This window comes from Nymphaea colorata, chromosome 11 (assembly GCF_008831285.2).
Source record: "Nymphaea colorata isolate Beijing-Zhang1983 chromosome 11, ASM883128v2, whole genome shotgun sequence".
Lineage (NCBI taxonomy): Eukaryota > Viridiplantae > Streptophyta > Magnoliopsida > Nymphaeales > Nymphaeaceae > Nymphaea > Nymphaea colorata.
The window spans coordinates 3,329,621-3,441,481 of NC_045148.1; the positions used below are offsets into that span (position 1 = coordinate 3,329,621).

At 39.5% G+C, this 111,861-nt stretch overlaps 2 protein-coding genes across 16 annotated transcripts; both read left to right on the forward strand.

Moving 5' to 3' along the window:
• The first annotated feature begins 4,742 nt into the window (after positions 1-4,742).
• Positions 4,743-89,413, forward strand: LOC116264250 (molybdenum cofactor sulfurase). Of its 15 annotated transcripts, none has more exons than XR_004174814.2 (22): positions 4,751-5,014; positions 5,499-5,597; positions 5,686-5,744; positions 6,560-6,720; positions 8,325-8,473; positions 8,625-8,751; positions 11,148-11,250; positions 11,390-11,435; positions 15,052-15,090; positions 15,174-15,330; positions 16,045-16,147; positions 32,704-32,808; positions 33,431-33,508; positions 33,635-33,736; positions 35,860-35,956; positions 53,180-53,290; positions 67,956-68,020; positions 71,637-71,788; positions 73,969-74,198; positions 74,532-74,619; positions 87,943-88,053; positions 88,982-89,010. XR_004174814.2 is itself a non-coding variant. In XM_031644361.2 (22 exons), exons 1-22 carry the CDS (start codon positions 4,894-4,896, stop codon positions 89,114-89,116), a joined length of 2,490 nt encoding a protein of 829 aa, XP_031500221.1. In that variant the 5' UTR covers positions 4,752-4,893; the 3' UTR covers positions 89,117-89,413. The 15 variants fall into 15 exon arrangements, 14 of the variants coding, with proteins under 14 accessions (XP_049936455.1, XP_049936456.1, XP_031500232.1 ...); XM_031644361.2 differs by having other exon boundaries at positions 4,752-5,014; positions 74,480-74,619; positions 88,982-89,413; XM_031644370.2 differs by having other exon boundaries at positions 4,752-5,014; positions 74,480-74,619; positions 87,943-88,075; positions 88,982-89,119.
• On the forward strand, positions 40,468-43,617 carry LOC126410525 (uncharacterized). Its single transcript, XM_050080506.1, has 3 exons — positions 40,468-42,747; positions 42,838-43,042; positions 43,139-43,617. The coding sequence occupies exons 1-3, from the start codon at positions 42,738-42,740 to the stop codon at positions 43,419-43,421; spliced, it is 498 nt and encodes a 165-aa protein (XP_049936463.1). The 5' UTR covers positions 40,468-42,737; the 3' UTR covers positions 43,422-43,617.
• Positions 89,414-111,861: the final 22,448 nt, after the last annotated feature.

The window sequence follows — 111,861 nt, forward strand, 5'->3', positions numbered from 1 at the left end:
AAGGGAAGAGTATTCTCCAAGCCGAGAAATTCAGTTCACAAATTTTCTGGAATATATGCGGGAGGAGAGTCAAGCAATTGTAAATGTGTTTGAGCATGAGAGGGATTAAAGGTACTTTAGTGGGACTGAGGAGGAACGTAATCTCTTGTTTGGGCAGGTTTACTCTAGGCAAAAAGTACACACAGATAAGGTGGCTGATGGTGAGACTTCTACGCTCAATCCCAATGCTATTCTTTCTCTGGATGACCCAAGTCGTGCTCGGGAGAAACCAGTTGAAAAAGACATTCAGACCACAACTGAAGATGAAGAGCTTTCCATTGCCCTGAGAAAGGGTGTTAGGTCATGTACTCAACACCCTATTGGTAACTTCATATTTTATTCTAGGCTGAGCAAGAAGTACAAATGTTTTGTATCATCTCTTTCTTTGGATGTGATTCCCAGGACTATTACTGAGGCTCAAAGTGATTCTAAGTGGACTCATGCAATGCAATAAGATATGAAAGCCTTGAGCGGAAACAATACATGAGAAATTGTAAAGATCCCTGAAGCGACTCATCTGGTTGGATCAAAGTGGGTCTACACCATTAAGTACAAACCAGATGAGAGTATTGAGAGGTACAAAGCTCACCTTGTTGCCAAGAGGTTTAATCAGAAATATGGAATTGTCTATTTGAAGACTTTTGCTCCTATTGCAAAGATGAAGACTATTAGAGTTATCGTTTCTTTACCAGTGATGAAGGAATGGAAGATGTATCAATTTGACATTAAGAACACTTTTCTCAATGGAGATCTTGAAGAGGAGTGTATATGTGTATGCCCCCAAAATATGAAGAACTAGGAAAATATTGCAAACTGAAGAAAACTTTATATGGGCTTAAGCAATCTCTCTGAGAATGGTTTGAACGTCTTAGACTTGTAATGAAACAACATGACTACAATCAAAGAAATAGAGATCATACTCTATTTATGAAGAAGAAGGGGGTAAGGTTACTCCTTTGTTAGTCTATGTTGATGATATGATTGTTACAGGTGATGATGAAGATGAAATAACAAGATTAAAGGAGTTACTAGCTGCCGAATTTGATCACAAGGACCTTGGCAAATTGAGGTATTGTCTTGGTATTGAAATCGCCAAATCAGGTACGACCCTTGTGCTGAATCAAAGGAAGTATACTTTGGATTTACTGAAGTAGACAGGAAAACTAGGGTATAGACCTGCTTCTACTCCTCTGGATGCTGGTCACAAGCTCAATATTAGGAATGGAGAACCTTTTTGTGAAGAGACCAAGGGGAGGTATCAACGTCTGGTTGGAAAGTTAATATATCTTACTCTCACTAGACCTGACATTACCTTTGCTGTAAATGTGATGAGTCAGTTCATGCATGCTCTTATAGATACTCACTTGAAAGCTGTTGACAAGATCTTGTGCTACCTAAAGAGGAATCTTGGCAAGGGGCTCTTATATGTGAAACAAGGGTCTATCGAGATTGAAGGGTATTCCGATGCAAACTGGGCGGGCTGTGTTGATACTATAAGGTCTACTTCAGGGTATTGTGTCTACCTGGGAGGAAAGTATGGAGGAACAAGAGACAATATGTTTGTTGTTGCTCTAATGCAGCTGCTGAATATAGAGTTGTTGCTATGAGAGTGTCATAATTAATATGGCTAAAGTATTGTTGAATGATATTGGAATAGTGACTGAAGGACCAATGAAGATGTACTATGATAACAAGTCTGTGATCAATTTAGCCAGCAATCTTGTGCTACATGACAGAACAAAGCATGTTGAGATTGACCGTCACTTCATCCGTGAGAGAATTAATGTCAAAGAATTAATCTTACTTACATGAAGTCTGAAGACCAAACCGTTGATATCCTCACTAAAGCCCTACATTCTACTCTGTTTGAGAAAAATGTATCCAAGTTGGGCATGTTTGATATGTATGCCGAACTTGAGGGGAAGTGTTGATGTGTTTTAATGTATGGGCCTGGGTCTCGACCCGGTCCAATGGGTGTTCTTGTTAAAGCCCTACTTATGTCATTGTAAACCCTAATTTCAAGTGTGAATGAAAATCTAGAGAAAGAGTGTCTCGTTGCTAGTGGGCGCCAGTCCTCCTCACCCGTGTTTTTTTTCCTCTAGTTGAGGGGTTTTCCATGTTACTTCCATATTTGTTCATTGTTCTACTTGCTTTTACTGTTTCAACAGTAAGTATTTTCATCAACCTTTAAAACATTGTATAGGTAATATATATTTTTTTGAACAATTTGTTTTGCTATAGAAAAATATTATCTTGCTGATGGGGGTTATCCAAACATTGCTAGTTTTCTCGCATCAATATTCATGCCACAATAAACACATGTCTAAGCTTAATGCACTGTGCACATGTGTTTAGAACTCCAAAAAAATTATGAAATCATAGACATTCATCTTCAAAGTATAGTTGAAAAAAAAACATTTGACTTATTGAAAGGATAGTTTCTAATATTTAAAATGCAAGTGGAATATTTGTTTCGAAGATCAGTTCAATTTGTTAATGTTACATATGCATTGCACAATTTCATCATTCTACACAAACCAAATGCGGAGCAATTTCTCATTAAAGATGGTCCATTGACTGATAATGCTTCTACCACCATAAGTGGAGCCAAAAACACAAAACAAACATCTCAACAAGGAAGCAATAATTATATGAGAATAACTATAATATCTCAAATGTTTATAGATTATAAATTCAATAGTGTGTGCATCTTTTGATGGTAGTTGCATGTAAATGTTAGACATCATTTTATTTTGACACGACAACGTACATGAAGCCTTTCCAGAAGTACTTGTGGTGTTTGAAGGAAAATCACAAGTTATATATGGTAGTTGGGCAATGCAACCTATAGTATACTGATACAAGAGTGTCATCTTTAGATCATTCAATAGCAAACTGAGAATCGAGGCCGAGTTTTATATGCCGCCCCCATGCATGTAACAAGCATATGTTGGATGTGGACCTTACTACCAATATGCACATTTACTTTCATGCCCAAACATTGCATATGCATGTGCATGGGATAACAAGTGTATGAAATAACAATGTATGAGACAATAAATATATCTAAGATAACAAATAGGTATGAGATAATGTGTATGAGATAACAAATATGTATGAGAAATGTATGAGATAATACTAAACATAAGTATAAGATAATGTGTATGACATAACAACATATTTATGAGATAATGAAATAATGGATGGATGTATGAGATAACACTACCCATGAGCATAAGATAATGTTTATGGTGTAATAAAATATTTATGAGATAATGAGATAACACTATGAGTGAGATAAAAACAAATGAAAATGTTTTTTTATCACTTAGAGGAATATATTGGTCATAACGATATGCATATACGGACTTGCAAGCTTTACTTTGATCGAATCCCCAAATCTTTTTTTTTTGTGATTTTTTTTTCCCTACAAAAAGTTTCTTTTTGTTTTAATCATGGACATCTTTTGTCATTATTAAAATGGCACATGAACATTCATGATAAGTGTATATAACTAGCTTCGCCCAGAATCGACTCGAATTCGCTTGGTTAAACTCGGATCGTTTGCCAAAAAAGTTGAGTTCAAGTTAAAAAAATAGGCTCAATTAAGCAAATAAGTCAAGTTTGAGTTAGGCCTCGTTTAAACTTGAGTAAAGCTCGTGAAGATAATATATAAAAAGGCGTTCCAAATATCATTGCAACAAATAAATATCTCCACTAGTTCCTCCCCTTGCTAGAAAGTCTCAAGCTCAAACCACCAGGCCGGGCCGCCGTTGAGTACCTAACTCAACTTGGGCCTAGGAAAAAGGGATCCGGCCCGGCCTGACTCATTGTCGATCGAGCCGGCCCGGGTGGGCTCGATAAGCCCGATTCGGGCCTGATAATTTATTTTTTAATTTTTTGATTAATATATATATCATATTTTATTATAATGAATTATGTTTATGTATCATTTTATATTAAAAATATATTTTAAAATTTAATTGGGCCAAGCTTGGGTTTAGGTTTTTCGAGTCGAGTTGGGTCGGGCCCGCTTGATGCCCAGGCTTATCAAACATTACCTGTATTCAGGGGCGGAGGGAAGGGGGGGCCCACCCGGGCCATGGCCCGGGTGAGCCCAAGAAAATTTTTGTTTTTTACATTGAAAAAATCAAATTTTTTTAGTTTGGCCCTACCGGTCGCTCCTCTTGGCCCGACCCGCAAATCGTCTTGGCCCGACCCTAGAAAAAATCCTGGCCCTGCTTGTATTTGGAAGAAGTTGACATTTCCCAACCGTACCGTTTTCCAGCATCGATGTGTGCTTGGAGTTTTTTCTGTGGAAAAAACATCCGTGTGATAAAATGCTACCAAATGAGGGCATTTGGTGCTTGATAGCCTTGGGTCTAAGATTCACGGCTGCATAAGAAGATGTGTTTTGGATGATCCACTGTAGCATGGATTAAATGCATGCTAGATGGAAAAACTATGGTAAGTGGAAGGGAGGAGGGTTCGACCTTAAACCGTATATCTTGATAATCGGTGAAACAAACAGCCAAAATTTATTTGGGAACGATATTAATGTGATCATTTTCATCCTTTAACAACCGCGCCGAGTCGGTCGGCCGCGACTGCAAGTCGAGTCGCTGGGCTTCGTCACTGGTTTACTCCATGGACCAGCACCATCCATGCACGCGGCAGCGCATATAATCGTTAGATGCGTGCCAGATGCGTGTGAACATCTTGAGTCGGCGGGCCGGTGCTTTGCCTACTCAGCTGTCATCCCGATTAATAGAGCGGGACTGAGAGAGAGATCGAAAACGCGCCTTGTCTACCCCGAGAGAGAGTGAGAGGGACGCGCACACACGCGTTTCTCTGATGGAGGAGGGGGCGAAAGGGAAGGAGGAGTTTACCAGGGAATTTGGGAAGGACTATGGCTACCCGGACGGACCCCGGGGGATCGATGAAATCCGGGCCTCCGAATTCAAGCGATTGAATGGTGAAGAGATTCGTTTCCCTCTGTTCTTAAGATTCTTTTATTTATTCTCTTTCTTCGCTTCTCTTCACCTTTGTTGAATCATGAATGTCACTTATTTTTCCTTCCTTTTGGCTTCACGGCTATAGATAGCATAGGACTTGCCATTTCCTCCGTTCCGGAAAAAATGGGAATTCAGAAGCCCTTGTGTAGAAGTCAGTTATTCGGCTTCCGGGTTCGTTTCTCGTTTTCTGAGAATTAACCTTTTCCTCTCTGACAAGTGTTGATTGATCCTCTAAAGGACTAATAAAAGACATCGACGAACAGATAAAATTGAAAATATAAGAATCTAGTTAACTCTTAATGTTGTAGTTCTCTTGAATTCTTTATCTCTTTTGCTAAATATGTGTGTGTGTGTGTGTGTGTGGGTGTATATGTATATTTATATATAAATATATGTATTTATTTATCCCCAGTATCTTTACAGTTTACAGAACTCGAAATGCAGGTCTCGTTTACCTAGATCATGCAGGCGCGAGCTTATATTCAGAGTCACAAATGGAAGCAACTTTCAGAGACTTGACTACCAACGTATATGGGAATCCACGTATGCAGCTTCTTGTTGGATGACTAAAGTTACTTATTTCTGAAGTAATTGGTAGAATAGTCGCCATTAATTACTGTGAGATATGCAGATAGTCAGAGTGATGCTAGCATGGAATCATTGTGTATAATTCAGGCCGCACGTCAACAGGTACTTTGTCCTCTTAGTAGGCTTCATCTAGCAAGAATACTGTCAGGTTGGCAAATGAGTTGAGTAGCTTGTGGTTTGAACCGGTTTTACTCGTGAAAGCCTCTTCTTGATCGGATAAAATGTTTGAACTTTGACAAGCTGAACGACAGCTGACCCATGGTAGATTTATGAGCAGATTGTGAGGAGTTTTTCTCTTGGCAGGGTCCACATCGTGTTATTATTATATAATGTACACTTGCCATATGTATATATTATTTGTGTGGTACGTGTGTTATAAATGTTATACACAGTTACGTATATACCAGCATGTTATAGGTACTTCTTGCATGATATATAAATATTTCGATATCAGTACGCAAATATGTTTAGGTACATGTAATCAAAATTTTTCGGAAAGACATAAAGCTAAAACAATACTCAGGAAAGATGCACGATTGTGATTGGCTCGTAACCACCTCACACTTGGCTTTCAATGAGTTGACAAGCTCAGCTGAGAAAGGGGTTGCTTGTGAACATGACCCAAACAGGTGATTTGTTCATTTGGCTTGTTTAGTTGCCCTAGAATGTCGGTTCAGTTATTAATTCCGGACTATTTGCAAATTGAAGAAAATTCTACCAGCATTGTTCCCTAAATATTATTTTGCATGCAAATGATAATGTGGTGTGGCTGGCTTCGTTCAATTATTTATTCGATAATTTTTTGCATGTTTGAAACTTAGGAATTATATATGTCTTTAAAGTTGTTAGTTCCTGCCAATGGAATTCAGCTTTCAGTTACTTGTTTGACATGCTGTTGTAATTTTGGTTTGAATCAGGTTCTTGAATTTATAAATGCACCAGCAAAAGACTACAGTTGTATATTCACTTCTGGGGCCACTGCGGCATTAAAATTGCTCGGAGAGGCCTTTCCTTGGTGTAGTGATAGCTGTTTCATGTACACTATGGAGAACCATAACAGTGTTCTAGGAATTAGAGAGTATCCAACTTGTGCCTGTCATTGTCTTCTGATAGGAGGTGTTTTTATTTGCATTTTAAGGTTGTTCTTTTTGTGCTCTCTAAATTTTTGAACCATTATTTTAAAATGCCATGCGTGCTTGATCAAACCTAGAATCCTAGCCATGTTGCAATCTGTGCTACCAGAATTTGGAGTTTTAAATGTTCCAGCATTTCCATTACACATTTTATACTATTCCCTCAAACATAAATTCCTGAAACAATATTGAGAACTGAGATTTGTTATTAACATGTGCGTTATTAGAATCTAGAAGTATTAAGTGGAAGAGTACATAGAGATCAACTGATGCATTTAGAACACATTTGTGGATAGACCGAAGAATTTTATCCACTCTTGGTGCTCCTTCAAATGAAAACTTGGTCTTCATTCTCCAGTTAACTCATGGAGCAACCACCGGATGCCTCTTGCATTACTTTCTGATACAGAATAAGTTTTTCATATTAGCAGAACGCAAAGTTTCTGATGACTTAATCTTCTGCATGCATTTTTGTCTCTTCATTTCATATTTTCTCTCACATTTTTCCTGCTGATTTGCCTTCTGATAGCTGTCATGAATAGTCTCTGCCTTGAGTCCTGCAGCAATCACATGTATAAAATAGTATCTATCATTATGCTGTACTGAGTATTGAGGTTGAAATTCATTCCTTTATCCTGAATAATCTTTCACATTTTAGCTCAGGTTTCCTAATTAGTTTCGCCTGGCAGTCTCTTCACACAAAGTGTCACACTTCCTGTTTCATTATTATTCAGTTTTCTCTGTAACCAATGGGGATCATGAATGTGCTTATGTTTTTTTCTATTTTCAATTGCAGCATCAATTATGTCATGCTTCTGTTTTTTGTGAATAACCTACATAGGTTTACATCAAACACAGTCTACTCAATTCATTGTGATGCGTCTTCATTTTAGTCCCTTGTTTCATTGTACTCTTGCTTCCTTCCTCAACATTCAAGCATAAGTAAATTAGTTGAAGTGATAGTTAATTAGAATACCACCCTTTATGTGTCTTTTTTTGATGTGCTTCTCATGTTTCACCATTTTCCTTTACCTATAGTCAGAAGTTTTAAGAACCTTAGTCCTATTTTGTGGTTTGTTTGAGGTCCTGGGGTTTTATTATTTCATCTTTCTTTTAGGCTGCAGATGTGTTTCTTTGGGGCAAATGCTTTCTAACATTTCTAGTTGTGACTTCATGGATCTTCTTGGAGTAGATAATTTGACATTTACTTTTTGATATATTGTTTCAATGTTGAAGTTAATAAAAAAAGAGCTCTGGGGACTTGGCAATGCTTATGGTTAGAAAAGCCCACATGCTTCACACTCATGTAGAAAATCTCGAGTAGCAGGCAGGCAAAGAATCTTTCAGTAGTTTTAAGAGTCATGCAACTGAAGTAGGAGCACTGCGTGTTGCAGCTACTACGTACTAACGAGAGTTGACTTCTGGATATATGATTATTCTTAATAAATGTAAATTGTTATTTGTTTCTACTTCCTAAATTGTTGTGTATGTATGTGCATGCTGTTTTTCTGTTTAGACTTCTGTGTTGTTTAAGCTTATAAAACTATAGATATGCTCTAAATAAAGGGGCCACAGCAGTTGTTGTAGATGTTGAGCAGATTGAAGAGCACTCTGGTCCATCTAATTTATCTTTTAAGAAGTTAACTTCTATTCCTCAAAGGCAAAGTGGAGCTAACCTGTCTGGTGAAGCAGTTGACAGTAAGCACTTTTTGTTGTTCCTTCACAGTTATTTTGGGTATCTCTATGAGCTTGTCTAATCTATGTATTTACTATTTCATTGAGTTCGACCATGAGTTTAATTAACAATGGCCTCTAGTGCATCAACCATTGTGATTGTCTGTACATACAGGAAATGTATACAACCTATTTGCATTCCCCTCAGAGTGCAACTTTTCTGGTAGAAGATTTGACCTTGAATTGGTAAACGTTATCAAAGAAGATTCCTCTAGACTTTTGAGGGGATCACTTCAATGCAGGTTTTCATCTACTTCAATTAGTGCATGAATGATGTATTTGTTCATGGTAATGTGTGGAGCTTATGGCGAATTTTAGGCTGCTTGAATCCTTGTTCACATAAAAATTGTTAGTAAAAATAAATTTAGTAACTTTTTTCTTGTTCTTTTGCTGTAATTAACCTTTTTCTGCATTTCTTTTTGTATTTTTCTTCTTATTTTCATTTTTTTGCAGTTGAATTTTTTCAGCTTTTACAGACCCATTGGGCTTCCCAATGGTTAGTTGTTTACCCATTGGGAACACAGCTCCTTCATTTTGGTCTAAACATTGGGCACTTTATTTTGTAAGCTTATTGGAAGCTATTTCCTTGGTTGATTAATGAATTCTTTAGTGCCTTAGTGCAGTGCTTTTCCTCTCTTGAGAGTTATTCCTTGTGCGTGAAATTTAGATTTCATATCTATAGTTGAACAAAACTTCAAGAAGATAGGTCTGTACCATATTTTGGTTCCTTACATGGTATGAAAGCAAAAAGATTTTGGTGCTGAATTTTAGGAATAAAAATTGTGAAGATTTTGAAGAGCTCCTACCAACTGCGGCTCTTCTGTAGCTCACCTTGGGTTCCTCTTCATCAGGTGTGTCTCCTCATCTTCCATATCTTGTTTTCTTTTTTAAACAGAAGATAGAGAGGATCTCTCCCTTCAACCATTCCTTAAGCTGTTGAGACAATAGAAGCTCCTAGAGTTAAGATGATGTGAACCTTTAGATAATCCTACACCATATTGATAATTAGTTGGAGTCTTTTCCTACCTGAGATCATTTAGCCTGATATTGCACTTGCAGTCCATGTGTCAAGTCAATTCCAATATTCTCCCACCATTAGTTCATATGGGATCAGGCTTGAGAGTTATTTATTATATCCAAACTTATTCTTAACAAGGGAGTACTTTCTTTTCTTCTTTTTCATCTTTGCAAGTAATTGGTTACAGTAATGCCAATTGGAGAGGTGATCCCAAAAGTCGAGATTCTATTGTTGGTTTTTGTGTTTTTAGGTACATCATTGATTTCATGGAGGTGCAGGAAGCAACCAAATGTTTCTTTCTCCTCCTTTAAAGCAGAATATTGAATTGAGCTATCGCCTCAATAGCTATGAAGATTATTTGGTTGAAGATTAATCTTAAAGGACAATCTAAGTTATGATGTGACCACAAAAGTGCCATCTATAGTGCCAGCAATACGTTTCATGAGGATTAAACACATTGAAACAGACTGTCATTTTGCAACAGAGGAATTTCTGAAGAAGGCAATTGCATTGCCTTATGTTTCATCAGAATTCTAGTTGGTTGATTTCTTCATGAAAGGGCTTGGAGCTCCTTGGTTTACTTTTCTTCTTAGCAAACGTTTGGGATTTCATCATAAGTTTGAGGTGGCATCAGAAAAATAAAATATTAACTTTTCTTCTTGTTCTGTTGTTGTAATTAACCTTTTCTTATTTGTTTTTTGTTTCTTTTTGTATTTTTTGTTTCTATTTTCACCTTTCTGCATCTGAATTGCTTCAGCTGAGAGAGCCACTGGGCTCCCCAGCAACTAGTTTTCTAGCCATCGGAAACCCAACAGTTCCCTCATTTTGGTCTATATATTGGGCACATTTGCCCCTTATTTGTATGCTTCTTGGAAGCTATTTTTTCTTGGTGGATTAATGAATTCTTCAGTGCCTTAGTGCACTGTTTTTCCTCTATTGGGAGTTACTCTATGTGTGTGAAATATAGGTTCCTTGTCAGCTTGTCTATGTTTGTTTTGTGTGGGGGCTGAGTGCTGCATTCATTTCGGTTTCTTACAAAGATGTGGTTCCCACTACTTGCCGGGATACTGCATTCGATGGAACAAGGCCTTCTACACAATCACATGCCTCTAAGTGCTTTCAATGAATTGCAGGAAGCAATTTACATTTATAATCCCGTTGTTCTTGCATTTACGTGTTATTCTTTGTAGGTTCCTGTATGTGACTGCATGAGCATGCATCTGCATGTGCATAGGATCTTTGCACCCTTTGGAGATGGCTGCATCGAAAATATACATGGACACATACATGTCCAGACAAATATGTAGGTTGAATGTCTACATTCTTGTACACATGTGCATATCCAGGTTATACCAAGAGAAACTGCACCTGTACATTTTATATGCTGATTTATTTTCTTTATCTATGTGTTTATTTTTTACGCATTCATTCATGCTTGTAGATTTTTACCACTGGTATGAGTGCATGAGCATGCACCTGTTCATGTGCATACAATTTTTGCACTCTTCCAGAAACAATTGTTCATCCACAGTTAGTACTTTTTTCATATTAGTCTAGAGGTGATTGAACTGCAAGCTTAAGGGCACTTCATCTTGGTTACTGACCTTGCATTCATTGCAGTGGCTGTTGGAAAGTCCTCATTGATGCTGCAAAGGGATGTGCAACACAACCACCTGATCTGACAAGATATCCTGCTGATTTTGTTGTTATTTCCTTCTACAAGGTTAGTGGGATCTAGCCTTTTACTTTACTATGCAATAGATTTATCCTTGTCTTCCAAAAGGAGAATTGCATCACTGTGCTATCTTCTCGTAGTTAACTTGTTCTTTTTTTTGCATTCCTTTTTGCCCATGTTGCATTAGATATTCGGCTACCCAACAGGCCTTGGCGCTCTTGTTGTTAAAAAAGGTATTCTACTTATTTATTTTGTGGTAAATTTTTTAAAATGACCTAAATTCTTCCTGTTGGCATTTGAATTGCACCAAGTCGTCCACTTTCAATTCCTCAACTTGTTAACAGTAGGCTGTTAGGATTGGAAGACTGTGTTCAAAGTGAAGAAATAGAAGATCTAGAATATAGAGAAACTTGCTGGAGAATAACAATGAGAAATTCAAATAGATGATGTCTGTAATATCAATTATCATTTAAGGTCTTGAGCTCTTCAGTTCTCTGGATCTTATTGATGAAATAAGACATAATAATTATGCACCAAAGGCTTGGCATAGTTGGACAGGCTGTAGTTCTCAGGCTCACATCTATGGGCATCAATGTGTAAGCTGAAGAATAGAAGACCTATAATATAAAGAACTTGTTGGAGAACAACAATGAGAGATTCAAATATTTTAGATGATATTTGTAATGTGAATTATAAATTAAGGTCTTGAGCTCTGCATTTCTGTGAATCTTATTGATGAAATAAGACATAATAATTATGGTCCAAAGGCTTGGGTTTATATTCAATATGTATTTTGTTTGGGGAAATATTAGAAGTTCTAGAAAGTGAAAAAGTACCAAGAAAAAATTACAAATAGGCGACTAACTAAGGTGCCCACATCAAACCACTGTCCAACATTTATAGCTCATCTAGGCGCCCCTAACTTTTTGCAACTAATTCTAAGACTAAAACTACCGCCTTCTCACAAAAATAATAAAATAATAAAGGAAAACAAAATGCCTTTTTAAAATAAAAATTTGAAAAAAACAACAACAAAAGTTAAAGAAAAAAGCCTCTGCAGCAGCCTTCACGGGACGACAAAGGGCCATCCTCCGTCTTCTTTGGATGAGTGAGGATTACAAGATCCTTGCTGCCCGTGAGGTTCGACTAACCCCCCACTGAAGTGAGATCAGCTGGTTAGGTGAGGGTCAATGACTTTGGCCTTGTAGCTGGACAGTGATCGACAGGGGGTGAGGTCGTCTCTCACAAGATGCAGCTGATATCCCCACTGGAATAGCCAGGGATGACCTCGCCCTTTAGTGTCGCCTTCATAGACTGGGTGAGGTTGTCCCTGGGGGCCTGGCTGACAACTAGATCATCAACTGATCAACCCTCGCTGTAAGGGATGGACAACCTCATTCCTGTCGTGGGATGGTGACAACATGCAGCAACAAACTCTCACTATGAACAACAATGGCAGGGGCAGAGGCAAGGGGGCCAGCAAGGGCCATGGCCCTGCCCTTTGATTTTTTTTTTAAAAAATCAACTATTTGCTTATAAATTTTAAAAATTTTAGTTTAACCTATGTAAAAAATTTGAAAAATTATATTTCAGGCCTTGGCCCTTGTTAAAAATTTGAAACCATAGTTCGGCCCATGCGACCAAAAATTCCTAGCTCCAACCCCGAACAAGAAATAGCAAGGGGTCCCTCACCGATGACCTCACTCTTGGCTGCCACCGTTCGACAATCGGGGCGAAGTCATCAAGCTCCTAGACGATGGTGCCTCACCGTGAAGGCCAGGCTGACCCTTCCTCTAGCGAGGGGTGATCAACCTCGCTAGATGGCGAGTGTCCAGCGATCCTCACCTATCTGGTGAGGGATGGATAGGGTGTTAGGGTTGCTCGCAGGATCGTGAGGTAGGTTTTTTTTTTTTTCAATTTTATTGATTTTTTTAATTTTGTTTTTAAAAGCGCATTACAGTCTTTTCCTTTATTATTTTAACATTGTTTGTAAGAAATGGAGATAGAATCAGATTGATTCCCAAAATACTTCTGTAGATGTTCCTCAATGTCTTGGCTATTCATGGAATGTGGAGTAGATGAATAATCATCTGTTTCCAGAAAATTTATTGAATCATACAATATCAGTTCATTGTTGTTCCACTGACAGATGGTCAGTACTTCGTCTGGTTTTCAATGTTACTGCATGGTTCATTAGAGATCAGATATTGATGAAGAAACAGCAAAATGTCTTTTCACAATGACTTGCTGTCCATTGGTAAGCAAGAAGGGAGGAACAAATACGCTTGGAGAGTGCAACACAGTAGAGGGTTTTATTATGTGTTCGGAAAGCATGAAATGCTCCTGTAAAAAAATCTATTGAGTCTTCGGTTGCATTGTGAGCATGATGATTTACTCCATGAGTGAGGTCTCGGGTTTACGTTCAGGATGACCCAGCTGTGCCAGGGAAAAGAATAGAAGAAGCATCTGAGTCATTCTGCATGTACTTAGCTTGGGGGATATAATATATATTGCTCAGTTGGTTAAAATATCTCAATATTTTGCCAATATTTTCTACATTGTTGATAATGTTGGCATATTTTCAAATGTTGGATGTATTGGTGGCTATGGTGTGGTTACTGATTCGTGCTGTTCTCTAGGGAAGACTTGAATGAAATTAAAAAATATGGCCCATATATATATATATATATATATATATATATATATATATATATATATATATATATATATATATATATATATATATTTTCCGTATGCATTGGATTAGGCAGTTTAAAGACATTGTTTCATACCAAATATGTTATGGTGTGTTTGATCTTGCTGAGCAGGTAGATTTCTTCTCAAATTGCTGTTGATTTTGGCATTGTCTCATAGTTGGTGATATCCTGTTAGTTTTTCTCTTTTGCTTTCGAGAATGAGGGTGTTATCTGGATTATAAAAACACAAATTTCTTTTTTGAACGATATTCAATAGTAAATTGTTTTCCAGTTAGTAACTCAATTCTGTGCACACAATCATGAAGCATCTAAAGTGCAAAGTCGCTCAAATGGGAGTGGATAATAGTTTTTTTCCCTTTCCATTTTCCTTTCTCTTCATGAGTTATAGTACATGTATTTCTTGTAACATGCATTTGTGCTAGTTATAAAGAAGCTGACTTTGTTAGTCTTTTCCTGAAGAGACAGAATTTGCTTGGCTTGAACTTTTATTAGAAGTAGCTGATAATTGTGATCCTACAAGCCAGAGGATCATCTTATGAACCGTTCTACAGTTGCTGCAGAAACTACAATAATGGTGCTCTATGTCTTTTATCTAACCATATGTTATCTTAACTGGGAAAAGTGCACCATCACTCTTCGTGAGGACAAATCATTGTATCATGGAATTGGTGGCTGTATACATTTTGAGAGCAATACACTAAATCAGTGAAAGACTTTGGGAAAGAGTACCTTACGCATGTATGGTAAAGTGATTCGAGTACGGGTATTACTCAATTGGCTGTTCTATTATGGAGGATTCACTTTCCCTATTAGTTGCACAGGAGCCTTGTATTTCTGACTCTGTTTTATCATTCTAAACTTGTGTCTAACACCTTGTCAGACACAAGTCCCTTGTCCTTTATCTAATAACATTTATTTGTTTTAGCCTTGCAAAAATTAAAAAGTTCATTCGTGAGTAATGGAAATGTTCAGTAATTTCTTCCCTGTTGGAGCAGGTCCTTGTGTACATTTTTCTTGTTTATGAGTTTCAGAATTGACAATGTTGTCCTCGTTATTCATGCTTCTTGGAGCCTATGACTGATCTTTTGTCAATGGTTATTGTTTAAATGCTTTATTATGTGTACAATAACAGAAGCTGCTGCCTTGCTGGAGAAAGCATACTTCAGTGGAGGTGTTTTCTAGAATCTAACCTCCTTTCGTGTTCTTTCTTTACTTGGTATGCACATGTTTGTAATTACGTACTTGGCATTTCAGGTACTGTGGTTGCATCCATATCTGATCTTGATTATGTTAAGAGAAGAAAGAACATTGAAGACTTATTTGAAGATGGTACCCAGTCATTTCTTGGAATAGCATCCCTTCGCCATGGTTTCAAATTGATCAATATGTTGTCATTACCAAGTGTTGAACGGTATGTTAATCTGCTTTTTTAGTGGAATAGTTGTTAGGATGAGTCTAACTCCATCTTATATTCTATAAAATTTGTGGCTTGTTCTTTAGGGAAATAATTTGCAGAAAACTCCCTGGTAGTTGTTTTCCTTACAAATGAATGGCCAATGATTTTGCTAAATAGGAACTACTCAAATGCTTCTGCACCAGTTCGGTTGAGTAACTGGATCTCTTAAAATTGAGACAGCTGATCTTCCAACGTGCATTTATGGATTTTCTTCAGTTTTTCTTTTGTTGTACAGAGTTGCTAGATGCATATACTTCAAAATGTTATCGTCTCTCCGTAGTTATGTAACTACAGTACCCAAGGATGTGCTCTACTTTTCTCTGCACAGTATGCATTGGTTCAGTATAATCTTGTTTGTTTTCCTTTCTACCACAGTTCAGACTTCCTTGTGGCTTGTTTAAAATTTGGTGCATAAGATATGCTTGTAAGCTTGGAGTTATCCAATTGTCACATGCATCCAGAAGAGTAACAGAATATATTTCCAGTAGCATTTTTTCCATTGGACTACAGACGTTTGTTTTTGCTTCTGGAAATCATCGGTTTTCTATGTCAAAATAAGCTGTAACTAAATTCCTTTGATTAATTGTGACCTTTCTATGTCAAAATGTGCTGTAATTGAATTCCTTTGATTTATTGTAACTTGATTTTTGAACATTGTCATTTATGCAGGCACACATCAACTCTTAACGCATATGTGAGGAAAGCATTATTGGCCATGAGACATGAAAATGGTTCCCTCGTCTGTGTACTTTATGGATTGAATGATGCTAAGGTAATATTCTGTGTACAGTCACATCTTGGTTATGCTTAGGCAGTTCCTTGGATGTGAGGAAGCCTATCTTCCAGTTTCACTTTTGGTATTTCTTGAGATTAATCTTTATTTGCTTATTAAGATGCAGTAAGGGTGAGCAACATCACTCGTATACCTGATGGTCCAGCTGTTTCTTTTTTTTGCTTCCGACAGTGCTTTAGTTACCTTACATGATTCACATGGTAGAAAAACCTAGGTTAGGATATGATGGATGTAAAATAAATTAATATCTCTCTCACACAGACACACCTGAAAGGGCACCATACCTACACCAACTTGGGTGGACATGAGTGCGGTGTGGGACACAACTGACTAATTTTTTTCTTGCATCTCTTTAGTATGTTTTGGTATAAAGTAATCTATCTTTTATGAATACAAACAATGGATATATGGATTTATTTGCTTAAGAACTTATTTTTACTCTCTCTCTCTCACTCTCTCTCCCTTTTTGCTAAGTAGCATGAAGAGGGTGGTGGTATTGGCTTTCCCATCTCGTCTCATTATCACAAACATTGGTTTTCTACCTCAACTATCATGCTAAAAAATAGAAAAATCAGCTGCAGCCCTTTGGCTAGAGGTCATTTCTTTTTTACCCTAATAAACCCTAGGGATTTGCAACTGGAAAAATGAGAGCACATTAGAACTAGGTGTTGCAAAGGAAAAGTGAGGAAATGAGACAATTTAGGATTTGCAAATATAAAATTAGTTTTTTTTGGGAAATAAGAACTGTAGAAACACACACCAAGATGGAGAGAAAGAGAAGGAACACACAATATACGTGGAAAACCTCAAAGAGAGGTGAAAAACCACGGAGAAGCTCTAAACTAGGTGCACAACCGCAACCCTAGGAGAGAGAAAATGTTATTCCACTTAATTCAACACTTACACATAAGTGACAATATATAGAGGGAGAGAGGAGAAGCCGCCTAGGGTACCGAGCCCTCCTCGGTACCCGCGCCCCATAGAACCGGGTCCAGATATGGACCCGGTTCCCACAACAACATATTCTAACACTCCCCCTCAAGCTTGGCATACATGTCAAACATGCCAAGCTTGCTAACATTCTTTTCGAATGAAGAAGTACAAAGCCCTTTAGTTAGGACGTCTGCAACTTGATCTTCAGACTTCATATATATATGGCAGAATCAGCTCTTTTGAGTCAATGCGTTCCCGGATAAAGTGACGGTCAATCTCCACATGTTTGGTCCTGTCATGTAGAACTGGATTATTGGCAAGATTAATCGCAGACTTGTTGTCACAGTACATCTTCATTTTATCTTCCAGTTCCACACCAATATCAGTCAAAAGGATCTTCAGCCACAGCATCTCTGTAACTCCCATTGCAACAGCCCTGTACTCAGCCTCAGCACTAGACCTCAAACACACTTCTTGCCTCTTGCTTCTCCAAACAACTAGGTTACCTCCAAGAAAGATACAATACCCTGTAGTGGACCTCCTTGTGTCAGTGCAACCTGCCCAATCTGCATCTGAGTAGCCCTCAATAGTAAGTTTGTCTTGTCGAGTATACAGCAGTCCTTTTCCTGGGTCATTCTTTAGATATCCCAACACTCTTTCTGCACTCTTCCAGTGACAATCCGTGGGAGCATGCATAAATTGACTTAGCACATTTACCGCATACGTGATATCAGGGCGAGTTAGAGTAAGATAGATAAGCTTACCTACTAGCCTCTGATATCGCCCTTTTCCTTCCTCATCCAGAATAGTGCCTGTCTTGATACTTATCTTAGTCCCCGATTCCATAGGAGTAAGATAGGGCCTACAACCAAGTTTACCTGTCTCCTTTAGTAAGTCAAGAGTGTACTTCCTTTGATTCATAACCAGCCCTGTCTCTGATCGAGCAATCTCTATCCCCAGAAAGTACATCAGTTTACCCAGATCCTTGAGGTCGAATTCTTTAGCTAATCTCTCCTTCATCTTCTTGTTTTCTTCCTCATCACTGCCAGTGACAATCATATCATCAACGTAGACAAGGAGAAGACTCACCAGACCATCTCTCTGCTTTATGAATAGGGTATGATCTCCATTTCCTTGCTTGTACCCAGTAGACTTCATAACGATCCTTAGTCTCTCAAACCAAGCTCTAGGCGACTGCTTCAAGCCATACAAAGCTTTCTTGAGGTGACAACATTTTCCCTCTTGAACATACCCGGGAGGCATGCTCATATAGACTTCTTCCTCCAGATGGCCGTTCAAGAATGCATTTTTAACATCAAGCTGGTCCATGCGCCACTTCCTGTGCACATCAAGAGCAAGAATAACCCTCACGGTCTTCAACTTTGCAACAGGGGCAAAGGTCTCAAGATAGTCAATCCCATACTTCTGGCTGAACCCCTTTGCAACCAGACGAGCTTTATATCGATCTACAGTGCCATCAGGTTTATACTTCACGTTGTACACCCACTTAGAGCCAACTAAGTGTGTCCCTTTATGGATATCAACCACTTCCCATGTTTTGTTCTTAGCTAACGCACCCATCTCCTCCGTCATAGCATGTAACCACTTGGGATCATCCTTAGCATCATCCACCGACCTAGGAATAACAACTTTGGATAAGGTTGTGATAAAACATTTGTAATTTGTACTGAGCTTAGCATAAGAAACAAATCTCTGAATAGGGTGAGAAGTACATGACCTGGTGCCTTTGCGCAAAGCAATGGGGAGCTCTTCATTCGATGGACTTGGGTCATCCAGGGAGATCACAGGATTGGGATTGGTTCTATCCTCATCACCAACATCTTCCACTGTAGCTTTCTCCTTTCTGACATAAACCTGGCCAAACAAGTGATCCCTGGCAACAGTGGGCTGAGCATCCACCGTGACCCCTTCCATATAACTGCCCTTCTCATTACTGACCGTGACCGTGTCAATCACACTGGGACTAACCTTGTAGTCCAAAAACTCCATAAACTGAATCAGCTGATTAGAGGAATACTCTTCCCCTTTGTTCCCAAGACACTCCCCCTGAAGAGGATTCACCGGAAAATACGACTCATGTTCATGAAATGTGACATCCCTCGAAACATACACTTTGGAAGTAGTGGGATCCACACATTTGTACCCCTTCTGAGTGGAAGAGTACCCCAAGAAAACTCCTTTAATAGACCGGGGATCAAGTTTTTTGAGAGTAGGGCTATGATTATGCACAAAACAACTGCACCCAAAGACACGAGGAGTAAGAGGCCACGGATTCTGAGTGGGCCACAGGGTAGAATAAGGAGACTGACCATCCAACACCCTAGTAGGCATACGGTTAATGAGGTGTGCACTAGTGAGAAGTGCATCACCCCAATACCGCTTCGGGACATGGCGTTGGAACATAATGGCCCGGGTAACATTCAAAAGATGACGATTTTTACGTTCAGCTATACCATTTTGAGGAGGGGTATAACTACAAGAGGTTTTATGAACAATACCCTTGCCTTTCAAGAAATCATCAAGGTATTGAGAGACATATTCCCTAGCATTATCCGTACGGAAAGCTTGAACAGTTGTATGGAATTGAGTCTCAACAAAGGCAACAAAGTTTTTCACAACTGCTGGAACCTGACTACGGTCTCGCAATAAGTACACGAACGTACATCTAGAGTAATCATCAATAGGCGTCAAAAAATAGTGACAACCACCACACGTGGGTACTCCAGAAGGACCCCAAACATCGGAATGAATTAAGGCAAACGGATGAGTGGTTTTATTCAATGAGATAGGGTACGAAGCCCTGACATGTTTAGCCAATTGACACACTTCACAAGCGAAGGAGTCAATGGAGACAGAAGCAAACAAATGAGGAAACAACTTCTTTATTAACTGAAATGGGAGATGTCCAAGACGCTCGTGCCATCGCAGAACAGTAGATCTATCATTCACACCGGACAAGTGACCACTCGTGGCAGAAATCAATGCTGAAGCAACTTGCACCGGCAATCTGTAGAGCCCATCAGTAACCGAACCAATCCCAATCTTCTTCCCCGTCACCAAGTCCTGCAGGGAACAGTGATCAGCAGAGAAAATCAGATTACAGTTTAATTCTTTAGTAATACTGCTGACAGAGAGTAAGTTCACAGGAATATTTGGAACATGCAAGGCATTGTGGAGACAGTATTTGTTCAACAGGGACAAGCTCCCTTTCCCAGCCACAGAGATAGAAGACCCATCTGCCATAGACACGCGTTGCTTGCCAGAGGAAAGTTGATATTCTTGAAAGAGTTTAGAGTCCCCTGTCATGTGGTGAGTGGCTCCACTATCAACAATCCAATCACCAAGAGAAGGGTTACCTTGATCAGTCGAGGCAACGAGGGCTTGGGCTAGCTGAGCCCCTACAGACGTGGAGGACTCCTCAGGGGTAGTAGATAGGTGGCTGATGTACGCCTGTAGCTCCTTGAGTTGAGCAGGGGACAGCTTGGACTTTGCACCATTAGAAGAATTGCTCTGACTGGAATCAGACACAGAAGGGCTACGCTTGCCAGGGGGAGGACGACCTCTGACCAGTCTCTTCTCGGGATGAAGATCCCAACAGAAGTCCACCGAATGCCCCAACTTGTTGCAATGAGTGCAATGCCGGGCAGGACGCTGCCCAGTCCCAGAGGCACGGCTGACAAAGGCAGAAGGGCCATGACCGGTGTCAAGATGCATCACCTGGCGACGTTGTTCTTCAGACTCAACTCGGGCATATACTTCCTCTATCCCCGGAATCTCATCACCATTAAGAATCTGGCTACGAATAGACTCAAATTCATCCCGCAGGCCTCCCAGAAACAAAAACGTACGGTCCATCCATTCCTTTTCCCAGTAGAGGGAATGATCTGAACCGCACTTCCACTCATCAGTCACATGATAATCTAGCTCCTCCCATTTGGTCTTCAGGGCAGCATAGAAGGCAGCAACAGACAAATCACCCTGTGTCAGGGAGTAAATACTGCGTTTAATCTGATAGGTGCGCAGATGTCTCTTCTTGCGACCATACATCTTCGCAAGCATAGTCCACATATCAAAAGAGGTCGGCTTCCGCAGAATGAGGGGCTGGATATCGGAGGACACAGAGCTGATAATCCATACCTTCACTTGGCTGTCCTCCAACGCCCACGTTGCCCAATGAGGATCAGATTTGATGGGCGCAGGTTTGTCGCCAGTGATGTAAGAGAGACGCCCACGGCTAGTAATCCCAATCTCGAGAGCGGCAGACCAAGATAGGTAATTGTCCTTGGTCAGACGGATGGAGGTGACCTGGATCGGCACGTTCTCAGTCTTGGAAGCGCTGCCCACGTCAAGAACGACACCTTTTTGAGTCCCCATCGCGTCTGCCATCACAAACACGCACACATCAACAAGAGGCACAGCGGCGAGAACTAGGCAGAGGCGACGGGAATGAGGCAGCGGCTACGGAAGGCAGGCGGCGACGTTCCTGGGCGGCGGGAAAAAACGACGGCGGCGCTGGGAACGATGGACGGCGACGGCGATGGGCAGCGGTGGCGCGGGACGGCGGTGGCGCTGAAGTGGGCGACGGCAGTGATGGACAGCGGCAACGCAGCAGAGAACAACCGCGCCGGACGATGGCGGCGCAGCTGGCAGCGCTGGACGGCGGCGGCGCAGCAGCGGCAGAGAAAAAAACCGGAGGAAACAGCAGCGGCAAAAAACGGCGGAAACACGACTATCACACCAACGATCTCTCACGCGTTGGCTCTGATACCATGTAGAAACACACACCAAGATGGAGAGAAAGAGAAGGAACACACAATATACGTGGAAAACCTCAAAGAGAGGTGAAAAACCACGGAGAAGCTCTAACCTAGGTGCACAACCGCAACCCTAGGAGAGAGAAAATGTTATTCCACTTAATTCAACACTTACACATAAGTGACAATATATAGAGGGAGAGAGGAGAAGCCGCCTAGGGTACCGAGCCCGCCTCGGTACCCGCGCCCCATAGAACCGGGTCCAGATATGGACCCGGTTCCCACAACAACATATTCTAACAAGAACAAACAATTTAAGCCTTTGAAAAATCCCAACAGTGAAAGTGATGAAATCATGAAAGAGAAAACAGATGTAATTGAGTGACCAAACTGCAAAACAGTATGTATTTGCTGCAAAAACTTGGAGAGGTTAGGAAAGACTAAGAAGAAGAAAGAAAGACTTTGGATAGGAAGAAGAATTTTCTTGACTTGATATCAATTGTAGATCTTTTTAGGCATACCTTATAGCCTCCGGATGCAACCTAGCTCTGATACCATGTTAGATTTAGGGAAAGAAGCCACCACAATATATGTTTACTGGAAAGAATTAAGAAAGGAAGAGATAGAAGCACACACTAGTCAGCCAAAATTAGGTGCATGACCTAATTCTATTCAATTGTATGAAGATTTACAAGGCTTTACATGGGACAACAATGCACCTAGATTACATAAACAAAGTTCCAACAAAATATCTGTTGGGATTGAGCTTCCCACTTTTATTCCAATGAAATAGCTATGTATAAGAAAAATGGACGGAGACACTTGGTAGAAAGAAAAGAGCAAAATAGAGCAGCTGTCACACCCCAACCCTTTTACCTCCAAATAACCTAATTTTTTTGTTAAAACGTAAAACGTCGAGATGCGATGGCACAACATTCAAAAGGAGCTATGCACATCAAAAGACAATATGGCAAACATTTCATTATGTAGCAAATTCAGTTCATACAAAGTCACTTCATATTTCTCAATAACACATATGACAAAAGTGCTCCAAAACCACAACATTGATGTCTAACAAAAACAAGACATCATTGACACCAAAACATAACATGCCGGCATGACAATAGACCCAAAATCTCTCCAATAGGATGTGAGTTGAGCCATCTGATCAATCTGCTGTCTCGGGTCTGCCAAAACCTGAAAAGGTAAACAACAGAAGGTTTAACCTTTGCAGTATGACATCAAACCAAATAAATCTCTAACCCTCTAAGGTAATGGCTCGAATCTGGGATGTAACAAATACAAAAACATAACACTATCATATCATAAAAGGAGCATACAGTCACATAATTTGTCATGGTAGCCCTCACATATACCACGACATGTAGGGACTACAATTAACACGCTCGACGGTCACATTCACTTTATGCATACTCACATCATCCACATTTGTTTCATTTACATTTGCTTTAGTGAATTGACAGCTCATGTGGGTGCAGACAAAAAAGGTGCACACCACGGGCAACCTACAATCAGGAGACAACCCCCGTGGTGGCCTGAAATGATACAAATCCGTTCACGCTGCAGCGGTAGAGCAATCATCTACGTATGTGTGAATTTCAAGGAGAGTTGCTCAGCCTTTCTTAGAACATCCAGGTGGGGAAGGTGGGAGGCAACGCTGCAAGCACATCACACAACGAATCCTGGGGCTTTGCATCGCTTACGCTCCGAGCAGGCGAGACCAGTGGCGAGGGCGGGACATATCCCAAACATATTGCCATAACCCATTGGCCTTCCATCCATTATTCTTTCTTATCATTATGAGAACACATTCACAAAATGATCGGCTAGCACACGAGGTTGGTTCACTTCACGAGTGCACCCATACTTCAACACGCCTTTGTACGATGGCTCCACACACAGTCAATACTCTTAGCTAGCTGTCATAACTTTACGGGTACATCGACCCTTGAAATTTATTCAATTGCATCATTGCTCACGGCAATGCACACGAAAAATATAACAACATTCACATAAATCAAATATATCAATAACATCATACAAAACTTAGCCGAACCACAGAGAGTAGTCTCGATCCATGAATCAGGGTCAAGGAGATACTCGACTCGAGACCTTGCCTAATCTGTCTTAAGCAGTTATAATTGCTAGCATGCACATGCCATTGTGTAGTAATTTAAAAACAATCAACCAATCTCCTAATCATTCAATCACATGCTTACATTCATTCAACACAACACAATCATAGGATCCAACGATTCTGAAAAGGATGCACTTTAAATTTGGCCCCAGGTAGGGATTTGCCTGGAATACTGCTATACCTGTCGTGCGTTGCTAAAATTACCCAAAATCGCCTTGAGCTTCAAATCTTGTCGCTCAAGGTCTACTCGACATGCATGGTATACCTACAAAAATATCCAAGTGATAAGTTTTCTACTCGATTCGCTTTAAAATATACACAAGTAAGAAATAGGATCATTGAGGCGTAGGTCATTGCTTGCAGAGGGTGGCGACAGGTAGTATCGGCCCATCAAGCCCTCCAATAAGTTTCTTCCCAACTCTTTGAGATTGTGACCAAACGATTAAAACTCAAAACTTCGATTTAACCTATCACCAATACATTTCTCACTTGTTTTCTTAGTTGAGGTGTCTTCCAAGCAATTACATTTCTCAACTTACATACTCTTTCCCAACAAACGATGTAATATGCACATCAACAATAACATACGTCTCGAGTTCGCTAATGGTTCTAAACCTTCTCAACAACATCAAAATCTCTACCATGCTTCCTAACCACTTCAAATATTAACCCATCATGCTAAATAGATAATTATATACATTATTAGGGCAAAAGTCCAATAATATTAGGCTTGTTTAGCTGTACTCACTTCTCTTTTAGCGTCTTAGCTGCTGAAGTGTCCCCAACAGCCACCTCAAGTGCTCGACTGATCCTCAAGTGGCTAAAATTATATGCTGTCGTTGCCTCCAACGCCTTCTATTCACTGGTATGAGGGGAAAGACGCGTTCCCTAAGCTGCAATCCAATCCAGAAACATTAAATAGAGTGAGAATGAGCGAAATTGAGATCAAGGGAGAGGTCTGCCGTTAGAAGAGGGCATCAATTGTGAGATAGGTGGTTTGGCTGAGGGAGAAACACACACGAGATAGAAGCAGCAATCGGGCGTGGGAAAAAACAGGCGAGAGGGAGAGTGCAGAGAGACATACGAGAGTGGCAGTGAGAGTGAGAGACGCTGCGAGTGAGAGGAGGCTGGTGGTAGAGAGAAAGTGCGAGCAGAGGGACGAGAGAGTAGCGAAGGAGGGAAATTGAAGATTAGAGAGAACATAAGAGGGTGTGTGCGATAGAGGGGCAGCCAACAGAAGGGTAGAGAGGAACAGACGAGGGCTGAGAGCTGGCAGGAGAGAGGGGGATTGAGCAGAGAGAGTGCGAGAGAAATAGACGAGGGGGTGAGAGCTGGCGAGAGAGAGGGGAAATGAACAAAGAGAAATCGAGACAAAGGGGGAGACAGACAGAGAACGACGAGAGGAAGAGGGATAGAGCTGCGATAGAGTGCGAGAACGAAGGAGGAGACATAAGAGATAGAGAGAGACGAGACAACTTACCTCAGCGCCGCCGGTCGCCCTTCACCTCCGCCGCCTCTGCACTTCCTTCCGCCTCTTGCTTCTCTGCGTTGTGCACAACCCAGCAAGAGAGACGAAGAGGGAGAGCCGGCGTCGGGCTTCTCTTCGGGCTGGTGGTCACACAAGTCATAATCCTTTCAATCTAGCCCTGCTGAAAGCTCAAGCTATCAAGGAAGAACCATGACACTCTATCATAAACTTTAGAGAGGTCTATTTTTAGTGCCACTGCTTCATGACTCCCTTGCATCAACCATTTCATAACATCCTGTGCCAATAAGAACTGATCATGGATGAGTCGACCCTTCAGGAATGCTACTTGGTTCTAGTCAACAATCCTTGCAAGAATGTTTTGCATTCTATGGACTATCACCTTAGAGATAATTTTATATATACTATTGTAGAGGGCTATGGGCCTATAGTCCCCTATATTCTCTGCTCCTTGGACCTTTGGCAGGAGCAAAACATTTGTGTGATTAGTATTGCTGACAATCTTGCCAGTTGAAAAGAAATTACACACAGCCCTGCTAATGACATCTCCTACAATATCCCACCACTCTTGGAAGAATGGATTGGGTGTACCATCAGGGCCTGCCATGCTGTCATTATCCGGACATAGAACTGCCCTATCCACTTCCTGCTTTGTCATTGCCACACCCAACCTGAGGTTTTCTTCATCACCGACTTTGGTGCCTTCATTCAGACTATCAAAAGGCTGCTTGTCAGCCGCATCTGGACACAAGAAATTTTCATTGTACTTGCTGGCTTCTGAGAGGATGGCAACCTGGTCCTCATAGTGGTTGCCATTAATTACCATGGCATGAACTGTATTTTTTCTCTCCTTGCTCTTTGCTATGGCTTGGAAGAAGCATGTGTTTTTATCCCCCCTCCCTGAGCCACCTTACTTCTGACTTGCTCCTCCAGAGAACCTCCTCAAGGTGGAGTAGTTGCTGTACCTCTTGCTCACAAGCACCAGGACATCCTTGTTCCGCTTCTTTCTGTAAAGCTTGCAATTGTTCAATAAGCTTGTTAATATTGTCACTGATATTACCGAAAGAAATTGCATTCCATTTGCATAGGGCGGCTTTAACTTGGTCCAATTTGAAAAGAGCTTGAATCATCTGGCAGCTATAGCATCTTTGGGTCCATGCTCTTGTTACACATTCCTTGCCTTCCTTTACATGGATCCATGGCTTACAAAATCTAAATCTATACTGACTAGGTTTGTCTGCTTTCCTCTTGCTCATAGAATCCACTAATGCCTTATGATCTAAGGATGGTCTCGCTAAAGCCTCTGCTCTACAGTCACACTCCATCCTTGCCCACCATTTTGGACTAACGAGGCACCAGTCTAGTTTACAATGCACCACCGCTTCACCCAGTCTTCTATTAAACAATGTGAATGCGGTGGTCACCAATATCCACTAGATCACAAGTGCTCATGAAAGCATTGAGTGCTTTGCAAGATTGCTGAACGAGGGAGCGCTCTATTTTGTCTCCTCTCCATCTCATCGCATTGAAATCTGCTACACAAATGGTAGGAACTCTGCTGTTTTTTATGATTTCTCCAAGCTCAAGCAAGCAACCCATCCTCTCACGAAGTTTATTAGACATGTAAACACCTGCTGTAACAAAAAAGTCTGCAAAGCATAAGAGAAAAAGACTCCAACCATTCTCCTCCAGCCTTCACAATGAAGCTTATTTTGTTTTCACATGCTAAAGACTCTAGCAACACCATCTGCCTGATCAGCATTAGATTCCCATTTATCATATTTACACAGCATACTTAGGTTGTGCATAACTATTTCTCTCACCAACGTGTCATATAGAAACAGTAAATGAGGTCTAGCTCTACTCACTACATCTGCCAAGTCTAAGCCGGTGGCCTCATTGGTGACTCCCTTACATTCCATCTTACTATGATCATTTCTCCATGTGGCTCAGGTTATCCCCCTTAGCAGCAGGGTTCTCTTCCTTTCCAGCATCCATCTCCCTGTTCCTGTCAGCAGTAGTGTCAAGAGGGTTCTCCTTTCCAATCTTGCCAATCTTGTTACGGCATTTCCGGCCTACCACCATCCAGCCATTTCCCACTTTCATTATGCTATTTTTCTCCTTCAGAGGCTTGTGACATTGAAACTCTTTGCATTCCGCTACTCTGTTGTTCTTCACCCTACCTCCACTTTTGCCTGCCGGGCTACCCTTGTCTCGTCTCTTGCTTTGTTCTCCGATGCACAACCGAGCTTGCACTTGCCACGAAAGCAAAGCCATCGGGTGGAGATATCAGCTCGTTGTCGACATCTAATCCATTTAGACCAGCAAAAGGATTAAAAGGATTATGGCTGGTGCCTTACCTCTGTTTGTATATCACCAAAAATTTGGGATTTCAGTTTTTAATCCACTATTTCTTTAGGGCTTAAAAAATGAACCTATAATCAACTCCAGGTCTGCCTCCACCACCGTACAAGCCCACTACTGCCACATATCTGAATGGAGAGTCATTCATTCCACCTCATTCGGACGAGGCCTTCTGATGGGTCTTCTGCTCCCTGATCAATCCCCATCTCTGGGATGTCCTTCATCCTCGGCTTCTTAGATTCTTCGACTATGTCCACCTAGGAGAGCCTGAAGCTTGCTCCCTCCAGCCCTCACTTATCCAGTGGCCATGGATTATCTTCGGTCATCCAGCTAGGGTTTTCCTCGGGAGCATCCACCATGTTGCACTCCATTCCTTGGGGATCAGGCATTTTTTACTTTTACATAAAAGTTAGAATCATATCCATACAATCACCTTTGTAATGCGAGAGATTGCATCAGAACTGAATCCAGATTAAGCATGTCTTGCCAAGCTGAATGAGCTGTAATTTTCTTTCTCAAACTAATTTTTTAAGGTTAAACTTTTTGTTTTTGCTTGAGGATTCTTTGGTATTGATCTACGTCACATAAACATGGATCTTCCCTGCCTTGCTTTTTGACACATAAGTCAGAAGAGGGAAGTGTACACCTCTCTAACCCTCTTTCCATTTGGCATGAGTCTGGAGGCTAAATGGCCTTATACTTGTTTCATAGCTAATGATGTGCAACAATGTTGTAAAACGCGTATCGTAAGTCGTATCGGTCGGGCTTTAAGATACGCCGTATCCTAACGTATCGTAACCGTATCGTAAATTTTTTTTAAAAATTATTAATAAATCAGAAAAAATTTAAAAAAAATTCTGAAAATTCATAAAAAAATCAGAAAAAATAAAAAATAATAAATTGTTCATAGAAAACATGTTTGAGATAATGATAGACTTATTATTGCTATAAACTTACGCATTCATCATTCATAAACATCAAAATTCATAACAATAATACAATATCATTCAACAAAGCATAAGGCCATAAGCCATAAAGTCATAAAGTCATAAAACATTCAATCAAGTGTTCAACAACCATAGATTCATAACTCTTAAGTTTTTGTTACATATAAAATGAAAGCACTCTTGACTTGACTCTCATTCATGATTCATCATTCATAATCTTCATCATCTTCATCTTCATCTTCTTCTTCTTCTTCATCGTCAAGAATTGGAAGATCTTCACCAACATATTCAGCACCAGCACCAGCAGTAGCAGACTCTCCTTCATCAACAAAGCCTTCTGTTGCTTCAGCTTCAAGGTTGAAGCATTCAAGATCTTCATCATCAAATATTGTAGCTGGTTATTCTTCAATCCATGGCTCTAGATCGTCAAAATTTTCCAAGCTGATAGGATCGAACTGAGGTGTGTGCTTCCTTGCTAATGATTTTTCTAATTCTCTACATTAAATAAGAGAAAATTTGTTAGTATATAATTTCATATAAATATATTGTACAAAAAATGTAAACATTAATTAAGCTATATGCCTATATTACCTTTGTTTCAACCTCATATTATATCAAACAAAGACAAGGTCATTTAACCTTTTATGTTCGAGCCTATTCCTTTTTTTGCTATGGATATGTTGGAACTTGGAACACACTCCAGTTCCTTTCGCATCCACTAGCACTGTATGTCTGGCTGAGGACTTTGACTGCAAAACGTGCTAGGTTTGGACAATCAAACCCATACCTATTCCACCACAAATCTAAACAAAAATATAACAAATCAATGTGAAAGTTTTAAAAGAATCAAATGTAACAAATGCAAAGTAAATTAAAAATTTCTATGTATTTACCTGGACGCATCGTTGTCCTGGCTCGAACGGCGGCAGGTAGTCCCATGTTCCGAAAACAACTATCATATAGATCCAACTCATTGTGCACAGCATCTTGTTCTGTAGAATCTTCCACTAACACATTAATACAATCTAACAAACCATGCATGACTTCTCTGTCCTTCTTAAATGTATGAGAAAATCTAATTGCAGGATTTAGATAATAAGTTGTTGCATGAAGAGGTTGACGAAGCTGTCTAGTCCACCTTTTATCTATAATCTTCCATATGGGCATATATAACTTTTTCTTCTCCTTTAAGTTGTCTCGAATTGCCTCTTTTGCTTTGTCCATAGCCTCATATAAGTATCCTATGGAAGGTCTGTCCTCGCTGTCAGCCAACCTGAGAACCTTAACTAATGGAACACAAACCATCAATAGCTTCACACATGATTCCCAAAATACGTTATTGAATATAATATCCACAACTAAAGAAGCATTTCTTTTATGAGCATGTGGATATGCAGCCCATTCTTCACTAGCAAACATCTGTCTCAAAGGAGTTCTTTGTTTCACCACACTCTGCACAGTCAATACATTTGTAGCAAATCTAGTTTGTGCAGGTCGTATTAATTCAACTCCTTTTGTAAATTTTCTCATCAAACTCAATACATATGCATGATTATAGATAAATTTTGTTACCTCTTGACATTGGTCAATGGCTGATTTCATATCATGCATCTCATTAAGATCTTGAAGCATTAGATTAACACAATGAGTGACACATGGACTCCAATAAAATGTTCTATACTTTTGAAATAACAAATCTCCTGCAGCTCTATAATTTGCAGCATTATCTGTAATAAACTGTACAATGTTTGCAGGTCCAACTTCTTGTACGACATTATCAAAAACATTGAATAAAATCTCAGCAGTCTTAGGAATATCAGACAAGTCAAGAGATTTCGAGAACATTGTACCTTTAGGAAAATAAACAAGAAAATTTACAAGTGTTCTTGACCTTGTATCAGTCCAACCATCTGACATAATGGAGCAACCTGTTTCCTTCCAACATAATTTCAACTCATCGCAATGCTCAGACACTTCTTTGACTGTATCCTGAAGAATTTTGCCCCTCAACTGATGATATGATGGCATTTTGAATCCGGGGCCTATAGAAGCAATTGCATCTGCCATGGCTTGGAATTGAAAAGAATTAGCTGCATTAAATGGAATACATGCATCATAAAACCATTTCCCTACCTGCTTTTGTGCATGATATAACATATCTTTAGATGTCATAGCAGCATGAATCTGCGGCTGACCACCTGGGCTGGTATATGGGGGGAAAACACTCTTAATAGAGCCAACACTAGACCTACCATTAGGAACTTTACCACTAGGTGGTCGCATACCACGCCTGGCCCTAATATCTGTTGTGCCTCTTCTCTTCCTTCCCGTTAGGCCAGATCGACCTCCTTCATACATAATCCCTTTTCCTCTACGATCTCTACCTCTTGAGGTCTCCAAATCTGTTCTTAGACTGCTATCGTCTTCATCATCACATTCATAAGCTTCTTCCTCTTCTTCTTCATCTTCCAAAGACACATTATAGCCTATATCTGCATCTTCAATTTCTTTTTGTATTTTCTTTTGACGTAAAGCATGAAGCATATCTAAACATTGTTGATGCACAAATGGAGGCAAAGGTTTGTTTGGTCCTCCAACACAAGGAGACGCATCTTTGGAGGTCCCTGCCAAATGGTGTTTCATTCTAATAATCCCTCCTGAAAATGTATTCCCACAGAAGCCACATTTGAGTTTCAAACGGTTATTCTCCTTCACCCTTTCGCACCATTGCCATGTAGGATCCATATCTTCAAAAACAAAAAAAAACGAAATCCTATGGTAAACTTAATGAAAAACACTCGAAGTCTTCCAATCTACGATTATACGGTAAAAAATTAAGAATACATGGTAAGAACATGAGATTTCATACCTTACGAAGAAGAAATGTCTGAAATGAAGAAAACCCCTTTCCTTCCCACGAAAATCAAGCACCCACGCACAAATCGACCACTTAATCTTCGATTTGACGATGAAAATCAAGTTTTTCACGGTGAAAATGAACGATCGCCCTCCCTCACGGCACTATCCAAGCGTTAGAAATGAAGAACGGAAGAAAAATTTCAAAAAGAAGCCGAATAAGTAGGTCTCGGGCCCCCTTTTGCGTTTTTAGCTCGTATCGTACGATACGGGGTGTATCGCCCCGTATCGTACGATACAGGCCCTGTTTCATACGATACGTGCGATACAGGGCCGATACACCCCCTTTTTACGATACGGGGGGTGTATCGTACGTTTTTTTCAAACGAGACGATACGTATCGTACGATACGGGGTCGTATCGTACGATACGTACAACATTGATGTGCAATCATTTTATTCTCTGGTCTTTGCATAAGGAGGTACCTTGTTGAGGTGGTGAAATACTTTGTTTGTTTTAGTGTCCTACTTGAGGCATACAACTTGTAGTTTATAAATTATAATTTAATTTTTAATGTCCTTTTTGGACATATCCTAAACTGTTTGATTTTTTTTGACACCTAAAAACTGTTATAGGTGAGGTAACACAATTTTTGGTAGATCAAATTTGGTTTATTGCCAACAAGAAATTTTTATCATGTAAAGATTTCTTTGATAGATATATTTCCTTGTACTGGTAATCCTAGTTTTCCAACAACATGTGATGCAAGCTGAGTTGATTTGATGACTTTTCTATCTCAGACATCATGGCTGCAGCCTGGCTTTCTAAATTATTATCCCTCTCACAGCTCTCTGTTTCAACTGTATTATGTTGTGCCAACTACTTAAATACAAAATTCATTGGGTTAGACTTGTTGTGACTTACATATATTTGGGCTTCCTGAGTAATTTTTTCTTTTTTTTTTTGACATCAATTTTGTGTTTCAGTGTACCTTTATAAGTTTTTGATGTCTTCAGGGGCAGGGACCAACAATAGCTTTCAATTTGAAAAGGCCAGATGGTACTTGGTATGGATATCATGAGGTGGAAAAGCTGGCATCTCTATCTGGGATCCAGTTAAGGGTAACTCTTTTGGAGATTCTTTTGTTTTTTAAATTGGTCATATCTTTATTTTCCAAGTAATATATTCTCAGAGTTTACACCTTACATTTTGGGACCATTTTGTTTCATTGCCACTCAAGTACTGTTCACAGTTTTCGTTGTATTTGGTAATGGTACAATCTTGTCAGAATGAAAATCAACATTCAAATTGATACCTGTCTGTGTGTTACATGTACATATTTATACATATATTTGGCATGAAAATAGGCAGCCAGAAGGCTAAACAAGTGGAATAGGTTTCAGCCAACAGATGAGTGACTTGCTAAAGAGTTAAAATTTTCTCTGCTTTTTCCTGCTTCCTCAGAAGTTCCATCCTTTACTAATGTTGGAAGGTTGATGCAAGATGTGCAACTTTGTCGAGAATAGTTCATGACATTAACTTAAGATCAATGTGGGAAATTGCCTGTATAATTATTCCACTCTGACATTCATCATGTCAGGAGCTAGTGATTAGCTCATATTGTGGCTGTAACTTTGATATAACTAAAGAATAATTTCTATTTGTTGGTGTTATTTGGTATTGATTGATCTCTTGGATTATGGTTTTGTTATAAATAATAAATTGTGATTTAATTTGCTTTAGACGGGATGCTTCTGTAATCCTGGGGCCTGTGCCAAATATCTTGGTCTCTCTCACTCAGAACTTTTTTCTAACATTGAGGTATGCATTCTGGATTTGCACATTATTTTGTGCTGTCCATTTTTGAGGTGTTTGTTATTATATGGTTACCATACTTTAACTTCACATTTTGTCATTTTCTCAGTTGATTTCATGTGGGTTTTCTAGGCTGGGCATGTTTGCTGGGATGATTATGATGTTTTGCATGGGAAGCCAACTGGAGCTGTCAGAATATCTTTTGGTTATATGTCGACTTTTGAAGATGCAAAGGTAGGCTACCTCGATGGGAGTTAGTAACTCAGTACTTTGTTCACACAACTGGTTCATGGAGTAGGCCTTTCTGCTGAATCTCAACGTTTGTCTGCATCTAAGTACTTTTTTGACCTATTTATTACCAGATAAAATTTCCAGAATTGACATAAATGCATGCATGAGAGAGAGGTGCATCTCTTTCTCCATCTTCTTGCTTCTTCCCTTCTTTTCTTGCCTACCTGTAGTTATGTGAGGGTTTTAGAAAGAATCACAAACATGTAACCTGTCTCGCATTTGCTTCGGTATTAATTCAAGTTTGGTCCAACTTAGGTTAGAAAGCAAGTTAAGGAACCAAACTGGACTTAGAAACCAATTTGTTAAAGACAAGTTTAAGATGTCCTCCATATTTACAAATCAATTCCAAATGACTTGATAAGTAACTTCAAGAATCTATTCATGACAAGAGAGGCTTTAAAGAAAGCCAAGAGAAACAATCACAAGATGAATAATTGCACTAAACGCACATAAACTCAATATTATTAAGAATAATTACTTAAATCCACCAAAGGATTACTGTACAAGAGGGAGGAATCATATAAATAGAATAAGAAAAGAGGTAGCTAGTCCTCTGTTGGATTAGTTCCAATGGTTAATACAGTCTGGTGGAGGTCCAAAACTTGGCTACACTACAGCTGCTAACAAAAAATATACATATACAAAAATATAATTACAGAAAAAATACACCGATTCATATATATATATATATATATATATATATATATATGTATATATATATATATAGAAGATGGAATAAAAGAGATCAATACAAGTAAAAGAGAAGAAAAGAAGGAAGAGGAAGAATGAGAGGAAGAAGACTTTCATCAGCATCAAAAGAAACCAGGTTTAGGGTTGCTCTGATACCAAGTTACGGCAGGAGGAATGAAAGAATAAAGTCTTTTTCATTAACCCTAATTCCACATTAAAAAGGGATTAGTTGGTGGCATCCATAATTGCAAGATCAGTCCAAATTATAAAACATAAAGATTAAAGAACTTCCACATTAATAAATATTAATATATGATTTATGAATATGTACTAAAGGGTCCCACAGCTTATAAATTTTTACTAATATTAACTCCCAACAATCCACTTGTAGGTGATTTAAAAAAAAGGAATAAACAGATTAATAGTTTGAATTCATGATTAAACATGTGTAACTGCTAGATAAGTAATATTGGTCTTGTAATATTTCTGCTGACCACATTTCCCAGCACAGTTATTTCTGTGGAACTTCTTTTAAGTATTCACAAAACTGTTTGCTACATTCATGATAGTATAAGGAGCAAGAGCACTTCATCTCTGGTCCGATTCTTCTTAATCAGAGAGCTTCACATGCTCAAACACACTGCGGTTTTCCGATAGGAAGTGCACGAAAGAGGAAAGCATGCACAATACAAATCCAACACAGAAGAAAACTGGATATGTTCAAAGTTCAACACCAAAGTATAAGCATGAAGCTCTTCAAATTGAGGAAAGGGGGGTATATGATAGAGCCCCTGCAAAGGGTTAGTTATTGACTGGCCCTATTGGTAGAAAACTAGATGTTTGGGCCTGCCCATGGCAAGCTTCCAAGCACAATTTTGTTGAATACAAACCTATCTTGAGCAACAACAAGAGGCAAAATTAAGAATAAAAGAATATATATATATATATATATATTTATATATTTATAGATAGATAGATAGGTTTACTATGTACATAATGTCTATGTAAAATAAATGCATAGTATAGCTACATATATCCATATAATCATGTATATAGTATGTACATCTATACAAAGTAGAAGAGAAGAATACAACTTAGTCAATAGAGTCTCTGACAACACTAGGCATCATCTTTTTGTATTTGATATTTTCATAGAGCGTGTTAAAGTTACAGACAGATTGAACTTCTTTGTAATTCTTCTTATGTTCTACTAGTTTAGGCTCTTCACAACCACAACTGCTTTCTGAGTTGAAGTGCTTACGAACCCTTTCTCTCTTGGACACACAACACACTCGCAAATATTTAAATGCACATTCTCATGCATGCATATGAATTTGTGCCTTTAGTCTTAATCCTTCCACTAATTGTTTGTGCAGAAATTCATCGATTTTATTGAGAAAGCATTCGTCTCCAAGGCAAGTCCTTCCACAAACGGAAGCCATTTGGAGGTTGATGTCATCTTATCTAGTTCAGGTTGTCTTTTGGCTTCTTTCAATTTCAGCTTTCCTTAAATGAATGATATATTTTAATAGATTTTGATGCGAGAATGATTGTCTAAGTTGTTGTTGATGGTGCTTTGAAAATTCAGACCATATGTATGGCTATTATATGCTTCCATATTGTTAAAGAAAGTTAATAGGATCACCAACATCTTGGAAAGGGTATTCACATAGTTGCTTGATTTATTATCCATATTTGAGTACCTTGAGGGTACTGTCGTTTCTTTTGGTTCAAGACCTTATCAGTTGCCTTTAGATATTATCCACTGGCATTTGACAAACCTTTAGATCATGACTCTGTAGGTATGGTTGTATGAAATTCTATTTGTACCCGACCAGTTCATTTTTTTGGCTATCCAAATGCTTTGTCACACTCACAAATTCTTGCTATCACATTTCTTGCTTCTTTATGATATTAGATTTACACCAAAAAATATACAAAAGCCGGTATTAGACTTTCTATAATCAACTGATCCTACATAGTCTGCATCTGTGTATGCTTCTATATCCAATGATGATCCTTTGTGAAACACCCTCTACCAGGGGATGACTTTGGATATCTCAGGACCATCATGGATGCCTTCCAATGGGCTTTCCTTGGCTTATCTATAAATTTATTCAAATTCTCCATTGCTAGAAATATGTATGGCCTGGTCTTGGTCACATAGAGTAGTTTTCCAGTCAAAGATCTATACGACTTGCTATCCAAGGGATCAAACTGATCATCATGTAAATGTATTTTAAGACTCATAGGAATAGCAGCTGGTTTAGCCCCCAACATGCTAGTCTCATGCAACAAGTCAATCACATGCTTCTTTTGAGAGAGGTCAACACCTTCTTTATTTTTGGCTACTTTGATTCCAAAGAGGTATTTGAGAGGACCAAGCTCTTTTGTGGCAAAGTTTGTATCTAAGTTTTCCTATTCATTCTCACGAGTCAAGATGACATCATCCACATAAATCACCATCACCACTATGTCTTTAGAACTTCTCTTTATTAAATCAAACATGTTGAACTCAAACAATTTATTAAATCAAGCACATGGACTCATGTGACTTTATTGCAACTCAATGAACTCTTTACATTTTTTTGTTCCTTGTGTTGCAAAAGATGAAGAAAAGAGAGGGAACACAAGAGAACTAGAGAAGAGAACGAGAGGGAGAGAGAGAGAGTGAGAACAAACAAAACGTTCTTTCATTGCTAACCCTAATCTCTTATTTAAAGAGAGAATAGGGGTCCGCTAGTGCCTTTACACAAGAGAGACACAAAAAGATATAAATGACTCAAGAAGACTCTAACTTTTAAGACGGCCGAGTGGTCGCGTACCACAGTGAGACGTAATCAGAAAACTACCACACTTAAATATAAAGTTCCTAATTTCAACACTCCCCCTCAAGCTGGAGCATAGATATCAATCATGCTCAGCTTGTTACAACATCTAGAGAAATCACCAATAGGAAGAGCCTTAGTAAACATATCTGCCGCCTGATCTTCAGAAGCTACATGAACTGTAGACACAACACCTCCTTGTATAAAATCCCAAATATAATGACAATCGACCTCTATGTGCTTTGTTCTCTCATGAAATATTGGATTATTTGCAATGTAAGTGGCAGCCTTGTTATCATAGTACATTCTCATAGGAAGAGGAACTTCAATACTCATATTTGTTAGCATAGACTTAACCCAAGTCATCTCAGTAGTCGTTTGAGCCATTGCTCTATATTCAGATTCTGCAGTTGATCTCGAAACTACATTCTGTTTCTTGCTTCTTCATGATATTAGGTTGCCCCCAACAATGATACAGAAGCCTGTGGTGGATTTTCTATCATCAATAAACCCTGCATAGTCAGCATCACTATAAGCAATAATTTCTAGAGATTCACCTTTCTTGAAAAAGAGGCCCCTACCCGGAAATGACTTTAGATATTTCAAAACCATCAATGCAGCATCCCAATGGACTTTTCTAGCTTTTTCCATAAACTGACTTAGTTTCCCAACAACAAACCTAATATCTGGTCTAGTCACAGTGACATATAGAAGCTTGCCAATAAGAGACCTGTAAGATCGTGAATCTACTAGCTCTGATTGATCATCATGAAGATGAAGACGTTGATTCATCGGAAGATTAGCCGGCTTGGCTCCTAACATCCCTGTATCCTGCAGTAGGTCAAGTACATATTTCTTCTGAGACAACACTAAGCAACCTCAATCCTAAAAAAATATCGCAAGTGACCAAGATCTTTGGTGACAAAGTGCTTCTGAAGGAAAGTCTTTGTGATCGAAATTTCTTGATCACAATCACCTGTCAGGATAATGTCATCAACATAAATTACCATAACAATTATACCTTTGGAGGTCTTCTTGATGAATAGAGAATGGTCCAAAGGAGATCCTTCAAATCCACACTGTGAAACGACATCAGATAATTTGTGAAACCACGCTCTAGGACTTTGTTTAAGTCCATAAATTGCCTTCTTCAGACGACACACTTTTCTACACTCCCCTGTCGCTCAAACCCTGTGGGCTGCTGCATATATACAGTCTCTTCAAGATCACCATAGAGAAAAACATTCTTTACATCTAGCTGATACATAGGCCAATTAGAGTATACCACAACAGAGATAACGAGCCGAATAGTACCCAACCTGGCCACAGGAGAGAAAGTCTCAAAGAAGTCAACTCCATATGTCTGGGTATAACCCTTAGCCACTAATCGAGCCTTATATCTCTCTACAGACCCATCTGAATGGTACTTGACTGTAAAGACCCATTTAGAGCCAACAATATCACAATTTGAAGGAGGATCAACTCCCAAGTACCACGCTGTAAGAGGGCATCCATTTCATTTTGCATGGCTTGTCGCCATTTACAGTGTAGTAGTGCTTGTTGATGACTAGTTGGAACAATATGAACTGTCATAGCATGAAGAAACTGTTGTAAATTGTCATCAAGGTGGTCAGTGGAAACAAATTGTGAGATTGGATGCATAGTACACTGTCTCTTGCCTTTGCGTAGGGCTATAGGCAAGTCCTGAGAAGGATCAATGTCAGGTATACTTACTTCAATGGAGCTCACATCTTGAGAAGATTTTGATGGTCGACCATGAGAGGGATCCTGCCGACGCGTGTATACCAATGGAGGGTCCTGGAACCTATTCATTGTCGGAGTAGGAGAGGGAAAAGACTACAACGGGACTGGAGGGATAGGTAGAGCCGTAGAGGAATAAGACATGACATCTCAGATGACACAGAAACAGGACTGAGACTCGAAGAAAGTGACATCCGCACTGATATACTCTTTGTGAGTTACCGGATCAAAGCACTTGTACCCTTTTTGGTTTCGAGGATAGCCAATGAAAACACACTTAATGGCTTGAGCAACAAGTTTATCACGTTTGGGCCCAAGAATGTGAACAAAACAAGTACAACCAAATACTTTAGGTGCAACAGGAAATAAGCTTCAATTGGGATAAACAAGTTTAATCGGTACTTTGTTGTCAATGGAGGATGATGGTAAACGATTTGTTAGGTAACAAGCCATGAGTATGGCATCACCCCATAAGTATGCAAGTACATGATTATGAAGCATTAGGATACGAGCAACAGTTAGAAGTTGTCTATGTTTTCTTTCGGCAACTCCATTCTGTTGTGAGGTGTGGGGACATGTAAATTAGGGAGAGATACCATTTTCAGCATAAAAGGTCATTAAGATAGAAGATTTAAACTCAAGAGCATTACAGTGTGAATACACTTAACTAGAGAACCAAACTGAGTTTTTATTTCAATAATCAAGTTTTTGAGGATAGGTACTACTTCAGACCTTTCTTTTAAAAGAAATACCCAACTAACTCGAGATTAATCATCAACAACAACCAGAAAATACCTAAACTTAGATCGGCTAGCAACCCTGCTAGGACCCCACACATCAACATGAAGAAGATCAAACAACCCTTGACTTGATGGACTAAGATTCGAAGGAAAACTACTACGAGTATGCTTGCCAAGTTGACAGGTCTCACATTGAAATGACTCTGGGACTGAAATGTAAGGTAGGATGGAACGAAGCTTGGATCAGGATGGCCAAGATTGAGATGCCACTGAAATGGTGTAAAATCTATGTAGAAGAGGTAGCAGCAAGGCCCATAGGGACCGACAGGATGTAGACGCCCCCCTTTTCATAGCCACCACCAATAGTCTTCCCAGTTTGTGAGTCCTGAAATGAGCATGCACCAGGGTCAAAAATAATGCGACAGTGTAAATCAGTAGTCAACTGTTTAACAGAGAGCAAATTAGAAAGAAACTCAGGAGCGTATAAGACATGTGGAATAGTCATAGACTGAGAAAGCTTCACATCTCCATAACCCAATGTTGTACGTATCGTACGATACGACCCCGTATCGCACGATACGTATTGTCTCGTTTGAAAAAAAACGGTACGATACACCCCCCGTATCGTAAAAAGGGGGTGTATCGGCCCTGTATCGCATGTATTGTACGATACAGGGCCCGTATCGTACGATACAGGGCGATACACCCCGTATCGTACGATACGGGCTAAAAACGCAAAAGGGGGCCCGAGACCTACTTATTCGGCTTCTTTTTGAAATTTTTCTTCCGTTCTTCATTTCTAACGCTTGGATAGTGCCCCGTGAGGGAGGGCGATCGTTCATTTTCATCGTGAAAAACTTGATTTTCATCGTCAAATCGAAGATTAAGTGGTCGATTTGTGCGTGGGTGCTTGATTTTCGTGGGAAGGAAAGGAGTTTTCTTCATTTCAGACATTTCTTCTTCGTAAGGTATGAAATCTCATGTTCTTACCATGTATTCTTAATTTTTTACCGTATAATCGTAGATTGGAAGACTTCGAGTGTTTTTCATTAAGTTTACCATAGGATTTCGTTTTTTTTTTTTTGAAGATATGGATCCTACATGGCAATGGTGCGAAAGGGTGAAGGAGAATAACCGTTTGAAACTCAAATGTGGCTTCTGTGGGAATACATTTTCAGGAGGGATTATTAGAATGAAACACCATTTGGCAGGGACCTCCAAAGATGCGTCTCCTTGTGTTGGAGGACCAAACAAACCTTTGCCTCCATTTGTGCGTCAACAATGTTTAGATATGCTTCATGCTTTACGTCAAAAGAAAATACAAAAAGAAATTGAAGATGCAAATATAGGCTATAATGTGCCTTTGGAAGATGAAGAAGAAGAGGAAGAAGCTTATGAATGTGATGATGAAGACGATAGCAGTCTAAGAACAGATTTGGAGACCTCAAGAGGTAGAGATCGTAGATGAAAAGGGATTATGTATGAAGGAGGTCGATCTGACATAACGGGAAGGAAGAGGAGAGGCACAACAGATGTTAGGGCCAGGCGTGGTATGCGACCACCTAGTGGTAGAGTTCCTACTGGTAGGTCTAGTGTTGGCTCTATTAAGAGTTTTTTCCCTTCATATACCAGCCCAGGTGGTCAGCCGCAGATTCGTGCTGCTATGACATCTAAAGATATGCTATATTATGCACAAAAGCAGGTAGGGAAATGGTTTTATGATGCATGTATTCCATTCAATGCCGCTAATTCTTTTCAATTCCAAGCCATGGCAGATGCAATTGCTTCTATAGGCCCCGGATTCAAAATGCCATCATATCATCAGTTGAGGGGCAAAATTCTTCAGGATACAGTCAAAGAAGTGTCTGAGCATTGTGATGAGTTGAAATTATGTTGGAAGGAAACAGGTTGCTCCATTATGTCAGATGGTTGGACTGATACAAGGTCAAGAACACTTGTAAATTTTCTTGTTTATTGCCCTAAAGGTACAATGTTCTCGAAATCTCTTGACTTGTCTGATGTTCCTAAGACTGCTGAGATTTTATTCAATGTTTTTGATAATGTCGTACAAGAAGTTGGACCTGCAAACATTGTACAGTTTATTACAGATAATGCTGCAAATTATAGAGCTGCAGGAGATTTGTTATTTCAAAAGTATAGAACATTTTATTGGAGTCCATGTGCCACTCATTGTGTTAATCTAATGCTTCAAGATCTTAATGAGATGCATGATATGAAATCAGCCATTGACCAATGTCAAGAGGTAACAAAATTTATCTATAATCATGCATATGTATTGAGTTTGATGAGAAAATTTACAAAAGGAGTTGAATTAATACGACCTGCACAAACTAGATTTGCTACAAATGTATTGACTGTGCAGAGTGTGGTGAAACAAAGAACTCCTTTGAGACAGATGTTTGCTAGTGAAGAATGGGCTGCATATCCACATGCTCATAAAAGAAATGCTTCTTTAGTTGTGGATATTATATTCAATAACGTATTTTGGGAATCATGTGTGAAGCTATTGATGGTTTGTGTTCCATTAGTTAAGGTTCTCAGGTTGGCTGACAGCGAGGACAGACCTTCCATAGGATACTTATATGAGGCTATGGACAAAGCAAAAGAGGCAATTCGAGACAACTTAAAGGAGAAGAAAAAGTTATATATGCCCATATGGAAGATTATAGATAAAAGGTGGACTAGACAGCTTCGTCAACCTCTTCATGCAACAACTTATTATCTAAATCCTGCAATTAGATTTTCTCATACATTTAAGAAGGACAGAGAAGTCATGCATGGTTTGTTAGATTGTATTAATGTGTTAGTGGAAGATTCTACAGAACAAGATGCTGTGCACAATGAGTTGGATCTATATGATAGTTGTTTTCGGAACATGGGACTACCTGCGGAGCCAGGACAACGATGCGTCCAGGTAAATACATAGAAATTTTTAATTTACTTTGCATTTGTTACATTTGATTCTTTTAAAACTTTCACATTGATTTGTTATATTTTTGTTTAGATTTGTGGTGGAATAGGTATGCGTTTGATTGTCCAAACCTAGCACGTTTTGCAGTCAAAGTCTTCAGCCAGACATGCAGTGCTAGTGGATGCGAAAGGAACTGGAGTGTGTTCCAACATATCCATAGGAAAAAAAGGAATAGGCTCGAACATAAAAGGTTGAATGACCTTGTCTTTGTTCGATATAATATGAGGTTGAAACAAAGGTAATATAGGCATATAGCTTAATTAATGTTTACATATTTTGTACAATATATTTATATGAAATTATATACTAACAAATTTTCTCTTATTTAATGTAGAGAATTAGAAAAATCATTAGCAAGGAAGCACACATCTCAGTTCGATCCTATCAGCTTGGAAAATTTTGACGATCTAGAGCCATGGATTGAAGAAGAACCAACTACAATATTTGATGATGAAGATCTTGAATGCTTCAACCTTGAAGTTGAAGCAACAGAAGACTTTGTTGATGAAGGAGAGTCTGCTACTGCTGGTGCTGGTGCTGAATATGTTGGTGAAGATCTTCCAATTCTTGACGATGAAGAAGAAGAAGAAGATGAAGATGATGAAGATTATGAATGATGAATCATGAATGAGAGTCAAGTGAAGAGTGCTTTCATTTAATATGTATCAAAAACTTAAGAGTTATGAATCTATGGTTGTTGAACACTTGATTGAATGTTTTATCATTTATGACTTTATCACTTTATGGCTTATGGCCTTATGCTTTGTTGAATGATATTGTATTATTATTGTTATGAATTTTGATGTTTATGAATGATGAACGCGTAAGTTTATAGCAATAATAAGTCTATCATTATCTCAAACATGTTTTCTATGAACAATTTATTATTTTTAAATTTTTCTGATTTTTTTATGAATTTTTCGATTTTTTTTATAAATTTTTTCTGATTTATTAATAATTTTTTTAAAAAAATTACGATACGGTTACGATACGGTTACGATACGTTACGATACGGCGTATCTTAAAGCCCGACCGATACGGCTTACGATACGCGTTTTACAACATTGCCATAACCCAATATAGGTGATATTCTGCCATCTGCAATTTTAACATGACGTGGCTGAGAGAATCTATGCAACACAATGAACAAACCAGGTCTACTGCAGAAATGTCTCGATGTTCTTGAGTCAATAATCCAAGAGATACTTGAATCAGGCGTGGATGTACCCGTAGAGAGAGCTCAATCAATCAAAACAGTGGAAGTTGAAGCCTGTGAGACTTTGTGTGCCAAAAACTGCTCATACTCAATGCTAACTGTGACTATAGATCCAAAAAAGGAGGGATTCCCAGTTCCTTTATAATCATTCCCACCATCTGGTTTGCTAATCTCAGCCATATTAAACATAGCAGGGAGCACCAAAACAATTTTGCAGCAGTTTGAACACACAAAAGAACGTCCAACTTATAATTAATCAGTCAGGTAAGGGGCTGATCAACAACACAGAACTCAACAATATCACTCGCAGTCGCAGCACCACTGTCACATGTCAAGGGGCTGATCAGCAAAGTAGAAATCAACAATATCACGCGCAGCACCACTGCCACATGCCACTAATGTCACAACGACGATTATGCCAACATCTTCTAAGTATATGTATATTTTTCAAAGTCAGACATAAGCAGTAATATCATAAGTTGTGCACAGACTTAACGACAGCCAACAAAAAAAACTTATTTTCAGACAACTTCAGACCTTCCAACGTGACCTCAAACTTCAACGACATAAGAAAACAGTGTTGTGCGTCATTCCACGACTTCTACAAAAACAATCAGAATTGCCTGCACGACATTGGTTTCCTCCATACGAATTCAAGAATGCATCGACTTAGGGTTTTAAGAAACCCTAACTTGAGCAAACAAATCTGCCCAAGATGTGAGCAGACTTGCTCACAGAAGTCTGCCCTAGAAAATCAGACGTGAGAGAGTAGAAAGGAAGTACCAATAGATTGTGTAGGTCCACCGTCCACCAATAGATTGTGTAGGTCCCCAAATGTTCATGTTACAGCCGACAGTCTTGAGAGAGAAATGTCCTTAAGACATTAACCAATGTAGACTCCCTCACAGCTGTGCATATAAATTTCTGTTGATGTCCACAGCTTCAATGTATCCATGTCCAGAGATTGATATACATATATATATACTCACAGCTGTGCATATAAATTTCTGTTGATGTCCACAGCTTCAATGTATCCACGTCCAGAGATTGATATATATATATATATATATCTATATATATATATATATATATATATTTATTCATTTATCAGATCTGATATGATCCACATTTCAGAGCTGATCTTGTCGTCTCCCACACAGCAACGACCAATGTGATCTGGCCTGAATTTCTTCTTCAACAGCAGCAACTAAGAAGCTTCTGATACAACCCTTTTCAGTCTTCCACGTTCCAGATCAGAGAGAAAAAGAAAAACTGTTCCACAGCAACTCCCACCCGCAACTTCCACGTAGTTGCTTATGCTGCACTACATCCATGTTAGGGACCTAATCACACATACCTCTCACGTGTGATTAGGTTCCCCTTCCACACTGTCCACTATTTCTCGATCAGTAGAGAGAAGAGAGAAAGGAAGGGTAGAGAAAGAAAAGGAAATAAATAGGAAGAGATAAATAGGAGAAGAGATCACCGGAAAATCACATCAGCCACCATCGGAAAAGGATGGAGATAACCGGCTCTGATACCATGTTGCAAAAGATGGAGAAAAGAGAGGGAACACAAGAGAAGAGAGAGAGAGAGTGAGAACAAACAAAACGTTCTTTCATTGCTAACCCTCATCTCTTATTTAAAGAGAGAATAGGGGTCGGCTAGTGTCTTTACAGAAGAGAGACACAAAAAGATATAAATGACTCAAGAAGACTCTAACTTTTAAATAATCAGAAAACTATCACACTTAAATATAAACTTCCTAATTTCAACACCTTGCATGCGCTGGGAAGTAAGTGCGGAAGAAGGAATCTCTGAACTGCTTCCATGAGATTGGTTGTTGGTTTGCGAACCGAATATCATGCGTCAATTGCCACCACTACTTTGCATCACCCTTCAACAGGTATAAACCATAGTTCACTTTGTCTCCTTTTGGCATTTTTGAGGAGCTCAAAGATGCACTCTACCTCCCCAATCCACTCCTTTGCCACGTCCAGGTCGCCATCGCTAGTAAAAACAGGCGGCTACATCGACATGAACTGTTTAAATGAGACCGAGGTCGCCTTTTTCTTAGGCAGCACACTAACGTCTCTTGTAGGTGGTATGTGGCTCCATTGGTTGTTGACCATCGACTAGACGAGAGAGGTCAGCGTCTGCAACGTCGTCGGCAGTATCACCTGCTGATCCACCGGTGGAGTATGCATTGGTGGGGTTAAGATTAATGATATGAACAAACCACACACATCCAAATACTTTTGGTGGCAAGTGAAACAGAGGTGAAGTTAGAATAAAGCAGCTGAATAGAAATTTATAATCAATGGAATACAAAGGCATTTTGTAGAGGAGGTAGCAAGATGTGAGAAATAGCATCTCCCCAAAAAGGCGAATGCATATTGGTTTGAAGCATGAGGGTGCATGCAACATTAAGGAGACGCCTATGCTTATGTTTGCAACCCCATTTTTTTGGGAGGTATGAACACATGAATATTGATGATAGTTTGTTACTAACACCAAGGATTATTTACTACAAAAGTTTGTTGCCAAAGATCTTAGTCTTGTCAAATTCTTCTTAGAAATAAATGTTGCAAGTTATAAGGAAGATATTATGTTGTCATAGGAGGAAGTGTGTTATGAATCTTTTACAGGAGATAGAGATGTTGGGTGCAAAACCCGTTGTCTATTCCTATGAATCAAAAAATTCACTTGGCAGGTAAGGAGTCAGAGGATGTAGATAGTAAGTCATATCGGTCTTTGATAGGTAAACTCCTATATGTCACTGTCACAAGACCTGATATATCCTTAGCTGTTGGGAAGCTAAGTCAGTTTATGGACAAACCGTGGAAGGTGCATTGGGATGCAATAATGTTGGTACTCAAATATTTAAAATCCTTTCTTGGAAAAAGTCTTTTAAAGGCTCATCTCTTGGTATTACTGCTTTTACTATTGCTGATTATGCAACGATTTGTTGATGATAGAAAGTCCACCATGGGTTTTTGTGTCTTGTTGGATAAAATCTCATATCCTACAGGAGTAAGAAACAAGGAGTTGTAGCTAGATCAAGTGCAAATTGGAAGATATAGTTATGATGCAAACTGCGATAGAGTCATGGGTAAATGCTTGCATGTCTGGGAATTCAAGTATCTTTACCTATTGTAGAAATACGAACAAGACGAAGAAGAAGAGAAACAATGATCACGATGTAACGTGGAAAACCCTCAACACGAGGGAGAAAAAACCACGAATGAGGAGGAGTTGGTGCCCACTAGCAGCCAGACTCTCTCTCTCTAAAGATTATCATTAACTCATAAGGATTAGGGTTACATGACTTAAGTAGAGCCCAAAACGGGCTACAAGGCGGGTCGGGTATGGATCCGGACCCGAAACCCACAATCTATCAACACTCCCCCTCAAGTTGGGCGTACATATCAAACATGCCCAACTTGGATACATTCCTCTCAAATGAAGCTGAAGGAAGAGCTTTCGTCAGAACATCAGCAGTTTGGTCTTCAGACTTCATGTAAGGTAAGATCAACTCTTTCGCATCAATCCTTTCCCGAATGAAGTGACGATCAATTTCAACATGTTTTGTTCTGTCGTGAAGTACAGGATTGTTGGCTAAGTTGATTGCAGACTTGTTATCACAATACATCTTCATAGGTCCTTCAATCTCTATTCCAATGTCAGTCAACAATATCTTCAACCATAATAACTCTGACACTCCCATAGCAACTGCCCTATATTCTGCCTCTGCACTGGATCTAGAGCAAACATCCTGTCTCTTGCTCCTCCATACAACAAGGTTTCCTCCCAAGTAGACACAGTACCCTGTAGTGGATCGTCTGGTATCACCACAACCTGCCCAATCCGCATCAGAATAGCCCTCGATTTCCACAGTCTCTTGTTTCACATACAGGAGTCCCTTACCAGGATTTTTCTTCAGGTAGCATAGCACTCTGTCCACAGCCTTCAGATGTGCATCGGTTGGCGCATGCATGAATTGGCTCAAAACATTCACCACAAAGGTGATATCAGGTCTCGTGAGGGTAAGATAAATTAGCTTCCCAACCAAACGTTGATATCTTCCCTTGTCTTCTTCACAGAGAGGCTCTCCATCTCTGAGACTCAACTTGTGCCCAGTGTCAAAAGGGGTAGGAGTAGGTCTACATCCCAATTTACCAGTTTCTTCCAGCAGGTCTAATGTATATTTCCTTTGGTTTAGTACAAGACCAGTACTAGACCTAGCAACCTCCATACCAAGAAAATACCTTAGTTTTCCAAGATCTTTGAGGTCGAATTCTGTAGCCAGTAACCCTTTTAGCTTGATAATCTCTTCCTCATCATCTCCAGTAACAATCATGTCATCTACGTAGACGAGCAGGAGAGTAACCTTGCTCTCCTTCTTCTTCACAAACAGAGTGTGATCTCCATTTCCTTGTTTGTATCCATGACGTATCATCACTCTTCTCAGTCGTTCAAACCACGCTCTGGGCGATTGCTTAAGGCCATACAATGCCTTTTTCAGCTTACAACACATTTCTGGTTCTTCATATCCTGGAGGCATATGCATATATACTTCTTCTTCGAGGTCACCATTGAGGAATGCATTCTTAACATCCAGTTGATACATCTTCCACTCCTTCATCACAGCTAGGGATATAACCACCCTCACAGTCTTCATTTTCGCAACAGGAGCAAAGGTTTCCAAGTAATCAATTCCATATTTCTGGCTAAATCCCTTGGCCACAAGTCGAGCTTTATATCTTTCAACACTCCCATCTGGTTTGTACTTGATGGTATACACCCATTTGGATCCAACTAGGTGAGCGGCTTCAGGAATCTTCACCACTTCCCATGTCAAGTTTCTTCTTAGGGCATCTATTTCTTCTTTCATTGCATCGGCCCACTTGGAGTCACTTTGAGCTTCAGCGACAGTCCTGGGAATCACAACCAAAGAAAGAGTAGAAACAAAACACTTGTAATCTTTCCCAAGTCTGGAATAAGAAACAAAATTACCAATAGGGTGTTGAGTACATGACCTGACACCCTTTCTCAGGGCAATGGGAAGATCGTCATTCTTCTTTTCAACCTCATCATGGGTCTCCACGGTCTCCTCGGTAGGACTTGGTTCATCCAGGGAAGGAGTGGCATTGGGATTGGAAGTAGATCTAGCATCACAAGTCATCACCTCTGTCCGAGTACCTCGTCTAGAGTAGAACTGTCCAAACAACTGAGGGCCTTCCTTCTCAATGCTATTGTCACCCCTTTCCTCATTCTCAGGCACATCAACAGTATTAAGTGATTCTGTTTTCTTGTAGTCCAAAAAATCTATAAACTGAAGTTCCTGTCTCTGAGAATACTCTTCCCTGCCCACAGACTGCTCCCCCTGAAGAGGATTCACACCAAAGTAAGAGGCATGTTCCAAGAAGGTAACATCCCTCGTAACATAAGCTCGACCAGTAATAGGATCAATACATTTGTATCCTTTTTGCGTAGGGGAGTATCCAACAAAGACACCTTTGATAGACCTAGGATCAAGTTTCTTGACATTTGGACTGTGATCATGGATAAAACATACACAACCAAAAACACGAGGAGGAAGAGGAAATGGTGGACGACTGCCAGGAAGCAACGAGTGGGGAGTCCTACCATTCAAAACACGACTGGGCATGCGGTTAATAAGATAGGCACTAGTAAGAACTGCATCACCCCAATAGTGTTTAGGAAGATTTCTCTGAAACAAAAGAGCCCTGGTGACATTAAGAAGTTGACGATTTTTCCTTTCAGCTACCCCATTTTGAGGGGGGGTGTAACTACAGGATGTCTCGTGAACAATCCCCCGGTGTCTAAGAAACTCCTCAACAGGCCGACACATGTACTCACGGGCATTATCGGACCTGAAAGTTTTAACATTCGCACCATACTGGGTATGCACAAGAAGAATAAATGTCTCGATGATTCGAGGAACCTCGCTGCGGTCTTTTAACAAGTATATAAATGTAGCACGAGAGAAATCATCAATGAAAGTGATAAAATACTGGAAACCTTGACGGGTATGAATGCCCGAAGGTCCCCATACATCAGAGTGAATCAGAGAAAAAGCTTCATTAGCACAACTAGAAGAAAGAGGGTACGAAGCCCTCACATGTTTGGCAAACTGACAAACATCACAAGAAATGGAAGACACATCAAAGGAGGAACACAAGTCTGGAAACAAATGTTTCAAAATCCCAAAAGGTAAATGCCCAAAACGTTCATGCCAGTACATAAAAGACTGAAGACAATCTTCTCTTCTCTTATCTGTCTTGCGGATCGCTGTCAACAGAGCAGTAGCCACACGTATGGGAAGACGATATAATCCATCAGAAGCTAAACCAATCCCAATCCTCTTCCCTGTCACCAAGTCCTGCAAAACACAACGATCGGCAGAGAATATAAGTTCACAATTCAATTCTTTAGTAAGTCTACTGACTGATAAGAGATTTAAAGGAAACTGGGGAACATGTAAAGCGCCCTGCACATGAAATTTGTCCAACAAGGACAGAGTGCCTTCGCCTGCCACACAGGTAGAGGAACCATCTGCAAGAGAAACACGTTCCCTTCCCGAGGACAACTTATACTCATGAAACAATTTTGGGTTACCTGTCATGTGATGAGTAGCACCACTATCGACAATCCATTCCCCCACAGAAGAGTTACCTTGATTGCCAATAGCTGCAAGAGCATGATTAGCTGTAGTTCCCTCTGAGGTCTCAGTCTTGTTGACATCGAGCCTGCCCAAATAAGCCCTTAGTTCACGAAGCTGGTCAGCAGAAATGGAGACTTTTTCTCCACTAGAGGCTTGCACCTCAGACACGGGCGTTCTCCCAGTCAAAGATCTCCCTCTGTTCCCCTTCTTTTCTGGATGAAGATCCCAGCAATAATCCACAGTGTGACCTGTCTTCTTGCAGTGAGTGCACCGGCGAAGAGACCTAGATGGGCCGCCAGGACCACGACTCACGAGAGCAGATCTCTCGTTATAGGGCACAAGTTCCCTCTTCCCTTCTTTTGTAACAAGCCTTCGCTGTTCTTCCGCTTCAACACAGGAGTACACATCTTCAATACTGGACACCTCCCCTGAATTCAAAATCTGACTTCGAACACCTTCAAACTCATCATTTAAACCTGCTAAAAATAGGAACACCCTGTTTTCCCATTCATGAGCAACATAGAGCGCCTGATCATGGGGACAATGCCAAGGAATATCAGAATGATAGTCAAGCTCTTCCCACTTGGCTTTCAAAGCCCCATAGTACTCTGCAACAGACGAGGTCCCTTGTCGAATGCCATAGACTGTCTTCATTACTTGGTAAGTACGAATTGCGGTCTTCTTTTGGCCATACATTTGCTCGAGGACCACCCACATGTCTCTAGCAGTCTTCTTCCGAAGGATAAGGGGCTGAATATCGGCGGAAACGGAATTGACAATCCAAGTTTTCACTTGATTATCCTCAAGAAACCAAGTATGCCACACATCACTTGTTCTTGCTGGTTCGGGGTTGCTCCCATCAATATAGGCCATGCGACCACGGCCAGCAATCCCCATGGTCATAGCAGGCGACCACGAGAAATAATTATCCTTGGTGAGGCGAAGAGTGATGACCTGCATGGGAACATTCTCCGTTCTAAAAGCCCCTATTTCAGTGGGATTGGTGTTGACGGTTGACGAGGAAGAGGCTGCCATAATCACAGACCAGTAGGCAGCAAGGGCAGCAAGAAGCAATCACACGATACAACACCAAAAAACGGACAGAGAGCAGGAAACAGAACCAGGCAAAGCGGCGCGGCGCTGGGCGGGAACAGACCAGGCAGTCGGCGCGGCGCTGGGCGGAAACAGACCAGGCAGAGCGGCACGGCGCCGGAAAAGGACACGGCGTTGGGCGGAAAAAGACCGCCGCTGGACAGGTCGTCGTTTGGGCAGGCCGACGCTGGGCGGAAGCAGCAGAACGGGAACGCCGCTGGGCAGGCCGACGCTGGGCGGAAGCGGCTGCGCTAACCAGGGCGTCGCTGGGCCGGTTGTCGCTAGGCGGAGACGGCGGAATCCTGATCGGCGTTGATCAGGGCGGCGCTGGGCGGAGACGGCGGCGGGGTGACAGACGACGCTCGGGCACGAGCGTCGGGCACGGGCGAGACGATGAACAGTGTCGGGCGATTCTCCTCTAACACGGGCAAAAGACAACCAAAAACGCCGGAACTTCACGGCTCTGATACCATGTAGAAATACGAACAAGACGAAGAAGAAGAGAAACAATGATCACGATGTAACGTGGAAAACCCTCAACACGAGGGAGAAAAAACCACGAATGAGGAGGAGTTGGTGCCCACTAGCAGCCAGACTCTCTCTCTCTAAAGATTATCATTAACTCATAAGGATTAGGGTTACATGACTTAAGTAGAGCCCAAAACGGGCTACAAGGCGGGTCGGGTATGGATCCGGACCCAAAACCCACAATCTATCAACACCTATGAAGATGATGTGTGGCAATAAAGCTGTAGTATACATTGTTAACAATCCTGTTTTTCATAAGATGACTAAGTACATTGAGGTAGACTGCCATTATATCAGGGATATGATATCTATTATTCATGTTGCTTTGGAGGATCAAGTTGCAAATTTGTTCACTAAACCTTTTCCTATTTAGGAATTTTCTAGACGTTGTATAACAAGCTGAGCATGGTTGATACATATGCTCCAAATTGAGGAGAAGTGCTAAGAAATAAGGTCGTTAGGTGGTCTTATGCAACATTGAAAAATCATATGGTTATTTTTATTATTTTTTTTGTTTTGGTGGACTACTATGTAGGCTCTTTTTACTGCCCTAATCACTATAAAAACGTGATTGGGGCTTTCTGATGAAATTTTGATTCCTTGTTCTATTTCAACCTGGCTTCTACAGTTATTTTCTTTAATCATTCTGGTTTATTGAAGATATGCATATGTGTATGTGTATCTGTTTCTTTTTGTGTGCATGTGTATATGCATGAACGATGACTGCTTCTCTTATCTCTCCTCTCTTCATTCAATTTTTTTTATCAATTGCTTAGATGCATATCTATGCAATATATGTTCAAAAATCTTCTTAGATAGATCTTATTTACGTACATGACTATCTGTTTCAGGAATTAAGAGTATGCTTCCAAGGAGGGAATTGTACTTAAAGACAATTAACATATTCCCCATAAAATCATGTTCAGGATTTAGTGCTGAAAGTTGGCCTCTTAGTGCAACTGGTATGTTTTGTCATTTAGAAGCATTTATTGTTGTTACGGTGTTGTATAAAGTTGGTGCATTAGTGATTTGCTTATTTTGTGTAGTTACATAGAAGTGAGAAGAATTTGCCTTACCTCTCTGCGTAAGAAACTTTGAAGGTTCTTGTGTTTGTCATTTGACATATTTAAGTCCACTACTTAGGAGATTGGTACATTGATATAATATGGTGATTTTGGATGTAAGTGTTTGAATGTAAGTTAATAACAGAACGTGAAGTTTATAGAAACTAGTGCAGGAAGTAAGTTATGAACCTATCTTTAGGATAAGATATGTGACAATCAGCTCTTGCATTAGTTAGGCTGTCAAAATTCTTTCTCGTAAACTCAAATTTTACAGGAATAGTATGAATGAAGGAATAACTAGTAATGTGCTGTTTTCAGTCTACAACAGAAATGACTTTCTTACCAGTCATATCTTGTGACTCCTTTCAATTTGATCTTGAAGGTCCTTCTTAATTGAATTGTTGAAGTTCTTAAGGTCAGATAAGACAGATACTCCCAGTTGTGTCTTAACATAGTGCAACTTGTATGTTGCAATTTGTTGGTAATCAGTATTATTGATTGTCTCTGCTTAATTTCTACCATTATTATTGTTGAGAGAAATATTTATATGTTGTTGGTAGTTTAAGGAAATTATTATTAGTTAGTGGTGTTATTTAGAAATTCTATTTTGAGTCGTTTATTATTATTTTTTTTTGTAATGAGTGACGACTCTGGTTCTCAACAATTTGAACATGTCATCAAGGTGTAAGATTTTGAATATGTAACACCAAACCACCGGATGGAGTCTTCAGTAGATACAAAATGAGGAGAGGAATAGACTGCTCATGCAAGAGAAAGAGAGAAGAATGAGGGCAGCCACATTGACGCCTGCCTCTTGTTATCATTATGTACTAATCACAATTTAGTATACAAACAAAATGCACAAAACAATATTAAAAATTACATGTATGCCACCACCCATGCGTGTGGTTAAGATGAGTCCGGTCGGGTATGATCTGACTAGGCCCGACCCATATCTTAACTGCTCTCCTCAAGTTGTGCATGAGGTTTGATCATGGACAACTTGTTCTTCAATTCCCAGAAATGATGCCCTGTGAGACCCTTGGTAAATAGAACAACCACTTGTTGAGACGTGGGTATATAAGTAGGAACAATTTCTTTTCCTCAACCTTCTGGCGAATGAAATGTTGATCAATCTCTATATGCTTAGTACGATAATGTCAGATAAGATTGAAAGCAGTCTTGATGGTATTTTGGTTATCACAAAATAGAGATGATTGGGTAATAGGAAGAGAAAGTTCCCCAAGCAGATGACGCAACCATGAAGCTTCAGTCGTGCCGGCAACCATTGTCCTATATTCTGCTTTAGTGCTCGATCTGGCAACTGCACATTGTTTCCTGCTACTCTAGCAAACAAGATTGGAGTTAAGGAAGATATAGTAACCTAAAACTGATCGTCTATCATCTGGATCACCGGCCCAATCTGTCTGTATGTATATTGGATCGGGTCTGTTCAGACCCGATCCACTTTCTTTCTTTTTTCACGCCTAAACATATTAGGCGGTGGTATCTCTTGTAATTACTTCATGTTTTATTCCTTTTGTTGTAACCTGATTAGGTCATGTTTTAATATAGAGATCAAGCATCGTGTGGCTGCATTGGCCGACGACATTCTCTCCTTCATTACTTCCCTTCTATTCTCTATTCTCCATCCCCCTTATTATCAAACGGAGAGACGTGGTCTCATGGTATTTTGAGAAATTCTTACATGGTATCAGAGCCAGGTTACATCGTCCTCCGGTGAGTGATTTCCGTTTGATATAATCTGCCCTAATTTCTGCCGTGATTATTCCTAAGTTCTGTTTCTGCCCTAAATCCCACGATTTGCTCTAATCTGCCCTAAATCCCATGTTTTGCCCTAATTTCTGCCTAAGTTTTGTTTCTGCCCTAAATCCCATGATTTGCCCTAATCTGCCCTAAATCCCACGATTTTCCCTAATTTCGGTTGCTACAATTCGCCCTAATTTCTGTCGTTGCCTTTAAATTCTGCCCAAAACTTCAAATCGCCTGCCCTAATCTTCTCTAATCAGTCATGGATCAGCCGACCCCTTCTCTTCTATCCTCCAGTTTCCTCTCCCAACTCATCTCTCAAAAACTGAACCATAGCAATTATTTGACTTGGAAACGTCAAATTGTCCCATTTATTAAAAGCCATAGACTGTATGGGCACATCGATGGGACTACTCCAGCACCTCCAAAGTATATTGACCGTGAAGTAAAGAAGACAGCCGTGGGAGATAAAGGTGAAATTAGTTTTGAATATGAAACTTTTACTGAGAACAATCCTGAATATGAAGTTTGGCTGGCTCACAACCAGTCCCTTGTTGCTTATATCACTTCTACCTTGTCAGAGGAGGTATTGGGAGGTATTGATGATGATTTAACTGCCCTAGAGTTGTGGTCTATCCTTGCCACAACATATTCTCAAGTCTCGGAAGCACGTGTTCTACAATTAAGAAGGCAATTTCAGGACATCAAGCGTGGGACGCGTACAGTTTTGAAATATTTGAATGAAATCAAGAGTGTTAGTGATCAACTTGCTGCAATTGGACATCCTGTCAGCGACAAGGACAAAGTCCAACAAGCCTTGAGTGGACTGGGAACAAAATTTGATATTTTCTGCACAACCTTGGAAGTCCTACCCGTTCTCCCATCTTTTGAAGATCTGAAGGCCAAGCTTTTTCAACACAAAGCTAGTTGTGTTCAGCGACAGAATTTGATTCCTTCTAATAGCCACAATGTACTAATCACAGGGACACATGCACTGCAAGGGAATCGCACTCGTCCTTGGACTTCTCAGGCAGGAATGGGAAGAGGGATTCTCCCAACACCACCAGACATGAATACTACCTCTGCCACATCTAGAAGGGTTCCAACTTGTTTCTATTGCAACAAAAGGGCGCATGTAAAATCAGAATGTTGGCACAACCCTCAGAACAAAAATAATCAGGTTAGGCGTGAGAACAGGGCAGCAGCAGGGTCAGCTTCGTCATCATCTAGCTCAAATCAGACATCAAATGTTTCAGCAAACGTGCAACAACTTCTCATGACAGCCCTATCTAAGCTCCACTTGAAACAAAACGAGCAAAGAGAGTGGTATGTGGACTCTAGAGCACCAGCCCATGTTACTGGTGACACAGATAATCTCTCTAGTGTTTTCCCTTATTTAGATCAAGGCTCAGTTGTCACGGGAGATGGTTCCCATCACACAATATCGCACATTGGAAATGCACAAATATCTATGGGCTCTTCTTTCATTCCGTTAAAGAATGTCCTTGTTGTTCCAAGTATCAAGAAAAATATTATCTCAGTGTCTAAACTTATTGATGATACTCCTCTGTTGAATTCACACCATCTTCTGTTTATGTCAAGGATGCTCGAACCAAGAAGACATTCGCTGAGGGCACTCGCAAAGGAAATATGTATGTCCTTGAATAAGCTCCACAACTGTCAATACCTCACCCTTCAGATTCATGTTTTCCTAGTCATAGTGAAGTCAATGTCGCAGAGTATAATAAGCCATCCATTTGGCATGGTCGGTTAGCTCATTGTAGTCAGTCTTTTGTTCGAAGTCTTGTTGCAGACGGACTCTTAGATAAGTCCAGTTTAAGTTCAGCTAGTGAGTCCAGCATGTGCTCAAGTTGTCAAATTTGTAAGAGCCATGCCTTTCCTTTTCAATTAATTAATAAAAGAGCTTCAAAGGTTTTTGACACCATATATTCTGATGTTTGGGGGCCTGCTCCAATTCCTTCTTCTTCTGGGAGTAGATACTATGTCATTTTTATTGATTCATATTCTCGATATACTTGGATCCATTTCATGAAACACAAATCAGAAGTTTTCCGCTTGTTCACCCAATTTCATGCCTTGGTTTGCAGTATTTATTGTACATTTTCAATGTGATGGTGGTGGTGAATTTATTTCTAATGAATTTACTGAGTACTTACTAGATAATGGGATCAGTAGACAAATTTCATGCCTGCATACTCCTCAACAAAACGGAATTGCTGAAAGGAAACATAGACATATTGTTGAAAGCACCCTCAGCATGATGCATGACACAGACTTACCCATGACATTGTGGACCGAGGTTTTTCATACGGCTGTCCATGTTATAAATCGACTGCCATTAGCTTTGCTTGATGGAAAATCACCTTATTTTCTATTACATCAAGAGCAGCCACACTATGAGGAATTGCGTGTTTTTGGATGTGTTTGCTATGTGCATGTTGATGTTTCTCTACGAACCAAGTTTCAAGATCGTGCTATTTTGTGCAGATTTGTAGGGTATGTAGAAAATTACAAGGGTTATAGATGCTACAATCCTAAAACTGGGCGTGTTCATATTTCACGGCATGTTGTTTTTTATGAAAGCAGGTTACAAGATCCCAAGGCTACTTGTATGACACTCAAGGATAAAAATGAGGTTTATGACACTTGACTACATGCTGAAATCTTAAAACAAGGGGCAGAACGTTTGACTGAGCACAAAGAGCAAGGTGTTAATGAGCCCGAGACACTTGTGAGTAGTGCCTTGGACAACATGCCCTCATCTTCTCACAATGATCCACCTATACATAGTCGGTTCTCAGGGCTGGTGTACTCTAGGCGATCAGCTCCTACTGCAGTCCCACGTCAATCACAATGTGTGCGACATCCCATTGATCGATGGGTGAGTTATAACAACTTTTCTTTAGATTTTCAGTTTATTATAGAAGTGAGCAAAAAGGTGGAACCTAAATCCTATCAACATGCGATCAACATGCGAGTAAGGAAAAATGTTGGGTTGAAGCTATGAATGAAGAAATGGCAGCCTTGCATGAGTGTCAGACTTAGCAGATTGTCCCTCGTCCAGATGATAAGAATGTTGTGGGCTCCAAATGAGTTTACAAACTGAAGTATAAGCCAGATGGTATCATTGATCGACATAAAGCACGTCTTGTGGCGCGCGGTTTCACTCAGCAATATGGGGAAGATTATGATGAAACATTCAGTCCTGTTATCAAGATGGGCACAATACGTGTGATTATTTCTCTTGCAGTCTCATATAGATGGTCTCTTTACCAGTTAGACGTCAAAAATGCTTTTCTTCATGGGATTCTTAAGGAAGAGGTATACATGGAGCAACTTCCTGGCTACACTACTCATGATCCTCACAAATGGGTTTGTAAGTTACACAAGTCTTTATATGGGCTGAAGCAAGCTTCTAGATCATGGTTCGATCGGTTTTCTCATCATATACAACAAGTTGGTTTTCTACAAAGCTCTCTCGATCACTCCTTGTTTATATATCATACCGGAGAAGCTACCACTTGGTTACTTATATATGTAGATGATATTGTTATAACTGGGAATTCTTCTTCACATATATCTTATGTTAAGGGTATGTTGCAGCAAGAATTCAAGATGAAGGATCTCGGCGAACTACGGTACTTCTTGGGTGTTGAACTTGACAGGACAAATGATCGATTGATTCTTACCAACAGAAGTATACCCTTGATATTTTAGACAGAGCAGGTATGATTAATTGCAAACCCATAACTACTCCTAGTGTTCTGAACACTAAATTGGCTGCCTTTGATGGAACCACTGCCTATTCAAATCCTACCTTCTATCGCATCATTGTTGGTATGTTACAATACCTCACTTTTACTCGCCTAGACATAGTATATGTTGTAAATCAGATTTCTCAATTTATGCATGCACCCACAGAAGGACATATGGATGCCGCTAAACAGATCTTACAGTATCTCAAAGCTACTCTTGGGGATGGACTGGTCTATACAAAGTGTCCTAATGTTTCTCTTGGACATAGCATATATACTTATACTGATGCAGACTGGGCAGGAGATCCCGATGACCGATGCTCCGTTTCAGGTTTCTGTCTTTTTCTTGATTCTAATCTCATTTGTTGGAGCAGTAAAAAGCAGCGGGCAGTTGCACGATCTAGCACTGAGGCGGAGTATAGAGCAATGGCTGCAGGGACAGCTGAGGCGTCATGGTTACGGCATTTGCTTGGCGAGTTCAATCTTCCGATTGTTCAGCCATCATTACTATGTGACAATCAAAGCGCAATCAAAATTGCCTACAACCCCATTTTGCATAATCTTACCAAACACATTGAGATTGATCAACACTTCATTCGTCAGAAGGTTGAAGAAGCCGAGATCTTGCCTATTTATATCTCCACCAGTGAACAGATAGCGGATCTTTTTACCAAAGGACTCACAGGACAGCACTTTTGGGATTTGAAAAACAAGTTGTGCATGATCAAATCTCATGCACAACTTGAGGGGGGCTGTTAAGTCTGTGTGTATATTGGATCAGGTTTGTTCAGACCCGATCCACTTTCTTTCTTTTTTCACGCCTAAACATATTAGGCGGTGGTATCTCTTGTAATTACTTCATGTTTTATTCCTTTTGTTGTAACCTGATTAGGTCATGTTTTAATATAGAAATCAAGCATCGTGCGGCTGCATTGGCCGACGACATTCTCTTCTTCATTGCTTCCCTTCTATTCTCTATTCTCCATCCCCCTTATTATCAAACGGAGAGACGTGGTCTCATGGTATTTTGAGAAGATTCTTACACAATCTGCATCAGTGTAGGTGAAAATGATATGTCCATTCAAATCAGTTGTTTTTTTTGTGTAAACGAGTCCATCCCCAAGAGTAGCCTTAAGATAACACAAAATACGTTTAGTAGCATCCATATGTCCTTTTGTGGTGCATGCATAAACTGGGAAACTTGTTTCACTACATATACTATGTCTGGACATGTAAAAGTGAGATATTGCAACATGCCAACTATACTCCGACAAAAACTAGGATTTGGATATGCATTACTCCCATCAGAGGCATTTAATTTTGTTTTGAGAACACTAGAGTGTTAATGGGCTTGCAACTTGTCATACCTGCTCTGTCCAATATATCAAGAGTATATTTGTGCTGCGTAAGAGTAAACACGTCACCCTTTCTATCAAGCTCGACACCCAAAAAATACCGTAGTTCACCTAGATCTTTCATTTTGAATTGTTGCTTCAATACTTCCTTAACATGAGATACATGACATGAAGAATTTTCAGTGAGAACTATGTCATCTACATATATGAGTAGCCAAGTTGTAATTTCACCTAAATGATATATGAATAAGCAATGATCAAAGAACTTATGAGAAAACCGCCCTGCTGCACATGAATAGAAAATCTATCGAACCATGAGTGAGATTCTTGCTTAAACCCATATAGTGATCTTTGTAACTTACACACCCATTTGGTTGGATCATTAGTAGCATAACTTGGAGGTTGTTCCATGTATACTTCTTCTCAAAAAACCGTGAAGAAAAGCATTTTTAACATCCAACTCCCATCCATGTGAGACGACAAGAGAAATGACAACCCGTATTGTTCCCATCTTGACAACTGGACTAAAGTCTCATCCTAATCTTCCTTGTACTCTTGAGTGAAGTCTCTAGTCACAAGACGAGCCTTATGTCTATCAATACTTCCATCGGGTTTATATTTGAGTTTGTAAACCCATTTTGAACCCACTACATTCATATTATCCGGACCAGGAACAATTGCCCAAGTTTGAAATTCATTTAAAGCTGCCATTTCTTCATTCATGGCCTCAACCCAATACTTGTTCTTGCGTGCGTGTTCATAACATTTTGGCTCTACCTCTTTGCTCAATTCTGTCATAAAAAGTTGAAAATCTAAAGAGAAGTTATCATAACTTACCCATCTATCAATAGGGTGTCGCACACGTTCTGATCTACGTGGGCAAGTGATGACAGTTTTTGGAGCGGTTGCTGGAACTGATCATCGAGTATATACTATTCCTGAAAACCGATTAGGTGAAGACGTGCTGGTCGTCTGAGGAGGTGGAGGCGTGTTGTCCATCTGAACACTAGAGCCTGCCTCAAAATCATTTATAATTTTGTCACTGTGTGTGTGGTATGCATAATCTCCTTGGCCTAATATTTCAGCGTTCAACCATGAATCATATGTATTATTGCTTGTATTGAACATCGCATGTGGCTCTTTTAATTTTTTCAATCTATGCTCATCAAAAACATGTGAAATATGCACACTCCCAGTCTTTGGATTGTAGCAGTGATACCCTTTATAATTCTCTGCATAACCCACAAATTTGCACATAACAGCTCGATCTTGAAACTTATTTCTCAAGGAAACATCAACATGAACATAACAGATACATCAAAAAACACATAGTTCATCATAATTTGGCCATTCTTAATGTAAAATAAAGAATGGAGATTTTCCTTCAAGTATGGATAGTGGCAGTCGATTGATAACATGAACAATGGTATGAAAGGCTTCAGTCCATAAATTTATGGACACATTTGTGTTATGCATCATACTTAAAACACTTGCAACTATGTGTCTATGCTTTCTTTCAGCAATATCATTCTGTTCTGGTGTGTGTGGACAGAAAATCTGTCTAGTGATCCCATGATTTAGTAAATACTCAGTAAATTCATTTGAAATAAACTCACCACCACCATCACATTGGAAATGCACAATATTACTAGAGTATATGTTTTGGACCAAGGCATGGAATTGAGTGAACAAGCGGAAAACCTTTGATTTGCTTTTCATGAAGTGAATCCATGTGTATCGTGAATAAGAATCAATGAAAACAACATAATGTTTACTCCCGGAAGAAGAAGAAATAGGAGCAGGCCCCCAAACATCAGAATATATAGTATCAAATAACTTCGAAGCTCGCTTATTTATTGATTGGAAAGGAAGAGCATGACTCTGACAAATATGACAGTTTGTGCACATGCTAGACTGATTGATTGTACTTAGACTGGACTTATGTAATAGTCCGTCTACAATAAGACTTTGAATGAAAGACCGACTACAATGGGCTAAACGACCATGCCAAATGAATGACTTATCATACTCTATAATATTGATTTCACTATGATTGAGAAAAGATGAATCTGAAACACATGACTCAGACACCTTTGGAGCTTCTTCAATGACGTATGTCTCCTTTGCGAACACCCTCAGCGAAAGTCTTCTTCGTTCGAGCATCCTTGACATAAGCAGAAGGAGTAAGCTCAACAAAAGAATGAGTATCATCAATAAGCTTTGACACGGAAATGATATTTTTCTGGAACAACAAGAACATTCTTTAAACGTATGGAGGAATGAGCCATGGATATGTGTTCATTTCCAATATGGGATATTTTGTGATGGGAACCATCTTCTATGACAACTGAGCCTTTAGCTAAATATGGAAAAGCACTAGAGAGCTTACCTGCATCATCAATCACGTGAGTTGTAGCTCCAGAATCCACATACCATTGTCCTTCCTCATTTTGTTTAAGATTGACTTTGGACAGAGTTGTCATTAACATCTGCTGCACATTAGGAGGAATGCTTGATGCTGCTATCATATTCGACACAGTTGACCCTGCTGCCCTATTGTCATGCCTAACCTGTTTTCCTTTATTTTGTGGGTTGTGCCAACATTCTGACTTCACATGACCTCTCTTATTGCAATAAAAACAAGTAGGTATTCTTTGTAGTACATTTGCTTGTGCATTTGTGTTTGGTGTAGAAAGAATACCTCTCTCCATCCCTGCCTGCATGTTCCAAACTCTAGGACGATTTCCTTGCAAAAGAATGGGTGCCAGTGACCAGCACATTATGATTACTAGAATAAGGTAATTCTTGTCGCTGTATACGACTTGCTTCATGTCGAATTAATTTTGCTTTCAAATTTTCAGAAGAGGGAAGAATAGGTAATAATACCTCTAAAGCAGTGTGAAAAACATCAAAATCTGACCTCAATCCAGTTAGAGCTTGCTGTACCTTATCCTTGTCACTGACAGGGTGCCCTATGATTGCAAGTTGGTCGCTGACATTTTTTATTTCATGTATGTACTTCAAAACTGAGCATGTTCCTCGCTTGATATCTTGAAATTGCATCTTGATTTGCAGAAATCTTGCTTCTGATACTTGAGAATACGTGGTAGCGAGTACATTCCACAACTCAAATGCTGAAAGATCATCATCAATGCCCACCAGATCTTCTTCAGATAATGTGGAGGTGGTGTATGCAACAAGTAATTGATCATGAGCCATCCACGTCTCATATTTAGGATTGATTAGTGCAACAGTTTCTTGAACTTGCCCTGCAACGTTCTTCACCTCTCGCATGATTCATTCTGGTGGCGTAGGTGTGGTGCCATTGAGACGTCCATAGAGACACGGTGACTCTTGATGAAAGGGACTATTTGATGTTTAGATGTCAAAAAGTTGGTATGGTTTAGCTTTTGTGAGATAAGTTGAGAAAGGAAACTGGACGACAAGATGGTGGAATTGCAGTTGTGATGCATAGTTGCAACAATCAGAAAACAGAGGGAAAACAAATTTGGGATTAAGTGTAGACGTCAGGGATTAGGGCAGATGACAACAATCAAAAAACAGAAAATAGAGATAAAAACAAAAATTTTGGGATTAGGGCAGACGACAAGGGTTAGGGCAAACATAGATAAAACAGAAATTTTGGGATTAGGGCAGACGGCGGGGATTAGGGTTAGGTGACAGAGATTAGGGCAGAAAACAGAGATTTTAGGATTAGGGCAGAAATTAGAGATTCTTCCCGGACATTCTAAGTGGCAAAACCTGCTCTGATACCATATAAGATTTTGAATATGTAACACCAAACCACCGAATGGAGTCTTTAGTAGACACAAAAGGAGGAGGAGAGAAATAGACTGTTCGTGCAAGAGAGAGAGAGAAGAATGAGGGCAGCCACCTTAACACCTGCCTCTTGTTATCGTTATATAATATATACTAATCACAATTTAGTATACAAACAAAATGGATAACAATATTAAAAATTACAAGTATGCCACCACCCATGCGTGTGGTTAAGATGAGTCGGGTCAGGCCTGATCTGACTAGGCCCGACCCATATCTTAACACAAGGCCCTAACTATTCTAGGGCTATCTGACACCCTTCTTCATTGCGCACTGAAATCGATAAGGGGTGTCTCCTTGTTACGAATACCTTTCCTTCTTCGGCCATAGTTTTGACATAGAGCATGAGGAAACTGAATCTCTTGACATATTCTCATATGGAGCCGATTCACCTCAACCATCACTGACCTTCCCTTGCAATCCAGGTCATGTTCGAAGGCAAGAACCAGTGTTTGAGTTCTTATTTCATTGGCCCAAGTGGAGATAAAAATTTCCTGTATATTGGTGTCTTTTCGAGCTTGGTCCACCATTAGAGCTTGGTGTTCCTGCCATGAAAATACATGTTAGGAACAATCACTTTGTCTTCCTCCTTGTGGACGGCCTTGAAATACTATTTCATATCTTAGAGGTAGTTCTCATGGTGCTTCAACTTCTTGCATGGTTGATATGCATGAACAGAATATACTCAAAGGGATGGGTTCAGTTACAAAAGGAGATCATGTACACATCATAGGCGCTGTCCCATTGGTGCACACTTGCCTCGTTTAGACGTGTCCCATTGAAGTTGCATATTTTGGGTTGAAAGAGTAATTGTACCTGCCCTCCAATTCCTTTGGAGGTAATGGCCAACATATGCTAGTTCAATGTTGTCAGTGGATGGCATGATTCACCCTCCAAGGTAAGGGTTCTATGGTGATTTTGGTGCATCTCATGCTCATAGGGGTTCAAGGTCTAGAGCACCTAGATGGGGAAGTCAGTTAAGTAGAGATCTAGGCATGTAGACAAAATAACAAAGGTTGTGCAAATATATCAGATGATATTGGGATGCCTTTGACATGGCCAAAGCAAGAGAGAAGTGGGCTGCACGTCCAAGCAAGAGAGAGATGAAAGAGAGCAGTAACAAATGACGTTTGCCTCTTGTTATCATTATATACTAATCACGATTTAGGGTACATCATAAAATACACAAAATAACAATAAGATTTACAAGTATGCCACCGCCCATGATGTGTTGGGTGTGTGGATCAAATGGGTCGGCTCTGGGTGACCCGATCCATATGTTCAAACTTAACAGCCCCCCTCAAGTTGTGCATGGGGTTTGATTATGCGCAACTTGTTTTTCAATTCCCAAAGATGGTGCCCTGTGAGTCCCTTGGTACAAAGATCAGCCACTTGTTCAGACGCAGATATATAAGTGAGAACAATCTCATCTTTCGCAACCTTTTGACGAATGAAGTGTTGATAAATCTCTATATGCTTAGTGCGATTATGTAGAACAGGATTGAAGGCAATCTTGATCGCGCTTTGGTTGTCACAAAATAGAGATGACTGAGCAATGGGAAGAGAAAGTTCCCCAAGCAAATGACGTAACCAAGAAGCTTCAGCGGTCCCTGCAGCCATTGCCCTATATTCTGCCTCAGTGCTAGATCTGGCAACTGCACGGTGTTTCCTGCTACTCCAACAAATAAGTTTGGAATCAAGGAAGAGACAATAACCGAAAACCGATCGTCTATCGTCTGGATCACCTGCTCAATCTGCATCAGTATAAGTGGAAATGTTGTGGCCATGCAAAACAATTGATTGTCTTGTGTAGATGAGTCCATCCCCAAGAGTAGCCTTAAGATAACACAAAATACGTTTGGTAGCATCCATATGCCCTTTTGTGGGTTCATGCATAAACTGAAAGACTTGATTCACAGCATATACTATGTCTGGGCATGTAAAAGTGAGATATTGCAACATGCCAACTATACTCCGATAGAAACTAAGATTTGGGTATGCATCACTCCCATCAAATGCATTTAATTTTGTTTTGAGAACACTAGGTGTATTTATGGGCTTGCAACTTGTCATACCTGCCCTATCCAAAATATCAATAGTGTATTTATGCTAAGGGTTAATGTGCCACCTTTTCTATCAAGCTCAACACCCAAGAAATACCGTAGTTCGCCGAGATCTTTCATCTTGAATTCTTGTTGCAATACCTCCTTAACATGGGATATATGACATGAAGAGTTTCCAGTAAGAACTATGTCATCTACATATATAAGTAGCCAAGTGGTAACTTCACCTGAATGATAGATGAATAAGGAATGATCAAGTGAACTTATGAGGAAACCAGCTTGTTGTATATGGAGGGAAAATCTATCGAACCATGAACGAGATGCTTGCTTAAGCCCATACAGTGATTTTTGTAATTTGCACACCCATTTGGTTGGATCATTGGAAACATATCCTGGAGGTTGTTCCATATAAACTTCTTTCTTTATAAAGCCATAAAGAAAAACATTTTTAACATCCAACTGATATAAATTCCAACCATATGAGACAGTAAGAGAGATGATAACCCGGATCGTTCCCATCTTGATGACTGGACTGAAAGTCTCATCATAATCTTCCCCGTACTGCTGAGTGAAGCCTCTAGCCATGAGTCGAGCCTTATATCTATCAATGCTTCGATCAGGTTTATACTCGAGTTTGTAAACCCATTTTGAGCCCACTACATTCTTACCATCTGGACGAGGAACAATCTCCCATGTTTGACATTCATTTAAGGCAGCCATTTCTTCATTCATGGCCTCGATCCAATGTTTGCATTTGCACGTTTGCTCATAGCATTTTGGCTCCACCTTTTTGTTCAATTCTGTCATGAAGAGCTGAAAATCCAAAGAGAAATTACCATAACTTACCCATCTATCAATGGGGTGCCGCACACGTTCTGATCTACGTGGACAAGTAGTGGACAAGTAGTGGCAGTTTCTGGGTCAACTGGAACTGATCGTCGATTATACACTATTCCTGAAAACCGATTAGGTGAAGTCATGCTCATGTTGTTGGTCTGAGAAGATGAAGGTATGCTGTCCATCTTAGTGTTTGTGGCTGTCCCGGACTCATCAATAGTTCTGTCACTTTGTGCCTGGTGTGTATCAGTTCTTTGGTCTAATATTTCAGCATTCAGCCATGAGTCATATACATCATTTCTAACATTAAGTGTTGCATGTGGCTCCTTTGTATCCTTCAACCTGAGCTCATAAAAAACAACATGTCGTGAAATATGCACACGTCTAGTTTTTGGACTGTAACAGCGATAGCCTTTATAATTTTCTGCATAACCCATAAATCTACACGACAGCTCGATCTTGAAACTTATTTCTCAAAGAGACATCAACATGAACATAACAGATGCATCCAAAAACACGTAGCTCATCATAATGTGGTTGTTAATGTAAAATAAAGAATGGAGATTTTCCTTCAAGCATGGATAGTGGCAGTCGATTAATAACATGAACAGCAGTATGGAAGGCTTCAGTCCATAAAGTCATGGGCACATCAGTGTTATGCATCATACTGAGAGCACTTTCAACTATGTGCCTATGTTTTCTTTCAGCAATACCATTCTGTTGTTGTGTGTGAGGACAAAAAATCTGTCTAAAATTTTGTCGCACCACACCTATGCATACATATATATATATTTATATATACAAATCATACACCAAACTACCAAGAGTATTTGATGTATGACAGTACATATAAAATACACATATGTATACTTACATGATGTCTAAACCTTAAATTCTAACACTGATTTCCATTTTCATGCAGGCCTCCTTCATGATCGTGAATGGTGTTTACAGAGCCCTTCTGGCGAGGTTCTTACACAAAAGAAGGTACTTTGCTAATCATTTCCCAAAAGTAATCAAGAAAACTAAAAAGTGTGTAGATAGATAACACGTAATTTTATGCATTTAGTACACAGACATGAAAACAAGTAATGAGTTGTTAGCATGTATAAAGAGAGGTACTTGATCCGGGTGCATGAGGTGACCAGTCCAAATATCATGTCTTCACATCTATCTACAATATGAATACTTTCCGGAATTTGATTTTTCTATTTTCCAGAAAAGCATGGGTGCCAAACTTAAGGAGAGTAACAAAATTATTTTGTGTAATCACTGTGGCACATATTTCTTGAAACTCGAAAGATTCTAAACTTGTGAGTATAACATGGAGTGAATTTTGGCCACGATTAGATCATGAAATGTTAAAGGTTTATTATGCTTAATTTTGTTGGTCTGTTCTATATGTTATGAACTTATGGTGATTTCTTTGTCATATTTTTAAGGACCCTAGAGGATTACTTTGATTGATGCTCCGAATTGATATCGACGTCTTTAGATGATTATGCTAGATAGATATATAGGCATATACTGCATTGATATATAATACCGTTATAAATTATAATACATGTACCACGACATATCTTTGATAACTTATATATTAGTTACAATCAATTGCACATACAATTATCACATCAAAGCATTACTTGTCTTGGTATGAATCACTTTACTCATTGGGTTCACATATAATAACCTTGGTCGACTCGGGTGACATGGGGTTGATTTCCCTGCTTTATGGGCATCAAAGTCCATAAATAAAAGGACATGGATTGTGATTGTCAAAGTCATGGCATTGTTGACACCATAGGGACAGATATCACAATATTCTCGAAACTATCATGATATTAATAAAAAATGAAAAAAGATGTTTAAAATCAATTTACCGATATTTATCATAAAATTTTTTTCGTTTATTTTTTTTGCATTTTTTTGTTTTCATTTTGTTTTCAACTTTTGATTTCCCTGCCTTTGTAAAAGTAAGACTGTAATAGTCATTACAAAAGGTAAAGCACTAATAGTCTAACAGAAAAAGGTGCGATGTTGCATATGTGAAAGTCTACAGTGTTGAAGTAACAATCATTAAACGATTTAAAAGAAAAAAACTAACAATTCATGCCAGTGGCAAAATAAACATAAACAGACCGAAAAAACAAAAAAAAACCTAACAAAAACAACAGTGAACAGCCATTACAAAAACACAATAGATGCAATAAAAGATGTGTGACATGCATCCGAGCTAAGTCACATGGGTACTTCAGTATGGTCCATGCACCCGTGTAGCCGTACCTGTACCTAAAGTGGGTACTTGGACACACTTGGATACTTTTTACATCAAAACTGACCCAGACTATTTAATTTTGCTTGGTTTATTGTTTTTTTTCCAACTAAGTTTTCATTCTGTTTTTAGAATTATTGTTCCTTAACATGCAATGTTTTCATTTATATTACTTGTTTATTTAAATGCTGCTTTCATTTTGATTTTTTTTTTTGTGTTATTCTGCATATATATATATATATATATATATATATATATATATATATATATATATATATATATATATATATATATATATATATATCCTGCTATACCCCGTACACACATTTTCTAAAGTTGTCATCTCTGTACCTGTATCTTTTTACCGGTACTTGAACTGTACCTTTACCCATGTGACTTAGCATCCGAGTGAGAAAAATAAAAAGGGAATGTTTGAACTAGAGGAGTCTAAAAGCTGCCATTGGACACCAGAGAAATCTGTGAAGAGGGATGCTGATCAACTGAGAAATAAAAGGGAACTGAAGAGGAATGCTGGTTTGGACTGCCTCCAGAGAAAAACCACCTTTCTTGTGCTGGAGACATATTGAATATTCCATGGGTCATCCGAAATGCAATGCTGGTCTCAGATCACCAAAAAAACTTTGCTGCTGGAATTGAGGAGCACACACACACGTAAGGAGAGAGTGAACAAAATCAATCAATCGCACCCTAAACCCCTTTCCATTTAAATTTTACTAACAAATAATTTTAAAGAAAACCAAAAATTGGATAGAAAAGGACTTAATGTGGGTTGACCGCATCCGGCTTACGTTTGACATGACCAAAAATGGGCGAAAGAGCGTAGATGTGTGTGGAGAGCACACCTGCATCCACACCTGCACTTGCATCTCACCAACGTGGATGTGACACCCAAAATGCAGTGGCCATGTAATGTAGGACAAGAACCACGATAAAACCATCAAATATTCATATATATATTTCAGAATTCACAAAATAACAAACTTCAGTTTTCAACAACACAAGACAAAAGAGAACCCAGTTGACGATCCAAGCCGACTCAGGTAGGTCTTGACTCATGGACCTATAAATTGATGATCCTAGCCTACTCGAGCAACTTGTGAGTTGGATTGACGAGTTTGCCAAATATGGTTCTATTGTCTCAGTTGAATCTCCATACACTGGTAGGTTTACTTAGTTTAATTCCAATAAGTCCATAGGGCAAGGCTAGCTTAGTCATTTAATTGAAATGCCTTTTTGCATGAATTCTGATGTTTCTTGGATCTTTGTATTTATATTTACCAATAAAAGATGAAAATAACGATATTTAACATTCATTATTGACCAGAAGCACAATATTTATAGTTAAGATCTTTATCGATTTCTTTTTTTTTATTCTGAAATCAACCTGTACATTTCCTTCTTAAAAAGTTGGTGTTAGATTGTTTACAAGTACATAGATATGTAAATTTGTATAATATCATATATTATCTCTATAAATATATGTCAATTTTTTACTTATATGTTTGAGTTATATATGTCTTTATGTATTTCATTTTTTGCTTTTCTGTATTTTATCCTTTTTTCTTTTTTCACATTATTATTTTTATTGTTTCGTTGTTGTTGCCAATGCTAATTCCAATGGCTAGATTTCTAACTGTTGTCCTGCACTATTATCTCGTTTCTTACTTCTATATATTGGGGACTGTGATCCCTTGTATGGTATGGCCTGACTGCCTTCTTTTTGTATTTGTTTCTGGATTAATACAGTTCTGTTTCCTTGTATGTGTTAAGAATTTTGTTTTGGCTGAGTGCCTGAGTTGTCTGATTGATCTCTCTTGAGGCTGTCTGCTGACCAGATGGCATCTGTTTGGGACCTGATTTGCAGTCGGAAGACATGAATTTAGTTGCGTTCTGTCATTTGAACATCTAATAGTTGACTTCTTCTGTTTGGCTCTGAATGTTGATAGCATGTAAATGCTTGGATTTTCAAATCAGTGTTTGTCTTTGAGGTTCTCTATGTTAGAGTGACTGAAGATCTCAAAATCTAGGTTTAGTTTTCGTGTAGCATTTCTATGGCAGCAAATCTGTAGTATTATTTCTTTGAAATTTCAATTTGTTGATAGTTGAATGACGTGAATGCTGCTAGAACAGTAGTTTCTTGGTTCACTAAATTTCATTGCTGTATTATGGCTTGGTTTATCAAGAATAATTTTCCATATGTTCTAACCTATGCAAAATATGGAAAGATATTCTTAGCATGCTTGAATTCTTCTTGTTAACTAGCCATCTGGTTGGTTAATTAAATGTTAGCATGCTCTTGTTCCTCTGTAGGTGCCTAGAATGTCTCTGATTGGTCCACTCATTGATCGCACAAGGGGTTTGTTGACTGTAGAATCACCATATTGCTCAGAGAAATTGCAAATTGGGCTCGACATAAGTTGCAAGTATCTTACACGACAGAAAATGAACTTGCATGCTCAGAGGTACAATTTGAACTCTAAAGCACAACCTTTTTGTTTTATATGTTCTTTTGTTGAAGTTATGACCTTGTGCTTCAGACCTTTTATTTGGTCATCTAGTTGGAAGTTGGAACTTGAAGAACTTCTGGTATTGAATTGTTGCTATGTTTAAGATTTAAGATATTTTGATGATTAAATGGTGTCTAAGGAGTAAAAAGTTTAGTACATCAAAACCTTAGGTTATGTACCTTCAACAGCCAATGTTTCTCCCTCTTTTACAACTTTTTATGGTCAGTGAGGAGGAATTTAGTCTATTGACCTAAGAACTGAATTTGCTTTACAGTTTCCACTTCTGAGGTTAAGATGATGTGTGTTCTGTTACAGATGGACATCAAATTGCATATAGTCTATCTATTTGGTATGTAAGCAGTTTTTCTTAAGCCATGACATAGAAAATTCGGTTTCGGCAAGTATAATGCTGACAAATAGTTATAAAGACATGTACATTGGCTGTTGAACAATCATCATCAGTTTTGTGCTCCTGGAGTAAACTTGCCCAAACAAGTCGTCACGCCCTCCTCTTCAGTTGAGCAATCATTATCATTTTTTTGCTCTAGAAGGCTTGTAAATTCCTCTTTGTACTCCAAAGGTCTGTAAACTGAATCTCTTGATTTGGAGAATACTCTTCCCTTCTTGTAAACCTCTTCCCTTGAAAAGAATTCTCAATAAAATAGGAAATAAAGGAGACATCTTTGGTTGCATATACATGACCAGTTGAAGGGTCTAGAGTCTAGACACTTATATCCTTTTTGAGTAGGAGAATAACCAAGAAACGCACCCTTGATCGATCTGGGATCAAGTTTTTTAATATTGGGATTGTAATTGTTGATAAAACAGGCACAACAAAAGACCCGAGGTGGAAGAGAGAAAGGTTCACGGCTCCTTGCTAACATAGAATGAGGCGTACGTCCATTCGACACACAACTAGGCATATGGTTAATCAAATACACACTGGTTAGCACAACGTCCCCCTAGTACTTCTTTGGAAAATGTCATTGGAACAAGAGAGCTTTGGTGACATTTAGCAACTAACGATTCTTTCATTCAGCAACCCCATTTTGAGGACGGGTATAACTACAAGATGTCTCATGAACAATCTCCATTTGCCGAAAGAAACTGTTGTCAGAATGACACATATATTCTCGTGCATTGTTAGGCCGAAAGGTCAGAACAAAAGCTCCAAATTGAGTTTCCACAAGAATGATTAAGGTCTCAATGACATTAGGCATTTCACTACGGTCCTTCAGCAAGTACACAAAGATGCTACGAGAGTAATAATCTATAAATGTAATAAAGTACTGAAAACCATGACAAGAGAAAATTCCTGAAGGCCCCAACACATCCGAATGGATGAAAGCAAATACTTTATTAGAACGACTTGTCGAAACAGGTTACGAAGCCTTAACTTGTTTAGCCAAATGACAAACATCACGATAGCATGGTCATATCTAGACTGGAAAATATGTCAGGAAACAACTGTCTAAGCACTCCGAACAGAAGATACCCAAGTCTCTCATGCCACCACAAAAAAAGCTGAAGGAAGTCTTCTCTACTCTTCATTGTCTTGTTAGCCACCGTCACGAGAGCTGCAGCAACACACATGGGTCACGAGAGCTGTAGCAACACACATGGGTAATTGATATAGACCCTCAAAAACCAAACCAATCCCAATCCTCTTCTCTATCACCAAGTCTGGGGAAATTTTCAGTTAAGTGTTTGTCTTAAGGACATGAGTCCTTATAAACGTGACACTAAAATGACCAGCTATTGCAAAATATAGTTGGGGATTTTCTGTTTTAAAACTGAACAAATTAAACTATTTAAAAGGGAAAAGGTTTATGTCTCATTTAAAAAAGGATTCCTTCTAGTAATTAGGAGTTTTTTGCTATATAGTTCTGGGCTTTTTGGGTATTCAAAATCTTAAGAGTCTAATTCATGTAGTTAGGGTTTATTATGTGTATGGTGCTCCAGATTCTTTTCTTATGGTTTCCATTTAAAATAGTTTGTGTATAGAAAGTGTCACTTTGGTAGATATCCCTTGTGCGCAACCGTTTAAATAGTTTCCTTTTGATGTTTTTTTTTTTCTGTTCAGTCATGAATATGGTATTAGAGATATAGCCACTTAATGAATTCCTCGTTTCAAGGTATGAGTTTCAGGTCTATAATGATGAAATCAATCAGTGGTTTTCTGAAGCTATTGGCTGTCCTTGCACGTTAGTGAGATGTTGCAGTTCTGAGGTTCTTCCTTGCACTAATGGAAGAACCGGTTCCACGTGTCGAGATACTGATAGCAAGCTAAATTTTGTTAATGAGGCCCAATTCTTGCTGGTGACTGAAGAAAGTGTTGATGACCTTAACAGAAGATTGAAGCCAAGTACGCATTCTTTGGGCTACTTCACTATAACAATATTTTGGTTCTTGAATTTTTGCTTCAATAATTTTTCTATTTCCATCAACTAGCAAGGAATTATGTTCTTTTCCTTTTTTCATGCTGCTTTGTTGCTTTTGACTTTGAATACATATAATTTTAGAGTATCAATGATCATGCTGTTTGCAACATTTATTTCATTAATGAGGTTTCTCTAGTACTTATTTGTGAAGGGCCTCAAGTTGTACTTAGGTTAACATGGATGACCCTTTTCTCTTGGCACTTAGATTGTGAGAGATACGAAAGTGATACACTTCTACTTCCAATTGATCCAATTAGATTTCGACCAAATCTTGTCATTGGCGGAGCAGAGCCATATGAAGAAGATGATTGGAAAGCCATCCACATTGGCAAGGAGCATTTTTCTGTAAGAATTCAAGTCTTTCTAGTGTATTTTGATTTATTATCTTCAGCATGCATGATATATCACCTTTGCTTTATTAGTGAAAAAATGGGGTAGAGAATCTCTTTCGTTTTGCTTTTTTCCTTCTTTTCTTATTAGGATCAAGTATTGGCATCAAAATAGTAACATGCTTTGTTGTTATATTTCTCTCCTTTTCCTCAAACTATCCCTTTCTACACACATTATTGGTGTGTGAGGTTCCAATGATTCCAAAATAGTCGTAGCACATGTTTCTATGTGTACACTGTTAGGTCATGATGTCTAGGTTTATTAACATGTGTTAAAGAGTATTTCTGAAATATTAGAAAGTTAGAGAGGATGTCTTTAAACATTTTCTTATAGTTGTTGGACTGTTTTTGTAAAGTGTTTACAGCCAGCCCTAATCTCTTTTAAAAGAGACTAGGGTTATGTTAATGAATTAATCCTTTTGGCTCTCTCTCTCTCTTGTTCTCTCCTTTCCTCGACATCTCTCTCGTCTCTCTCAATCTGTAACATGGTATCAGAGCCAGGTTCGATCCTGGGACCTGTGGGTTGTGGGCCCACCACGCTTCAGTGCGCTGTAAAGTGAAATCAGTAAAGTGAGGCTTTGTGAGGTGTGGACTGCTGCTAATCGTAAGTACAAGATATTTCAGTTGATGTCGTTGATTTTTTTGTTGTGTGGACAACAAGTTTTATGAGAAACTGCTGTGTTTAGGAGTAACAACAGTCTTTTGTTGTTGGGTGAAGAAGTTTCAATCATCGACTGAAACAGTTGGTTCCACATTGCTGCATGTTTTATAAATTTCCAAATCTGCTTGTTTGAGAAAGTTTCAGATATTGCTTCCAGTTTGAGATATTGCTGCCCGTTTGAGAAAGTTTCAGAGTTGCCATTGGAGTCACAAGCCTCTCTTCCAAATTTGTCTGTGTTGCCGTTGATCCTTTATCTCTGATGTTAGTGGACAGCAACATCCTAGACTCTTAATGTGTACACCAATAGAGTTTTCTTCATTTACTATGGTTGAAAACAGTAAATCTGAGGGCTCTGCTGTATACAAGATGGCTGGAAATTCCTTCTCATATGCCAATACTACTGTAATAGACTTTGCCTTCTCTGTTGGTGCTCCTATCGAAGGCCTAGATATGATGTGGATGATAGATTCTAGCTCTCCTGTGTTGGGCAGCAATGATATCTATCTCCCACATTTAGGCACTATTACCCACGTGCTCTATGCTCCTCAGTTTCTTGTTAATTTGTTATTTGTTAAGCAGCTAGCTATTGTCTTACAGTGTAGAGTCATTTTTTACCCTAGTTCATGTTCTTTTCAGGACTTACTAACTGGGAAGGTAATTGGTGGCGGCCATGAACGTGAGGGTCTCTATTTCTTGTTTGTCCCAGTAAATGTTGCTGCATCATCATTCTCGTCAAAGACTTCTCCTTTCTAGTGGCATCTCAGACTGGGTCATCCATCAGTGTCCAAACTTCGTCGCATGTTTCCAAGTATGACTGCATCAGAGTCCTTCTTATGTGATGCTTGCCAGTTAGGCAAACATACACGAAGCAACTTTCCTTCGAGTCAGAGTCCATCTAGTCAAAGTCCATTTGATCTCATTCATGTGGATGTGTGGGGTCCTAGTCGGGTTCCTTTTCACTCCTGTTTTCGGTATTATCTTGTTTTGGTTGATGATTTTACTAGAGTCAGTTGGGTATTCTTGTTACGGGAAAGATCGGAAGTCAGAACTGATAATGCTCTTGAGTTCAAATCCTCTGTGCTACTTCAATTTTATGCCAATCATGGAATTCGACCTCAATATACTTGTCCTCACACGTCCCAACAAAATGGTGTTGCCGAACGCAAACATTGACAACTCCTAAATGTGGCCCATACCCTCATGTTGCATTAACACATGCTTGCTTATTTTTGGGGTGATGCGATTCTTACCGCATGCTATCTCATTAATAGATTGTCTTCGTCAGCCATCCAAGAACGTATTCCCATTCAACTTTTATATCCAGATCGATCATTATTTCATATACCTCTCAAAGTATTTGGATGCACCTGCTTTGCACACATCCTAGGCCCAGACAAAAACAAATTTGCTGCCCAAGCCATCAAATGTGTATTCATTGGATATTTTGCCAATCAAAAAGGATATATATGCTTTGATCCCCAAACCAAGAAAGAGATTATCAGTGCGGATGTTACATTCTTTGAGTCTCGTCCTTATTTCTCTCCTTCGAGTCCTTCTCCGTCTGAGATGCCTTCACCTGTGCCTTTTCCTATTCCACCAGTGTCACTTGAGTCGATCCCTCCATCTCAATCTATGTCATGTGAACGTTTCCTTGATCCTCCATTAGTTTACACTCATCGTCTCGGTCCCTCTTTCAACCTCCCACCAGCGTCTTCTCAAGAGGTAAGCTCCATTGATAAAACTGACTCAGGTTTAAATGATGACTACACTGCAGATGATCTCCCCATTGTTATTCGCAAGGGCAAGCGACAGTGCACACTACATTCGATTTCTAATTCTGTCTCTACTGACCATTTAAGTACAAGTTTGGTGCAGTTTGATCGAACTCTGTCTACCACATTATTCCGTCTTCTCACCATCAAGCCTTGTTAGATTCACGGTGGCGGCAAGCCATGCAGGAAGAAATGGAAGCTCTTATCTCTCAAGAGACTTGGTCGATCCACCGACGCACTGTGATGTGGTTGGATCAAGATGGGTATTCACCATCAAGTATCATTTTGATGGTTCAGTTGAAAGGTTCAAGGCACGTCTTGTCGCAAAATGGTATACTCAGACTTATGTTATTGATTTCTTTGAGACATTTTTGCCTGTGGCTCGGTTGGGCACTATTCGATTAATTATATCTCTTGTTGTCCAACGAGAGTGGCCTCTCTTCCAGTTGGATGTGAAAAATATGGAGACCTTTCTGAAATCGTCTATATGCAGCAACCACCTGGTTTTGAACGACAGGGGGAGTCTTCCAAGGTATGCAAATTAAAGAAGGCTATTTATGGACTCAAACAGAGTCCTCGTGCATGGTTTCAAAAGCTTACTGAGGTGTTATCTAAGTGTGGATTTCGCCGATCTCAGCTTGATCACTCATTGTTTATCAAGCGAGGCTCATCAGGGATGGTGATATTGATTGTCTTTGTGGATGACATTGTTCTTACCAAGGAAAATGATCAAGAGATAGCTCAAACAAAGGAATTTTTACAGCAACACTTTGTTATTAAAGACCTTGAACAACTCCGTTATTTTGTTGGTATTGAGGTGACTCGTAGTAATAAAAGAGTTGTAGTGTCTCAAAGGAAATATGTCTTCGATCTTCTGCAGGAAACAAGACTATTGGGGGCTAAACCTGCCACACTTCCCATGAATCCCCGCATTCATATACATGATGATGACTCAGAGCCGTTTGACTCTAGATCTTACAGAACCCTGATAGGGAAACTGTTATATTTGACTTTCACTCGCCTCGACATTAGCTTTGCTGTGAATAAGTTAAGCTAGTTCATGGAAAAACCCCAGAAGGTTCATTGGGACGCTGCTCTAATGATTGTCAGATACTTGAAATCAGCCCCTCGAAAGGGGTTATGGTTCAAAAAGGGAGAATGTGTTGACATCGAAGCGTATAATGATGCTGATATGCAGGGTCTGTAGATGACAGAAAGTCTACTACAGGTTTTTGTGTCTTTGTGGGAGGTAATCTTATTTCTTGGAGTAGCAAGAAGCAGAATGTGGTGGCTCGTTTTAGTGTTGAAACAGAATATAGGGCTATCGCTCAAACTGTGGCTGAAATGTCGTGGGTTAGATCACTACTTTTGGAGTTGGGTGTTTCAGTGAATCTCCCAATGAAGATGTATTGTGACAATAAGGCAGCTACATATATTGCTAACAATCATGTCTTTCATGAGAGGACTAAACGCATTTGTTGACGGGTTTTGTTGTCCGGGTCTGGATCCTTACCCGATCCGGTTTGTCCTAATTAGGACTACTTATATCTCTGTAAACCCTAATCTTTGAGTTAATGAAGTTTCTAAGAGAGAGAGTGTCTGGCTGCTAGTGGGCATCAGACCTCCTCACCCGTGGTTTTTCTTCCCTCGTGTTGAGGGTTTTCCACGTTACCTTGGTGTGCTTTCTTCTACTCTCGTGCATGCTTTATTTCCACATGGTATCAGAGCCGTGAAGTTCCGGCGTTATTGATTGGTCATTCGTTTTGGTTCGTATTGGAGGAGGACTCGTCCGGTACTGTTCATCGCATGCACCAGGAGCCTCTCCCGTCACTGTTCATCATCGCCCGGCACTGTTCACCGCACGCACCAGGAGCCTCTCTCGTGCGTTGCACCCGACACCTATGCTGCGGTGTTGCACCTCGCCCGACGCCTGCGTCCAGTGACAACCCACCCAGCGTCGCTCTGCCTCTGCCTCCGTCAAGTTCCGTCTGACGCCTGTGCTGAGCTGTTGCACCTCGCCCGACACCTGCGTCCAGCGACAACCCACCCAGCGTCGCTCTGCCTCTGCCTCCGTCAGGTTCCGTCCGACCCGACGAACGAAGCCCCTGTTCCTGCCACTCTGTTTTCCGGCGACCTGCTTCCTCAGTTTCGTCCAGTGATCTGCTTCCACTGGATTCTCCCTGTCCGCTGCTCCCTACCGCCGCCGTCGTTCTCTGCTACCGCCGTCAGTGATCTGTCTGTCGTTCTCTGCTACCGCCGTCAGTGATCTGTCTGTCGTTCTCTGCTGCCGCCATCAGTGCTCTGCCACCCGATGCTGCTGCTTCCGCCGCGTCTTGCCGCTCCTGTTGCTCAAACCGTTTCCGATTTGTGATCATGGCTGACTCGTCTTCCTCTTCAGTCAATACCAACCTACCTGATGTTGTGTCTGCGCGGACTGATCATGTATCGATTCAAATTACCACCATTCAACTTACCAAGGATAATTCACGATGGTCTGCCCCGATTACTATGGGGATTGCTGGGCGAGGACGCATTGCCTATGTGAATGGGAGAAAGGTTGAACCTGCTGCAGATAGTCTGGCTTGGGATACATGGTTTCTAGAAGACAACCAGGTGAAAACCTGGATTGTTAATTCAGTGCCCCCGGATATCCAACCCCTCATTCTTCGTAAGAAGACTGCAAGGGATATGTGGATTATTTTGGAGCAGATGTATGGTCAAAAGAGAAGGAAAGTTCATGTGTATCAACTTATGAAGGATGTGTATTCCCTGCGACAAGGTGCTCTCTCGGTTGCAGACTTTTATGCAGCATTAAAATCTAAGTGGGAGGACCTTGACTATCATTCTGATATTACATGGAGGTGTCCTCACGACCAGATGCAGTATATGACTGATAAATGGGAGAACAGGGTATTCCTTTTCTTATCCGGGCTGAATGACGACTTTGAAAATATAAGGAGTCAGATTCTTAACTCTGACGAATCATTTAGTATTGAAGATGTCTATTCCCGAGTTGAAGCTGAAGAACAAAGAAGGCTGCTTTTTAGTGGACGAAAGGGGGAAGAACAGTCTGCCTATGTTAGTCATGCCCCTGTGGGAACTCCTCGTTCTTCCCGAAAATGTACACATTGCAAAAAACTTGGTCATACTAGGGATTTTTGTTGGGACCTGTATCCAGAGAAGAAGGATAGTAGGGGGAGGTCTTCTAGTGGGAAGAAGCCTGTATCGTCTGCAACAAGTCTGAGTGATAGGAAAGGTTCTATTTCTGCAGAACAGATTCGTGAGCTACGAGCATATTTGAGCAAGATTGATGTTGGTCAGGCAGATACACCAGATGAGGTGAAGATCAATCAGGCATTGGCTGTTTCAGGGGGAGAAGGTACTTCTTATATGGGTGAATGGATTGTTGACAGCAGTGCCACTCGTCACATGACTGGCAACCCCAAGCTTTTCCATGATTACAAGCTATCCTCGAGAAAGGAACGTGTGTCCCTTGCCGATGGTTCCTTTACTTCTGTGGCAGGGAAAGGGAGTCTTTCCTTGTTAAATAATTTTTTAGTTCATGATGCCTTGCATGTTCCCCATCTTCCCTTAAATTTGTTATCTGTTAGTAAGATTACCAAGGAACTGAAGTGTGAGCTTATATTTTCTGAAAAACGTTGTGTTTTGCAGGACTTGGTGACAGGGAAGAGGATTGGGATTGGTTTGGTGTCTGATGGGCTGTATCGGCTTTCTATACGCGTTGTCACAGCTCTTATGTCAGCAGTCAGCAAGACAGAGAAGAAGGAGGAAGAGTGTCGTCAGTTATTTTTGTTTTGGCATGAACGCCTTGGTCATCTCCCATTTGGGATTTTGAAACATTTGTTCCCTGAACTATGTTCTAGTTTAAACATTTTTATGTTATCATGTGATGTGTGTCAGTTTGCGAAGCATGTTAGAGCTTCTTATCCAATTTCAAATAGTCGTTCTAATAAAGCTTTCTCCTTGGTTCATTCTGATGTGTGGGGGCCTTCGGGCATTCATTCTCGTGGTGGTTTTCAATACTTTATAACTTTTATAGATGATTATTCAAGGTGTATCTTTGTGTATTTGTTGAAAGATCGTAGTGAGGTGCCTCACATTATTGAAACTTTCATCCTCCTAGTGGAAAACCAGTATAAAAATTCTGTCAAGACTTTCGGTCTGATAATGCTCGTGAATATATGTGTCTCACTGTTGAAGAATTCTTTCGAAAGAGGGGGATTGTTCATGAGACATCCTGTAGTTATACCCCCCCCTCAAAATGGGGTTGCTGAGAGGAAAAATCGTCAGTTGCTCAATGTCACCCGAGCCATATTGTTCCAAAGAAATCTCCCAAAATACTATTGGGGTGATGCAATCCTTACTAGTGTCTACTTGATTAATCGCATGCCTAGTCGTGGGCTAAAGGGTCGTACTCCCTACTCTATGCTTCCAGGGAGTAGTCAACCTTTTCACCTTCCTCCTCGAGTCTTTGGATGTGTGTGTTTCATACATAACCACATCCCCAATGTGAAAAAACTTTATCCCAAATCTATTAAGGGCATCTTTCTTGGGTATTCTTCCACTCAAAAAGGTTATAAATGTCTAGATCCCACCACTGGTCGTCTTCAAATTACCAAAGAAGGTGATGATAAGGAAGAGATAGCAAGATTAAAGGGTTTACTATCTACTGAATTTGATCTAAAAGATCTTGGTAAGCTGAAGTATTTCTTGGGTATTGAAATTGCTAGATCAGGTACAACTCTTGTACTTAGTCAAAGGAAGTATACTCTGGATCTACTGAATGAGACAGGAAAACTGGGGTGCAGACCAGCCTCTACTCCTATAGATGCTGGGCATAAACTTGGTAGCAAAGATGGAGAACTGTTGTGTGAAGAAGCTAAAGGGAGATATCAACGTCTAGTTGGCAAACTGATTTATCTCACTCTAACTAGACCTGATATCACATTTGCTGTAAATGTGATGAGCCAGTTCATGCATGCACCTACAGATATGCACTTGAAGGCTGTAGATAGAATTCTGTGCTACTTGAAGAAGAATCCCGGAAAGAGACTTCTATATGTGCAACAAAGATCTCTTGAAGTTGAAGGGTATTCTGATGCAAACTGGGCAGGTTGTGTTGACACCAGAAGATCTACCTCAGGGTACTGTGTCTACTTGGGGGGAAATTTAGTTGTTTGGAGAAGCAATAGACAAGATGTGTGTTCCCGCTCGAGTGCAGAGGCTGAATATAGGGCTGTGGCTACTGGGGTATCAGAATTGTTATGGCTGAAGATCTTACTGACAGATATTGGAATAGAGATTGAAGGGCCTATGAGGATGTATTGTGATAACAAGTCTGTAATTAACTTGGCTAACAACCCGGTTCTTCATGATCGAACAAAGCATGTGGAGATTGACCGTCACTTCATCAGAGAAAGAATTGATGCTAAGGAATTAATGCTACCATACATGAAGTCTGAAGACCAAACTGCTGATATCCTAACCAAGGCCTTAAGTGTAACTCCATTTGAGAGAAATGTATCCAAGTTGGGCATGTTTGATATGTATGCCCAACTTGAGGAGGAGTGTTGACGGGTTTTGTTGTCCGGGTCCGGATCCTTACCCGATCCGGTTTGTCCTAATTAGGACTACTTATATCTCTGTAAACCCTAATCTTTGAGTTAATGAAGTTTCTAAGAGAGAGAGTGTCTGGCTGCTAGTGGGCGTCAGAACTCCTCACCCGTGGTTTTTCTTCCCTCATGTTGAGGGTTTTCCACGTTACCTTGGTGTGCTTTCTTCTACTCTCGTGCATGCTTTATTTCCACAGCATTGAAGTAGATTGCCACTATGTTCGAGACTTAGTTCAAGAAGGAATTGTTAGCACTATTCATGTCTCCTCAGAAGATCTGATAGCTGATATCCTCACCAAGGCTCTTCCCATAGGCGATTTCCTGAGATGTTATAGCAAGCTGAGCATGATTGATATATATGCTCTAGCTTGAGGGGGAGTGTTAAAGAGTATTTCTGAAATATTAGAAAGTTATGGAGGATGTCTTTAAACATTTTCTTATATTTGTTGGACTGTCAGCCAGCCCTAATCTATTTTAAAAGAGACTAGGGTTACGTTAATGAATTAATCCTTTTGGCTCTTTCTCTCTCTCTCTCTCTTGTTCTCTCCTTTCCTCGAAATCTCTCTCATCTCTCTCAATTTGCAACAACATGAAAAGAAAATTGAAGAGCAGAGAAAAGGGGATTTCATCTACATTGTAATGGCATCCTCTATCTTAGGCGTGCCATAGTCCTCTTTATCATTAAGTACATATTTTACACTAGACAGTGTAAAGACAGATGTTTTAATGTTGTTGGATCTGGGTCTCTTATTAGACCCGGTTTTGTTTTATTGTACAAGGCATGTTGTTATAGATATCCCTTAAACTTAAGGGTATTTTTGTAAAGCTGTATATTAGGGAATCAGCCTTGTTTAATATTAATTCGTATTACCCACGTCAAAGTTAATATGGTGGGTAGCTTCTCAGCTGTGTTCTCTTCCTCTTTCCCTTGTTTTATGCAGTGATTGTTTCTGGAAACATGAACGATGTTAGAGCCACGTCTAGGCCTTGGATTGGATTGAAACTGAAAGATGTTTCCTCCAAGATTTAAGAACTCTTTTTGAATCTTCCACCTCTCTGGGTTCCTGTCTCTATTGCCTTATTCTTGTAGTTGACTGGTGTTTTTGCCTCTCCGTTCTGCCCTATTTTATTGTCTTAACCTCCTCTCTGCTTATGTACCCTATATCTATGTTCATATGTTTTGCCTCTACTCTTCTATGTGTATGTTGTTCCACCTTAGGATTCTCTTTCAGCTATCATTAAGATATTTGGTATATTCTGAACTGATTATTATCATGTGTTCTCTTGCATTTATTGTGAGTCATAACCTTAATCTGCTGTGCCTCTATATTTTTGTCTCATCTGACATTGAAATCATTTGTTTTGTTTTTGACAGTCTAAATCTGACCCTGATAGCCATTTAGATTATACTGTTTTACATTCTGTCTCATTCTTGTTCCCTGTCTTAAAAAAAAAAAGAAGAGAAGAGGCAGATTTCAGATCAGATGTTATTTTACCACACCACATTACGCCCATGCAAATCTGATCTAATCTTCTCCTTAAAAAAGGGAAGTCAACGTGGGCGAATTTTATTGACTGGTTCCATTGTTTTCTCTATTCTTGTTTGTTAGTGTTGTCTTTGCTGAGTTATTTTCTCAAATAATTTCTGTTCATTCTTGTCTCTTTTAAAACCTTTCCTTGGATTCTTCCTCGTAGACAACAAGACAAGAAAACAATCCATCTAAGCCAAAGGAAGTGTCTGCATTCTGCAATATCCACAAACATGTTGAAGGCACTACACAAATAGCAACAGCTGCAACATGAAACCGATGACAATGGGAGCAAGAGAGAAAAAGAGAGACAGGGATAGAGGTAGCTCAGGCAAATTGGCCGGCGGTGGGAATCAACGGCAGGAAGATAATTTCCCGGCCTCTAAAGGCCGAGAAATGAGGGAGAAGGAAACGTCTTATGACCCTTTACGAATGTAAATGGCGACGAGGGAGACATTTTGACAGGCACCTGAGGTAGTGAGGCTGGGTAATCGGCGGTATGAATCGACGGAAGGCGGCAGCAATACGACCGATTGATCGACCCCACAAACTACTACTACTTCTTCTTCTTCCTCTTCCTTCCCTAAAACTCAGTACGACCCAAAACTCAGTTCCCCACCTGCCATCGCCGCTCACCGTATGCCGCTTGCCGTCACCGCTCGCCGCCTGCAGTCGCCTTTCGGTGAAGGTTGAAGACGTTTCGATGAAGGTTGAAGACGAACGATCGTGGTTTAAAAGGGTTTGATAATAATTTTAACGTGAACTTTGTAAAAAACGTTAAAAAGTAAAAAAAAAAAACAATAAAATTCAAAATCGAACAACTTTGGACTCAATCAAAGTTGACCGAGTCCAAAAATGGTAAAAAATGACCCCAGGTACGTTGACCGTACCCGGTGTTGCGTTGACCGCACTATTGCCGCACCCAGGGCCACACCCGCACTGGTACCGGTGTTGTATCGGTACCGTGCAGGTACTCCTTAAGAGGAGTACCCGTGTGACAGAGCTTCTCGATCATACAGATCCCTTTTTGGGAAGCTCCTTTATGTAACTGTGACCAGACCAGACATTAGCTTTGCAGTGGGGAAGTAAGTCAATTCATGGAAAGACCCAGGAAAGTTCATTGGGATGCAGCATTAATGGTGGTCAAATATTTGAAATCGTCTCCAGGTAAAGAACTTTTGTTCACAAAAGGCAAGACCTTGGAAGTAGGTAAAGAACTTTTGTTCACAAAAGGCAAGACCTTGGAAGTGGAAGTCTATAGTGATGCTGATTATGCTGGCTCAGTCGAAGACATGAAATTTACCACCGAATTTTGTGTATTTTTCGGAGGCAACCTTATATCTAGTGCAGAATCTAAGTACAGAGCTATGGTTCAAACTGCCACTGAAATGACTTGGGTTGAATCCATGCTATATAGCCAGCCGCATATATTGCAAACAATGCAGTTTTCCATAAGAGAACTAAACATATTGAAGTAGACTGCCATTACATTCAAGACATTGTTCCAGGAGGAATCATAGCCACTATTCATGTATGATCTAAAGAACAAAGTGCAGATGTCTTCACCAAAGCTATTCCTATTGGTGATTTCTCTAGATGTTGTGACAAGCTGAGCATGATTTGCATGCTCCAGCTTGATGGGGAGTGTTGAATTAGAAGACTTTTAAGTTTCTAGGTGATCCTTTGCAATATTTAATAGTTAGGAGTTCTCTTTAAACATTTCTCTGTTTTTGGTTGATGTTATTTGTAAGTCTCTACCGCTGCCCTAATCTAATTATTATTGAGATTAGGGTTACTTAATAAGATGATTTTCTCTCTCTAGGTCTGCCAGTTGTAACATGATGAATCCCTTTTTAGTTACCTTGTTAGGGCTTGATTTAAAGCATAATGATCAAGTAGTGTGGTATTGTATGTAATGGCTGATACTCTAGTCACATGGGTAGTTCAGTAAGGTCCACGTATCTGTGTCGTCGTACCCGTACCCAAAATGGGTACTTTGACACTTGGGTACCTATAGATCCAAACTGGTTATTTTTACTTTGATTTAATTTTTTTCACCTTACTTTTTATTCTATTCTTTGGATGTGAAAATTCAATTGATGTTCATATTTGACTAGGGGGCTGCTTCGTTGTCCATATGTTTAAAGTTTTTCATAGGTTTCTTAAACACACTGCTGCAAGAGCCGTTGATATATATTTTCTATGTTATTTATTTGTTTATGTTGATTTATATTCTTTATTTTGATACATATTTTTTAAGTATTTCTTATTGTTTATATATATATATACGGCCGTACCCCCGCACCCAAGTTTTTTTAAAATGGTCAGTACCCGCACCAGCACCCGTACCCGTACCTATGTGACATAGCTGATACTTGTGTCATGGATAACGCTGGAAAGTTCTATATATTCCTTATTTTGGAAATGGTAGCATTGTTATTGGAAATGGATCGTATCACACTATCTCACACATTTGGAATGTTTCTATTCCTGGCTGGTTCATCTTTTGGGCTTCTCAATGTCCTTCGTGCTGGAAACATCAAGAAAAATATTATTTTAGTTTCTAAACTTGTTCATCACTTCAATTCTTCTGTTGAATTTACTTTGTCTTCTTTTTATGTCAAGTATTTTCAAACAAAGGAGATGCTTGTTAAAGGAGAATGATGTAGATATATGTATATTTTCCAAGAAGTTCCTAATCTAGGTCAGGCTCTAATTCAAGTGATGGACTATATTTTGTTGTCAGCTATGTAAGAGTCTTGTTCTTCATTTTCATTCAAAAAGTGAATGAGCTTCAATTATGATGAAACAAGTAGAGAACACGAAAATATGAAACTGATGAGATAATAGATTGAAAATGTGAAACTATGAGTTTCCTTCCTATCATATTTTTGCTTATTTGAAAATATGAAACACATCTTTTTCTAAAATCTCAGGGAATATATGGGGGTAATTTCACAATTTCTCATTTCTGGCTATGTGTTTAATGATCACTTTATTTTCTGGATATTATCAGCTGGTTCAAAATGGCAATATATACATATATCGCAGAGCTCAAATTCTCAGGTTGCCGAATGGCTAAAAATTAAAAATTTGTCGTTAATAAATTGTCGCTCTAGGAGCATTACCGATGGTTTATGGTGTAACGACTGTTCATAGTATTTTTAGCAATGGTTTATGGTTCAGCAACAGACTTGTAATTTTTAGCCATCCAACATCTGGCTGGTTTGAATCCTCCTATATATATATATATATATATATATATATATATATATATATATATATATAAATAAGTAGCTGTTAAACCTCTGGTACAGAATGCTTTCTGGCCGACCTTTTTGGTGACACTTCCATTATAAGATTACAACTAACCTTTTTATATTGAAAGGTTTTCTTGCATGGTAAGTTTGCAGATAAGGCAGAATTTTCTGCTCCTCAACGTTGCTAAATTCTTCTTTCGGCCATTCCCTCTGTTGGTCTGTGACATTTTAACATCTTTTTCAATGAAAAGTGAATATTTCTTTTCGGTGTTCCTCATGATACGAGATTGCAATAACCATGCATATCTCCTTTTTTGGGATGTTAACAATCATGTGTGTGACTTTTGCAAATGATTGTAGCAATGAAAAGGCCAACCAGTCAAATTTCTCTTCTTCTGCATCTTGTATTTGCTTTATGTTGCAGGTAATTGGAGGATGTAATCGTTGTCAAATGATCAACCGCAATCCCAAATCCACAAGTATGCAACCAGCAAAGGAACCTTTGGCAACGTTGTCCTCTTATAGAAGAGTCAAGGTTGGTTAAGAATCTGTTGGCAGTAAGTATTTACTTCATATTCTTTTGGTTGTTAGTCACTCTTATGGACTCTTGCCATCTGCTTCTGCATCTTATTGGAATGCAAAGTAGAAATTTATTATGAATAGTTAATTATTCTGGTTTTCATCAAAAGAAATTTTGGAGTGAAATATTTGCCTTAAACAGTGAACGGTTTTGAGAAAACTTACAGTGAACAGTTTTGAGAAAACTTTGGTCTTCATTTAGACCTTTTAAGCAGATGGACTTGAACTCTTTACCTCCTTTCCTCTTTAACAAGTCATTTAATAAGTGATTTCAACAGAATAACATCATTAATAGTTTGATGTCGAGTATGATATGCCAACCAGTTCATGCATGATTGGTTACAAGGCTTAGTACTTTTCATGTTGAATGTATTCATTTTCTTTGGAGTACCTTTTTTTCTTTGTCTAGGATAAGGAGATCCTGGTCAAGGCAACATTCATCTGCAGAAGCCTTGGGTTGTCTATCTCTGTGCCACCCGCACTACTACAGTGATATGACCCTGCAAGCAACAGACATAGGATTGTAGCAGCCAAATTTCCTTCTGTCCAACCTTGTCGAGCCATTCCATTTGCTTGCACGGCGAATAGTCTTTTAGAATAAATATTCTTTGGACTTGACACCAACTTCATTTTCACTCTATATTGGATGTCTTATGTTTTTAGGTGATTACTTGTTTCATTCTCCAACTATATGTTAAGCAGAAATTTCGTCTATGTTCTATTAACATCACAACTTTCTATGGTCTTGGGTATAAAAAACATAATTTTGATTATTACTGTTTCCTTCTCATTCTGTGTTGAATGGTTTCAGTAATCAAGGCTTCGTTTGTTGAATCTAATCTTTCCCTTCGTAACATAGGCTAACATCAAATTGTGGCATTTAGGGGAAGATTTTGTTTGGAATTTTGTTGAGGCACAATAGAAGATCATATCCAATTGAAACTAAAAGCATAGCAGAAAGGAACGTTCTAATGCCAATGCTACAAGTCGGAGCCAGAGTTTACCCACGGACAGACTAGATTATTCAGTTGGTGCGAGCTCTCTTATACATAAACCTTTTCTTTCTTCATGTAGGATTCGTTGTACTTCAGATTTGTGTAATCTTTTTTCCTTGTGGAGATATAGAGTGTTATGGTTCAATCTTATTGTTTAGTCCTCAAAGTCTCATATGCTGGAATCTTTCATGCACCGCGTGGGCCTCAAACACTCTTCAGAGCTGTACTAGGGTATGTAAGGCATTAAGGCTGTGGCTGTGTTATGCAAGTTTGGTTATTCCTATATCGAAAAATTAACAGTGCTTCTAAAACGGTTGTCGAAACAGTACTTGGCATGGTGCACTGTTTTTTTTCTTGGATGCATAGTCAATCCGTGTGTTCGATTCAATTGAATCTAAATGTGATTGTGCTAGCAAATAAGATGCATTCCGTAAATGCCTTCTAAAATGGGGCGATGAAGCTGCAAGCAGGAAATGGGTGGAAACGAAGCATTCTATAAATACCTTTAGGGGGTGGTTGATATATCTAGAATTTTAGAATCAAAATGCTCATTTTTTAAGAAATTGAGATTATTAAACAAACATGGCATTTTGTTTTCAGAATTAGGAAACTAAAATTTTTGGAATGAATCAAAATTTCAAACCATCCAAGGCCCCCCTTAATTTGGGCAATGATGTAGTGAATATAAAACAAGCATTTTAGAAATGCCTTTGTCTGATTTTCGTAATTAAAGTGGATTCCAAATATGCTTTCAGTTGCCTTTTGCATTCGCCACTTTTATTTCATCAAATCCTTATTTCTGACCATATCCCTACTTGATCAAAGGGATTTAGTATGTCTTCCTTTCCCTCTGGCTACATGTTCTTAGATCCAGGGGAGGAGTCATAAATTTTTCATGATGGGGGGTTGAACTAAAGTTTTTAAATTTTAACTACGGTTGAAATATCATTTTTCAAAATTTTTATATAGAATAAGTTAAATTTTTTAAAATTTACATGTAAATTAAAAGAAAAAATTGAGGTTGGGCCAGGGCGCATGTAGGCTTTACCTTGGCTTCACCCTGTCTAGATCACACTTCATATGACAAATTTTTTCACCGCAATAATGCGTACATCACTTGTTACATATTGTAGGGAAGATATTTGAAGGGTGGAAAGTGAAACAGATTTTGAGGAAGCATAATTTGACAAGGGAAGATATTGATTGGTTACAATTGCATCCAATAAAAGATACAATAAGTTGTTATGAATCAGTTATCATTGTGGTTGTAATACTCTATATGAACTCGATCTGCTAAACACAGTCACTTTAGTTCTCTATGTATAAAATGCTAAACACAGTCACTTTAGTTCTATATGTATAAAATGCTAAACACAGTCACTTTAGTTCAATAGTACACTGTTAGAATTGGAACACTACAGAAGACTTGTCTATTATCATTTTATCGGCATTATACTGCTTTATCTTGGTAACTGTAATCACAAGCATCATATGTAACATTATAACAAAAATGCTATGGCTTTAGTATTATTGCAAACAAATTCTTGGGAGACTTGTTTTACAAGCACCTTATGGAACTTCATATCTAGTTATATCTGTTGATAAAATTGTAACCTCGAAATGGTAGCATTTAAAGGAAAGTTGTTACACCTTTTGTAGATGTTGTTACTATTATTGAGACAAATGATACGTATTCTCAAAGCCAGCCACAAACGGATAAGATCAATAATGATATGGGAAACAAGCAATCTATCCAAGGATGACGCAAAGATACCCAAGATGAGTGAGGATAGGAAATATTTATTTCAGGTCTGTCAAACCAAGTAAAATATTCAAGCAAAGCATCAAGAACTCTTTGAAATTCAAATGTCTTGAACATTCAAGTAAATATTTCAAGAGGTTTTGAACTTAAAAATTCACAAGAATCTCTCACAAGCATACAAACACATGCAAATGGTGAGTGAATTGCATGCTACAGTGCCTATAAGTTTTCAAAATTTCACGCTCATGTACATAATTTCACACTTTGGTGCACATTTTCGTATTTTGACACATGATTTTACATTTCAGTGCACATTTCCATACTTCATCACATGATTTCATGCTTTGGTGCCAGTTTGTGCTTCGGCACATTTCGCACTTTGGTGCACACAAGTTTTCATAAGCATTTCGTGTTTCAGCGCATAATTTCATGTCTTGGTGCACACATGCATGTACAAGCTTATAAGAACTTGTATTACTGTACAAGACCCACAAAGATAGAAGCACTCATACTTTCATGTGAAATCCATAAGCATACAAGCACTCATACTATGGTAACCAGACCCAAAAGCATACAACGCTCATACTATGGCATGAAACCCACAAGAATATATACAAGTAGTCATACTTCGGTATGAGGTCCACAAGCAAGAATACAAGAACCCGTACTTTCGTCCAAGATCCACATGCATAAAAGCACTCGTGTTCTAATACAAGATTTGAAAAAATACATGCAATCACATTTTTATATGAGATTTTTCACACTTCAGTGCACTCAAACACACAGATATCTGTAAGCACATACACACAATGCATAAATCTCATAAGCATGTACAAACATAAAACCTTTTACAAGAATAGAAGCATCCAAAATGTACAAGCACAAACAAGCATTTATGACTCTTTACAAGCATATGCATGCTGGTACAAGAATTTCACGAGCCTTTTCAAATATAAAAGCATGCAGGTTCGAAAGAGTTAAGAGATTTCACAAGCTTTTGTTGCATGAAAAGGTAATTTCGAATGTTATATGCAATAAAGGAACATTGAGGACATTTTTGAACCTTTCAGGGGGAAAATGATTCCTAGTTATGATAAACAAGTGGTCAAAGAAGAAGATCCTGACAGGACCACGTGAGCTTTGATAAAATTGAGGGACTCAAAGTTTAGAAAATGCCATTAACTTTGACAATTGAATAGACATGGGGGCCTAATGGAACCCTTGTAGAATGACTAATCTAAACTAGTCTGAGCTAAACAGGCATGCCACTACAAAATAAGCATTGAGAGATGAGCTCAGGGTAAGCATAGTTGTTCTTCTAAGTTAGTACTAGGTGTGTGTAAAGCTTGATTTGCACCATTCTATGAAGTCATGTAACTTATGAACTGTTGTCTAGTCATGTCTATTATAGCCTTCTAGACTTGAGTAAGTAAGCTCGATGGGTGTTTACACCCAGTGTAACGTTCGTTTTGCTTTTGGGCAGGTCGGGTCAGGACCCAGACCCAGACCTGCAACTTACCCGCGTAAGAGCCCGACGAGGCTGTTCTCCCTAGTCCTCCTCTCGCTCTCCCCCTTCGTTGCCTCTCTTGTTGCTAGGGAGCTCCATGCGAAGAAGAAGCAGGCGGTCGTGGGTGACAATGGCGACGCGTGGGCCAGCGGAGGAAGGGCGGCGGCGGTGCTGCTCTGGTAAGCCCTCCCACCCTCTCTCTGCCTCTTCTTCTTCTCTTTTCCTTCTTCTCTTTCTCCTCCTCCCTCTCTTGTTGCTTCCTGTCGACTCCCATTCTGTCCCTCGCTCTTCTCCGTCATCTCCCTCTCTAATCCGAGCTTCCTCTCGACAGCTTTCATGTTCCCTCACTCACCCTCACGTTTTCCTCTCCCTTCTCACGCACTCTCACCCTCACTGCCATTTTCCCCTTTTTTTGTTCGAACCCTCTCTCTGTCTCTCCTCTCTGCCAGCGCCCTTTTCCTCATTCGTTTTCAGCTTCCCACACCACCACCGAGGGCCTCTTCTAATGACAGACCCCTTTTTGAACTCCCTTTGGTCGATTTTTGACTCGTTTATGGCTTTTTAGTCAATGTGCAGCGTGGGAATGCATCTTTCCCCTCATAGCAGTGAGGTGAATGCGTTGGTGGTGGCGGCATTAAGGAATTCTAGCAGTTTAGGGTCCTTTCGAATTCGTGGGGTGGCTGTCGAGAGGATTACAGCAGTCTAGACTATAATTTTGGGGTGAGCGAGGTTTAACCGAGCCTAAATCAACTGTTATTTTCTATTAGAGCATGTATAATTATTGTTTGAGCATGCTAGAATTTAGAATTTGATGATTAGGGATGTATGTTAGCGACTTGGCTTTTTAGGGAAAGTTTAGGATTATGTTGGAGAAGCGATGATTCATGTATATATTGATCTTTTAAGTTTGAGATGTTGATTTACGAAGCAATAGGAAAGCATGGTAGAGATTGTGGTGTTGTGGGGAAGATTTAGAACCGTCTTAGTGAGCATGTGGTACATGCTTTTGTGAACGGGTGTATCTTGGAGTTAATTGGGGAAAGTATACCTAAGTTGGATGTGACTATGGGGTTGACTCCTCGACTAAAGAAAGCAAATGAGAATTGGGTTATGATGGATTGATCGAAACAGTGAATTTTGACGTTTGGTGGCAACGTCAAGAGGTTAGGAGGAGGCCTATTGGAGGGCTTGTAGGTCGACACTACCCGTCGACACCTTCTTGAGGTGATGACATGTGTCTCAATGATTTTGTTTTATATTTGTTTAGACCGTAAAGTTAACTAGTAGAAATCTTATCTTTTGGTTATGTCTGCAGGTACATCGGGCACATCCTGTCGACCTTGAGCGACCATGTTCAAAGCTCGAGGCATTTTGAAGAGTTTTGTAGATACACGACAGGTATGGCAGCATTCTAGGCAAATTTCTGTCTGGGGCAATGTGTAAATGTGTGTTCTTAAGATCATGGGATCCTAAGATTGTGATGTGATTGATTGATTGTTTTGTAAATGAATGTGTATATACATGTAAATGAATTAATATATGATATGATTTGTTTTTAAAAGCTATTAGAAGCTTGTTTTGAAAATGCTACGCATTTGCATGTGCATGCTAGAATTGATAACTGTTTAGGACAGATGAGTTGGAGTATCGAGTCGAGTGTCTCATCGACCCTAATTGTGCATTAGAAAGCATCCTAGAATGATAACTGCATAGGGCAGCTATGAGCCCATCACAGATCGAGACTACTCTTTGTGGTTTAGCTAAGTTATTCAAAGATGTGATTGTTGTGATAATGAATGTGAATGTTGTGTTTGTTGCATACACATTGCCGCAGGCAATGATGCAAATGAATGAATGAAGGGTAGTTGTACCCGTATTGTTATGACGGCTAGCCAAGACTGTTATGTGTAGCCCTCGTGTGGAGGCAATTGGAGGTGTGGGTGCACTCGTGAAGTAAACCAACCTCATGAGCTAGCCAATTGTTTTGTGATTGGGCAATTATAATTATAAGAATGAAAGAATAAGAGATGAGAGGCTAGTGGGATGTGGCTATGTGTTTGGGAGTTGTCCCGCCTTCGCCACTGGTCTCGCCTGTTCGGAGCGCAGACAGTGCAAGGCCTCAGGGTACAGTTGTGTGATATGCTTAGAGCGTTGGGTTCCCACCTTCTCAACCTGGATGTCTTAGGGAAGGCTGAGTATCTCTCCGTGGAATTCACACACCCATGGATGAGTGCTCTACCACTACAGTGGATGAATGGATCCATACTGTTATGGGTCACCACGGAGGTTGTCTCTCAGCTATGGGCCGCCCATAGTGTGCATGTGTCTGTGTTTGCACTCACAGGAACTGTCAATTCACTAAAGCTAATGAAAATGAAAGTATGTGAATGAAATGTATGTGATTGATGTGCATGTGAATGATATGAATGAAATGATATGTTTAAGCATGTCTTGCATGTGATTGAAATTGTGTTACTGTGGCTATTGAGTGACCTTTACATGTCGTGGTCTATGTTAGGGGCTTTCTTGGCAAATGATATAGCTATGCCCTGACACGACATGATGATATATTGTTTTTATGATTGTTCTCATATTTGAGCCCTACCTAAGAGGGTTTGAAATTTTCCTGGCTTGTTGCCATACTGCGAAGGCTAAGCCTTTTGTTGTTTCATTTTTCAGGTTTTGATAGACCAGGGGCAGCAGGTTGAGCAGATGGCTTCACACATGTCATACTGGGAAGGTTTTGGGTCTTTTGTAGTGCCGGCGGCGTGTCTTATTTTGATTTTATTGATGTCTTGTTTTTGTTAGACATCAATTATATGTTTTGAGGCATTTTTGTCATACACTTAGATCTGATTTTGTATGAATCAAAATTGTTATATGAATGAATGTTCGCCTCATTGTTTTGAATGGCATAGCTCCCTCTTTTGAATTGTTGTGTCGTCACACTTCAATGTTTTATGTTAGAAAAAAAAATGTGTTTGAGAGTCAAAAAGATTGGGGTGTGACACCCGGTACCCAAGTCCAACTAGTATAGAAGCTATTGGTTAAAAACTCGCTATAAGGGTTCACTAGAAAACTTGACATGCATGACATTGCATATAACAAAACTATGTATAACCATCAAATTGATAGAGCTCCATAGTAGCGAACAAGAAAAACCAAAATCGAACAAGAAATCCTATTGTTATTAACGGACATTTTTATAGTAATTCGACCTATTGTTCTGGACCCCCCCATCGGATTACTAGGAAGAGAAGAATCACTATAGGGTGTTGAGATATTTCCTCCATAGGTGATGGTCATCCTAACAAGAAATAAGAAAAGTTCAGAAATTAAAGCTAAAAGAATGAAAAAGAGGGCAAATACAAGAAAAAATCAAAATTAAATAAAGAAAACAAGAAAAAAGAAGCCTCTGCCTAAAAAGCAAAAGCCTCTTAGGGCAAAATTTCTCACAAGGACCATGAATCTCTTGTAATTGTGAGACATCGTGATAGTTTGGTATATTTTTTACAAGGTTTCCATGAAATTGAAAATAATTTCTCCAAGTTCATGCCAAAAGAATGAAAACAAATTCGCCCTAGAAAACTTGATATCTTAAATTAGGGAAAATTCCAACTCTAGGAAGGATACAAGATGACAACGATATGTCTTTACTGGATACAAAATTTATAAAACTTTGATTTTCCAAAAGGAGAAATCTCAAGAAGTTCACCCACCAAGGACATCTCCTGAATCAAGCATCATTTTGAACAAGAATCTTGAATAAGTAGCATGCATAAGCATCATTCACAATCATCTCATGTTTTGAAAAAGCATCTTTCAAACAATGTCTGATCCAAACATGTCGGCCCAGTTCCTTAAACTAGGGCATCATTTTATGATATCTTGAAATAATCACAAGCACATTTCGTATAATTTTGAAGAACAAAAACTTTACTTTTGGCATGTTTTGTCTTTGCGACTAAGCACACCTTTCAAAGGCTTGGTAGCAAAGATGGGGACAAGTAAACATCCCAAATTTTCCACCATATCAAATGGTCATTTTACTATTGAGCGTTAGAAAAACTCAGAAACATTGGTAATGAGTTAGAAACTCCAATAAGGTCATTCTTAGCTTTACAAGTCTCTAAGGGTAATTAAATTATTTCACCAATTCTTTTGACTAGCTTAAGTTAGCTTCCCAAAACCTAAAAGTACAATCTTTTAGCTGAACCATACATCCTTAAGTCTAACCAAGTTCAAAATATGTTTACCTTAGTGGGAAGAAAGTATCATTTCACTTATTTTGAGTTACCAAGGCCAAATTTTAGTTCCAGAGTTGGCATGTACAAATCTATATTATCTTAGTTCAGTTTGAGTTCTATTTAGTTTTGAATGTGTTGGAACTCAGTTTCTCTTATATTTTTTAGGGATCTAAGTAGAATTCGAGCTTGACCCAATAGAGTTAGTTGTCAGGGCTACAATAGTGTTTATCAAGTTTAAATTTATTTTCTTTCAGTTCAGTTTGAGTTTATTCGTCTCAGTTTGAGTTCAATTCAGTTTCAAATATTCCAGAGCCCACTCTCTCTCCTATTTTCAACGATCTGAGCTCAACCTGATAGAGTAAACTAAAACCGAGGTAGAATAATATTTACAAGCTGATGGAATGAACCAAAACTGAGCTAGAATAATATTTATCATGCACAAATCTATCTTCCCTTAGTTACATTTGAGTTCAATTCAATTCTGAAGGTTTTGGAACTCATTCCTAATACTTGCTACACCTTGAAATCATTGTCGAGCACATTTCAATCAAATCGGATCAAAATTTTCTAATCTTTCAACATATCCTTAATAATAAGTGGTTGATCTAGGAATCTCCAATTCCACAAGTGAAAATTCTTATAAGAACCAATTTTTAGACCCTCCTTAGTTTTCCTTTATAATTTGACATTTTGAAGCTGATAATTTTAGAAAAAATGATTTCTACATAAATTCGAGAGTAAATTGTCAGTGAATAACGAGAACCATCTTACATGTACATTGTAACGTTCGGTGTTTTGGTAGGTTGGGTTGGGATTAGAGTCCAGACCCAGACCTGAACTCCATGCGCGTCAAGAGGAAGACCTGATGTTGGGGCTCTCCCTCTTCATCTTTCTCATTGTTGGAGTCGACGCAGAGAAACAGGAAGAAAAAGAGGAAGCAGCTGAGGCAGAGGAACTGGCGGAGGTCGACGACGACGAAGGGGCAGAGGCAACACGATGCAGGTAGTGCCCTCCCTCTTCCTGTTTTCCATTTTTTTTTCTCTGCTTCTCCCTCTCATTATTCTATGTTCTTCTCCTTCTATGTTTGAGTCCTCTCGCCCTCACCTCTCTCATTATCCTTAACCTTCTGCTCTCTCTCCCACCAGCCTCCTCTCTCATTCACCATCTCTCACTCTTGCATCTCTCTCTCTCCCCCACCTGCCTCCTCTCACCTTCACCATCTCTCACTCTCGCATCTCTCTCTACTCACTCTCTCTCTCTCCCTCTCTCTCTCTCTCTTTCCCACCAACCTCCTTTCACCTTCACCATATCTCGACTATCGCATCTCTCTCTGCTCACTGTCTCTCTCTCTCCTACCAGCTCTTTCTCTCCCTCTCCGTGTTTCATTCTCTCTCTCCCACTGTATCCCCCCCTCTCCTCAACCAAGCACTCTCTCCCACATTCTCCCTCTCACCTGCTTTTTTCCCTTGCCCAAACTCTCACCCTTTTTCTCTTCCCTTGTCTCTCCATTGTTGTCTCTCCCTCCTGTGTGTGTCTCCCTGTGTGTGTGTCTCCCTCAGCCAAATCATCTCTCTCCCAACTAAATGCCATTTTCTCTCATTAGATTTCTCTTTCACTCTCATTTTTGTTCATTTTCACCTTCGTTGATGCTGGTGGATTGGATTTCAGCTAAGGAATACGACTTTGCCCTCAGACTAGTGAATAGAAGGTGTTGGAGGTGACTGCATCATATGCTCTTGGTCGTTTGGTGATTAGTCGAGCTTTTGGGTTGGCTACCGGGGATACTACAGCAGCTAGGACTCTAAAAGAGGGATATGCGAGACCGAATTGAGCCTATTTTGTCTAAAATTTTTCTTAAGTGCATGAATAATTATTATTTGAGCATGCTAGATTCAAAATTGAATGATTTAGGGTGCAAAATGGGGATTTTATTACATGGAAGAAGGTCTAGGACTGTTTTGGAGGGGCGAGGATCTATGGGTATTTTGTTGGATGTTACAACACATATGGGGAGAGAGCACTATTGTTCCTTTGTAGGTTAAATTGCAGTTTGGAGGAAAAACAAAACATTTAAGTTATTAGGATCCAGATCTATGCAAGGGTGAGAAAGAAACACCCTTTTTCTGGTTGATTTGTTTGATTTATGCTATTGCTAGTGAAATAGTATAGTATCAACTATTGCTAATGGGAAAGTAAAATTACAAATGGTTATGCTTGAACAGGGTGTTACGCACCTATTAAGTGTCTAATTTATTGACGATGCACTTAGTGATGCATTTGGGAAGGTTCACTCTTAATAACCTCTTAATTTTGGGAAAAACTTGAAAAATTGTTATACAGGCCGGTTCAACCTATCAGCATTTGCTCGAGTTGATGAGCCATGCCTCAATAGTCCTATTTGTTACCTAAATAGATTTTAGTGCGAAATGAATAAAAAACTTATCGCTTTGAATTTTTGTAGGCACACTTGGTGAGTAGACCTTGAGTGATAGGATTTGAAGCTCGAGGTGGTTTAGGTGTTTGTAGCGATGTATGTCAGGTATGGCTGCATTCTAAGCAAATCCCTGCCTGGGGCCAAATGTAGAGCATGTACTTATAAGGATCGTTGGATCTTATGCTTGTGTTTTGTTGAATGATGTGTGATATAATGTGTTTATTGCTACATGAATGTATATATGTGATTGAATGATTATGAGATTGGTTGATCGTTTTTAAATTATGCCGCGATGGCATATGCATGATAGAAATTATAACTGTTTAGGACAAATTAGTTGGGGTATCGAGTCGAGTATCTCATCGACTTCATTTGTGCATTAGTGAGTATCTTACCATGATATTTGTATAGGACAGCTACGAGCCAATCACGAATTGAGACTACTCTCTGTGGTTTTGCTTAGTTTTTGTATGATGTAACTGTTATATTTGATTAATGTGAATGGTGTAAGATTTTTGTTCGCATTGTCATTGACCAATGATGCAATTGAATGAATTTGAAGGGTAGAAGTACCCATAAAGTATGATGACTAGTTATGAGTATTGATTAAATGTGTAACCCTCGTATGGAGGCGTTTTGAGGCATGTGTGCATTCGTGAAGTAAACCAATCTCATGTGTGAGCCAAACTTATTACGAATATGCCCTCATAGATAAATTAAGAAAGAATAATTGATGGGAGGCTAGTAGGTTATGGCAATATGTTTGGAATATGTCCTGCCCTCGCCACTGTTCTCGCCTGCTGAGAGCACATTCGGTGTAAGGCCCTAAGATATCGTTGTGTGATGTGCTTGGAGTGTTGGACTCTCACCTTCTTAACCTGTGTGTCATAGGAATGGCTGAACAACTCTAATTGAAATTCACACATCCATGGATGATTGCTTTACTGCAACAACGTGAACAGATCTGTGTCGTTTTGGGCCACCACGGCGGTTGTATTCCCACTGTAGGTCACATGTGGTGTGCACGTGCCTGTGTTTGCACCCACAAGAGTTGTCAATTCACTGAATCGAATGTAAACAAAATGAATGTAAGTGAAACAAATGTGAATGAAGTGAATGTGCTTAAATTGGACATGATGTGTGGATTATGGTTATTGAGAGGTCACATATTGTGGCATATGTAAGGAACTCCCATGACAAGTCTTTTGATTGTATATGTTTAGCATGACAATGTAGTGTTTTTGTTTTCATATGTTATAGCTCATATTTGAGCTCTTACCTTAGAGGGTTAGGGGATTCATCTAGTTTGTTGTCATATTGTGAATGTTAAACCTTCTGTTGTTTGTTTTTTTCAAGTTTTGGTGGATTCATGGCAGCAGGTTAATCAGATAGTTCCGCTTATATTCTACTAGAGATTTTGGGTCTATTTTCATGTCGGCACGTCATGGTTTGGTCTCATTGGTGTCTTGTTTTTGTTAGACATCGATTTTGTCGTTTTAGGACATTTTTGTCATGTGTATCATTGAGAAATATGAAGTGATTTGTACGAACTGAATTTACTACATAATAGAATGTTTTTCCCATTGTAATTTTGATGTGCATAGCTCATTTTTAATTGTTGTGTTGTCTCATCTCCACATTTTACATTTTTAACAAAAAAAAATATATTTGAGAGTGAAAGGGTTGGTGTGTGACATAGGTCCACATGGTGGTCTAGTCAGATTGAGAAAACTCACTCAAAGCTCTAGAATTATAAATAGGGGAAAAAACAATCATTTTTTTCTAATCCATTTTTTTATTTGAACATAGGTTATGTATGTCATATATAGCTAAATTGATCAAGCTTATCATTTTCAAATAGAACTTCAACTTGGAATCCCTTTTTCATTTTAAATATATAACTAATGACCCGTATCTTCACCCAAGGGCAAAATAGTTTTTTTCTTAATCTCTTATCCATGACCAAGGGCAAAGCAGCTATTTCATCTTCAATAATGGCATTTCACACTTAAGTTATATGTCTCATATACCTAAGTTTATAATATTTGGAGCATCAATTACAATCTTTTCATACTTTTTTAGATCCATGAACTATTGTCATCCAGTTCTCTCACATGCAATGTTGATCTAAATCTCATATCACATCCAAGATCCTTTTTCTAAAACTTTCTTTGGATTTAGATCTTGATATGGATCTCATATCCATGTCTTTATCTGTTTTCTAGATTTTTTTCTGGATTTGGATCAGGATCGAACTCTCATAACAATGTCCCAATCTAAAGTCCAAATGCATAAGTGTGCATATATGAAAAAAATGGTGTGTTTGATTTCTTAAAGTATGTAAATTGTTAATAGGAACAATTGCTCATGACTTGTGCAGAACTCTGGTTCATACATAATCAAAATCAGTGTTCATATGGGTCTAGAACAAATACTTTTCTATTTGACGTCTAATATAACATATGGTTTAATGTATGCTTTCTCTCTATCATATTTGCCTCAAAATTCTCATTCCATGCAACATGTCAGCCTAAATAATTGTTCATGAATCATCTAGAACTTTGCATAGATCGGCCTATTCCAAATAGAATCAATTTTCATGAAGGTTTGACTCAAAAATAAGCAAAATACGGCAGAAATATAAGTTTTAGCATATGGCTCTGACGGTGTTAGTAGAAGACGATCATGGGTTACCCATTGGACAGTGTTGTCGTCTCTTGCCAGCTTTGCCATCCAGTGAATACTCTCATGTAAGTCTCGATCTTTCTCTCCCCCCACCAAAAAGGACGTTTGTAGTCTTGTCTAGTGATGATTTTCATATGCATTCTTCATTTTATGTGTACAGTGGTGGATATATACGTACAGGCTCCAAGCACCCCACTTCGGTCTTGTGAACATCCCTCACTAAACAATGACTGTTATAGCTTATTTTTTCTACAGACATGACTTCTAATACCTCTTTTTATGTGGCATACGTTGTTTTTGTTGATATTGTAGTTTGTATCACAAGCTCTTATTGTATAATTCATAGGCTTCTACTTTCTAGTGAAGGAATTCACCGTATCAATCTAAACAGTGCCTAAAGCCTAACTAACATGTGGTAGGCTATGCAGTTTATGATTATTTGATTATATAGAGTTAATAATTGATTGTTCTTAACTTATTATTATTATTATTTTAGATATTCAGCATCTTTGTTGATTTGTAGTGTGTGTGTGTGTGTGTATGATGTAACATGGCTAAGTTGCTGAGTCAACTCACTGACCAAGTGACCTGGTCGTCAAACAGTCTGAGCCCATTTCTGGTTTTGCCAAATATGGTGGTAACACATTATCAGTCTGGGCTGGCTAAGGGCCTGAGGCTGATCGGATATGGATTAATTGAGTACTCGGAGCATATGGACACACAGCTAGTGAGGCCAACATACCCGTTACTGTGCTGAAAATGGAGTTCAATCTCTCTCTCTCTCTCCCCTGAGGCTCTCCGTTGTCATGATGTAGCTGTCCCACAAACACAAAAAAAAAAAATTCAATACAGAGTTTTTTATTTTGCCACTACTATGTGCAAAATAAAAAGTTGGGGGAGAGGGACAAAAAATAGCTTTCAAGGGCCCTTCAAGTGGTTAGAAATAGAGGCACATAAATAATTTTGGTAGGATGAGTTTAAAGAAACATCCCATCTAGCTATACCCTATTCACTATTGAAGGCAGCTAGCTACCCACAACTAACTACCCTACCAGTCCGTAGTGTTTATCATGTTTGTATGTAGGGATGTCCACTGGGGATCAAATTGGATATGTCTAGCTTTTTGGATATTCACTCATTCAGATTCGGGTTTGAATTCAAATACGAAAGAAGGAAAGTCTAAATCTGAATCTGATTTTTAAATTCAGGTATAAATCCTAATCTGATTTTTAAACTGAATGTGGACATGTTGCGATAGATTAAGAGCCAACTTTCAAAATTTGGACGTTGGAATAGAAAATTTTATTTAATTTGAATTTGAATTCGATAAGGTTGCATTTGGTTCCCCACGGATCTCAGATCCGAGGGAACCTCAACTCCATGATACCTAAAATATACGAAAACTGTGGATTTCAGCATCTACCCCGAACGTGGATTTCAAATCCACACTTTTAATGCAAAATACATGGATTGAAAACAGATGGAGGGGGGAGGGATTTGGACTTGAAAATCACGGACCTCAGATCCTAGGGAATCTCAACTCCATGATAGCTGAAATATACAGTTGTACGAAGAAGACTGTGGATTTTAGCTTCAACTCCACACTTAATGGATTTGAAATCAGATGGAGGGGGAAGGGGTTGCACTTGAAAACCAAGGATCTCATATCCTAAAGGATTTATTTAAATGTGAATATAGGTCCGATCACGCAGCCATTTCTTAAAATCAAATTCGGATCTGTTTTCTGAATAGGTTGTTAAACCTTTGCCATACTTGATTTTTAAATTTGAAGCAATTGGAGTGGACATCATATCTGAAACGGATTTATTATGATCCCTATCTAGCTGTGTATCTCGGTTTTCATCTGCATACACATCCATACGACAAGGCTGAAGCCGGTCAGGCGGCCTGATGAAGACTTCCCTCGAAGGGGAAATAAGCTTTCCCATAAGGTGCCAACCCGCCGGCGGTTAGAAATTAAGTCAGGTTTTTATCAAATTCAGCTTTCGTGGTTCCATTAATCTGGCTGCCGGAACCGACGGAGCCAACCTACTGCTAACCTCCAATTTTGATAATGCAGAGATTTGTTGGTTAAAGGGTGGGGCCCCCCACGGATTTGGTGATCCCGACCCTCGACCGTTTGCACCCATTAACCGTCAGCGGTTTTCTGATTGGTGGGTCGCTCTTTTGGGGTTGAGCCTCTCTCAGATAAGCAGATGACCTTGGCTTGTCGACTGGTTGAATTTTAAAATAACTTGAATAGGCCAAGTCAGAACGACTCGGACCCAATCGAGGGTGGGCCAGTGGTTTTCTAGTGATCTGAGCTGAATCGGGTGATTCCCGAGCCAACTCTGCGAGTCAGCCAACTATGCTGATGTATGGATCTCAAGATGTTCGAGTTATTGGAAAAACCACTTATGGGGGAGGGAAAGGGGCACTGGGCCCACACGGATAATGGCGCTTGCTCTTTCCCCAGTGGCGTTGAGCGTGTAAAATCCCAAAATATGCCTCATCAGTCCCACATGACAAAAGTTCTTTGTGTAAGCCAAGCGATTACAGAGGGGCCCCCCACCTATTGTCATTATATTGGTACTTGTATGGGAGTACATCCAAAGTGTTCATGTGATTAGTGGACCCTCTATGTGTAGGGTTTTGGCTTCATGTGAAACAATACAATTGATCTCTCTCTCTCTCTCCCTCTCTTCATTTAGCAGGCGTACACACAAATGACGCGTTCTTAGTTTGATTCCTAGGAGTGCTACTCCTCTACACTGCAAGCGGACCTTGGTGGCATGCGTGACACTTAAGTTGATGAGTGAGTTTTTAGACTTAGAGTGCTACTTTTTTATGTTATAAATGGTGGCATGTGTGACATTCAAGTTAAAGGGAGCATTGTTGGACTATCCACGTCAAGGAATATAGGTCATTATGATAATTTATCACAGCTCTTAACCACATTGATGACAATTTCAGTTTACACTATCTAATAGTTCAACTCTCACGACCAGAACTCATCTCAAACTCATTGGTCTATATCCGGGCCAAATGGTGAATGGGGTTTCAATTTCTTCAACTCAATGGGCTCTTGGCTCCTCTACCTTTAGCAGGGGCAGAGCAAAGGGGGATCTAATAGGGGCCAAGGGCTCTACTCAAAATAAATAAATAAATTATATATAAATTTTAGAAAATTTCAATTGTCATATATAAAATTTTTAAAAAATGATATTTTGGCCCTTGTCAAAATTTAAAAACTTTAATTTAGCTGCCCTAATAAAAAAAATCTAGCTCCGCCTCTGTCTAGTTTGATTCTCATAAGTTGCCCCCTTCTCAAGAGGTTATGGCCTTCCTTATTCGGCAATGGCATCCCACTGCCTGCCTTGGCCGGCAGGGCATCTGCCGACGAGGGGCGACCTTCTGAGGGGCCACCGCCAGCGAGGGGGAGGCGACCAGATCAAAGAAACAGATTTAACAACAATAACTAGGAGCCTTATTTTATCTAAGGCCAGGTTATAATTCGTACATGTGATTCAGATCCAAGTTTTGGTTTAATTGGTGCCTAAGTTGATTCCAATTGGTCATGATCCTGGACTCTACCAAAAGAAGGAACACCTTTTCTCTCTACATCATAGTTGCCTGCCGTGTAGAATGTACTATAATTTCTTTGAACAAGTTAAGGCTTAAAATATCCTTTAATTAGGAGACACTCTAAAAAACTGGAATCTGCCAGGCTGTTCGCCGGATCCCCTTCGCCTGCATTATTCAGTAGGCAAACCTGATTTGAAATTCAAATGTGGAGAGAATTACCGCACTTATAGAAACGTCGCTCGCCAAGTGTTCGCTTTGTTTTGAGAGAGTATGGATTTGGATCCAGGACCCGACAAACACGGTGTTCGTGCATCGCCGGCTGAGGTGCAGCACCCAGTGCGGGTTCGTTTGGTTAATTATTTCTTTCAGTCTACCAATGACATTTTTCAGAACTGACTGATTTCTATAAAAACGGAAAATCAGCATACCTTTTCCAAAAAGCATCCTTGCCTGCACATGTTTTCTAATTTTCCATTCTGCTTACATAAATTAATTTCCAACTTCTCAATTTAAAATTTAAATATAAAAAAATGTCATAATCAATTAACTAGTTAGATAAGGTCTTCAAGGGTGGTAGATGGTCAGTCTCCATTATAAATGTTCAAGGCATCAACATTTTGTGCTATAAAAAAGTTCATCAATGTACATGTTGAAACCACCAAGTGGTACTCCAAGCAATAGCTGAGGTATGTGTAGGGTAGACCATTGTCCATGCCAACCAACACCAGTTACTCAAATTTTTTATTAAGAAGAGGCTAGTTTTGATTCCAACCAAATGTGGTGTCTACACCATACTCATACCAATGTTCCATAGGCACGAAAGCCATTAAGGTGAGTGCCTCCTTCATAAATTTTTTTTTGCTCCAATGTTGACTCCAAGGCATTAAAAGCAAGTCATGTAGCTTAGAAAGATGAGGCAGTAAGAAGATCAAGTCTCATTACCTATGTAGGAGAATAAAGTGGCGCTAAACATAAGCAGCAGAAGCTGTTTACCCCAAGTATCGATTAGCCATCAGAACTTAAAGCGGGTGCAAAAGATCAACTGTATGAAATTTTTACTCTTGTATTTATTACCATACCGAAGATCTACCAAACTGAGTGGACGGTTAGGAACACCCAGGTATACAAAAGATTAGTAATGAAAGGTTGGGTGAAAGCTTTGTTTTTTTTTATAAAAAAAAAAAGTGTGATGAAATACTTCTCATACTCACTTGAAAAACTATTTGAAAAGAAAAAGCCTTTGTTTAAGGTTTTGTTAAAAGGCACATTTTAAAAAATAGTTTTGTAAAAGCCAAATTTTTAATGAGTTTTGGAAACTTAAAACGAGCTCGTATTCTATCAAGGGTGGACGACATTCAGATTTTGACCTGATTGGGGATCAAAACCGGACTTGGGGTATTAGTTCGGAGCGTGGGCATAACCAAACTGGATCCAGATAAACCTGATGATGACATGATCCGACCCAGAAAGAAGTCCTCGTAGCGCTAAAAGCAAGGAGGGATCTGCACTACTGTTCCGTGCAAGATGCCCCAGAACCGAAAGTACGCTCCTACTGACTGTACCGAAGTGGTTCCCTGATGTACAGTTGGGTGTGGATCTGGACCACGGGTTAGCTAATAGGAGATTAGGTCTGACAATTGGTTCAGAAACTGACATGTCAGTGACTGGCCCCGGACCCATATCCTAGAGATGTGGGCTCCGTTTTGATGAGCCTGACTGCGAGTGGGTCAGTTCTCGGCCCGAGTGGTCCACCTGGAGACCTGGACATACACATGGAACATCTGGACCTGGTCAGGGACAGAATCATATTCGGTTGACTCATCCATTACCTGGATCGATGTTTATCTGGATCTGGTCCCAGATTCGGCAATTTGATGGACCACAGCAAACTCATCTGTTATTTTCTCTTTGTGGACCCGACCTGCAACTGGGCTGGCTGGTGCTGACTACTGAGCACTCGGGTCTTGTAGTTTCAAACAATGCTTGACACCACTTAATCCGGATCCCGTTAACCATGCAGAGGGGATTTGGCATTTGTGGTGTCAACTGTTGGGTCGTGTATCCAATTACAGATCTGAACCGTTCATATGATTGGCAACATTCGGTATCAATGGAAAATAAGATGCAATACAATTGACAATCTGATCTTGTTTTGGCATGTAATTATGATTTATGCATCTATGTTTGAGTCCGTGGTCCGTCTTACCATCTAAATTAAACTAACATTTAGGTCTTGCTGCATGTGAAAACTCAGATCCCATCGTAATTTTGATCTAGTTTTGGTCTCCAACATTCAATCCCGTTCCACTCTTATTTTGATCATGCTGCGTCTTATGACGATTTATAGAACAATATTATTTATTTTCATCTTGGTAATTTCCAGAGTTCTTTAAATTTTCAGGATTTAAGATCAAACTTCTCTCCCTTTGATCTTAAATAAGACCCATCTCTGAATACAATAGGGTTAAAAAAAAAAAAGATTTAATTCAAGTATGTACCTTAGTTTGAATTAAGATCTCTTGTTTAATAAACCATGGATCTAATTATCATTCATATCAGCAAAGGATGTCACATTTAGATCCGCGTCAGACCTGTAGGTCTCAAATCTGAAGCAATCAAATGTACTAGCGTCCCTGGTTGGGATTTCAAACTAGTGCCAAATTACGCTATAAGTGGACTGATGGAGACCGGATCACGGGATTATGTATCCAGATCTAACACTTCAGTCCTATAACTGTATTTCCAACCTCTCTTGGATCTGGATTTGGGTATCTTAGGGGAAGATAAGGACATGAGAAAATCACCTCAATGTATTTCAACCTTTTATTTTCCAGACAAACAAGCTATGGTAATTAGAAGACCTTTACCAGACTACCTCGGTATTGAACCCTAAATAAAGTCTATAACTAAAGCTTTCTCTCTAACTATTGGAGCATAGCAAAGCTGGTCGGCTTGGTTGTCGCAGTTATGATGCATCCACAGTTTGATTTCCATTGGTACTGCTTTTCTACATTGTAAACGGTTGCATGGGGAACACTTCAATTAAAGGGTGTACTATATCTAAAGCAGCCTTAGACTCCACCTCCCGCGTATCATTGGACCTTCATGAAGTCAGTTCCTTCAATCAATTTATCTGATGAAAAAGATTCAAGTGCTGGCAAAATTATGGTGACGTCCTCCTTGTCGTTTTTCGCATTATTAATTTCTTCCTTTTCCTCTCGTGCACTTGCGCCCTTGATGGCTGATGCTAACGGCACATTAGTAAGTTCGTAGAGGTCCCCCTCGCTGCTGCTGAGTGTACTCCACTCAGCATCGACCTTATGGCCATTTCTTGTAACTTTCATCCCAACTCATTTGCCATTCACAAGTCACTCTTTACCAGGCTGCTACAAAACTTTCACTTTTTAAAATATTTTTACAAATCATAACACCTTTTATTTTCAACATGTGAAAAAAATTGTTGATAATTAATGTTGTATTTTTACTCACCTGCTTTATTATGTATCGTTATTTTATAGTTCAAGAAAAAAAAAAAAAAAAGAGTTTCAAACATAGGAATGGAGCGGCAAACCTCATCACTTCCAACTGTGACTGAGCTCGGCCAGCCTCATCTGAGCCTGGCAGGCCCACTTGGTTGGTGGGTGAATATTTTTGAGTATTGTCAAGTTGCACTTGCGTCCGATACCATGCCTCCGGTCAGACCCATTAATTAGAATTCTCTCTCCCCCCCACCCCAAGGTGGGTCCCGCTCCAAGCTGAAAGGCTTGTTCTGGATCATGGATCCTGGATCCCGATCCTTTATTTGGTTCCTGGAACCGGCGACCGCCTTCCACTGTACTGTGGGCTGCGTGAGGCCCTGCCACCATTATTGAATGAGGTATGTCGGAATCACACCTTCCAAAACGTTCCATAGCCAAGTTGGGAATTTCGTTCTCTCCCTTCCCTCGCCAACTCTTTGCCCTCGACTCTCTAAAATATCTCCATAAGACACTCGAGTCGCTTCCTCTTGTTTTACTTGTATCTTTGAGAGTTGCACTGACCCAACTAGTTTGGTAGTCCTAAAGACTAAAATATATTCATAAAAACATTAAAACTAAGTGTTTATGTATTTGTTCTAATCTTTAAAATAGATTTATAAAACAGTCACAATATGTCCACGGACATGTTCGGCTCTAACTTTTTTTTTCTCTCTCTCTACTTCTTTCTCTCTCTCAGAGAGAGAGAGAGAGAGATCGTCCTAGTCTACCACAATGCGCACATTCTACCACAATTTAAAGAGATTGGAAACAATGAAGGGCCGTTTGATTATTTCAAATTTAAAATCTATGGATTTGATGTGGTATATCTGTACCGATGTGATAAAAGATCCACAATAAAATCAATGGTTACCAAACTAAGAATCCTATATAAGACCTAAGATCCACACTCGAAATATTTATTTTATCTTTTTGTATTGAGAAAAGATTAGATTTAAGATTAAAGGGGAAATGTCTGATCTGAAATCTGAGTATTTTAGATCAATGGGAACTAAACAACCCCTAAAATAATGGGAAGAGATTTCCATGCATATCTCTTACCTGTCTTCTTTCCTCATGTAAAATTAAACATGGGGATCTTAAATATTTGAAATAATGTGAATGGTTCATGTATCTATGCAGCAACCATGATGACCAAATATTTAAAGGGTTTCAACACTTTCACCCATAATCTCGTGACGATTGATGGAATAATTTTTTCACGTTTTTGCAGGCAACAAACAAAATTTCACTTAAAAACAAAAAAGCAAAAGATTAAAGATATATATGAACTCATAAAGCGATGAGGCTCTTCTTATTTTTATTTGTTTAGAAGGTAATAATAGTTGACAACATGGGGCTATGGCCCCACTTCAGATTATCAAGAAAAATAGGTTCCAAAAATTTTAGATTAGCACATAAAAAATTTTTAAAAAATTATATTGCAGTTTTGTTAATATTATGAAATTATAATTCGGCCCCTACAAAGAAAATTTTTTAAGTCCATACTACAATTAATCATGAAAAATCCTTCATGTAATTAATATATGAGAATCTTTTATAACCAAACATCCATCATCTTGGCCTCTGATGCGTGATCGTTTAAAAATATTTTCATATGGAACACACACTGTTGGTTCACTGACAATATCCCATCTTCCTCCTCTCATATGGATGTATATATGGATCAAAATCCGGATAAAGCCCAAATGAACTCCTAAATAACAACGGAACATTTGCAAACTTAAAAACCCAAAAATAATTTGTAAAATGACAGATTTGCCCCTTAGTTGGCGATACCGACGAGGAATTCACGGGGGAAGATGTGAAGGTCGTTGTCGTGGGGGTAGATTTGTCACCCAAGCTGGGACCTCACACTCACAGTGGCGCTCTCGTGGTTTTAATAATAAATTAGGGTCATTTGGTCTTTTCCGGTACAAGACAAATAACACGCCAACGAACGAAACCTTCGGTTTGCCTGTACTACCCCTATACCTTTTAAATAATTCCCGAGCGAGTTCAGCCTGCCTTCCGCCCAGCTCTGCTGGATCGCCTCTTGCTAGCTGTAGACTCGGAACTCGGAAGTTGGATCGAATCCTAAAAAATGGTTGACCATTTCGGACTGGCCCAAAGCTCTCGACAAAGTACGCTCGAGCTGCCCCAAAGCTCTTACTGACAGCCTAAGCCTGGCCAGCTTACTTATCGGGTCCGACTCGACCGTCAACTTCATACCTATCATCAGATATCTAATTCATGTCAAGTTGATTATTTGAAACCCTTAATATTTCATTTTTTTTAATTTCTCATAAACACTCGACGTTGTATGAGGTGTTTTTAAAAGAGCTGTCAGAAACACATGAAGAGTTTTTAAGAAAGCCATTGATAATGCACCAGAAGTTTGTATGTCAGCATCATGTCGATATATATATATATATATATGTGTGTATGTGTGTGGATAGATGAGTTTCAAATACATACATTGAGCCAGATCAAACCCCCAATAGCCGACTCAGGCCAGCCAGGCGTATCAAGGTTTTTTTATTGAGCCGCCCAAATGCCAAATAGCCAGCTCGGGTACCCAGCCCATCGCCCATCCTTAAAAGTAAGCATGTGACTGAACTGCAATGTCAATTCTGCTCATAAGGATCAAACAAAAATGAACTATGATGGAGAGAAGGATTATGGATGAAAAATGGATTCCCTCGAGCTTTATTGAGTCGTTTGACAACAATAACATCCTGTTATTCTTTTATGAATCTGCTTAAAAAAATATAAAAGATTCATAAAACACTTGTTACAATGTCCTTTTTTTGAGACAGGTATGGGGCAGTAATAAAAATGTTATTGAATGTTACTGTTGCCACACAGTTAGTTCCTATAGACTTTATATATAGGATGTGAAGGGCACATCTTTACTGATAGCAGATTTCAAAGGCTAGGGGTCAACATTGTATCTATATGATGCTTGTGGGAAAAGCGTTGAAAATATAGAGTTGTATGGATATGGAGCTTCATTGCCAGTAAATTCCATAAG

Bases quoted from the DNA above. Each gene is read 5' to 3' on its own strand.
- LOC116264250 (XM_050080498.1), top strand. From the start codon at position 4,894: ATGGAGGAGGGGGCGAAAGGGAAGGAGGAGTTTACCAGGGAATTTGGG. The intron at 15,091-15,173 runs GTGTTTTCTAGA...TTGGCATTTCAG, and splicing joins GAAAGCATACTTCAGTGGAG to GTACTGTGGTTGCATCCATA. The intron at 68,021-71,636 runs GTACTTTGCTAA...GTTCCTCTGTAG, and splicing joins AGGTTCTTACACAAAAGAAG to GTGCCTAGAATGTCTCTGAT.
- LOC126410525 (XM_050080506.1), top strand. The intron at 43,043-43,138 runs GTAATATAGGCA...TATTTAATGTAG, and splicing joins AATATGAGGTTGAAACAAAG to AGAATTAGAAAAATCATTAG.